This window comes from Crocuta crocuta, unplaced genomic scaffold (genome assembly GCF_008692635.1).
Source record: "Crocuta crocuta isolate KB4526 unplaced genomic scaffold, BGI_CrCroc_1.0 scaffold186, whole genome shotgun sequence".
In the NCBI taxonomy this organism is placed as follows: domain Eukaryota; kingdom Metazoa; phylum Chordata; class Mammalia; order Carnivora; family Hyaenidae; genus Crocuta; species Crocuta crocuta.
The window spans coordinates 486293-630471 of NW_027551569.1; positions in this window are offsets into that span (position 1 = coordinate 486293).

Consider the following 144179-nt stretch of genomic DNA (forward strand, 5'->3'; position numbering starts at 1 on the left):
GACCAACAAGTGGTCCAGCTACTGGCCCCTGGGGACAAAACTTGGATGCAATTCTGCAAAAAAGCAAAACCCCGAGGGATCAGAGTGGGTGAATTAGCATGAATCCCAACAAAATAATTAATAGCACAACCTGAAAATGGAATACCAGAATATATTATTGTAGACATGAAGAAAAGTTATTGATATTTATTAATATATTATTAAAGGAACATTGTAGATAGCGTCATGCATGCAAAAACACACACATACGCACACATACCCACACAAAAACAAGATAGGAGAAAGACGGGGGAAATATACAAAATATATTGATGAAAAAATTGACAAAAGTTATTTCTCATTGATGAAATTTGGAGGTTGTTTCCTTCCATTTATTTGTGATGTATTTGTAAATTCCTCTAAATTCGAAAAGTACTATGTGTATAATAAAGCTTTAATTCTTAATTGGATGATATAGTGCATAGTAAAATACTATGTAAACGCTAAAGTGCCACTCATATGTGAGTTATTATTAGTCATTATTCTAACTTTTTCTGCCCAGCTGCTTCTGTGATTTCAACATAAATCATAGCAGTGGGAGGCATATTATATAGTCTTTGGAATAATATAGAACTAGGGGTCAAATCTTAGTTTCCCCTCTTGGTAGTTGGATGATGTTGGGCAAACTAATTAACCTTGGTATTTCTTAGATATTTTAAAAGTAAAATGGGTATAATACCAATATCAAAGGATTGCTATGAACATTAAATAAATTTATGAAAATAAGGAGCTTATCCTAGATGAAAATAATAAGTCAATACAGATTAGCCACGCTTATCATTGCTCTGTACATTCAATAAACATTTGCCGAATTCCTACTCAGTCAGGGAAGAACTTCAAAGCTCCCAGATCAGGGTGGGTTGGGGGGGGCGGGGCGGAACTTTTGAGGCAATTCTGTAGTATCACCATGCCCAATACTGTAAATATAGTTTAACTATTGAATGATTAATTTTGATAAGTGTAATGATAAGTGTATATGTGATCCTATAAGAATAGGAAAGAAGTTCCACATACCTATGACTAAGGAAATGTAGAGAGTTTTCCCAGTGGAGAGGATTCCTGAGCTCAGTCTTAAAGGATGAGTGGTTGCTTAACAGGCAAGGGAGAGGGGACAATTACCTGGAGCATAGAGCAGACTCAAACCAGAGGCATAAAAAAGTTTTTTCATATTACAGGAACTGGAAGAGGTTTCATTAGGGCTAGAAAATGCAAAACAACACATTATTATTCAAGCATTAGCATCCCTTTGCTTTACATCAAACACGTGTGAAATTCCAAAATGCAACTGGAAGATTCAAACATGACCAAGTTAATTTAGTGCACAGTGATATACAAGGAAGTACCATTTCACAATTAAATCCATAAATTAAGCAGCAAAATCTTAGAAAGTATCAGAGGTTTTAAAATAACATTTCACACATAAAATTAAGGAAAATAATTTGACCTTGGGAGCAAACCAAATGTTATTTTCTCTGCTTTCATTATCACTATGTAGTATTTCTGAAATTACACTGTCAAACAATATTAATATTGATGATTTATGAGATTACTCATGCCCACCCTTTTGGCCCCCAGAAGAATACACAAAGTAAACATGAAAATGTTTAGAATCAATATTACTTTGCCTTAAAAAAAAATCCAACATAAGATTTGTTTATCTTAGGTGGGCATTGGAAGGTTTCTATTAGCTCTTTGTCTTCATAACAAGGGGGAAGTCTTGGACACAAAGAATACCATAAGTGAGATAAGTTTTTATAAGTGAAGCATGACTCTTCTACCAGAGAAACTAAACCAATGGACTGAAGGTAGAGCCTCTCAGCTGCCACCTCTTAAGCATGATGCACAAGCAGTGCACGAGGGGAATGAAGGGAAAAGTTGACTTCATTTGCTTTAGGTAATGAGTATCCGCATTTGAAGTAATCCAACTAATTAGGATTCAGCAGTGCTTACCAGACAACAGAAATTATCTAATCTAGACTCTGGAAACTGTATTGAATATCATCTTGTACTTGATGGTAAGCAAGGTGAAGCTATAGAGAAAAGTCTTCACAACAAAAACAAAGATAGTTTCTTTCTTTCGTAAGTCAGCAAACACAGAATGTGGGAATCACCATACTATTGAGGTGTATTCATTGGCTCCCCAAACTGGAAAGAAATAAAATTACATGATGGAGGAAGGCAAGAAGGAACATGCTGATTGAACTGGCATAGACAATATTGAGGAATGACATGGAGTTTACAGATGGAGAGGTGGCTTAAACATCATCCAGCCCAAATCTTACAGATTTTCAGTGTGACAGCAACACCTTGTCTATACTTGTCCAGCTCCCCAGGCTTTGCTCTTCTACTTGGCTAATGTCCACATTGGTCACATTGGCCTTTGCACATGTGTTTTTTCTTTCTTTTTTCCCAATATTCACCTCCAGAGTTTTCAATGTTTGCCAAAGTGTTTCTCTGAATTCCAGTCCTAAATCCATGTCACATTGCCTGCCCTATTATAAGGCAGTCTTATCATTATTTCTCCTTTCCAGGAAGTGTTATAGTGTTATATTTTTTGGGTTTGAAAAGTGTCTGTCTCTCCCTCTGGAAAATAAGCTTCATGTGAATGAATAGCAACCATATCTATGTTGTTTAGCTTACATCCCCAGTGACTGACTCCTAATATGTTTTTTTTTTAAATTAATGGATGCAACTTTTACTCCCATTATGAGAAACTATTTAAATGCCCCAGATGTCTTTGTTTATGCCATTATACTATTACTTTTTCTAACTAAAAATCTAAATACCTACTTTTCTCTGGCTAATTTCTGCACATCCCTCAAGATGAATCTAAATACCTTCTTCGGAAATACTTCTTCAACTGTAGTCCAATAGAGATTAGTAAAGAGAAGTCATGTGTTCCCAAAGTTTGCAAAGTTTAAAAAAGCTAACATTGCACAGTTAGAGTGGCATTGATGAGACAAGATTTCAAATTCTATTGACCAAAGTTATATCCATTTTTTTTTTCAATTTGAAATGCATATATTAAAACCCTACTACATGCCAAGACTGTGTGGAGAATTGAAGTCACAAAGATGAAATATACTCAAGTCCTGTTACCGGTGTGCTTTAAGACAATGACATTGAACACCCATACCCAGACTCATGTCTCATCTAAATCTCCAGAAACAAAGCTGGCAGGGGGATTGTTTGTGAAGTGACTGCAAATTTTAGTATAGTCTCTGCAAAGCAAAGAGTCTAGCCTGGGTGCAAGAAATAGTAGTTGTGTGTCCCACAGCTTGATCAGTTAACTTCCCATCTCACTTTGGGAACCTTCTCTTCAGCTCTCTACATTTCATCTGCCTCATCTATAAACATCTGAATTAAATTTCTTTATTTAGCATCCATAGACTCTCCAGAAATCTTAACAGTCCTTGAGAGCCTGACTCAGATTCTCAAAGCCTCAGACAGAAGCATTTTGGGAAAGAGAATAAAAACAAACCATCTGAGGTCTCCATTATCCCAATGGAAATAACCAAAAACAATAAGCCCCATAGTCCAATTACATCCAGCAGGATGTTTCCTGCTTAAGTCAGTACCTGCTAATCATATGGCTAAGCTGTCACACAAAGTGATACATGCAAAAAACAGCCTTCTGGGGAAAGAGCCAAAAATCCTCTCTTCCTAGCCAAAGAAATCAAAAGAAGAGATTGCCTCACTCAACTCCCAGGGCCCTAGTGAGAAAGAATTGTTTCAAGCTAGGTAAATAAGTCTATCTTCATCTATGTGTGCTCTCAAGGACATTCCATGGCTTATGAAAAGTCTCCCAAAAATCTAGGGACACCATTAGCTCTGAGAGGTATCTCTTGCTTAATTCATCACTGCTCTTCATGACTGAAATCAAGTAAAACATTCGCCTGTCCCCCATCCTCATTTGAATCCCATGCTCTTACCCTGTGCTCCCAGAATCCAGATGTAAGCCATTATCACAGTACTAATTATTTATTAGTTTCTTTCATGTCTGTTATCCTGGCTGTATAGTGAGCTCCTTGAGCATAGGGACTGTGTCTAACTTGTCCTTTATTGTATCCCCCATGACAAACATAGTTCCTGACACAGAATTCAAAGAATATATTAAACAAGTAAATTGCATATTTTCCTATCTACACCACTGGATTGTAAGCCTTCCAAGGACAGAGTATATGGCTTATTCATTTTTATATTACTGTTACTAAGATGCTGGCTCACAGTCAAATAGGCTTGTTGAACATGTGAATGCACACTAAAGAGATGGAAGCACCCTTTCTATACTCTACCTCCCTTCTTTAGGCTGAGCAGATTTCTTTAATGCCAGTTCATTTTGAAGATGTCCATTGATGCTTCTTTGTATGGGAGGCTTTACACCCATGTATATCAGGCTGGAAAAGCTCAGACCACGCATGTTATGGCATATCGTATATCTTCCCATAACCCTCTTCTATATCTCTCCACGTAGCAGAAAGTCCAATGCCCTGAAATTCAAACACCCAGAGCTCTAGTCTCAGTTCTGCTACCAAACTCTTGAACTTGGCATGTCATTCATCTTCATCTAGACTTAGTTCAATAATCTGTAAAATGAAAAGATTAACTAGTGAATCTCCACAGCTTCTTCCAAGAAATTTAATGTGTTATGAAGCTCTAACATAGGTCAGGCCCATGATCATATGATTATAATTGAACAACTGTTCTGGATCACTCAACCTTTATTACTTCTTTTCTATAGTGTCAGCTATTCAGAAGCAAAGAACTACATGTTTTGGGTTATCATTGGAGCCTTGAACTCAAAAGACTTATCAGTATGCTTTCCTGTTTCTTGAAGAGCACCCCCTCCCCCTCCTGTATAGACTGGCCATAAAAGCGTGTGATATTAATAAATGAGGTCTCCAGACTCATAGTGTGTACAATGTCAGTTAAGACACACTCAGCTTTTAAAGCTGAAACCTGAGGTGTACTGACTTCTTCTGCTGTCATCCAATTCAAATATTGCCCTGGTGACTCTGGACTTCCCATTTCTTGCCAGTAAGATTCTCTGCACTATGTGGCCTTTGGTCTGATTCTCTTTAAGTCAGGGGCACAGCTTGCATGCATTCTTTTGAGATTCTTTACTCTTGTTTCTCAAAACAAAACACACACACACACACACACACACACACACACACAAACCATCGAAGCGATACATTGAAAATACAACTAGTTGCCCAGAGCCACACAGTGGACCTCAGCTGAAATTACAGATGGCTCAATTTTTACCTTCTATGGTAAAGTCACCACCTCTACAGTACAAAAATCACCTATTCAATTTCAGACTCTAATAAATGGAAAAGGAATATCCATTCAAGACAATCATCGTGCACCGTGACCCTAAGCATAGACCAAGAGCAGGTTTATTTTCAGTGACCAGGGGCTGATAGCCACCTACCTCCTTTCTTTCATATACACACATGCACACATACACACAAATGTTGTATCCAGTCATGCACAAGAGAAGGAAGATGATTTTGAATATTACGTTAAAAACAAGTGGATGGAGAAGTTGCTTATCAATTCTTTAGCCTTTAGATGAGGACTGGAGGGGAATGTTTATTCCAGCATAAACATTTCCTCAAAATATGTTTATCTCAGCAAGCAGAAGCGTACATTACATTTAGTAAGATTGAAGGGCGATTCCTAATAGCAAAATGGGTCACCAATTCAGTTCAGAAGTTGAAGGAAGAGTGCCACTTATTTCTAGTCCAGTATTGTGTAAGTGATTTGGAAGACAAACTTCAAGGTTTGGGCCAAGATCAACCAGTGTGCTATCACTGGGTTTCTCACAGTAACAACGTGTTTACTCTGTTTGGGGTCAAAATAGATAATCTGCCAAATAATCTCCCTTACTGGCCATTCTTCTGAAATAGTGCTTCTTAAATTTCAGTGTGCAAATGATTCCCCTAGGACTCTGGTTATAATGAAGATTCTGATTCTGCAGGTCTGCAGCAGATCCTGAAATTCTGTACTTCTAACGACCCCCAGGTTATGTGGATGCTGTCGTTTCCTTGGGTCACATTTGAGTAGCAAAGATCTCAAACAGACCAATCACCGCTTTAATTCTAGTGATAATTTAGTTTCCTTTTTGTAGTGCCAAGAAATAGGGACGATTTGGTAGACAGAAGAAAGGCTTTTTGTTCTCTAAAGATAGACTCCAAATGAAATGTCTCTTCTGTAATCATTTCCTTTCCCCATTTGGTTACAATTATCAGAACATTATTGGTAGATAAATCATGAGTCACTACGGTTGTATAGTCAAAATACATGGTGAGAATATTAAGGAATATACGTATTTAGAATCACAGATCTCAGAGCAGGAAAGGTTTTCAATGTTGGTTTGATCAAATCCCAAGTATCTTAGGTGGGGATCCCAGCAAGGGGGAGAGTGGATCCAGGTCCCCCTCTTATGGATGGCAGAGCAATGACCAGAGCGCATCTGTCCTCATACCTGTAAGGAAGTGCTTGATTTACTTTGAGTTTGTATTATTATTATTATTATTACTATTACTATTATTAAAGTAGAGAGGACATAATAGCAATTCAGTTACTTTATCTCTTTTAACTAAAACTATATCTTGTCAGCATTCTATGAGATATGGTTGCAATAAACACACCTATTCCCAATTTTAAAAAAAACTGAAGAAATAAAAACAATAGCAAAAAGAGCAAAAAAAATATCTTGAGATGACACACATACACACACACAGAGAGAGAGAGAGAGAGAGAGAGAGAGAGAGAGAGAGAAATGCATGGGCAAACCTACAATGAGGTTTTTCTCAAATGGTATCCCGATCTGTCATTAAGCCAAGCCCTTTCTTAGTTTTATGTTTTATGTAAACAAAATGTGACAGATAAAACAATGTGTTGTGTTGTTGTTATTTTTCTCTGTTTCCTTTCTTTCTGAGTTTGCCCAGGGTGCAAGCATTGATCTTCTTCTCATACAGTGTTATATTGTAATTTTTTTTTTGTTTTCATCAAAACAATTAGTTGCAGCTCAGAAGATATAATTCTAGCAGCACATCACAGAAAATCCTGTTTCCTGACTGCTTTAATGAAGTCGGGCATCACGGGAAGCTGAAACACCAGGGAAAAGAACACGTTGTAAAGTATAATTGCTTTCAAGAAGAAAGACCTTCCCCTGTGGATCCATTTTGGATTAAGCATCATAGAAAATTTTTTCTTTCTTTTTTTATTTTCTGGCCCTTCTTTAAGGATATTTTGTGCCATGTCTTAGGCTGAGTTGCGAGGTTTGTCCAGCTTCCAAGAATGTTAATGCAGAAGATGAACTAAGATCAAAGATTATTTTCCATCCTGTGCCCTTCATCCCAAGAATGCTTTTCAAATACCATTCTTGCTAGTGTTTTGATGTTGAATCATTAAAGTTATCTTTCGGCCATCTCCACCCACTTTGACACCCACCCACCCACTCAAATCCTGCTCATAGCTCTGCTTTTCCTTTGTTGTGTCTACACCAACTCCGTTGCCTTCTCTGAGTGCGTCAGGCTCATTCCTACCAGGAGCTGCTCACTTTCACTGTTGCTTCTGCCTGGGAAGTTCTTATGCCTCATGGTAGCATGCCTGGCTCCTTAGAGGGCACTTCTCCAGACCTTCACTATAGGGGCACCCCAGCGATTCTCATTCACAGCATTCTGTTTTTATTTTCTCCAGAGTATTCATCACTCACTACCCAATACTTCCGTGATTGGTTTACTCTTCTGTTCATCCCAATAAAAATAGAAACTCCATGAGGTCAAGGACCTTTTCAATGGGGATCATCACTGCACTTTGAACATACCTTGGCACACAGTAGGTAAATAATAAATGTTTGCTGAATGACCAAATGAACAAGCCAAATAAATCAATCATAAGACATAGGTTTAAAATCTCAGAATCTTAGAGCAGCAAAGGAACTAAACGTTCATATCATCTACTCACTTAATTTCCAGAAGTACAAGGTGAACTCCAGAATGCCAAAACATCAGTTTGGAGAAGGCTTTCAGGAGCCTCTGCAGCAGAGAGATGTCATTCATTAATTCTTTCAGCAAACAATTGTCAGGTGACAAGCACAGTACTGGCTTCTTAGGAATCAAATGGTGGACAAAACAGACTTGGTCATTGCCATGATGACTCTTGGGCTGAAATGTGGCAAAAAGGGAGGAGGAACCAATACTGGAATGGGTTGGGCGAAACATTACTCTCCCCACCCAGTGCACTCTTACAAAGCGCCTGAGTTTCAGAGGTAGAGGAAATTCTACAGCTATCTAAAACATAGAAGAAGATATAAGTGAAGGAAATAGGTGGTGTCAGTTACGAACATCTATCAGAATTCCGTTGTTCTGTGACTTGAAAAAGCATATAAAGCCATCAAAATGGAAACTAAAATAAGAATGAACTCTCAGTGCCAGCTCCTGGAGAAGCTTCCCACCACCTCAGTTGAATAGGACCCTTCCCACTCAGGAACTCGCTAGGATCATGATTGCCTCGAAATTCACAAGGGCCAAATGAAAAATCCTATCTGCAAGACAAACAACCTAGATTAGAATTTTATTCTTCTGAAAATGATTATTAAGGAGTTCCTAGGGAAAAGAAGATAAACTGAACTGTGTAAAAGAAAGTTTTATTATTAAGAAGGTGCAGCAAACCCTCAGTCAGCACTATTGAAGTGGCAAATTTCAAGGGACCCACGTATAATAAGTATTATGCAATAGATAATTATACTCCAGTGGATGTAACTTAATCATAACACAATTAGTGGCAGGAAAATAAAAAATATTTCACACAAGCATTAAAATCTGCCAACTCAAACAGATCTTGCACACTGGCACATATCATAAGCAGAATCTTAATCATGATACAGTCTTCATTTTGGTCCCCCTTGGAAACCACAAGTATGGCCTCCTAATTATTAGCAGTGACTTGGGGAATCAAATGGGTAGGTATGGCTGCAAAACCTACCAAAAATTGTATATTCATAATAAATTTAGAGGCTGATAGCTAGTCTAGATTATTCTGGACAAATGTGCTTGACTTTTATGAGGCTGTAAATGGAGGAAAAAAATAGCATTACTATTTCAGTTACTCAAATCTCAAGAGAATTTCATTTTCTTATTGAATATTGAAAATGTTTCATCCACCCTGTAAATTCAAGAGTCATTGGTCTTGGTTTAGGGAGCCACCAATCCAAAATAAACAAAAAAGAATAGTTTTTTCTCTCTGGCTGTGTCTGTATAATACCAAATTGACTGTCAGCTTCAAAAATAATCAGTCAATTATATGAAAAGTCAAGTTGTTCTTAGTTCTACAGACACAGGAACTAAAGATTGAGCAAATCTTTCCCACTAATGTTAGGTCAAGTTTACACTTTCCTTACAGCTTCTATCAGTTTCAAAGGCCTAAATTGTAACTCCACAGATCAACCCAGGATAGCATATTCAATTCTTTATGCTTAGAGTACTCTTCCCAATACAATGCAGTTTAAGCTTATTGGTGTCCCCTTCATTTATACATGGGATGGCAAATTTTCTGCAAAGGACCAAATAATAAAAGTTTATACTTTGAGGGTCACGTATGATCTGCCATTTATTTTACATATTTTTCCTTTTGTTGTTGTTGGTGGCGGTGGTGGTGATGGTGTGTGTGTGTGTGTGTGTGTGTGTGTGTTGGTTTTTATAAGTCTAAAAGTGCAAAAAACTATACCTAGCCCATTAGCCCTACAAAAACAGGTCACAAGCCAGAGTTTGCCAATGCCTGCCTTTCACCCAAAGTTAATGTGTGTTTAGTATGTACAGTCCAAATAAAGAATGAAAGAAATGACTTTTTCTTTTGTTTTGAAGATCATCCCTTCAAGGAAATTTTACTTGGCGATTATAGCAGGGATAATTCTTTTTTTAAATTTTTTAATTTTTATTTGAAAAAGAGAGAGAGAGGGAGAGAAAGAGAGAGCAAGAGCAGGGAAGGGGCAGAGAGAGAGAGGGAGGCACAGAACCCAAAGTAGGATACAGGCTCTGAGCTGTCAACACAGAGCCAAAAATGGGGTCTGAACTCAAGAACCATGAGATCATGACCTGAGCCAAAGTCTGCCACTCAACCAACTGAGCTACCCAAGCACCCCAGGGATAATTTTTTAAAAATGTGTCACACTCATGTTTTTTCACTGCTGCTTTCCTAGTTGAAGTTGCATTAACTGATATAAAACATAAGCCCTCAAACCTTAACTACACAAGTTTATTTTCCACCCCATAGAAGAATGGACAGGGATTGTCTCCTACATACAGTCATATAGGAACCCAAGCTGATGGAGGACCAACCATTACCTGTACAGGGCTCCCAAGGTCAGCATCGATGATGCTAATATCATCCAGCTAGCATGAGGCTGGCATCCAGCTAGTGGACAAGGAACAAGAAGGAGCACAGAGTAAGAACACCCACGTATAAATCATGTCAACCTAGAATTGACACACCAATTTCCTTTCACGTTTCATTGGTTAGAATCAATCATGTGGCCACACTTGGACGCAAAGGTAAGTGAGAAACATGGATGGTTTTCTTTTCTTTATTTTTTAAAAAACTTTCTAACGTTCATTTCTTTTTGAGAGACAGAGAAAGATGGAGCACGAGTTGGGGAGGGGCAGAGAGAGACACACAGAATCCGAAGCAGGCTCCAAGCTCCACACTGTCAGCACAAAGCCCCACGTGGGACTGAAAACCACCAACTGTGAGATTATGACCTGAGCCAAAGTCAGCGCTTAACCAACTGGGCCACCCAGATGCCCCGAAACATGGATGTTTTTCCAATGAAAACCCTACACTACAGAATGTGAGCACAAATCTTGGTGGAGCTAGAGGTTTCGGCCCCACTTGGGACTTCTAATGGTTTCCATTGCCCTGAGGATCATTCCCCTTCAACAGATTACAGCCAAAATATTTGCATCTGTTTCCAAGGATAGGCACACAGGCCAAAACTAGGAAGCCATTGTTCAATTTTTGTGAGACCAAAGGAAACTTCCATAGATCCATAGTTAAACAGTATTCCTGAACGGAAGGCTTTCCTAACCACCCAGAAAGGTGTATTTTTACATGATACAAAGCAAAGCATGAAGACATGACCACAGATTAAACACAGGAAAGAACTAGAATATGATATAGAGAAAGTTTTTCCCCATAAGTAATGGGGCACCAGAGTGGTTCAGTCGGTTAAGGATCTGACTCTTGGTTGTGGCTCAGGTCATGGTCTCATGGTTCATGAGTTTGAACCCCATGTCAGGCTCTCGGCTGACAGTGCAGAGCCTCTTGGGGTTCTCTCTCTGTCTCTCTCTTTCTCAAAATAAAATAAATAAACTTAAGGGGAAAAACGGAAGTCTTAACCCATAAGTGAAAGGAAAAGCCCTTCCAGCTTGAATATGGGGGTAGGGGTTGGCTGGAGGTTTAGCAGGAACAGGACAAAGATTAAATGTGGCTTCTGTTTTCAGCTGGGCTCTGCACCCCTGGTGTTTGACACCCAGCTGGCAGATGTGCCCACCTGAGGCGGCCGAGGTGGGGCTGAAAGGAAGGTATCAAAGGATCAGGCAGAGAGAGGGACAGAGGAGGTTCTCCCAAGTCCCCATTGGCCAACTCTTTGCGGCCACACACCCCAGGGAAGGATCACTAAGGGCTAAAAATCTACTGGATGTTAGGACAGAGGCAGTAGAGTCCATGAAACTAGATCCTCGTAGCGATTATAAGGACACGTCGAGGCCAGCAAGGATCCAGGCACTACTGCGCTAACCAGAGATGCCTCTCCCTCTGCCACGATGAGCCAGAGCTTTTCCAAGACCCCATGGAACAAAGAAAAAATGAGGACAGACGTGAGATCGAGAAGCCTGAAATACTGAGTTTCTTGTCAGGGTGAGGAAGCTCCACACTGAACAGTGACTGAAATAATAATGCTTATATTTGACTCCAAATTCAACCAGATTCAGTATATGCAAGTGAATATACTAGAACATCATAAAATAAGTTGTCTGCTCTAGGCAGCTTGAGGGAACCTGAGAACGAAATGGAGTAGGTTAGAGAAAACTGAAAGTTGTAGTTCTGTGCCCCTGAGTAGTAATGTGCACATTTATACCTGATCCACGATGTTTATTTTTGTTAAATTGTCTTGTTCCCCCTCCAGCTGAAGGAAATATGGCAAAATACTTTTACCAACTATAAGAAAGAGTACCTTGAGTGCTATCTGATCATGTTTCATATAAAAGCATTCTTCACAGTTATGTTAGATTTGTGCAGTTATAAACATAAGCTTCAGTGTCAGACAGACCTGTGTCAGCCACAGGACCTTGAACTCCTGTAGATGTTTAGCCTCAGCTTCTTCCAGTATGGAACTCAAATAACCTGTACTTTATAAGGCTGCAGTCAGTAGAATAAGGATATGTATATAATACACTTACCATGGAACCTGGCACATGATAAGTGCTCAAAAATAGGACTGCTGGCACCAGTCCAGTCCCCACAGCTTTGGATAAGGAAATACTGAGCCAGCAGATTCAGTGGTTCACCAAAAAATAACATCCAATATTAAAACCATTAATTATATTATTCAGGTTTAAATAGAGTATTCGTTTTCAGAAAATAGGTCAGAGTCCTGTATCATAATTGTTTGCTTTATTTTTACTGTCAGGACCATCCCTAGTGGCAGGAAATCCAATTCATAACCAATAACTGGCAAAGAGAGGCAATTATAGTATACATATCCGATGGATGTGTTTCAAGTTTAAGGCCAAGGTAAAGCTATAATACTCTATTTGCTATAGAAGGATTTCTTTGAAAAACAAACCAAAAAAAAAGTACTTTTGTTGAAATTCTGGAAGTTTTCCTATTGATTGCACTAAGTATGAACAAGCTGAACATTCAAAGGCCAAATTAGCCTTCAGTCCTTGGCAAAAACCACACATTCTCAGGGATGCAGCTTAAACAGAAGAAGTGGTATGCAAGTGGTAGATAGTGCAAAGAGTAATAGCTAACATGTATTACCAAGCAGTGGGAAGCATTTCACCACACAGAAGCTCGTTTTATATTTAAAACAATTCTACATCCTGTTACCATTTCCATTTTCAAATGAGGAGGCTCTGAGAGGTAGCCAAATTACAGAGCTGATGGGAAGCCAGGATTTCAACCAGGAATTGACTCAGGGCTAGTCTTGATTTCCTTTTTTGTTCAGCTACCGGGCAATTTTCTCAGTACTTCCTAAGTGCAGAAAACAACGACGGTGCCCTTCCCTTTCCTTCAAAATCTCTGTTTACCAAAAGCATCCTGGGGGGTGCCTGGGTGGCTAAGTCAGTTAAGCGTCCAACTCTTGATCATCACTCGGGTCATGATCTCAGTTTCTGAGTTCAAGCCCCTCGTCACGCTTTGTGCTGACAGTGCTGAGCCTGCTTGGGATTCTCTCTCTCCCTCTCTCTCTGACCCTCCCCTGCTCTCTCTTTCTCTTTTTCAAAATATATAAGTAAACATTTTTTAACCTTTATTTATTTTTGAGAGACAGAGTGTGAGCAGGGGAGGAGCAGAGAGAGAGAGGGAGACACAGAATATGAAGAAGGCTCCAGGTTCTGATCTGCCAGCACAGAGCCCAACGTGGGTCTCAAACTCACAAACCGCGAGATCATGACCTGAGCGGAAGTCCGCCACTTAACCGACTGAGCCACCCAGGCGCTCCACAAGTAAACATTTTTAAAAAGTATTCTCTTTCCTCCCTCTTCGAGGTATCATTTATTCTATTTTTTATGAACGCTTATTGCTGGATGACCAAAGATGAACTATAACCACTTCTGAGCAGTAAAAAACATAACCACCCTTGTCTATGGTGACCATGAAGTCCATCCTCCCTGACAAGTAGTCTGGCCACAATCGCACAGCCTGGAAATAGCAATGGAGCTAGGAACCCAAGTTGTCACTCCACCTTTAAAGACCTCACACTTGACCTCTGTTTCTTAGTTGTATCTGTAGCCATGGCAGCAGTGGCAGTAAGAGAAACTCACAGATCTCTGACATTCAATCCCAATGCCAGAGTCTTTGGCAAATCAGTTTCTCTGTAATCTGTTTACTCATCAGCAAAATGGGACTTAAAACACCTGCAAACTTCAGTGTACAAAGATTCAGTGTGGAATGTTTGCGAAACGTCATGGCATGGAAGGGATGGATTGTCCCAAATGCCAGAGAAAGTACCAACCCCGTTAAGATGGGTTGCCAAACAGACATCGGTGAGATGTGATGTTATTCTGATGCAGGATTTAGTTCCAAAATAAATGGCAAAATTAAAATAAGACACTCTTGGCTAGAGACTCTATATTAAATGTGTAATTGACCTAGATCTTGAAGTGCTCTTAAAACATCATTTCCTTTGGTTCCAGATACTGGAAAATATTCTTCAAGGTGACAAAGTGTAGGTAATGATGCCAGTCCCCTTTCTATTCCTCAGAGCCTTTGCTTTTCATTTTCTCTCTTGCTCAGGAAATCATTTTTCTTCTTTTTTTCCCACTTGTTCTCAATTGTTGGATGATGAACTTTTATCAATGACGACCTGCAGCTGCCTCTTAGTAGTAAAAATAAGATCATCTTTCTCTACAGTGAATCAATCTCTCATCCTCTAGAACATTTTCATCTCAGCATCTTTCAAGGGCCCCCATTCTTCTTAGGATGGAGATCTGTAACTCTTGGGTTGAGGTTGAAGAGAATGAAATTAATCAGAGTCCAAGTTACTTAAAACTGGAAGGAATCTTAGCTCTTACCAACATTACCCTCTCCATTTACAGCCAGCTAACAGTGAATTTTTAATATGTAGTACTAAGCTGGAGGTTTCATGCTATCAACTCATTTAATTTCATATGATCCTCACAACAATCCTGTGAGATCTCCATTTCAGAAAAACATGAAACAAAACGTGGAGATATTATTTGTTTTCCAAATAGCTGAGTGGCAAAAATGTGCCTACATTGAAGGTCTTTCTCTCCCAGGTCAGGGAACCAATTCCTTCAAATTCAGACCATTGACAGCACACTGCTTATAAAACCCACAGCACATTGCCCAGAATAATGAACCAACACCAGGTTGAAAATTAAATTAATACTAAGACTAAATGCTAGGGATAATATCCTTCAAAAAGAAAATTCTAATTAAAAGAAAAAAACAACCCAAACAATCCTTTTGTTATATATGGTTTACATAATGGTTGTACTTCATTTCTGACAGTGAAGGGTGGTAAGAAATGTTTCTCTCCAGATTTTCTTAAAAAAAAAAATTCACCCAAAGTTAGATTTTGCTTGTTTCAATGGTGCGAAAGAAAGATGAGATAGAGAACAGAGACTGATAAATAATTTATGAACAAGACTGCTTCACTGATCAGACTGGGTGATGAAAACTTTGAAAACCCATGAGGAACATTCTTAACGGAAATTATTTGCACTTCTCTTGGGTCGTANGCAAACACAATGAAAAGCCTTTCCACATGATTATTTTCAAAAGTAATAAGACATGCGTGACCTGGAAAATCAGCCCCTCCAACGCGTCAGGTAAGGAGCGTGGATGATTGTATTTTTAAAAAACTGCCTCCAGCTTCACATCACAGAAGAGCTCAGAAGCAAACTTCTGGGAGTCTAGTGTGGGCGTTTGCTACCATCTACTGGTCTGTGATGGAAGGGCAACATATGCTTCTGGAGTCTCTCAAAAGATGAGAGAATTGAAAGGATGGGGAGGGAGGGGGGAGGGGGGATATTCTTTTTATTAAGAAAATCTCAGGGCAGAGAAATTTCTACCGCCAGTCATGAAGCCATAAGTAATTTGTGCTAAAGAATGTTTCACAGCAGCCCTCACCTATCATCTAGGGACTCTACCTCTAAAGAGAGATGCCACTCTTCCCTCGTTTCTTCACTCAGAGCGTGTCTGAATGAGTCTCAATTCACTTTCATCCTATTGAAGCTTAAAACTGAGGAGGAAAATCATAATAGTTTGTCTACCCATGTGGGTTTGGTTGTCAGAGCAAATTAACAATGCTACCTGCCTGAAACTTCGGGAAATGTACCTAACCTCTTTGAACATTATCTTCCTTATACGGGAAAGATCATACTCACTGCATAGTATCATTGCTCATCTTTTATTCAGTGTACATTTATTATGATGCTGGCATTAGGATTAAATGTGGTAATATGCATAAAACTCCTGGCCAAATACCTGACACAGATAAGCTGTCAATAAAGACCAGCTATTATCCCTTTTTAACAGTATCATTGCTCACTTTCCTTCATGTAAGAATGATAAACAACTCTAGTTTGTGGTACTGAAGGGGAAAAGTACCCAGAACAACCCTACTGGATCATAAGCTTCTTTGAGAAATTAGAGCTCTGTGTGTGTGTGTGTGTGTGTGTGTGTGTGTGTCTCAAGGAAGACCATGACCTAAAGGAAGGGTGGCAAGCTTAAAAGAGGAAGACAGCTGCGCAGATCAGAACATTCCGGCATTGATTTAGCCTAGATGAATAGTAGAATATATGCCAATTCCAGCCCAGTTATCATAACAACCTGAAAGACGGTGAAATGATTTTCTAAGGCCAAGAAGTTTGAAAGAATGAGTGCATGTGGAGGTTTTGAATGATTATACTCACATCATTTCATTTCCCCCCCATATTTATTTTATGAACAACAGTTATTTGGGCAGATATACAGATCCAGGGAACGCTGAATGGTATGTTCCCTTGATCTATCTGAAAGGTAGGAGGGATAGTACCACTTCCCACCTATGTTAACAGATGATATATGTAACGTATGATAGTTTTAAACAATCACTTTCCTAGCCTTATAATTATCACTATTAAGACTTGGGGAAATAATCATGCTATGTACATAAGTCTTCTGACATGCTTGCTATAAATATCTTTGAATAAGCTTCAGGAATGTGTTGAAAAGGGCAACAATTGTGCAGGATGCTATATTGGTCACAAAATTTAATCCTAAATCTATAGCAAGTCCCTACCCCTCTTAAGCAATTCATTTAAGTCAGAAACCACATCATTGCTCAAAACGTTAGAGGTGGAGAGAAAAACAGTGTGAGGCAAAATGGCATACAGCAGAGAAGCATGTAGTGAAGTGGATTTAAAGGACAAATTCTCAAACTGGGCTGCAAGGGTTCAGATCCCAGCTCTGCCAGGTGCTGGGCACACGAACTTGGGCAGGTGGTAAAGCGTCTCTGTTCCCACATTTTCTCACCTGTAAAGTAAGGACAAAAGTAGTGCCTCCTTTATCGAGTGGCTTTGAGTATTAAATGAATTTTATATATGCAAATCCCTTAAAACAGTGTCTGATATACAGTAAGCACCATGGGTTAGTTATAGAAGCAAAGAACGTTTGGAATATACAGTTTTACAGGGGGAAAAAAAGAAACAAAAGAAACAGAATGGAAAGAAAGAGAGGGAGGGAGGAAAGGGGGGGAGACAGAGAGGGAAGGAAGGAAGGAAGGAAGGAAGGAAGGAAGGAAAGAAGGAAGGACAGACAAGAAATGCTTTAGAATTTTTCTTTAGGCTGGTGATTTTCAAAGCTTTTCTATTCTTCTTTTTAGCAGTAGAATTATGTTTTAAAAATAAAATCATATCGGGGTGCCTGGGTGGCCCAGTCGGTTGGGCGTCCAACTTTGGCTCAGGTCATGATCTCACGGTTCGTGGGTTCGAGCCCCGTGTCTGGCTCTGTGCTGACAGCTCAGAGCCTGGAGCCTGTTTCAGATTCTGTATCTCTCTCTCTCTCTCTGACCTCCCCTGCTCACGCTGTCTCTCTCTCGCTCAGAAATAAATAAAAAATTTTTTAAAAAATAAAATCCTATCACATCCGAATATATAAAAGTTGAAAGCAAAACAGAATCGACTGGAGCAGGTGGAGGCCAAACCATCCAGAAATCCCTGGAGTTGCTCCTGAGGCTCCACAGATGAACCAAGAGGAAACCCAGAAAACGATAAACCGTGAGAAGACCATGAATCTTTGCCATTTGTGTTTCCCAGCACAAACTTTTTGGGGAATAGCCTAGACCTGAGCAAATAGAACCAGAAACACCAATGGAGAAAGACATAGAGCCTCTCCTTGTGTCCAGGCCGGCATCTCACTGCAGGAATCAGTTCTTAGATCACATGGGCTGAAAAAACTAAACTCAGACGGCACCGTGAGCACCAAGGAGGTCGTAATGCCAAGGTCCCCTCTTCCAGAACTCTGTTTAGTTATCAGATGTTCCTCTCATGGATCTTCTTCCCAGAAGGGAATAAGACATATGGAAGATTGTATTGACATATTGAATAAGACATATTGAACATTGTATAATGAAGCGAAACGATCTCATCCAGGCAGTTAGGACACATTCCTCAGGTCTTGGCATTCAGGGCCCCTCAGGTAATAGAGCCCCAGCTATGCGCAGGTAAGTTGAGTCTGATATCCCACCAGTAATACAATGTCTGAGGATGACAAACACAGTCCCTAACCAATTGCTCTTCCTTACGCTGACTACAGTCTTCAGAAGATGATGCTACTGCTCACCCTGAAGCTGGTGGTGGTGGTTGTGCCCTCTGAAAAGCGTTGCTTTGACCTTCAGCCAGGAGCATCAGTGCTGTTTCTCTCATATGTCTGTCCAGAGATTCATTTCTTTTAAATGAAATTATTTCAGTGTTTGGCAAAGAATTATTTTAGTTTCAACACTTATCTAGTAGCTCCTTTTGAATATGCCAATAATATAATAGCTGTTTTTCATGTATGTTCTAGTTCTTAAGTTTGTAAGGATCAAAAATCTTTTTTTCTGCTTTTTATCAATGAAATATAGTTGGCGTACAATGTTATATTAGTGTCAGGTGTCCAACACACTGAGTCGACAAGTACGTTGTTACTTGTTACTGAGTAACAAGGTATGTTACTCAGTGTTAACGATGATCAGTATAGTGGCCATTTGTCACCAGACATCATTTTCTCTAATACCTCCAGCCTTCACCTAAAACATTCATTTTCACAGTTTGTGTAATATAGAGACTACATGGCAGTTTTAAAATGTAGTCCGGCCTAGATTTAGTTCTGTTTTTATTAGGGCATCAAAAAGTTTTTCTAATTGTACATTTTCTGTTATATTACTTGACACTGGTGATGCTTCACTAAAACTTTTCTAATTGTTCTTCCTTTTTAATATATCCCAAAGATTGAAACTTCTTTTTTTTTAAATGCAATTTTAGTTAGAATAGTTGAGTTTTATAGGAAAGACTTTTCTGTCAGCTGCCAGAATGTTTCTATAACACATATGCAAATCCCCCCAAATTATTATTTTCCAGTGCTGATATATCAGTCCAATATTCTATTTGCTGTCTAAGAAGACAAAAGCATATGAAATAATCTGAAAGCCCCTCACATAAGAAGATGAGGTAGAAGATGAAAACTGGATGATTGGCTGAATAAATGTAACCTTATAAAGAATGGAACAGTTGGGGTGCCTGGGTGGCTCAGTAGGCTGAGTGTTCGACTTCGGCTTAGGTCATGGTCTCGCAGTTTGTGAGTTCGAGCTGTTGGCCGGCTCTGCGCTAGGAAACAACTCAGAGCCTCAAGCCTACTTTGGACTCTGTATCTCCCTCTCTCTCTCCCCCTTCCCTATCATGCTCTGCCTCTGTCTCTCAAAAATAAATAAATGTTTAAAAAAAATTTTAATCAATAAATAAAGAATGGACCAGTAATATGAAGTCTAAAATCCCTGCACCATATTCAACATATGTAGATACGAATCGATAGGACTGAAAGAAAAATATTTACTTAGATTCTTTTTATTTGCTTAAGTTTTTATTTAAATTCCAGTTAGTTAACATACAGTGTAGTATTAGTTCCAAATATACAATGTAATGATTCAACACATCCATACAACACCCCGTGCCCATCACAACAATGTGCTTCTTAACCCCCATCACCTATTTCACCCATCCTTCCCCTCTGGTAACCATCAGTTTGTTCCCTATAGTTAAGAATCTGTTTCTTGGTGTGCCCTTCCCCCCCTTTTTTACCCTTTGCTCTTCTGTTTTGTTTCTTAAATTCCACATATGAGTGAAATCATATGGTATTTGTCTTTTTCTGACTTGATTCTTGTAGTGACCATACATCACTTACTTTGGTTACTTAAGCATCTGCACCCCTCTTCATGTTTGGAGAATTCCACAGTTTATCATTTTGGGTGGACAGCAGAGGTCATCTTTAGAAAACAGAAATGACAGCTGATTGCTTTTCTGGCATTCCTTCCTCCTAGGACTCAGAAGCTGATGGGTTCTTCCTATCAGAGACACCCAAGCTGACTTTGACCCTGTGGCTAATGATACAAGAGAGCAGGGATGAAGGGCTCTCTCTCCTCTGGCAGCAGGGCTGTGGTGGATGCAAGGTTGAACATCTGACCCAGATCGTGCCACTCTAGAATCTGGTGCTTAGCAGTAGGGATAGCAGTCTGTTCATTAGGTATGTTCTGAGCCATGCCTTGTTCAGGAAGTTTATTCTAGGGTTTATTCTTCTGTTCCCTTAGTAGATCTGTGAGCTTAAACTCCATTTTGCTTAGTCTTCTAGACTTGGCTTTCCTCACTTTCAAGCAAGAACCATGAATTAATAATTTAAGATCTTTAAGGTTAGCATTTACTTATATATCCACCCCAATTTTTCAAATTGACTTAGTTTTACTTAGCCAACAACACCTAGCTCCTTACATATGAGGACTTAGTCTTCCTTTTTAAAATATTCAGTGCCCAAATAGCACAATGCCACCTACGTATGATGTGTACTAAATCAAAACTGGTCAATTGATTGAATAGTTGGTCAAAGACAAAAAGAAAGAACATTACCCCCTACTCCCTCTTTGCCATGTTACTCATGAAGATGTTTCTAGGTCCTTTACAACCCACTGGGCAACAACAGAAGGTAAGTAACTGCTTTAAAATTTAACTAAACCCATAATTGGCTATGGTTATCAGCCCTCTTCAGAGTTTTCAGACTAAATGTAAAATATTAAAAAAGAAACTAGGATAGAAATTTATGTATAGCACAGCACATTCACAAAAATCAGTTGTTCACACAGAAAGTCTGGATGTCCTTGATTTTCATCACCACCATTATGTTTTCTGAGGTTCCAAACGTGAAAATGAAAACACTCACATTAGGTCACCTACAAGTTACTAGAAAGAAACTTCCAAAACCAGGAGATAATCAATGACCACAGCATCTTTCAAAACAGGAAGAGGAAAAGCCCCAGACCACAAAGCTTAATAAAATTAAACTTAGCAAAAGCATGATTATCATGATTTCTTCAAATACAAGAATCCATCAAATCTTGAACCAAGAATTGGGGTGTGTCAAAGGTTCTGGTAGGAGGTGCTCCACAAGTATTTGTCCAATAATGAATAAATTAAATGAATTTTCAAAATATTCCATAATAATAGTGTTATGGTGAGAACAAAATCTAGATAAATAATCTTCCATACCGTCCTGTGAAATTTAATCAACCATATTATTCCTTTCCTTTCCATCTGCCATTTATGATCTTCCTCTCCTCTTCCTATCCCCAAATATTAGGTAATGTGTGATCTTGCAGTCCCCATGCAAATCTAAAAATTGCAGTGGCTTTGAAACAGGTTGCAACTTGTAGAAGATAGATTTCTGACCATTTTTAAAGTGCTGTAATTTAACCTTTACTAATCTCTCCATCCGTCACCCGCAGATCATGATAATCACTCTGCACATGCGAGACTCAACATATTGATTCCCGGTACCATTCTGCCCCTCAGCTGGGTGCCTTTATGCAGTGCACAAACCACTTAACAGTGTGCTAGTGGTCTTGGTCATTCCTGCTCTATTTTTCTTTACAATACTATTGCTATCAGATGTACTATTTTCTTGTTTATTCATTTCTTATCTATTTCTCCCACTTACATAGCAGCTTCAGGAGGAGACGGGCTGTGTCTCTTGTTTGCTACTGTATCCCTAAATCATAGAATAGTCCCTGGCACATGGTAAGTGCTCAATAAATATTGAGCATAATAATTATTTGTTGAATAAATGAATTAATTAAATTATTCTTTAAAATCCTCCATAAATAATAATGCTGTGGTCAGTGTTGAATATAGAGAGTCTCCTATATTCTCCCTTTGAAACTCCCTCTGCCATTTTGCTCCCATCCACCTGCCATTAACTCCGTTTCTCTTCTCCTCCCCATCCCTAAATAACATGTGGTGTTGCAGGGCCCCATGCAAATCCAAAAATAGAATGGTTTTTATCCATTGGCTTTGAAACAGGTTGCAACTTAGAAAGAAGAGATTCTTCAATCTATTTTTATCTATATTAAAAACAGTTTACCTTAGCATTGCTCTGCCTTTCAGGACGTGGCTTGCAAATGTCTCTCTTGTGCCAGGGCTATGGAACCCTAGGCTGAATAGGGGGTGGGGCTGTGAAGGCTCAGTTACGTGAATGAACTGGATCACAGTGAAGAGAGAAGGCTCCACCTCGCGTAGTCAATCCAACAATGATAAATGCTGCATTTTATTTTCCCAAGCATCATCTTTCAAGAAAGCAGTCAAACAAGTAAAAATTGGATATCTCAGCATAAATAATACTTTATCTCCACTTGTCACTGATACTTGCTGCTAACAAATTGGTATAAATATTTGAAGTGCTTAAAAAATGTGAAGTCATTGTGCTGAAACCAGTGAATACATTTTGGAAGAGATAAAATGAGTTTGGTCTCAACATGAGGAAAGACACTATCCTGTAGAAATGGGGCTTTCCACATTGCAGTTATGGTCCCAAACTTCTTTGGAAGAGAGGGAGGAAGAAAAATAGGTAAGAATGAGACCAAGGTGGGGCACTTGGCTGGCTCAGTCAGGAAAGGATGGGATTCTTGATCTTGGGAATGTGAGTTCAAGAGCCATGTTGAATGCTGAGATTACTTAAAAATAAATCTTAAAAAAAAAGAATGACAAAAAGGTAAAAGTCCAAAAGTCCAATAGAGACATAAGACATTGATATCTTTATCCACTCCTGGAAGCAAATGCCTTCCATATCACTCATTTGGACTCCTCTTTAACTTAATCATCTCAAAGATAGACTTAATTTTTATTTCACCTAGCTATTAAAGTTATTGCATTAAATGTTTGTTAAGGAATAACACCTTTATTACTTTTTAAATAATGTTCTAGAGACTATCCTTTGATGTTAGTAAGTTGGTTAACAGTAATAGCAAGCCTTAGATTGGTAAGAACAAAATTAAACATACTATACAGAGGCAAGTGACATATACAGGCTTCTTTCAGCTCCCTTGTTCTTTTGAATCCAGGATCTTGAATTTGGCTCTCAAGAGAAGCCCTCTTATTTAAATAATTATACAAAATTCTCTGAAAAGTAGCTGTTAGTAATTAGGAAGCTTTGCCATCAGAAAGACTTAGGTTCCAGTTCTGCCTCTAAGATAATATAACCACTTTGTGCCTCAGTTGTCTTATCTGACAAATGGGGGGAAATGAAACTACCTTATGAGTTTGTTTTAAGAAATAAAAAAGGTAAACTATTAAAAAGCACAATAGTCAGCACATAGTAAACATTCAACAACCATTAGCTATTATAATATTATTGTTTCTATCCCTCCAAAACATATGCCAGACTACCCCCAAGCTCTGTGGTTTATTTGCTCCTCCTTGAAGATCTGAGTCATATGAAATTTGACTCTAATTCAGCTATATTTCCTAAATTAACCATCTTATGTAATTAGCATCTCCTGATTTGTGTGTCTGGGTATTTTTTTCCCCTATAATTATCTTTTCTTTTTCCTCTTAAACAACATTGCAACCCACATAGTTTTTCAAATTACAGCTTTCATAGCCTTAGCTTATAAAACTGCTCAAATGGCCATCTTTTTTTCTTTTTCAATTGCAATACATCAAAAGACCAAAAAAAGGGAAAAAATTCCTTGGGGAAGGCTCCTTTCTTCCTCAATCATATGTGAAGGTCCATCCCAGATAAAAGGGATAAAAATTGGTGTAATGTGGGCTTTGCCCCAACAGTGCAATGACCCTACTTCTCTCTTTCACTCTCAGCTACTTCTTCAATTTTTCTTAATCAGAACTTTGTAACTAATGAAATGGACTCATTTCAAATGTCATTGGGGCACCTGGGTAGCTCAGTCGGTTAAGCACATAACTTTGGCTAGGGTCATGATCTCATGGTTTGTGGGTTCAAGCCCCATGTTGGGCTCTGTGCTGACAGCTCAGAGCCTGGAGCCTGCTTTGGATTCTGTGTCTCCCTCTCTTTCTCTGCCCCTCCCCCACTCACACTGTCTCTCTCTCTCTCTCTCTCTCTGTCTCTCAAAAATAAATAAATGCTAAAAAAAATTTTTTTTAAGTCATGCTGACCTTTGAAATAAACGAAAATGAAAGTTATATGCCTCCAAGCCACTCATTCTCCAATCATGAACACTGAGGCGCACCAGGTACTCTGCCAGATGTAGAGACTAATTTGGATTGTAGAATATGAGATGCCAAAAACTCGGAAATGAATACAGCTCATTCTCCCATAACCGTATGGGTTCCTGTTGGGTTTGTTCTGGCAGGTGGAGCATAAAAGAAAGGGGGAAATGGCAAGGCAAAGGGAAACTTTCTTCATATCAGAAATTTACATTTATAATTAGTCCCAGAGAGCAGGCACGGTGAGCACAAAATAGGACTATGTGCTTTCGCTTTGTTTTTTGCATCATCCTTTCCTCTCTGCTTCAATCCAGCTTTATTTTAAGAAAATAAAATCTGAATGCTGAACTTTACCAAGAAAATGTATTTCACTTCAAATGAAAATCCGGGAGATTGCTGGTTCTTTAATCAGTTATACAGATATCCCACTGAGTAACAACTTTAATGGATGACACAGGAATGTTTCAGCAGATAGATTATCCTAAAACATTACCATGTCTAGTGCACATTAACATAACTTTCTCAAGCTGTGAAATTAATGAAGAGCTGCAAAGTTCGCTGACTCCATGTTTTTCTAAGATGACCCTTAAAAGAAGACTCTACACACAGTTCTCTCCGGTGTGTTAGTTAGGCCTTATAATTTAGAAGCAGTTATTCCTCCTTTCTCAATCTCTTGGACTGAGAGTGGCCATCCACTTTAATGAAGCCAACCAGTATTAATGTCAAAGTCCCCTTCTCCACATGAATTACTGAACCCCAAAATTCTGCCTGAAATTGGGAAATTGTGTATCAGTTATAAGAGATGAAGATATTTTTCATAAACTTTTACTGAAATTTTAGCATACAATCAGGGACTGAGTAATCATGTTAGAAAAATTATATCATCTAACAATCCCAGGAACCTCTGCAAAAGATCCTGAGATTTCCCCATTTTCTCAAGTGAAACATCCAAATGTCAAGAGGGATATCCCAATATTAAGTAGCATGCTTCAAAATAGAAGAGGAAAACTGATCAGATCTGATTGCAAAGTCCATTTGCTTCACCAGTGAGCTGTTAAAAGGGGAAAAATAAAAATAATTAAACATGTTGAGTTTAGCTCATTATAAGTTAAGAGAGTGTAGGAATAAAAACATCTACAAATATTTCTTTTTTTAAATTTCTAATGTTTTATTTATTTCTCAGAGAGAGAGAGACAGACACAGACTCTGAAGCAGGCTCTGGGCTCTGAGCTGGCGGTCAGCACAGAGCCCGATGTGGGGCTTGAACCCACAAACTGTGAGATCATGACCTGAGCCGAAGTCGGACACTCAACCGACTGAGCCACCCAGGTGCCACTACAAATATTTCTAAGTTACAAACAAAGAGGGGAGAATTAATGTGAAAGAAGAGGAATAAGGGAGATGTGATGGAATGAAATCAGACAAGGATGAAGTCTATCTGTATCAACTGCCCCATCCCTTCCTGTGTGAAAAATAACCATGCTGAGAACAGAATAAAGGACTCTTTGTTTCCATATGCAGAAGACAAAGCATCTGAAGCTGAGTGTTGTAGCTGCCACTGTCTTCCTGTTTCCCTGCTTGAGGGTCCAATTAAAATAGAAAAAGGCTAGAGTTTGTGTTTTTCCGTTACCAATAGCTATATATTATTCACTTTGATTTCTCTAGGTATAAAGACAGTCAGGCTTGTGGGAGGGAAGAAGCAAAGAGACCAGTGACTGCCATCTGCTCATATCATAAGGGCAGCCTGTCAACAGAGTGCTTAATAAAGCCATTTCTTTCAAGAATGCTTATCAACGATAGAGGCTGCAGGCCACTGAACCCTGTGCAGAGTCGGAGATGGAATTCCTTTACACCCCTCCCTCTTCGCAAATATCAGTGTCACATTTTCCAGTCTTATCCACAAGACACCAAACACCCTTGTTATTAAAAGCAAATAATTCCACCAAGTAGCTGGAGAGATTGAATGTTTAAACACTAAATGAATATCCAAATAAATCAATATTTGTGTCATTCAATAGGTTGTAAAGTAGTAATCAAACATAAGGTGGTATTAGGATACAGATCGCTCGTGTGCATTATGTTGTTACAGGTTCTCAACAACTGGATGACAGCTGTGTTGACTGTATTATATTCATGGTTTTCAGATGACAACATGGTTTCCCAAGTACTTTCTAAAAGGTCTTGAGACTAGGAAGTAGTATAGCTTACACTCAAATGTGGCTCTTTTATTCTCATCCAGAAATTTCTTCTCTGTATCATAGTTCCGTCATTTGGGTTATTTTTTGTTGTTACATAGGTATCTTCAAACATAATTATGCTTGAGAATCTTTAAACACAATTATGCTTGAAAGAGGTGGCAGAATATGCCACCTCAAAATCTGCTACTTTGGCATGAGGATTATTTTGAGCTAAAGGCAATTGAGATGAAGCAGATCCAAGAAAAGCTCTCTGTCATCCTCCTATTTGCCTAAAGCAGGACATAAATCTGTCAAGGTGTCCCCCTCTCCTCTCTCTGCCAGAAAGGATACAAGTTAATCACGGGAGACAATTCTAGATCCTGATCAGCACCATGAGGGCACCAGAGGAATCTGCATAACAACCTTTAGTAACTAGTACTTACCTTCCATAGGTTCCTCACATATATTTAACTTCCCACAGTTTGCTTCCTTCGGAAGCCTAAATTCCTTTTCCTTTGTCTTATCAATTCTCTAAAAATGTATTGTCCTTGTTAACATGCCGTATAAGCTCAAGTTCTAACCACCTCTTTGAGTTATTCATCATTGGGTTTTTTCCCATGTGATGTGTGCTGCACACAGGAGTAAACTATTTTTCCCTTGTTAATCTGCCTCATGTCAGTCTAATATGCAAGGACCCAGCCAATAAGCCAAAAATTGATAGACAAAAAAGAAAATGTTTCCTCCCCTACTTTAGTATAATTTGTATTAGTAATATTAAAATAATCTCCCTGACACATTCTCTGGTATTAGTTTATTAATTAAATGAGAACAACAACCTTAGATCTTCAAAGTTCTTTACCAACCTACTATTTTTTAATTAGTTCATGTGTGCTTATACATGCCAACACATCACACCAATAGTCACTTCTTTTCATGTCACTTTTTATACCTCTAACCCAAGAATTTATTCATATCTGCCTAGAATAAATATTATAATCTCCCTCATTCTCTCGAAATCTGAAAAAAAAACTAATAATGTCCTGAAGTGGAAGAATTTATTCAATGTCCTTGAAAACTATTACCTGACTTTCTTTAGCTATGGCTCAGTGTCTTTGAATATGCTGTTTTATGGGTCTTTGATAATCTCATTGTATTAGAAACTTTCTAGAGTCTGTATACTTTATTAAAGCCAAGCCCTACCATCTACCTTTTCTGTCCAGGTGAGAACTGACACTCTTGAAACTAGAATAACCCAATGTCTGAGCCAGAACTCCCTTTCTTTGCAAATTACTCACATGTGTCCCAAACTGCTGGTGAGTTGGTGTTGAGTGGCTCTTGGATTTCTTTGTGTAGTTAGCCCCTACACTCCAAGCCATTGATTTACAGGTAATGTGGTGTGAAGCTTGCTTTTCCAATTGGAACTCTCTTTTCAATTCCAACCTTAGTCAATGGTGATTGAATGTCATCACCTATAGGGTATTTTTGATCCTAAAATGCCACAGAGCATTCATCTCAGAATGGTTCCCAGGAGGTGACCATCAGCATCTCAGAAACCACTACCAGCAGCATGGTTCATCAATCAATATATGCAATATTTTCTTTAAAACTCTGAAATGAATCCAAGTTTTCCCAATCCTCAAGCCAAGTCCAGATGCATGGAAAATGTTAGCAATTTTTTTCCTTATAATTGGCTCTGTTTCATGCATACTTTGAAAATATTTGGGTTTTCAGGAAAATAATGTATATGGTGGTTTCATTTGGTGGCAACCAAACACACACACACACACACACACACACACACAGATGAAAACATGGGAGCTATGGCTGGCTGTTCTTTTCCACCCATGTATTTGTTCAAGTCTAGATGATTCTGGGGTATGTTTTTGTAGGGACAATGACAGCAAAATGTTCAAATAACCAGAAACACCCAGCATTCTTGAAACTCAGTCAACTACTATGAAAAAAGTAACTATGAAAAACGAAAAACTTGGACACTATAATCTGGACTAAGGAGTGTCATCCTGTAGAAGAAAGGTTATTAACCAAACTGAAAATCTATTAACCAGAATAGGATCTTTTGAGCTGCTAAAAAGAAGGACAAAGCTGAAAAGGAAAGTTTAATCTTTATGAATTCATAGTGAATAAAGGGCTATTTTAACACTGCTACTCATAATTTATACTAACAATTTAGGATGTTTAGGAAAAGAGGAAGAAAGTGAGGCAGGGAGTGGAGGAAGGAGGTTGGGAGAATAGAAGAATGGAAAGAAGGAGGGAAGGAAGGAAGGTAGGAAAGAAGGACGGACACTGGGGTAGCAATCGTATGTTCATATCTGTTAGCCATTGCTATAATAATGCTTCAATAACAAATAAACACAACCATAGTGTCATACAACAAATATTTACATTTCTGCTCACAAGTTTCTAGGTCCTTTGGGGTTCAGTTCAACTGAGCTCCAGGCTAAAATAAAGTCTGTGTATCTCACCCTGTATCCTACACTGAAAGGGTAGTAGCTGCCTAGGATATATTTCTTTCATGTTCTGGCTACTCTAGAGAGAGAGAGAAAAATGAGTAAAGAGTTATCTTTGCCCTTGTGGAGCTAATGAATTATCTATGCTGAGAAATAAAGAAGAATAGTTCAGACTAGACAGTGAAAAAGAAAAAATTTGGTTCTTCCACTTTTAATGTCTTTATAAAATAATGGATTTACCTTCCTAAGTATGGTTCTGCAAAAACTAATGCTAGAGTTAGCAAACATACACTGATTGTTGTTAACAGCAAACAATTACCCATTGCCTTTTACCCCAATCCTCTCAGACTGTCACACCTGATATATTAAGTGTGAAAGGGTAAGGGGATATAATGCAACCCCTAAAATGAGGACACTGCAGTGCTCTTCAGAAGGAGAAGACACCTGGACAACACCCCATCGAAACACAGGCAACTGTTAGACAGAGGGAGAAAAGTTTTGACAATAAGAGAACAGGGCAGTTACTGTCCAGGAAATATTTGTATTATTTTTACCAAAAGCAGACAAATGTTACACATATTTAAGGAGGTTGTATAGAGTAGAGAAAAGAATACTGCACATCTAAGATTCTTCCATTTCCATTTCCTTGAAGTGGATTAGAACTTAAACACTCAGGAAAGAGACTTAATGTAGATTCTGGTCCTTGCTCTACTACTAGTTAGCCATGTGGTCTTTGGCAAATCACCACAACTTCCAGGGAAGTTGTTTTCCCTGGAAACCTTCTCTGATTAGTCTTGCCCTCCCAAAGCTAGTGTAGACGAGATCCCTTTATTCCTTTGTATCTTATTTTTGATCATTTTGCCTATTGAATTGTTTTATAATTACTATGGATTATATTTGCCTTTTGTACTACCCTGCTTCTTGAGATTAGTCACTGTCTTAATACACTTTTGTAGAATAAATCCAGAAAAGAAAATCAGACTTCCTGGTGATTGGTCTGAAGCACTCACACTCTATCATAGGCTCTTCTGAAATTGTGTGAAAATCTTTAAGTTCATTTTGGCTGAGGAAATCCCAACATTTGCTGAGAACAACTCTCACTCACTCTCTGCCCCATTCAGTATGGTAATTTCTACTATAGGACCCAAGTCCAAATTCAATAGAGTAGGTTGGTATTTTATTCTTCAATATTGCATTTAAATCCTGGTTTGGTTATATGACTTTGAAAATAAAACTCAGGCCTTTATTCTGCCATCTTTTTGTTGTTTGCAATTAATAAAAACAAACAAATTGAAAATCTTGATGTTTCCTGGGCTCACAATGACTCTCTCCTTAAAACAGCCTTTTTAACAGACCACTGGTATGACCTAGAGAAAACGCTTGAATGCTGACTTTAGAAGAAAATTGAAGTTTTATTTGATCTAAGGCTTTCTTTTTTTGTTGCTGTGTTTTTTCCCTAATTTGAGAAAATTGAGAAGCTGAGAGATAAATTAACTTGCACAAAATTACCCAGAGTATTCTAAATTATAGGGCTGGACTTTAAAAGTCTAATGTATAGAAAGAAAGAAGGAAAGAAAGAAAGAAAGAAAGAAAGAAAGAAAGAAAGAAAGAAAGAAAGAAAGAAAAGAGAGAGAGAGGGAGGGAGGGAGGAAGGAAAGAACACAAAGATTAAAAGGAAAAGGGAGGAGCATTGAGTGGCTCAGTCAGCTCAGCATCTGACTCTTGATTTTGGCTCAGGTTATGATCTCACAGTACCTGAGTTCGAGCCCCACATCGTGCTCTGTACTGACAGTACAGAGCTTGCTTGGAATTCTTTCTCTCCCTCTCTCTCTGCCTCTCTTCTGTACTTGAGAGTGCACTCTCACACACTCTCTCTAAATAAATAAATAATTATTTAAAAAGAAAAAGAAAAAAAGGAAAATGACTCAGTATCTTACTTCCTTGAATGCCGCATATATCACTTGTTTTTATTTGCCATTCTGACAACTCTTCATGAACATTCTTCAATCCAGAATACTCTACTTTTGTTTATGAAGAGCTACACAACAATGGGTAAGCCATTAGACCTCTCTGGTATTAAATGTAAAAGGGACTTCATTTATATAATATTCCAGATCCTTTCTACATAGCCCCTACACAATAGAGAGTTAGCGTGGGGATATATATATATCTATAATATCTATATATATTAGATATTAGATTGGGGTTTTATATATATATAGCTACCAAAAGCTGAAAGCTCTTATAACTAGGGTGAGATTATGTAAATGAAGGCAGAAAATTGAGTGTCAGAGAAGAAGAGAGAAGGGGGAGGGTCTACATATATATAAATACATTGTCATATCTTTTGTTGTTAGTTCAAATTCAAAGCTATCATATTGATCTTGAATAACTTGTAATAAAATGGGCAAAATCACATATCTGCTAAGAGTTTAATTTGCTGGTTTTGTTCTGGTAATATAACAACATTCTTATAAAGGACTACTATTGACCTAGATTTGGGAATTTATTCCAAAGAAAAAGAGTCATGTACAAGAATATTCAGTATGACGTTATGAAAAACTAGAAATGTTCCACACGATCAAAAGTTGTACCAATAATTTAGCAGCAGAAATGCAGCTACCACCCAGCTTACTGAAACCCTGAGCAGCATTCTCTGTTACTCTACTCTCTCTTCTTACCACCTAGACCATAGACATATTCAAGGTAGAAGGACCCCTTGTCACCATCTTCTCCAAGTTCTCACTTGACCAATAGGAAACTGAAGTCCAAGATGTTAAGTGAATCTCCCACATGAGCAGCCATTTATAGTCACCATAGTTTTCCTTATATAGCACAGGAAGGATGGTCCTCCATCTTCTTGTCTAGCCAAATGGTAATCAGCTTTTACCTTTTCCTATCACAGTTTTATTACTCCACAAAATACCTAGTTTCTACTGGCAAAATTTCTCTTATTAGGTCAGTTCCCAGCAGTGAAATTATTGTCACCCATGTGTTTAAAAAATTAATCCACCTTCTACTTCCCTGGTTGCTGATGAATACAAAGACATGATCACATTGCACTGGTCCACCCAGACTATATCCCAAAGGCCTTTGCAATGCTGAGTAAATCTAGGTCCAGCTTGAGGTTTGTGAAATACAATATCCCTGGATTTTCTCATAAAATGAAGTGGAAAGTTTTTCTTAGCTCTGTCTTCTATCTTGCTTCCAGTATAAGACTAAACATGCCTCTGAGTAGATGACATAAAATGGCCATCTCATGAAGACCTATTCCATACCTTCAACTCCTGAGCAATCATATTTTCTAGGACAATGTCCCCTAGAGGGTTAAAATAAATATTTTGCATGGCCCCTAAAGTCGTTTGCAAAGCCCAGTAATCATTTCAGGTAATGAGAAAATAATGGAGGAAGCTCTGGAACGAAGCCACTAAAAGCCATCTTTTGAGGCTAACATGTGCAAATGGGTTGTCTGAGTTCTATTGCTTTTAAGGTACAGTGATTTAGGTGATTGTTTAAATCTTTTTAACTGCATCAATATTTAAACAGTATTTGTATGTCTGAAGACCAGAGGACCCATAACAAATTTCACAGAAATTTATTAAGAAGTAATGGTTTTAGTGACCATACGAATTCACAACATGTGAGTCTGAGAACACACCCCAAAGATCACTGGAATTCTGGAGCAATCTGCAATTGGCTACCCTCACAATAGAAGGCAAACAAACAAACAAACAAACAAAAACATACCTGTTTTCCCCTGTAGTTGAGTCTACTTCCTTAAAGGGATCAATGACCTAGCCCACTTATCTGTGTTTGTCTGCTCTTGTTCCCTCTGCTTTGAAAGCAGGTTAAGCCCTCTGGGTTGTGTAGAGACTGTGGCATTACCTGAAATACAGCTTAATATAAGCCCATCACCAGAAAGTCTTCACCACTACCCTGGCTGGCCCCCTGAAAAGCATCACTGTCCATATGGAGAGGTGTTTCATAACCCTTCCATGTTTATTGCTTCTTCACAGCATTAAAGTATGTAAGCATCCAAAAGGGATGATTTCTTGGCTGCAATAGCTCATTTGAAATGCGCTCCATAATTAACAACTTTGAAAGCAAAGAGGTAAATTTTGTCACATGTATTATTAAAGCAGAGTGGGGTCCCCCAGGACCAAATTAGGCGCCTGATTAAAAATGTCCATGTTAAAAGAAACAAGTAGATAAGGAGCTGTGCTCTCCTCCATCCCAAATTAACATGCTGATTGAAGCGCATGTTCAAGCTATGTGGAAAGACACAGAACGTGGGTCTGCCTTGGTAATTGAGAACTCCAGTGTCTCAGCTTGAAGACAGGTTGGCCAGAGTCAACTTCAGTGGGGTCATCTGCAAGTGAAGACATGAGGGACTGAGATGAGTGACCTGGTGAACAAATAACCAAGTAACCACAGTGCACTAGGAAATGTAATGCTGAGAACCAATTCATTCTACAACATATTTTTGAGTACTGTGCTAAATGCCGTATTTTAGTCTTCTAGTGACTTCTTCTCCCCTCTTGATTTTGGCCAAGACTCCTATCATCTCCACACCCGTGGTTCCTCTTGTGTACATTGTCTGGGGTGGGGAAAAATGACCCATAAAGGGAACTCCTAAACGATTGTAGGAAAAGAAGTGAAAAATCTATCTGAACTTTTATTTTGTTGTGGGATGCAGTATATTTTCACTTAACCACACTCAAATTGATTTTAAAAAGACTTTGTAAATGCTAACTCCTGCCAAACTTCTAGAATGATTTACAATAATCTGAGAAGTGCTGCATAGCCATCAGAAGAAAACCAAACTGTGGTACAATAGACAATACTGTCACTTTAAGAGAGGAGAATTCCTACAGCTCCGTTGCCTAAGAGAGGTGAGGACTACAAAATACTCTCTTAACTTACTGGTGATTGTGGCAGGCAAGAGAGAATTTAATGAGCTTGGCAAAGCAGCTCGGTGGCGCTCTGCCTGGACTCAGCTTTGTGCATCCCACATCCAAAGATGGCTCTTTGTTTAAACAGGCCTGACTCCCTAGAGTTACCTTTTCCCTTTTCCTAAGGCAGTGTGTTTGGTTGACAAGAGCTGTCTTCCCCAAATGAATGCAGCTACCAAGTATACACAGAACCTAAAATTCAATTTAAAAATTTTAAAAGCCGAAAAAGAAAAGAAAACATGCTAATGTAGTAATCCCAGAGACTCTGCCTTAATGAGCATGCTGACTGTGGCCAAGTTAAAACTGTTGTGGGAATCATAATTCGAAATTTCCTGCTCTACTTAAATTCTCCAGGGCCAAATTGCCATAAAGATCCTTCTTATATTGAAATTCCATCTTTCCAGAATGTAAAGAACAATCTACCTTTATATCCAAAGTAAATCAAATTTAAGAAAGGAATTACAAGGTGACCTTGGATATGTCATTTCACCCTTCTGCATCTCATCAATGAAATGAAGGTTTTTGGATCTCTTAGTCCCTTGCCAGCACTAACATTGTATGATTCTGTTGTACAGGTGCTACCCAGTAATTGAGGGTTATATATATCACACAGGAGTAAGAAGACACCACTAAGGAAAGGCAGTTAGAAGTATACACCTCAGATCTCCTTTAAAACGTTAGCCAACAGGTTAATTTCCTTGGCGTATTGCCTTCTTAGCTGTCAACATCTAATTTTACTTCCACTGCAGGACTTTAAAAATAAAAACATTTTTAAATGATCCAAATTCTAAAGGATGGCTTGAAGCTAAGAAGTTAAAAACTGGTAAATAAAAGGTAAGGATGGCCATTCATTGGAGAGTCTGGTCTCTGTGGTTATTTTCTATCATATTCTGAAACCATTTTCCTAAAGTCCTTATTTCAAGGTATTTGACACATTTCGGGTTTTATCCTTACATGACAACCCCTGTTTCTCAGAATCCTTAGTGGAATGAAGCCCTATGACATAATATAAGGTTTAAATGACACAGAATGTACAAGTTAAAGCCATCCTTAGTGACAAGGAAGAGTCTAGTCCATTTTTCTTCTAGATATTGGTTGTGTTTTAATTAGCATATATTTTTTCCTCATTCTTGTAAACTGCTGTAGTCCATGTGATAAAGATCTAGCTATAACATGAAGAAGAAAATGAAGGTGAAGACTAAAAAGAAAGAAGAGAAGGAGAAAAGAAGGGAAAGGGTATAGAATATTGTTGGTATGAGGTTATCGGAATGAAGAGCAGTAAAAAAGCAATCCAGCAACCCAGCTTTGCACTAATTTGTACTTGGTCTTGAATAAATCTCTCTGAACATCAGTGTTTCAGCTATGGAATGATTGGCTGGATGATGAGTGGTGTTTACCATTCCTTCCAACTCAAACATGTTATGACATAGAGACTAGAAAACAGTTATAATTTGAACACCCAAATGGGAATGTGGAAAGCCTTAAAGTCCCCAGTTGTGATCTTTTAAAGATCAAGAAAAGTTTTGGTGGGTTTGGCAAGGGGAGAAGGGGGAGGGTAATTGGCTGCTTGCTTGTTTTTAATCTGTTGTTGACATTCTTTTTTCTCTCACTCTGTCAGCTCAAGGGGACACATTTTACCCTTAGCAACCCTTCTAAATTCTGAATTCACAATATGCCAGAAGATCATCAAAGTTGTCTTATTCCTTTCTCTTAGACCCAGAAACAATTATTCAAATGTTTGCCACTTATATGGAACTGAAAGCAGATCTGGAAGAGTTGAGGGAGTTAGTATAAAGCTCCTGTCAGTGATGCTAGATGGAGGGGTGATAAGATTCATTGAAATGTAGATCGCAAAGAGAGAAGGTTTACAAAGCACTTACAGAGTCTAAGATGAAAAGAATTATATTAGTGCCAACGAGTATTATTCCATAAAAATTCCCTTTGTGACTGATGAGAAGGAGCTCAAATCTTCAAATAAAACATTTAATTCACACCTGACAGCAATTTTCAGAGTATGGAACAGGCAATGTTAGTAATTCCATTCTTAGCCCAGGGAAAAACCGTGCAGCAGAATAGAGCGGCAATAAAATAAGTGTCTATGGTTCTTGAAAAAGAAAATCTCGGAAGAGAAAAGCCCTTCGGCAAAAAGAGTAAACCCCATGTGCTGGTCTGAATTCCTTTAACTTTCAACTAGTGGGTTAAGGAGATTACAATGCGTGTGTTATTTCTGTGCTAGTGTAACTCTCCCACTAGAACCTGCACACAGTTGATTGTTGGCATTTGTGGATTCAGCTTGTGTGTTGTTGATCATTTACAAGCAATTTCTGAAGGCCTTGGACTGGTGGTTGTCATTTTGCAGAAACCCCAGCATAAATAAAGCTGGTCGAAGGGTTGAGCATCCTCAGTAACTACTTCTCAATCTGACTTCACTATTTTCTACTCTCCTGTTGCTTTGCATTAGTTTCCATGAAACAATATGCAAAATAGCCCCCTAAATGGGGAAGAACTAGAAGCAAATGATGGATTCATAAATCTGGCCTTTCATGGACCTACATGTGGGGACTGAGGATGGACAATCACACCCTTTCTGCTACCATGTGTATCCAGTTGAAAAACAGAAAGGAGGGGGTTGGAGTGCCTGGGTGGCTGAGGTTATGCGGCAGACTTCGGCTCAGGTCATAATCTCACAGTTTGTGGGTTCAAGCCCAGCATCGGGCTCTGTGCTGACAGCTAGCTCAGAGCCTGGAGACTGTTTCAGATTCTGTGTTTCTGTCTCTCTCTGACCCTCCCCTGCTCACCCTCTCTCTCTCTCTCAGAAATAAATCAAACATTTAAAAAATTTAAAAAAAAAAACAGAAGGTATAAACAGATGAAGTATCAAAATATATTTGGTTACCAGTAAACTGAATTAGAGAATCCACTTTGGCCTATTGCCACATAAAGGCTTCCTACCATTTTCCTCCTAGAATTAAACACACATATCCGGTCATAGCAGAGCACTAGACAAAAATAGGTCTTTGCTCCCAGCAACTTATAGCAGTAAAAGGAGAGAAACATACATGTTTTCTGCCTCCCAGGGTGTTTTTGCTGTCCCTGTGAAACAGAACGGCCTATTCTCTTTGAAACATTAAGAAGTTCTTTTCTAGTTTGTGCTTTCCTCCTTATCCCCTCACTCAGTCTTATCCAAGAGAAGAAGAGGTTTCAGGTTAATGAGGTTGGGAACAATTCATGGCATACATGTAGCAGAATCCTTCTTGTTAGCTTTCAGACCATTCTGTCCTCTTCAATTTGTGTGCAAGGGTTACTCACCAAGCAGGGTTTCTTCACCTTATGGCAGAAGGTTCACTCAGGGTGCTATGAAAGGAGACAAGGGCCTCAGATGAAAGTTTATAAAAGCTTTATCCAATGTCATCAAACAAATATTCCCTCCTTCCTGAAGAAGGAATAAATAGAAAATAGAAAGTAGGGCTAGAAGTATTACTCATGGCACCATGCGGACACTTTACTATCTGAATTTAAGTCTTCTACACTTCCATTTTGTTTCTGGAAGAACTCATTGAGCATCTTCCAAAAATGATAGCATTAACTACAATAAAAATAACACTCTGCTAAGATGGGCATGTTGCAGTAACAAGCAACCCTAAAACCTCAGTGATATAAAATATCAAAACAATTAATTCTTAATCACTCTTTATGACTACTGCAGAATGGCTAAAGACTAAAAACCAAGGGAAAATAACAGATAAGAAGATAGGTATGGAAGATGCAAAGAGTCAAAATAGTTTTAAAATGTGTGATTTAGTTCAAGAAATTACTGGAATGTACAATTCTTTATGGGTCTCCTGAGTTTCTCCTATCTTACAAGGAAATTTACTGACAGCTTTTGTTCTGGACTATCTTTTAAAATATATTTATGTAGCAAACAGCCTTGAAAGAGTGATAATTTCTCCCTCTGATGCAACAGGAAGATTTTCTTTCTATGTGCTATAATAAAGATAATGTGTCCCTCCAGGGAAGATGGAAGATTTGCTTTCAGTTTATTATGAAAGAGTTGTATTTCCTAATTTGGAGATGCTTAGCTATTGACATAAACCCAATCCAGCTAAATTGTTCTTCATACGGGACTTGAAGAGCACAGCGAATCAATGCAATCATGAAGCACAGGCATCTTTCTGTGCTGTGCCTAATAGTATCATATTTCTCCGACCCAAGGAGCCTTGTGTCTTCTGTCAAGATGTATGAAACAGTGGTGTGCTAACTTGTTAGCTTCAAAATGAGATAAAATCTTAGACCCTTCTCAGGGACTAAGAAATTAGACAATTCCTGACAGAAATTAGACAGGTGGATAATTTCAGCAGAGAGCTGGAAACTATCATAAGTGGATGGAAATCTTACAACTGGAAATATAGTAACTGAAATTGAGAACCCAATAAACAGTTTATAGCAAATTAGACAAAACAACAGAGAGGATTAGTAAGCTAGAAGATACATAAAAAGAAAATAGCCAGATTGAAACTTGACAGAAAAAGATGAAAAATGCAAAAACAACTGAAAATCTCTGTATATCCATTCATAATTCTATTACCCTCTCCATTCTAAAATTATTTTTGAATTCAGTATGTATCATAATCAAGCATGTCTTTATGCATTTACTTCAAGTATGTATACATGGACTGTATGTTTGTATGTATACTAAACAACATAGAGCACCTTTGTAATTTTGAAAACTTTATGTTAGTGGTATTACAATGTCCTTGCTTTTTCTGCTTAATATTTGAATCTATATAAAATTCTTCTTAATAAATCATTTTCATTGACTCCCCCTCTTATTTTATATAACACAGCAAAGTTTTCTTTAACATAATCAATGTGTCTTCTGCACCAAAATGTTATATTGTTTTATATACTTAGGGATTCTACAAGCTCTAAAAGCAGTTCATATTTACTTCCCAATTTCATTCATGAACAAAAACTTAGGCAATAAAATAAAAATTGAAAACTAAGGAATGCATTTAAAGAAATTAAAGCACTATGAAAGAAATTTAGATTCATTATCAGTACACCACAAGACCTGGAAAAAGATGTGATATTAAAGAATTCAGAAAACTCTTTTTGAAATTTATCAATTAGAAAATTCATAAATTCCCTAAGGAAGATGAAAAAGGAATGAGCATGATTGAAAAGTAATGGGAGAATAGATAATACAAAATGGTCCTCATTATCTCAGACTTCTCATATTACAAGGTAATATAGTGTCTATTGCAGATCATAAAATGATGCTAAGAAATGTTCAGTGACCAGACTGAACCATGACCAAATAGGGTTTTCTCTGAATGAGTTGCATGAGGGATTACAGAATGAGTGGGGTGGAATTTTAGTCCATTTCAATCTTGGAAGCACACAAATTTGTTCACTAGGATTTCGTACCAAGATAAACACTGACATGGTTACCAGAGGGAGGGGTGTGGAGGATGCGTTTAATAGGTGCAGGGATTAAGGAGTGAACTTGTGATGAGCACTGGGTGATGTATGGAATTGTTGAATCACTATATCGCACATCTGAAACTAATATAATAGTGTATGTTAACTAACATGAATTAAAATAAAAACTTAAGGGGCGCCTGGGTGGCTCAGTCGGCTAAGCGTCCCACTTCGGCTCAGGCCATGATCTCACCGTTCATGGGTTCCAGCCCCGCGTCCCGCTCTGTGCTGACAGCTCAGAGCCTGGAGTCTGTTTCAGTTCTGTGTCTCCCTTTCTCTCTGACCCTCCNTCTTTTAATTTTTAAATAAATAAATAAAAATAACAACTTAAAAAGCCCATAAAAGAAAAAAGATAAACATTGACACATTTCTTCCAAGTCAAGGAAACTAAAGAAATAACAAACATTGACATATTTCTTCCAAGTCAAGGAAACTAAAGAAACAACATCTAGAATATAAGAAGTTTGAAAAATACCACTGATAGAAATAGGGAAAAAGAGGGGCGCCTGGGTGGCTTAGTCGGTTAAGCGTCCGACTTTCGCTTAGGTCATGATCTCACGGTTCGTGGGTTCGAGCCCCGCGTCGGGCTCTGTGCTGACTGCCAGCTCAGAGCCTGGAGCCTGTTTCAGTCTGTGACTCCCTCTCTCTCTGACCTTCCCTGCTCATGCTGTCTCTCTCTCTCTCCTGGAAATAAATAAAACATTAAAAAAATAAAAAAAGAAGAAATAGGGAAAAAGATAATTCTAGCATGTGGAAAATTCATTTTATTATAGCCATTGAAATGAGGAAAGACTTGCTCCAGTAAAAATATCCAAAAGAAAGGTTTAATATCATTCCTGGAACAGGTTTTCTGTACTGAAAAGTGGTGAAGGTTAAGAAAATATTTAATAGGTCACCCTTTGTAATAGATATGTAAAAAGAAGGGTTTTGAACCATTTAATTGTATCAATTTAAGCCTATCCCCAGAAAATACAACTTGACCTCAGGCAAGACTGCTCTTGGCATCTGAGACAAACCCTAATGGAGCCGACACCTTGAGGCTATCTGATGACTGCATTCCCTCAAGCAGGGAAGCCAGTCCTCTGAAAGAGAGAGAGAGAGTGTGTGTGTTTTGGGACACTATGCAAAAATGCAAGCTTATTTCTTAAGACAGGAATATGGAGATATATTCCTCTTGGGCCAGTCTTGTGATGGTTAAGACTCCTCCAATTTAAGTAGCACTCTGTGCTGGATATTTTTCTCTTTGCCCTTCTAAATCCACTCTCTACCCTTACCTGTGCCCCTTCACCTGAACTTTATTGGTTGTGTCAATAAGCTTGCTTGCCCTTTGGTTTGGTGTTGAGTTCAGTCAATGAGAATCACCTGCAAAAGATCAATGAGCAATAGGAAAGGAAAGTCAGGGTGTTCATTCCTCCACCTCAACACTGTCAGGTGTTTGTTTGTTTGTTTGTTTTTGAGAGAGAGAGGGAGATAGAGACAGCATGAGCAGGGGAGGGTCAGACACACACACACACACACACACACACACAGAATCCAAAGCAGGCTCCAAGCTCTGAGCTGGCAGTCAGCACAGAGTCCAATGCGGGGTTCCAACCCACCAACCATGAGATCATGACCCGAGCCCAAGTTGGACGCATAACTGACTGAGCCACTCAGGTGCCCCAACACTGTCAGGTTTTAGATTAGTAATATTCCCTCACTAGAAGTCACTGCTCCTGCTACACAGCCCTCTTTTACAGACCCTGTTCTCTCCCCAAGTGTCAGTAATGGCTCCCTCCACTAGACCATCAAGGTTACAAATCTGATGGCTGGTTATTACTACAATAGGGATGGGTATATCACCATCTTGTATATATCACCATGGCCTGTTCCTATACAAAAACTCCCTGTACTAAGTTGTGTTCAATTACTCCCTGTCTTCCTATGAAGACCTTGGCTAATTCAGTCTATTTAGAAGTCTCTCTACTAATACTCTTCAATAAAGAAATCCACTACAATAAATTGGGGGCAGGGAGTAGAAATAAGAGGAAAAATTATTAGAGCAGAATTAATAAAGATGACTTTGAGAAGCAGCAACAAGTGTCTTCATTTTGCCAGGAAGCCCCTCTCAATTTTGTGCCTCTGTCAACACTCCATGTTGATTCCTTGGAGCATTTGAACATATAACAGTTGCTTTGCCCAGAAACTACTTGGCCAGAAAGCTTTCCAAAAAGGTCAGGTCTCTTTGTTCATGAGCCTGAAAAATTAGTAAACATAGTTTATGGCCAATAAAACCCCACACACAGCTTGGGCAAATAATAAGGTGAAAGCAGTTTCTTATTAAAGTTATGATGAGGTTTATCACATCTAATCATAACAGTCTCACCAGGGAGAAAAGTAAGCAAGTCTCCATTATGCACCACTACCTACCAAAGCCAGAATTCTCTTAGGGAGAAAAAAAAAAGCTCAAGTAAGCAATAGCATGTTTTTGGAATATATACTGTTAGCCAAAGAATTTGGCCCAGAATAGAATGCACCTGATAAACAATCGCTTGCCCAGTTAGCTGAGCTGGTTTTACCGTGAAGATGATGAAGCTTAAGCTTTAGCTTCACTCACTTGCACAAACCCTTCAAGGCTCTGGGAGGAGTCCCAACCATATGTTCAGATGGTCAGTGTGCATTTGTAAAATTTGCCAAAATAATAATTTTAGTCACAACTAGTTAAGACTCATTTCTTTCCACTCTGCTTTTCTCACCATTGGACTTCCAACTGTGTTAGGTAACATTTGAGGGGCTGCAGGCATTTTTACAACTTGGCTACACAGAAGTTCAGTTAGGGATATTTTCAGTTTTGATTTCTGTGATACACGTATGTGGTTCCCAGGCACTTCTGCATATAGTTCAGTTATTGCAAGTTTTCCTTTTGCAGGAATAGTCCTACGGGATTCCCTCTATCCACCTGTGCCAACTCATCCTGCAGCAAACACAAAGGTGCTGAGCCGAACTATTACCATGATGTGAACCAGTAGCATGAAGGAATTAGAAGAGAAACAAGGTTGAAATATCTGGATCCTGAAGATATTATGTGCAATAATGTGAAGAATTTTACACTATCAGATAGGTAAAATTATAAATTCAGCTCTCAAAAATGCATAATTAAAACAGAAGTTCCTCCTATCAGGAATATACTCAATAATACACAAGATACAGTTACCAACACTATACATGTCTTTTCTTTTTTGATGAGAATCATGCAAAGGAAGGATCAAATAGAATTCCTATGGTGAAAGAGTACAAATCTGTAGTCATCCTACAAACAGAGGAGCACATCTATATTGTTATTATTATCAAAAATATAAAAGAGTGTCAGTCAACCTCTCTAGAGGAAAGACTGAATTATCTTTCTATTCTCTCAATAGAAAATGATATCACAAAATACTATTATGTGAAGAAGCTGTCAAAATAGGATGCAGAAAAGAAACTATAAAAGGCAAGTGGCAGGCTGCAAAATAATGTAAAAATCATTATTTTTCTGTATTTTCTATGCTTGTGATACTTCTCACCTTTTTAAAAATATGTGCTTGGTTGTGATTTCTTTTTCCAGATATTCACTTTTATATCGAATGTTATATTTCTGAATTTTTATTCTCTTTCTTAAAGAGGCCCCTACCCAGATTGTAGAGGCTTCAAGGTCCATGAAAGCAGGATTTCCCTGCCAGTTGGCCTCAAATGCAGTAATGTACATTCCAGGTTCAAGTGCTGTCTAACTCCATAAACACAGAGCAGGCACTACATGAATGGGACATGGGGGGTGTCTCAATATTGGAAAAAACACTTGTCATGGGTAACATGATGACTTCCATCTGCCCAGAAGTGCAACTTAATCAGTTGCCTCAGAAAGGTCATTGAGTGTATGCTGTCATCCTGCAAGGAGCTATGAAGCTGGACTTCAGAAAAACTGCTCCTTTGTTCTCTTTGTCTATAGTATCCTCTAGCCAGAAAGAAGTCAGGTGATTTCTCTGTGCTTTAGCTTCTTCATTCTGAAGTAAGTGTGTGGGATGTGTGTTTGTGTGTGTGTCTGTGTGTGTGTGTTGTTTGCTTGTTTCTTTCTTTAGATAGAGAGGATGCACAAGAGATGGGCAGAGGGAGAGAGAGAGAATCCCAAGCAGGCTCCACACTCAGCCCAGAGCCTGACACAGGGCTCGATCCCAGGACCCGGGGATCATGACCTGAGCCAAAAGCATGAATTAGATGTTCAGTCAACTAAGCCACCCAGCCTACCCAGCACTGAGTTCTTAATTGTCCCACTTCTGTCTCACTTCCTACACCTGGTGTTCTCTAGCCTCCCCACTTGGCTAGGATATAGCCCTTCTTACATCATTCCCTAAAACACCATTTAGACCAAAGATATTTTATGCAGCAGGTTTTTACTAAATATTTTGGCAATGGAGGAAAACTGAAACACAAGGCTCAACCTAAGATTATTTTGAATAAACATCAGACATCACACTCTGTTTCAGAAGACATCAAACATGTCTTGCCCAGGAAATATTTTACCTAAAGCCAATATATGGTTAAAGCCCAAATTTTCTCTTTGTTTCCTCCTTCAGTCTAGCTCTCTCTCATTTTCTCTTCAAGTTTCCTAAATCCTTTCTTAAATCTACTGACAATTGCAATATTCTTTTTTTTTTTTTTAACTTTCTGGTGTAGACCAATTTTAATCATTTTTATCTCAAGGAATCCCAAATAGAAAAACTACTGATGTGGGGTTTGGCCCTATTTCATAAGGAAATAGGTCTATTCAGGTATTTTTTTGAAAAGTCAATTCCCTCCCAAAGAATTCATCCTGGTTTCTTCCCTGGCCAACCAATTTAAAATACATGCAGATTTTTTAAAGTAAAAAAATTCTTCCAATTTTCAAACTTTTGAAATTAAATGGAAAACTTTTTTTAATAATTAAAGCTTATTTTTTAAGTTTTTATTTAAATTTCAGTTAGTTAAAATACAATGTAATATTAGTTTCAGGTGTATAATATAGTGACTCAACACTTCCATATAGTACTTGATGCTCATCACAGCAAGTGCACTCCGTAATCCCCATCATCTATTTTACTTATACCCTCACCCACTGGTTAAGTAGGCTTCATGATCAATGTGTGGCTTGAATTCATGACCCTGAGATCAAGAGTCACATGCTCTACTGACAGAGTCACACCAGGCGCTCCAATACTAAGGAAGAAATTATAAAGCACACATTTATAGAACTATACTACCATTTGTTACATTATTTCTGGTGGAAATGTTATTATTGCCACCTCCAAAGTTATCATTTTGATTTTCTCCCCACCATTAAATCAAGTCCTGTTACAGAAATATACAAAATAAATGGTAACACAAAAAAATCACAGATGAGAGAAGATGAATGGGTACAGCTCTTCCGACCATTTTATAGGTCACTGTTAAGAAAACCCAGCTGTTTTACCAGCCCAAGGAGGGCTGCATCCATTCTTCCAGTGAAGACAAAAAGTATGACCTCACATATATTAATTGGCTTCCCCAGGCCTCCAATTCCTATATACAAAACAGGGCCAAAAGAAATTATATCCTCTTCAAACATAAGGAAAACTGAGACCCAAAGAACCTAACTGGCAGATGGAAGATCATATTCAAGGCCAAGCTGGGCACCAAAGCAGCTCTCCTGACCCAGGCCATTCTAATCTCTAAAAAGCAATCCCCTTAATTAAGTTTGGGATGCTAAAAAGATTTATCTTTACGTTTTAGTTGTTCAGGATACAGACCCTATGGAGTGTGCACCAATGACATGCAAATTGAAAATATCAGTTCTATGTTTAGTCACAGCAACAGTCTACTTGTTTTATGATATTTTAAACAAATTCATTCGATATGCTTGGTTTGCTAATATCCCTTTCTTTTTCCTTTAGAAATAAAACGTTGATTTACCAGTGAACACTCAATGCCATCAACACTTAATTGCACAAGGGTTAATTGTGAAGCTAGCTGGAGTGTTAACTAAAGAATCAATCCCTTGGAGAAGTGATGAGTTTCTAATGGTTCATTGGTCTCTCATCCCTCCTCGCCTTCCCAGTGCTAGGTGGAACCCTCTGCTGCCTATCTAGGTGTTAATCCCTTGTCTCTGACAGCTGATCAAGGGCATTTTTTAATAAACAGAAAAGAAGGTAGAAAATTAAAAAAAAAGTAATCACCTCATTGTGTTCGTTCTACGGTAAGAGATCTCAAAGTCTGAATTTCTGAGGAACTGTATTAATCAAGGTAGGTCTCTTGACTGCAAATGACAGAAACTCACTGCAGTTTAGGCAAAATAGGGAAATTACTGGAAGGATACTGGGCTGTTTTATATAAAAGTCAGAAGGCAGGAAGTGCAGCTGGACCTCAAGGACAAAGGGTATTGCCATCGGTTGTCTCATCTCTGTTTCCTTGTGCAGTTTTATTCCATTCCCAGGAACTAACTTAAACTACAGCAAGGACCATGACTGCCAACAACTCCTCAGCCTTCTACCTCAAGCAGTCAGGATGCTCCAGCTTTGAAAGTCCCAGGGAAGAAGATAATTGGCCCAATTTGAGTCGGTGTTCCTTCCTGGAGGACTTGCTTATGGTCAGGCAGATGGGACCTCACTAAGGCAAAAATTTCGTGACTATTAAGAAGGTAGTGCTGCTTCTAGCAAAAGGAAGTGCTTGGAAGATTAAAAATTCAAAATAATTTAATATCCACTAAAATTATTTTCAATTAGGGAAGCTGTAAGTGTATCACTAGGGACAGCAGGGTATAGGTGGTTCTGGTCTCTGTTTCCAAATTTAATAGCTCCAGGACCTTGTGCCAGTACCTTAATCTGCTAAGCGCCCTTGACCTCAGTAATTAATTCATAAAATGGGAAAACATATTTAAAATTCCTAAAGGCAGAAAACTAGAGAGGGCATATGGCAGCCATGAGCATATGCCTTGCAATCTCCTACATGGAGAGTATACTTGACCAAAGGCCTCAGTGGCTGTGCTTTGAAATTCATTGCCTGGCTTGTGCCAAGGCTACTCTCAGACAATGACTGAGGATGGGGCTGGGGGAGATTTCCATTACAGGGTGGGGGGAGTTGCACAAGGCAGACCAGATTCCTCCTGTAAGACATAGTATTCTGTTGTCATCCAACTTTGGCTCAGTATCCCCAATAGCTTTGTTGTTTCATTCTGGGACTGCATAGCTACCCACAATGTGTTGACCCACACTTTTCTCCTTCTCTTGGAATTAAACTTCCATTATGGTCTGCTGAGTCTCCCAGTTTTGTTTTGTTTTTTTTATCCCTCTCCATTTCCTTTCATACAAACATTTCCCCAAGTAAAATCCATGCGTGTTTAGTTCTCTCTTTGAACCTGCATCTCAGAGGATGAGGACTAATACAAGATGGTATCAAGTTTTCTTCATGATCTATGAGTTGATCATATGCTTTTCACCTAGGACAATAGATTCTGTGAATAATTAAATCAACTGAGAGATTTCTTTTTCTTTTAAGTACTGATTACAGTTATTCCTCCTCCACCTATTAAATCAAAGTCTACCAAGTTTATTCCTAGAAATCTGTATTTCATAAAAGGGCTCTTGTGATAAGTGTGATAATCATAAAAATTTTTCAATATTCCTTTTATCCCTCCCTCCATCTTGAAGATACTCAACAGGATTGAACTTGACTTTCTCGACACAAAGAAGTGGAAAAACATTCCATGCTCATGGATAGGAAGAATAAATATAGTTAAGATGTCATTACTACCCAAAACAATCTACACATTCAATGNGGGAAAGGGAGAGCGGCAAACCATGAGAGACTTGAATAATGACAAAAACTGAGGACTGATGGATGTGGGGGGAGGGGGGATGGGCATGGAGGAGGGAACTTGTGAGGATGAGCACTGGGTGTTATGTGGAAACTAATTTGACAATAAACTATTTAAAAAAAAAATCTTGACTTTGTCACTGTTGGGAGAAGGACCATATGACTGGTATTAGGCAATGAATTTTGAAAGGAAATGACATGTCATTTCTAGTATTTACCAGCGTGAGACCCTTCAGATAAGTAGTATTCCAACTGTGGGCTGCACACTAGTCCATAAATTATTTTTTTCCCAGTCCATGAAAAGATAAGTAGAAAGATGGAAATAAACATTTAGAAATTTAACAGTACTTAGAACTGCTGCAACATCCAGCCACGTGATCAATGATTTATCTTCATCATATTTTATAAAAGTACTGGTCCATAACAGATTAGAAATAAAATAAATAAATAAAAACTGGGCTTTCACCACAGATAGTTAAAAAAGTACTCTTTAGAACTTTTTTTCCTCTGGCACTATGAATGACAATGTTCAAGATAATGATCACTTTATTAATTTGACTCCAAGAGCAACTAATGAGTGAAACTCCCACCCCATCCCTACCTTCAGCTCTCAGTGAACCCACAATGGAAATGTTAACTTGAACGGGAAATAAACTTTTGTTGGGTTAATCCAGTAAGATTTGGGAGTTGTGTATTATTAGGATCTGTGTATTATTATATCAAAATTTAGCTCATCCCAACCAATACAATCTCATAATTTAGGACCATGTGCACAAGATGAAAATAGGAAATCTAGTTGATATAGTTACAAATCAAAGAAACCCAAGATCTCATGGGAGGAACTGAGAAAGATGGAATTTAGAATTGGAACTGGTCAATGAAGAAACTTCTTCTTTTGATAGACATGCAATATTTCCCTTAACATTTCTAGTAAGGGAAGTTACTCTTCACTAGGCATTCCTTGTTCCAACTGGGGATAAATTGTTGATATATATTGAGTGTCAGACACCATGCTAAGCACTTTATATATATTACTGTATTTAAATCTAAAACAAACTCATGAGGCAAGTTCTAAAATTAGTGTAAATTTACCAATAAATGAAATGAGCATTTGAAGACATAAGTAACTTATCTAAAGTCACAAAGCTAGTAAATATAGAGTCTGATTCAGTATCAGGTAATGCTGATACTGCAATGCAATAATATGCCATTGACCTTTATCCAGAGCTAAAATGTGCCTCTTTGTCTTTTCCATTCTACTGGATTTAGTTCTTATAAATGGTGAAGCAGATTAAATTCAATCCCTTTCACTGTGATGGGCATCCAAACATATTCAATAAATGAAAGGGAGCAGATAAGAAATCTAACAAATATTGGGTGCTTACTATAAGTATTATAACATATAATTCTCATAGCATAACCTTATTTTACACATAAAAAAGTAAAGATCAAGGGTCCTGGATGGCTCAGTCAGTTAAGTATCAGACTCTTGATTTCAGTTGTGGCCATGATCTCATGGTTCATGAGTTTGAGCCCCACAACTGGCTGTGTGCTGACAGCATGAAGCCAGCTTGGGATTCTCTCTCTTTCCCTTTCTCTGCCCTTCCTCCACTGGCACACGTGTGCTCTCTCTCTCTCAGAATAAATTAAAAAATGCTTTAAAAAAGAAAATAAGTATCAAAATATTTATATAGTTTTTCCATGACTAAAATTGTAAGTGGTTGTATTGAGATTCAACTAAATGTTTTTTTTTCACTTCACTGTAGAGCCTATTGATTAATGGGCACAACAATTATTCTCTTTTAAGAGTTCATCTTTCCCAATAATTAAAAAATATTTATTCACTTACTCATTCATTTATTCTTTTCATTTATAATAAAACTCAGCTTTTACTTTGGCCAATAATGTCCTACATTTTCTGTCCCCCTTGTTAATGCCATTCTGAATTCACCTTAATCCACACTTCCCCTTATTCACTCCAATTCAGTCATTGTTGATATTCTAGTTATTGCTGTATAACAAACAACCCCAGATCTTAGTGGTATAAAACAAAATTCATGTAATATGCTCACAGAGTCTAGTCAGGAAAAAGGAAGGAATGTTAATATGATTGTAAGAAGTACATGTGCAATGGATATGCTGTGGTGGCCATCACACTAGCCTTCTTGGTCTACCTCCACCTTCAGGGCAAACTTCTGCCTTAGGGCCTTTGTTGTTTCTTCCACCTGGAACACAATTCACTGAGATAGCTGTCAGGACAACCGTCGTGTGTCCTTCAAGCCTTTGCCCAAATCTTAAGGTATTCAAGGAGACTTAGCCTAACCAGTGACAAAGACTGTCTTTAGCCAAACTTAATTAGGGTCTCTGAGCCTTTGTCTCAACTAGCAAGAATTTTGCTAAGTCAGTTTATTTCATCGTTGGTATCTGATCACCCTTCATATCTCATCAAGTGTCTCATTCCCCAGTGTTGAGGAATAAGCCCTTGGTCTGCCTTTAACAAGAATCCTGTTAGGCCAATCTAGCAAGAATACCCCTATCTTTGATGTACCATCTTAATAATTTTCCATCCACTGATTCCCTCACTCTGTCAGCTATAAATTCCCAACTATCTTTGCTGTATTTGGAGTTGAGCCTAATCTTTGTCTCCTATTACAATACCCCTATTACAATAGTCTTGAATAAAGTCTTCTTTACCACTTTAACAAGGGTCAGAATAATTTTTTTCTTTAATGCCAGTCTACTTTACATTGCTGCCTGAATACACATTAAACACAATTTTCACTTCTTTTTTTAAAAATTTATTTAAAATTTTTTTTTTGAGAGGAAGAGAGAGAGTGAGCACATGATCAGGGGAGAGGGAAGAGAATCTTAAACAGGCTCCACACTCAACACAGAGCCTGACACAGGGGCTTGATCCCACTACCCTGGGATCATGACCTGAGACAAAATCAAGAGTCAACTGATTGAGCCAGTCAACTGACTCACCCACCCAGGTGCTTCCATAATTTGCATTTCTATGAGTAGAAATTATTAGCACTATTTTCAGTTTTCTACAATTTTTATTGTTGTCAAATAGCCAAGTCAAAGACAAAGGCAGAGCGGGATGACCTAGTTGGGACAACCACTAAAATTCAGAAATCATTCACATTTTTTCCTTAAACCAACCATAACTAATACTTAAACCCAAAATATTAGTTTAGACCACTAAACCTAAGAGGTATTTTCTAACCTTTAGACTCAAGTCTGAACTTCTGCAGGCTGACATAAGTCTACCACTGATTTCCTAAAAGAGTTGTCAATCACCAATTTATTTTCTCTGCATAATTGTTTAAGTACCATTTTAGGCTGGACTACTTGTCTTTTGACACTGAGAATGCCTAAGGAACCCTTGAAGATATCTCAACACTTGGGCACCTTTGCTGGGACTTGACATTGCCTCTGTGTGTCCTATGGTTTCCCTGTGGAAGATAAAAGATGTTATCACAGTTTAAAAATATATCTAATTTGTGTAGGAAGAAGGTAAGAGGAAAGAAAGAAAGAAAGAAAGAAAGAAAGAAAGAAAGAAAGAAAGAAAGAAAGAAAGGAAGGAAGGAAGGAAGGAAGGAAGGAAGGATGGAAGGAAGGAAGGAAGGAAGAAAAAGTAACTAAGACACATGAAAGTCAAATAGCTCCCTGCAGAAATAACTACTTAACCAAACAATCCCATTTGTACCCCTGATTTACCTCCTCCTAACAATGGTGATAATAATAGTCATAAAAAAGAAAGAAACAATTCTGTCTAAAACCACACCAGATCACAGTAGTTTCAACTGTGCACATGGCCTTTCCTTTAATTCCGTAATTTGATAAGCTACTTTGGGTATTAAAGGTAGACCACCAAACCATACTTTCTACAGAGACTATAAAACAAAGAGATAGCTTAACTGTTTAACATAAAAATGAGCAAGAATTTAAAACTTTTAGAGAAAGGAAGGTGGGTGAGGAGGGAGTAGAAGAGAAAGAACTGAGAAACTGAAGTCTAACAAATGTCAGCCAGTAGGAAATCCCTCATGGAAGCTATGGCAATTTTAAACTGTTTGCATTGTTGGGATACATGTTTTACTGCCCCTTGCATTCATAGACCTTCAGGCTGATGATACCTCAGGGGCAGGGGGTCATTGGGAACTTATCTCACACAAGGTGACATCATGCCAAAAGTGAACACCACTGCACATTTCATTGAGGCAATCACCCACTGAACTCACACAATAGTATCAGGAACTTCAAGCCAGACTTGATTTAGAAGAAAACCCTGGAGCACACACAAATGGAATTTAAGCCAATTACAATTCAGTCTCAAAGAACAGGGTGACCCTAGGTAACATCTGAGCAATGGTGATAATAGCAAGATTTGAGTGTACAAAGAAACTTGGAATCAGCAAATCAGATTACTGGATTTCTCCAGGGGCAAATTACGCTTTGTTAAGAGCACATCATTCTGGGTCATCTGATTCTGCCTTTTCATCACCTTTGAGCTATTTTTCAACTCTGTAAATTGTAGAAAATTAAAATACAATGAAAATGACTCTTGACTATGAACATATAAATGAATTGTCTGGTGGAAGGACACACTTCCCTCCTCTGAGCCAGTTTTGTGTCGGTTTGCAAATTAATTTCATTATTTTTGATCTATAAATCTCTGGGTTTTTTTAAACATATCTTTTGAACCAGATATGATACCTGCCTTACCCCATCATTAATAATGAGTTAAAATCTTTAATGCATGTTTATTTTATATTTGTGTGAAAATCATGATTTTTAAATCTTTTTAAAAATTATCTTTTTAACAAAGATGCTTATTATAAACCAGATGCTACATGAAAGATTTTACATATACTACATCCATATCATCTTTCCAACCCACCGGAATTGGGTACTATTATTATCACCATTTTATACATCAGGAATGAACAAACAACAGTCCAGTGGGCCACATCTGGCCTGCCAATTTCAGCCTGCAGCCTGTATTTGTCAATCACATTTTATTGTAACACAGCATGCCCATTAGTTTATATATTGTCTATGACTATTTCTACCCTACAACAGCACAGCTAAATACTTGCACCAGAGACTATCTGGCCCACCAAGCCTTTAATATGTATTATCTATTCTTTTACATAAAAGGCTTGCTGAACCCTGTAATAGATGAGAAAATAAGCTTTGAGAGGTTATGAAAATTATCCAAATTCACACTGCTGGTGAGTGGCATAGCCCAGACTCTTAAGCCTCCTTCCCTGTATTTTTCCTCAGAGGTCAATGCTCCTAACCTTTTATTTGTCCCAAAAAAGATCAACTCCCATACGGCATAATTTTAACGTTTTTATAGTCGGTCTCTTTCTGCCTCCATTTATATACTCATGCTTGGAATTTCTTTAGAAAGGACCATTCTTTCACGTTCCAATGATAAGGTAAAAATGAAGATATCTGACAGAAGAAATATAAAAATTTCGGTTTGTGTGAAGATGATAATGATGGAGAATAAGCTCCATTCTCTGAGTAGAAAAAGAGGCCAAGCCGTTTATTTGCACCTGGAGAGAAAAGGAAGTGATGGTTCAAAGGGAGGTTGGCACAAAACAAAACGGAGGTTGCCTAAGGGCAGTCAGGTACCTACTCAATTCGCCTACCTGGTTTGCTCTCCCTCACCCCCTCCAATCCGGTTTGCATTCTATTGTCAAAGTAGGGGTAAAATGTTATTGCAACAGTAACTTCTTATTAGCTGGCATTAGCCCCTCAGGGCCTGGTTGAAAATGGCTGCAGCAATTGTTCTATCTAAAACTGTTCTATGAAGTGGCATTTAACAAGTTTCATTTTGGGATCTTGTCATCTCTCCCTCCTTCCTCATCTCCAGCTCTTTATTCCCCATATGACTCTGACTAGTGTGTGTGTGTGTGTGTGTGTGTATGTGTGCATGCACGTGTGTATGTGTGCAGAGTCCACATGGTTTCCCTTCAAAGAAACAAGTGCACAGAGCTATAAAATAAATGAGATCTGCCCAGCACTCATGTATTCATTATAGTTTTTCAAAACCCACTAAGAAGTAAAAGGCCAACGTGTCAATGGAAAGGCTAATCAGAATTTAGAAGGGTAATGAAAACCATATAAATGGGATTCCACTTGAAATTCTATGAACTGCTCAGGATGAAGTATTCATAAGTGAATAAGTAATTAATTCACTAGTAACTGAGCACAGCCTGGAACAAGAGGGAAGAGTGTTTAGATCGTTTTTCAATCCCTTCCAAAAATAGGAGAAAACGCTTTCCAAAAGAGCACTGCCCTCTCACCTTAACCAACTCTTGACAAGGGTTTGACACAAGCAAGTATCTTCAAATAAACCAAATGATATAAATTCTAGCCACAAAAGGAAAGCCAAGAAGAGGTCTGCATGGTAACCAGGAAGAACAATCATCACTGTTCATGCCGATACCTTCTGAGATAGATACAACTGCTTTTTGTTGTTCTTGATACTTATATTCTATAAAGCCACTGCAAGCACTGAATTAGTGAATAATAAATCATTACTCCAAGGGGAAATCCAGAGATAGAATCTTGAGAGCATTTTTTACATAACCTGTTTTGTGTGTGCTTCTGTTTAAAGACACCTTTGTAAATATATATTGTTGATTCTTTAGCATTGAACTATGGCTAACAGCACTATAACTCATGCCTGAATGAGACTTATCTAACACCCATGTTTTCTGCATAAGACATCTTACAACCTCTGGCACCTAGAAAAACTAGACAAGACTCCAGCGGTGCACTTGAGCACCATTTTAAACAGAGAAAAATCACCCACAAACAAAAATGTGGAAAAGGTGACACTGGTTTACAGTATGAGAGCTGAAACAAGAAGACAGAACATCACCTTGTTCCACCTCAGCTGTGAGCATGGATCAGGTGGCTCAAATTTTCACCACCCTGCCCATGCTCCTATCTGTGAATGACTACAAAAATACATTGAGTTTTGATTTGGGAGTTACTAATGGCTTTTAGGAAGTAGATATTTGCAAATACAGAATCAGGGAATAATGAGGGTTGGTTGTATCTATTTTCCCTGGAAGCTACATAGGCAGCAAATAACACTGTGAGGGTAACACAAATGGCATTGCCAGGATATGTAATATAAACAATTTTAATTATAGAGACCTCATGCACAAGTATCACAAGAATTCACAAATACTGTGAATTCTTTAAGAAAAATGTCAAGTTGAACAGTTGGTGTGAATGATTATGAATGTGGAAAAATGTTGACTGCTTTATTATCTGGCAGGGATTGTGTGAAACAGTGGTCATTCTTGACAACCAGGAAGCTGGCATAGTAATTGATTTCCCAGTTCTCTAAACCTAAGCACCTAAAATCCAATCTCAAGAAACCCTAAGGGCTTCTCAATGTGTTCTTCCAACAATCCTTAAAACTTCAGCACATTAACCTTAAGAATATTAAAAGTCTCTAGGATAGAACCCTGTTGTATAAGCCTGTTAAGAAAATGGCTGAATCAAGAAAATATTAATGGTTGAGAGAAGTCAACAAAGAATCAGTATTAGCTATTTTACACTTCATAGAAAAAGATTGTGTTTCAGTAAAAACAAAACAAAACTATGCATTGTTGACATATGGCCCATCCTTCCAATTTATCAGATTCCAACCTTTTTTGTTTTGGGCTATGTTGTAATCCTTCTGAGTTGTAAATAACTGGCACACATGTAAATTCTGCCCAGTGTGTAGAGATTTAATTGATTCTTCTTATACTCAGGGTAAAATATCATTTTTGCCTCCAATGGAAATTCATTTCAGCATTCCCTTGCTTGCCAGATAAGTTTGCAGCCTTTTTCTTTTTCTTTGAACCAGCTTTAGTTTCTGCCTGGTTCCTTCCGTCTTTCTTTCTACCCTCTTAGGTACAGTACCAGGAAGCCTGAGAATTTATCTAATAAAAGACAAATTAGTAGGGGAAAAGGCACACAATTTTTATTAATGCTTGTGGGCACTGAAGCTCACAGAAAAGAAGTGAAATGTGAAGAAGAGTTAGACTCAGGGCTTATATACCATTTCTTTGTTAAAAAGAAAAGAAGTTTGTACTTCAAGAGCTGATAAATCACTGGGAAGTTACTGGGGAACAAATGGAGGAACTAATGGGAAATAAAGTCTTATTTTAGTAAGATCTGCAGTACGAACTCACTGTGGTATAGGTTCTGTCTCCAGTGATAAGAGTGCTCTTATCTTCTGGGGTGGGAGAAAGATGGGGGACCTGTAGGTAGAAGGGGACAGATACCTTCACTAAGGGAAACTTGTGTCCTGCTTTAGGCAGATAAAGGGAAGACAGACAACTCTTCCTGCATCTGTTGCTTCTCAATTGCCCTTAACTCAAAATAATCCTTGTGCCAAAGTGGCATATTTAGGACTGGTATATTCTGATTCCCTCCACCGCATACACGAGTGAAATAAATCAATATGCATGTTCATTTTTTAAATTGGATAATTGTCATTATTCTACCTTTTTCTAAAGAGCTGCTTCCAGGGCCTTAATTCCTTCATGCCCTGTGGGAGAAATGTGGGAAGATGAAGGTCAGATGTTTGTGAAATCTTATGCATCATCACTCCAACACTACGTAAAAGGAGGTACAGTATCAGCTCTACTGATAGAGCACAATTCTGTAATTTGTATGGAAGAGGGTGAGGGGAAAGGCCACTTTGGAGAGTGCTTCTGGGTGGGGTTAATAAAGGGACATATCTTAATCAATCAGAGTGGCAAGTGGCAACATTAGGTTGCTGAGGGACTCAGGGCTCCTCTGTACTATTTAAATTGTCCAGAGCCTCAGATATCATCTTCAGGTAGTTACTGGGCACCACATAACCTTCTGTTAAGGGACGGTTCTAGTATAGCTTCCTTTTGAAAAGATGTGTGTGTGGGGTGTGTGTGTGTGTGTGTGTGTGTGTGTGTGTGTGTGTGTGTGTGTGTGAGAGAGAGAGAAAGAGACAGAGAGAGACAGAGAGAGACAGAGAGACAGAGAGAGAGACAGAGACAGAGAGAGAGGAAGAGGAGAGGAGAGGAGAGAGAAGAGAGATACTTTATTATCTAAGCAACATTTCAGAGGAATGGTGGGTGGAAACTCTTCTACTTCTCATTAACAAGTTTCTATAACAATTACCAGACAAGCAGAACTTCATGGCTGGCTAGGACTCCAGGAAATCAGAGACATTCCCAGGCCCAGGCTAATCACAGCTACTGCATTCCTTCTCCTCCCCAGACTTGGAGACATCTAATCACTAGCTGGAAGCTCAGCCCAACTTTTATAGTAGCAGTCATGAAGTGTTCTGACCTGAAGAAAGAGGTTCTTAAACATCCCAGTTCATTATGCCTGCATTCAGATCCAAACCAACTGCTTCTCAGCCAACACAGAAGCAACATCTCATTTCCAATAATAGCAAGGCTTTAGTTTTATTCCCAAACCCCACTCCCTTGCAAATATTCTTTTTATGTGTGGTAGGCATTTGTTCATTAGGGCCATATAGTGTCCAATTTCCTCCTTCCAATCACACTCTGATCTCATTTATGGGGAAATTCTTCTTTATGAGTATTTATGAGTATTTTTGTTAAGAATAACAGCTCACTTCCTTACCTCACAACCCAGAGGGGCTGCATTATTTTCTCCTTGTCCTGGCATCATCGGTGAGATGGGGGCATGACTTAGTTTCAGTCATTCAGATGTGTCATGTGCATTTGCTTTTGGGAATAGTCAATTCTATCAAATACATGTGTATTTTACAAAAATAGGCGAAACCTTTAAAGTGTTTCAGTAGAGGTAAATAGCTAGTGAGCAAAAAGTTTGTTGGATGTGGGCAGATCTTACAGAGTATGATGAGCATAAGATAAGAAGCTAGCAAGTAAAGCATGTGTGTGTCCAACATAGAGAACATTGAAAGGACCAACAGATGCTTAATATTCTATAGCACCTGGGTACTAAGTACACATACAACTAAATACACTATTTGCCAGCACTTAATATATATGATGCTTTAATTCATCAGCGACTAGTGATGCTCATTCTGGCACTATGTGTTTTCTGCCCGCAAAACACAAATAGAACCCACGGCTGCTCTGCAGACTATTTGGCACTGTCCAGCTAGGGGTGGTTGCCCTTGTCCCTGTATGTGTCCAACAGAACAAGCGTGTGTCTTTGGCCCAGGGCATCATCCATCTGTGGGCCCATTTGCTCAAACCCCAGTTTGGGTTCTATAAACACACCTTTAGTGGCAAAGACTCATGTGGCATAGACAGGAGGGGCCTATGAACACTGCATGTCCGAAGAGTTAGATTCTGTGGCCCTTTTGTTCCACATGCTCCTATGCGAAGTGGGTTAACTCAGCTCTTTCCTTTCGCTTCTCACCATGTGTTTTAATTCAATTTAATAAATCTTGTCATTTGAGCATCTTAATTTGGTTTGTGAGGTTTTCTGGCCTCTGGCCTCTGGGATAGCCTGCCTGGCAGTACATTTGGAGACTATCACTGCCTGGTAATTCTCCTCTGTCTGGGACTCTGAGTCAATAGTGAGTGATGCAGAAGTGTGTCTTGGACACTGCATGTCCGAAGAGTTAGATTCTGTGGCCCTTTCGTTCCACATGCTCCTATGCGAAGTGAGTTAACTCAGCTCTTTCCTTTCACTTCTCACCATGTGTTTTAATTCAATTTAATAAATCTTGTCATTTGAGCATCTTAATTTGGTTTGTGAGGTTTTCTGGCCTCTGGCCTCTGGGATAGCCTGCCTGGCAGTACATTTGGAGACTATCACTGCCTGGTAATTCTCCTCTGTCTGGGACTCTGAGTCAATAGTGAGTGATGCAGAAGTGTGTCTTGGCAGCCTGAGGACCAGCTGCGTCTGCATTGTAATCTTGGCTTTGGTGCTTCCCCCACAGCTTCTAGAGTCCTCCTGATCCCAATTTTTTTTAATTTTTTTTTAATTTTAAAATAAGGCATACATAAGAAAAGTACATAAAGGATGTGTAAAATTTGGCAAATAATTATAATACAAGTAACCACAAAATCTCACCAACAGGTAGGAAAGTTAAAGCCAGATGCAGGAGTTAAATTTGCCCACGACTCTTTCTCCTGTAAGTTCGTCTCTTAGAAACAATTGGTTTCCTGTAGGCTGGTGTTTAAAGCAATTGATCTTGGTCAACTGTAAGGCTTCGATCACAGTCTCTTTGAATATCCCAAGAGAGGGTGAATGCTGATTTGGCAAGTCCCGTCACTCAACTTGCCATGTCATTGAGCTATAACTACCAGGCCAGCCCCCGTTTTGAAGGCATGGTGCTACATCATACACAGGGACTAAGCTGGTGGAGTAGGGCCAAAGCCAAGGTTCTGTCGTTGCAGTTAACAAGCTCCAAAGGCGAAGGGTTGCAATCCTTGACTCAGAGTCTTATATCCGGCTCTGCTGCCTAGCAGAACTGCCTAGCAGATCCGTGTGCTGCCTAGGAACATGCATATGTGCCACTGGATACTCACTGCATGAGTTTCGCCAGTGAGCTTGATTCCAGCAGGTAGATGGCATGTGTTATGCCTGGTGAGTTGTCCTCATTTGCATGATGCAAACATTACCAGTGCCTATTCTCCCCTCCCACGTGCCCTTCCCCGATTATAATCCCCTCCGTCTCTCCTAGAGATAACCATAGTCCTCCTGTCTCTTGTGACCATTATTTTCTTGGTTTTCTTTTCATTCTATCACCTAAAGATTCATTACCAAATAACTCAATTTAGTTTCGTCTCTTTGTCTAGTATATGAGATTTGTCAATGTTGCTGTGCATGGATGTGTTTTATTCTATAGTTATTTACAGGTTTGTTGTATCATAGATAAACATCTCCAAGTGGAATTTCTGGGTGATTGGGTGTGCATGTCTTCAGTTTTGCGAAGGTAATGAAAATGAGTTTTCCATAGTGCCCACACCAATTTGTGTTCCTGCAGGGGATGAAAGTCTTCCTGTTCTACATCCTCACCTCCACTTGGTATTATCTGATCTATTAATGTTTGCCAATCTGGTGAATATGTAATGATGCCTCATTGTGGTTTTATTTTGCATTCTCCATATTTCTAGTGAGGCTGGGAGCCTTTTCATGTACTTATCAGCCATTTTAATTTCTTCTTTTTTTTAAATGCTTGTTCGAGACCTATGTACAAATTTCTATTGAGTCATATGTCTTTTTCCTAGTTCATATTTGTAGGAGCTCTCAGTATATTTTGAAGCTAGGTGTTAGGTAGTTAAATATGACAAATAGCATCTCCTGCTCTTGTTTGTCTTTTTACTTTTTTTAAAATGTTTTTTGATGGATAGAGTTCTTAATTTTAATGTAGTAGAAATAGTGATCTTTTCCTTTATGGATAGTATTTTTTGTGTCTTGTAAGAAAATCCTTCCCAACTCTGATTTCATGAAGATATTTTCCTACACTATCTTCTAAAATGCTTTATAATTTTATCTTTCACATTGAGGTCTTTAAGTCACTGGGAATTGATTTTTTTTTTTGTAAACACTCCCACTTTTTTTTCCAAGCCAGGCCTCCAACCTCTAATCAGTTTTACAAGTCTCTGATCACCCTATAATAAATCCTCTTTTTGCCTTAGATAGCCAGCATTAAGTTTCTGCTGCTTTCAATCAAGAGCTCTAGCTGATAAAATGGACTACTGCCTTGGCTCCCATTCCTGGATCCTGACTTTTAACCCCAGCCCAGTTATGTGCCCTGTGACTACACGCAGACTGGTTTTTGTCCATGGTTTGGACTGTGCCCAAAGATTGCCATACTCCATGATCTTGTGCCTTACCCAGCGGACTGCTTCCTATTTCAGAACCTGTGGTTGGATTGGTTCCACACGCTCCTGTCCCACTGCCCAGTTCCACTGTAAGTTAAAATCCATGCTCCACTGAGTCTCAAGATATGACTTGAAATTGTACACCAGCCTTTAGACGCTCAGCTAGAAGAGCGAGAGGCCCCTAGAAAGAGGGTTATAGAGATAACATTCATATGTCATCGCCAATTGACGTCATCTGCTAAGCCAGGCAGGGGAAAGCAGGCTTAATTCCCAGTTGGGGATTTCAGATCTTATTGCCATTCTTTGTTTCTCCTATCAGGAGACCATGCAGGAAGATTCACACTTTACTTTTATCCAAGTGGTTTATTGATCTGTGGATTCAGTGAAATGTGCATCAATTGAACTAACCATTCCCTTTAAGTAAGGGGGGAGTTTCACACTGTGCTGAAATTAACAAGCACAACAGTACTGCCTCTTAGAGTTCAACCACCGCACAATAGATGCACACAGTGTGAGGGCAATCTGGAGATTAAATAGCTCTACTTCATCCCTAGTGATCAAAAGCCAGTGTGCTCTTATTCTACTTTCTTTGGCTTTCTCTTCCCTCCCACCAGACATACAGACTTCAAAGAGATTATGTACCCTATTTAATAGAAAATAGATTTCTTTCCTTCCCATCCTTCCACTTTCTCTTTATATCTCTAGGTTTTATTTCTCTTCACCTGTTCTTAAGTGTGTAGCAAACTTTGGATCCTTTTCTTCCTAGATGACCGCTTAACCTCACATCTTCTCTGATCAAGTCACAATGGAAATAATGTCTAAGACCAGACAAGATGACAAATATACCACACTTAACCAATGAATTTTCCTTATAAAAAATATAAGCAGTGTCTTCATGCATGGATATGATTTCACTGACCTATCAGGGTTTTCTTTCTCTTGATAATGAATAGATATATCCCCTTTCAACCACTGTGCCTGTGGCTCTTGTGACTAGTAATTATAATAATTGGGAATTTTATAAGTTTTACAGATTTCAGTCCTTTGATACAATCACTTCATTTTATTTCAAAATTACTAATAAGATAGGTAAGACCTATAGCATCATCTTCAGTTTTGTTTTTTTTTTTTCAAAAAAACTTAGGCTCAAAAAGAATTAGTGAATGATATGATGTACAGCCAATATTGAATCTGGACTATTATGCCTCCTTGGCCAGTGCTCTTTCCCGGATTATTGTCCCATATTAAAAAGTTCTCTATATGACTATAATAATATCTATTTTATGGAAAACTTACCAAGGATTGCCAGAGGCTGACTCCAGCAGGTCCAGGGGTCCCTGAAGGATCGATGGTGTCAGCGAGAGAGAGTGAGAGAGCCCCGAGATTCTTTCTGATCACCAGGCAGGCATCTCTGTCCTGTCGGTTTTGGTGTCTTTATTTATAGGTCAAATGATATCATGGCATCAGAAAAAGGAATTTTTACAATGGATAGTTCTCTGTGATAAGATGCTTTGGAAACTGTACAGAAGCAGGTATTACAGAAGTCTTCTTGCAGAACTACTCCAATCATAGTGAGGTTGAGTAAATCTTACAACTAAGGAAATAATAGGATGTTNGATATGATGTACAGCCAATATTGAATCTTGACTATTATGCCTCCTTGGCCAGTGCTCTTTCCCGGATTATTGTCCCATATTAAAAAGTTCTCTATATGACTATAATAATATCTATTTTATGGAAAACTTACCAAGGATTGCCAGAGGCTGACTCCAGCAGGTCCAGGGGTCCCTGAAGGATCGATGGTGTCAGCGAGAGAGAGTGAGAGAGCCCCGAGATTCTTTCTGATCACCAGGCAGGCATCTCTGTCCTGTCGGTTTTGGTGTCTTTATTTATAGGTCAAATGATATCATGGCATCAGAAAAAGGAATTTTTACAATGGATAGTTCTTTGTGATAAGATGCTTTGGAAACTGTACAGAAGCAGGTATTACAGAAGTCTTCTTGCAGAACTACTCCAATCATAGTGAGGTTGAGTAAATCTTACAACTAAGGAAATAATAGGATGTTCTTAGTGAAAAACAGGATGACATATATATTTGTTCTAAGTTAATAACGCTAGGATTCGTACATAGGTTAAATTGTATATAGATAGGCTAGGAGCCATTCTGTCTGACTCACAAGAGGACAAATGTTTCTGAGCTGGTTAATAAGTTGTTTGTGGAAACTTTTTTGACTTGATGCTGAATGTGTAAACACCATGAAGGCCCTAAATGTGTTGACCTTTGTTTTTGGGTTTATGTTTTAGCTACTCTTATCTATCCTCATCCCAGCCGCCAGTGTAAGGGAGGGTGTTTGTGGAAAGTAGGCCTTAGGGAAGGGACTGTCATACATCACCAGTTAGAAAAGGTGTAAGTATTAACTTAAGTTCTGCCCTTATCTGTTTTCTAACTCTAAATTAGGTTCTTTGTCTTGGGGCCAGGCTCACTTGTAACTCAAGTTTTCTTAACCTCCTCCAACCCCCTTTGGATCTGCAAGGCTCATAGGAAGAGCCTTTTGACAATCATCCACAGAGCTTTCATCTAAAATCTCTTTTTGAAAAGGCAGGAATATGCTTTTCTTTATGAGGTATCTGTGTGGGGAATATCAGTCTGATCTGGAATATTGTGAGGCTTGGTCAATACCCGCAGGCTCATTTCCAACATGAGCCAGTAGTAGCAGAAGGAGATACCAGTTTTGCTTCTCATGGCAGGAGCTGTGCAAACGCTGCCGTTTCCTCGCTGTGACTGTCATCCAGCGAGGCCGGTGAGGCTCCCAGCAAAGGATCAAACCAGCAACACTGGCCATTCGCAAATCTTTTAAAACCACCTGATCCCATACTTGGCATAAGTGTGCTCCTCTATGAACTATACAGGCATACATTGTATGATAATGCTATGAATAAATATTACCAAGTGTTAGGACTCTGGAAATATCTAATATATGAAATACAATCTGATTTGAGGGTTCTAAGCTTTCTTTCTTTAGCAATTCACATTGAAAGCTTATTCATTATTGAGATTAAAAAGCCAAACATATTCCAATGAAATGTATTTAAACAAGAAAGGTCAAGTTCCAGACTTCCATATTTATTAGCCTACAGATTGAGTAAACAGGCTTTTTACAAACATATTTGGGTCTTTATAATGGTACAGAAGAGGCAGGGGATGGTTGGTATCAGGGCACAAATCTGATAACACAATCTGTCCCTTTTATTTATTTATTTATTTAGAGTACTTAGCTGTTAATTTCAAGGCTGGGTGAAGTTCCACAGCATTAGAAATAAAGGATTTGTTTAAATAGGATTACAAGAGATGAAAGAAGAATGTTCAAGAAAAGCTATTGTACATGTATATTTTTTTAAATCTTCTATGCTCATTACCCCAACTCTTCCAAAAGAACAAAGGGAATTTCTTTTTTTCATGTTGTCGTTTATTTAATCTCATGCACTTGTTAATTCAATCTCCATAATTCATATAGTTACTACCATGTGTTCATTCCATTAAACCACAGGCTATAGAATATGGATAATAAGTAAAACCTTAGGAGTGAGATTACACAGGTTGCCAGGAAGTCCCACAGAAGGAGAACCAATCACTGCCTTGAAAATCAAAAACAGCTTGCCAGAGGAGATACTATCTAATCTTGGAAGAATAAATAGGAGCATCGCTTATAGTAAACCCAATTTCCTCAGCTGTTGTGTAACATTAAAGCCTTCCTATGAAATTTAGTGGGACATGAAGTAGGCATGAGAATTGGAAACCTATGGCTTTCAAGACTTCCATCCTGGCATCCCACACTCCTATGGGTCCAAAAACTAGTTCCAATATTTCAAACAACCTAGAAGAAATCAAATGATTTCTCTCGACTCTCCACTCTTATTTGTTTACTGGCTGCTCTGACTATGAATTTTCTTTATCAGTCTGAGTGAGCATCGTTCAGAAGATAGCCCTTATAAGTCATGCATCCCCAACATAGTTCATAGAAAATACCTCCAACTTCCTTATTTTGCTTCAAAGTCTATTCTTCCTCTCCCATGTCACTTAAACTACTTTTAAGTGGTGGGCTTATCTCTCCATCTTTCTGTAGAGGAGCTAGAAATGACCTTGGGAGAACTCTAGGCTTCATAATTTTAATCACCCTTTTCCCTTCCACATACACAAGTTACTCCAAAAGGGAATTCCAAATTTAAGAAAGATTTTTTTCTATACAAAAACGACATAAAGAAATCACTTAGTCTCCTCCTCTAACCAAAGCGCTGACTCTAGCAGATGTTCTCTAGATCCCTACCAAATCCACCCTCTTTCCTTGCTAAAAGAACCCTGCTTTTGTTCAAGTAGTGAGCAGCAAAGTGCTCAGGAAGGTTGCACCACTTCCCCTCCACAGGAACTTTAATCTGATTGGTTTAAGACTGTCACACAGTGTGGGCTCAGATGCATATGTAAGATCCATTTCTGTCCAGTGATATCTGAGGGCAAGTCAGCTAGGAGCTTCTAGAAAATATTTCAACTTGTGATTTAAAAAAAAAAGAAAGAGAGCAAAAGACATCTGATAAGAACTTTTTTCTTTCTTCCTGCCTGTGGATGTCTTTGAAAGCTTTGGGACCCCTTTGGACTCCTTTGGCCAAGGATATGATGCCATTTTGTGGCCATGAGTAGAGAAGCATAAAGGCAAGACCATTATGTAGGCTGCAGTAGAGTAGTAAGTTAGGCAGAATCTGGATCCTATGTGACATCGCTGATCCATTGTACATCCCTGGAACTGCCCTGTCTATGAGCTTTTTACTCAAGATACAACGTGTCCTTGTGGGTTATCTTCTATAGAGGAATATTAGAGCCAGCATTGTCCTTCTGCCCTCTTAACCTGACAATGTACCTGGTTCCTACCTTAAACTTTGATTTTCCCCAAAGAATTTAGTTCCAATCCTGTCTCCACACTCCATACTCCTCACCCTGTCTGAATTTCTTTCCAATCTAATAGAACCAAGAAAACATACAGTCAAGCTAATGTACCCAAACCTGACTTTGAGTTATTTGGTCCGTCTTGGTCATTTGTGAAAACAGAGAAGAATGAAGATGTACTTCACTATACATGCCTTTGATAGCAAATAAATAGAAATCAGCTCTAACATGATAATTTGGGGGGGGCAGATAAACATGGCTTAAAAGATAAAATATATAAGTAATTTTAAAAAATTCCTGGTGCTGGGATGCCTGGGTGGCTAAATTGGTTATGTGTCAGACTTTGGCTCAGGCTACAATCTTGGGGTTCATGGCTCAGGTCACAATCTTGGAGTTCACAAGTTCAAGTCCCATAATGGGCTCTGTGCTGACAGCTCAGAACCTGGAGCCTGCTTTGGATTCTATGTCTCCCTCTTTCTCTCTCCCCTTCCTCCTTGCACTCTTTCTCTCTCTCTCTCTGTCTCTCTCTCAAAAAAATAAACATTAAAACATTTTTAAAAAATAAAATTTAAAATTAAAAAATACAAATTCTTGGTGCTAAGTGTTTGCAAATCACTGTCATAACTTGGGTATTGATTTGGCCTCATGGGAAAAATCTAGAAAATATAAATCTGTTGAAGATGTGGTTAACCAAAACCTTACAAACCGTCAATAGCNAAAAATTCTAAATTCAGAAAAAGCTTAAGGTATAAAGCTATTTATATGGCTGCATATTAGAAACCATCTAAATAATAAACAATGGTAGAAAATAAATTAGGTAGATTATGATGTAGTCATATAATTAACACAGTACTTAAAATAGCATTTTGGTATTTGACTAGCATGTGAAATGCTGATGTTATGTAAAAAATCAAAGTACAAATATGAGATGTATAATGTGTTTGTAAGAAGCATGTTTTAACAAGAACCTAGATAGAGAAAAGATGGCAAGATTACTAAATATAAATATTACTAAAATGTAAAAAGTTATGATATTTGACAATGGAAAAGTGGAGAATTTTTACTTTCTTATTTTTATTTGTTAGTGCTTTCCAAGTGTTCTTTTCCAAAAGTTTGAAAGTTTATTCACTTATATATGAGAGAGTGAGCACACGTGCATGTGTACATATGCCTAACAGGGGAGGGGCAGAGAAAGAGGAAGACAGAAAATCCCAAGCAGGCTCCCCACTGTCATCACAGGGCTCAGTCTCAAGAACAGTGAGATTATGACCTGACCTGAAATCAAGAGTCAGACGCTTGACCAACCGAGTCACACAGGCACCCCTCTTTTGTAGAAGTTTATTGCCGCATTTGGTTGATTGGCGGCTTACTGTCATCCACAGCCCGAAACCAGCCAGGGCTTGGCAAATGCCTCCAGATAGAAAAGGCGTAAGTTTACGTAACACCAAACCAGATGAAAACTGAAAGTTTTAAACCAAGCAACCCAGATGTTCTGAATTGCCAGATGTTTGCTGGAAAGTAAAGTAAGCCACCAAAACTTTAAACGCTTAGTTTTGTTTCCCACTTGGCATATTGGCTGTGAGTAGCTGGGTGTTGAAACAACAGCTGCTAAGATTTCTGAAAATGGAGAGGAGTGGATGCTCTGGAAGAGAAACACACAGACAAAAGCTGACTGTGCAATTGTCTGAGCTGAGCTACATTTGTGCTGGAGTAACTAACTGCTTCCAAAGAAAGGCCCAGATTTTTAATAGAAGCATGTCAGGTACAGTAACTTACTGGATACTTCTACTGGTCTAGAGAGAAGGAGAGAAATATTGCCACTGACACAAGATGAAAGGATGGTGGGTTCCATTAGGAATCTCTTATAAACCTCTAATCCTGTCTTCAAGGACTGTAAAGAGTCACTTAAACAACAACAGGGTCTGGGGTTTCCTAGAATAGGTACAGCTCCTTAGCTGCCTCCTAATCTCCCACTTGCTTGGAGAAGGGCCAAAGTATTAACATTTAAATCACCAAAAAGGGAATTTGCCTCTCTGAGTTGTTCCTATCCCATTGAGGCTATTTCTCGTTATAGCCTCAAACTTCCCAAGGGGATGGAAAGCCTCACTCTATTAGTATCTGAATCAGCTTACACGGAAACAGCTGCAACACACTGGAATAAGAATTAGATGGGGAATCAGGAAGCCTCACTTCTAATTCTGGCTCTTCTGGGGACAACTTTGACCTTAGGCAATCCGTTAAAACTCTCAGGCCCACAGATTCTTCATCTTTAGGAACTTGATGCGTTGATCTCTAAGGCCTCAATTGTTCTATTTCCTTATCTTTAAATGTGACCTAGATGTTTGCCACTCGAATGCACACAGAATGCTCCCAGAATCACCTTTTACCTTAAACTGTGGAAATTCCAGTGTTCTTTCCATGTTTTCTTCAAGTTTTCTGGAAATGTACACTCTTATAGTCTCCTGGTGCTCTAATTTCCTGCATCCATTGCATTTTCCATCACCTCACTTAAGTACAGCTAGATAGTCTCTTCTCTCTCTACCTTTTCCCCCACAATGTGACACTTCCCTTTCCTGTTGATCCATCCCTATCTTCTCTACTTTCTCCCCCCAAACAAGTACTGTAAACTCTGGAATCAACAGAGAACTGACAACGGAGACAGTATACGAAAGAAAGCAGGCTTGGGAATCAAGTTGAACAAAAAAATTTAACCTAACAAGGGAGGCCAGGCAAGGGAATGAAAATCAGTGATTTAAATAAACAATTGAATAAATAAATGTAGGGCACCTGGTTGGTTAAGCACCCAAACTTTGGTTTAGGTCATGATATCTCGGTTCGTGAGTTTGAGACTCCCACGGGGCTCTGTACTGACAGCTCAGAACCTGGAACCTGCTTCAGTTTCTGTGTTTCCCTCTCTCTCTGCCTCTCTCCTGCTCATGTTCATGTCTCCTTCTCTCTCAAAATTAAGTACACATTAAAAAATTTATTTTAAATAAATAAATGCAGGAGAAGAGACAAATCATTCTCACAGAAGAATTCAAAAAAATGTATACAGAAAATGTGTGAGAAAACTTCTCTGTACCCCCCAAGTTCTTTGCTGAGTCCCCACAAAAGAATGAAAAAAAGGATGAACAAGAGAAAAATGAACAAAAGTTATTAGTACGTGGAACAAGCATTCACATGAGAGAAATTCAGTGATGAGAGAAACTCAGTGATGGTTAGATGTTGGGCTTATATAGCATATTAGCTAAGAACAATACATTTGTAGAGAGGTGGCAAAACAAAGGAAAAGGGTTTTAGGCTTCCAAGGGTGGCAAACTATTGTAAGGTAAACCAATGGGGGAAACCAATGCAAGATAAGCATTGCTTTTGCAGGGTCATCTTGGCACCAACTTCCTGTCTTCTTCATGCCCATAAAACTTCCCCAGCAGAGGCAATTTATGGCAATCCTCATTCCTTAGATATTTCTTCTTTTAGTCAGAAATAAGGGAAGATATGGGAAATCTTTGTTCTGCATCTGTTGAATCTCAAACATCTTTACCTCAAAATAACCCATCTATCAAAGTGCCATATTTTGGGACGACATATTTTGACCCCCTAGAATATTCTCCCCTCCAGGAAGTGAAGACTACTTCCCTCCCCACTTTCCTTGAGTGTGGGTGCACTGGTGACTTACTTCAAAAGAGTAGAGTATGGAAAGGGAAAAACAAAAAAGTAACTCTACAGTGGATAATAGCCACCTCAGTCAGGTGACAAGATCAACATCAACAGTGATAAGTCATGTGATAGTGTATGGCCTTGATATCATGTGGCCAAAAAATGGCACTTTACTTCTGTGGCCTTCCTTCCAAAGACCTCTAACCCAGCCTAATCATGAGAAAAAGACTAGAAAAATTCAAATGGAGGAATATTCTACAACATATCTGACCAATGTTCCTCCAAATTGTCAAGGTCATCTAAAACACAGAGGGCTGAGAAATTGTCAGAGCCAAGAGGAGTCAAAAGAAGAAATGATGACTGAATATAATGCATTTAATGGATAAGGGACATTATCCAAAAAAACTAGTGAAATCCAAAGCATATGTAGAGTTTAGTTCATAGTAATGAACTAATGTTCATTTCTCAGTTATGACAAATGAACCTCAGTGATGTAAGATGCAAAGAACAGGGGAATGAACCTGCATGAGGCATGTGGAAACTCTCTACAAAGTCTTTGCGATATTCCTGTATTCTCTAACACCCTTCTAAAAGTTAAATGTTTATTTGAAAAATCCACCTCTAAGGCCAGTGGGCTGAATTTGAAGATGAACAAAATAATTGTAGAGGGAAAACAGGAAATGAGCCCGCAGAGGTTATGAAGAACAATCCCCAGACCTGTTGAAAGGGACCAAGGACTTACTCGGGAATGAAGAGGAATACAGGAAAGCATAGCACTAGAAAGCAGAAAACATTATTTATAGGCTTTTGAAAAATGATTGACTCTTTTTTTTTATTCAAGGTGTCATATAAGGGACAAGCCACATGTCCAGAGAACTGTATTTCCCATTTAGAAAGCCCAAGACAAGCCGTGGCCTCAGAAGCAAGCATTCACTTCCTTCAGCCACGTTTATAACAGCACATTGTCCTTGAAAAGATTTTGAAGAAAACCATAAAGCCCTGCAAAAATACTTTGCTGAAACAAGGAGAAGTGACAGTGACTGACTGGCTTGAACAATGTGAGATTAAGATTGCGCCTGAGGATAAAGTGACAGGAAAAGCCAGGTGGGAATCTGACTAAAATTGCCTACTATCTCAGAAAAGAGCCTGAGCAGAAATGTCACCTTTTCACTCAAAGCATTGGCTTCAGGCTGTCTCCAAGTCACATTGATAAAGCTTCCTGGAAAAAAAATGTTTTTCCTCCCATTAACCCCACAGCTCCCCACACAACTGTCCAGAGGCTGAGCTTCCTGCCCTTTCCACTTCCTTTCACTGTGAACTGGGGCATACGGGCTCTGTGGGTATAAGTGAGTCAGCTGAGCCTGAGGAACAACAGTGTGAAAGGCCAGCTGCCTTTTCCTCCCTCCCATGCTCTGAAGGAGGACGCCAAGTCCCAAGGTTGAAAGGGATCTTACCTTTCTTAGTAAACACACCACCAGTCACCAGCCCTGCTGCACAGACCTCAGATCCCCAATTCTCCTCACGCCCTTCACCTATCCCACCAGCAAATGGCACCAACTTAAGCACTGAAATGTTGCCTGAATCTGCCCACATCTTTCCACCTCTATTACCCTCTTCATCCACCTTCTACAATAAGCTCATTTTGCCTTTAGGGGTTCTCCAGTTTCCCTGTATGTCTACAAATTTTCATATTGGCAAATTCAAAATATATTAATGAAAATTAACCTTCTCTCACATGCACATGCTCTCACTCTCTCAATATCTCAGAATTTACATAGTGATAACCCACCAAATCATACATAGAAGGTAATCAGTTGGAATTCTTCTGTGAGAATGATTTGTCTCTTCTCCTGCATGGGCAATTTATGTCACTTTTCCACAAGAATAGCCCAGACAACAATTTAAATCTAAATCATCAACACGGGGTACCTGGGTGGCTCAGTTGGTTAAGCGTCCGACTTTGCCTCAGGTCATGATCTCATGCTTCATGAGTTGGAGCCCCGCATTGGGCTCTGTGCCAACGCTCAGAGATTGAAGCCTCCTTCAGATTCTGTCTCCCTCTCTCTCTGCCCCTCCCTCTGCGCACGCTCTCTCTCTCTTTCTCAAAAATAATTTTTTAAAAGTTTTTAAAAATTTAAATAATTGACTTTAATACCAGACATCAGTGTTCTCAGGTTTTCTCAGCTATTCCCATTTCTAGAATATTTCCTCTCTATCTCCTTCTTCACTTGAGTCTCATTTCTGCCACATTGTTGGGTCTCTAACTCCTTTCTGTTGAACTCCTCATTTTCCTCCTGGGCTCATTCATTCCAAACAATCATCAATTCTAGTGAAGAGCCATTTATTCAACTCATAGCAGGTTCAGACTATGCTTGAAGGGACAAATCTTCAAAATCAAACATGCCCACTACTTTACATCCCAAAAGAAAATCAGACCTCTCCTTGCAAAGAACCTCACCCTCAATTGCCAACAAACAAAAAACAACAACAAAAGGAAATCTTTTCTTCCTATTGTGAGGACTCACTTGGAAATCCATAGTTAATATGAAAATTGTTTTAAATGAAAGACATTTGAGATTCAACAGATGCAGAAAAAAAGTGTTCTCAGAACATCCTTTATCTGACTAAAAGCAACAGTTTTTGGGAAATGAGACTGTCATAAATGATCTCTTCAAGGTGAATCTACTCCTAGGAGGAAGAGGAGAGTAAACCTACTATAAATCCCTCACTCTGGAGATTTTTACAGCCCTGAAGAAGATGGAAAGACCATTCACATCTGCATAGACAAACATCATCACAAACTTTCTTATCTCTTGTTCTCCTAAAAACTTATTTGTCTTGCCTAAAGAAATCTATTTGTTCTTCCCATAGAAGGCTTTTCTTTCCTCCCAGTTTCCCCTATCATTTTTCCCCTACTAAGCCTTTAACTTTTAAAGAGCTACTTCTGGGACGGCTGGGTGGCTCAGTGTGTTAAGCATCTGACTCTTGGATTTGGCTAAGGCCATAATCTCACAGTTTCATGAGATCAAGCCCCACGTTGGGCTCCATGCTGACAGTACAGAGCCTGCTTGGGATTCTTTGTCTCGCTCTCTCTCTGCCCCTCCTCCACTCATGCTGTCTCTGTCTCTCAAATAAAAAATAAAGAGCTACTTCTTTTGTAGGCTTTCATATATGCACAAATAAACTCTACTCCTGTGATTCTGTTGTTGATCAGTTTAATTTCCATGTCCCAGTCACTAAACTTAGACTCAGAGGAAAAGTTTTATTACAGAAGGATAACCCCAATTTCTATATTTGGAAACCATGGTTTTCTTTTAAACCTAATATTAACCTAATATTAAAATCACTTAGTGACTAAGCTGTCACTTAGCACATGACATCCAATAGTTAGGTTTGCACCCATAAAATATTACCAGCCTCAAAAGAAAACCAAAAAAGCCTTCTAGGATCTACAGTCCCCAAATACCTATAGAGTTGGTAGCATTTACTTTAGCTCTTTTGGATAATTCTTCCTTGACCAGACTTGACCTCCTTGCAGGTGAGGTCTTTTTCTTATTCACTGGTCTAAATGTCACACCAGTAAAGAGGTGCTCCATAAATGTTTGCTGAATTGAATTGATCAGGATGTTCATTGTAAATTGAATCTTGGCAGGAAGATGGGATTTATGACAATCATTTTTAGACACTATGAATCCACTAAAAGTGCTATTTACTGGTCAAAATAATACCATTTAAGTACAACTTAAGCGCTATTACCCAGGAACTGCAGGAAACAAACATAACACAAATAGTACAACCCCCCACAGGTTATAGAAAAACGAGGGGCTCACCCCGCATGGGTAACTTTTGCCTCTTCCTCCGCTTCCCCACTCTAACTCAGTCCATGGAGAAGGAGGGAATATTCTTATGGCTTCTTTGAAAGAATAGACTTACATGTAGAAAAAGCTTAAATCCCCCACCTATTTCAATCCCTTAACAAGGCTTAAAAAAAAAGAGTGACAAGGAATGCTTTGGGATTGGCTACTTCTCTCGTACACCCCCTACAGCCTTTATGGTGTCGTTTTAAGAATGCTTTCCACATCAGTTTTGCATTTGATAAATTTAATTTTTTATTTAAGTATCTTACATTCAAAAAAACATTGTTTTATCATCAGAGTTTTTTAAAACATAATTTCATCTTTGCATCCATCGGGCAAGGGACTGGGTTGAAAAGTCTTGTAATTCACACTTTCTTGTTTCCTTTGGGACAGAAAGGGGTTCTAAAGAGAAAGGCATGATAGAGTCAAACTTCTTAATTTTGTTTTTCATATTTTCACCTGCATCTAGGATTTCTCAAGTGCACTTGAAATGGAGAAGTCAAGGAGAGACAACTTGTAACCCTGCCCAAATCCTCCTGTTCATCTCCGTAGAATCTCAAAATACAGTCCGTGTTATGAACAATAGATGACATACAAAAAGGAAAGACCCATGAAGACAGACACAGAGGGAAGGAGAAAATGAATTTTAATTTTTGCCTGTTTCGCCAAAGGGCTGGGGAGAAAAAAAAAAGACACTGAACAAAGATTCTTTGAAAAGTTACTGATCTCCCAGTGGAGATTGGAGTTGTTAATTGAGCTGTTCATCCCCAGCCAGTCAATTCACTGTGGTAAGAGATCGGCCTCTTTCCAGAGGAAGAGGGAAAATTAAGAGCTTCACACAGCTTCCTTTATTACATCTTAGATGTATTCTCATCAGCCTCCAAAAAGCAGTCATTGCTCTTCACCCACTTAGGACTTGCAGCTGGAAAGACCTGAAAGTCTTGAACGTGGGAAGAACTTCAGGGCGTCTTCACAACCTTTCAGAGTCCTTAAGTTTAACTCCAGAAAAGTTCCCAAAGTCCATAATTACAAGTGATCAGGCAATTATTCAGGTTTAAATAATTTAGCACTAGCTGACTCTCTCCTTTTAATTGCAGAGATAATTTCCCTGAAAGTTTACAATTTGTACTCCTGGGGAAAAGTGGAAGTGAAGGGCAAAATCCACTCAGGGACAGGATTTGAATGACTTCACCCTTAACAATTCTGGGAGTTACTTAGTTGATGGTGACTCTAGCCTCAAAGCATTGACACTTCCTTTTGCTTTAGACTGTTGCTTTCATGCTTGTGAATTCAATCCCAGGTAACTACAATAGCAAAAAGTCCTCAGAAGGTAGGAAGGCATATGGTCTGATTATTCCTGTAATGCTGTTCGGACTTCCGGTTGTGGCACAGAAAACCTTCCATCACCATTCACTCCCTTTCATTCCCAGCTTCACTTTCCAGGAAATGCCACCACCTGCCCTGCATCTAACTGCATTGGACCATTCCCCGTCCCTAATGGGCACATGCCCTTCGGCGACTCCATGTCTGTACGTAGTCTGCACCCTCTGCATGAAATTCTCTGCTTGATTGTTTTTTTCTTGCCAAGTAAATTCGTGCTTCAACGTAAATGTTAGCAATCACCTCCCAAGGGAAGCCTTCCCAGACTTCTTTGGGGAGAGTTATTTTGCTCTTTCCGTGTTCCCACAGTTCTAAGGAGACCCCTTATTTGTTTGATTGGTCTCCTACAACAGAGCTCGAGTTTTTTTAGGATAGGTTTTCTTCAAGCCCGAGACAGTACCAGGCATAGGGAGCATGCAAATGATCGTCGAATACATGCAGGTGACTCTCCCACTTGTGAAATCCTGTTAACAGCTCTCAACACTTATGACTAAAAGAGGCGCTGTAACATTTATTGCTCTTTTAATGTTTGCAATTAATACACAGTACCTGCCCTGTTTCAAAATGGCATTTTTAATGATTCAATTAACAAGTTAAAAAAAAAAACTGTCCTCCTAATTTACTCCTTCCACTTCCACTGTTTTAAACTTTGCCTCTCATTTTAAGCCAATTCTCCCTGGGAAAGTATTTCAAACTCTGAACATGGATCCAATTATCTAGGAGCACAATGGCGTTCACACTGGGGTCCTGAGTGTGATTGCACAAGGGACCCAATACTAGACAGTATCAGGAGACACAGTAAACTCTTGCCTTTTCCAAGAAATTACTAGGACATAATTAAATTTTATTCACAAAGAAAAAGCTTCCCAACATTCATTTTTCGGAAAGCAAATGGAAAAGAGGAAATCCTGATTTTCAAGGAAATAGAAAAAAGCAATGCTGTATGTATTTCTTCTACAAAGTCCTTTCTTCCTTTCACTCCAAAGCAAAAACATTCAGGTCTCGCTTTCTACTCTACCTTTTGCCCTTTGTCTTTCTGTCTCATTTAAAACTAGTAGAAATGGGGGCGCCTGGGTGGCTCAGTCAGTTAAGCGTCTGACTTCGGCTCAGGTCACGATCTCATGGTTCGTGGGTTCGAGCCCCGCGTCAGGTGAAACAGCTAGCTCAAAGCCTGGAGCCTGCATCCGATTCTGTGTCTCCCTCTCTCTCTGATCCTCCTCTGCTCACGCTGTCTCTCTCTCTCTCAAAGATAAATAAAACATAAAAAAATAAAAATAAAAATAAACAATTAGTAGACATGTGTTGGGAGCCGGATGAGACAAATGACTGGTCTCCAAGGAGTTTATGATCTGTGATGAAGACCAACATATAACATAACAAACTTAAATACAGGAGGGTGACATACTGTGCACTTAATTTGATGGAAGAATCCAAATGAGAGAGTCTTTAGTTTTCACTGAATATCAAAGAAGGCCTCTCATAGAAAGTAGCACTTTAGCACTTAAGGATGAGAAGAATTTATGTAAGTGGCACCATGGTCATAGACACAAGGCATGACTTAAATGACATATTCAATAATAGTAAGTATTCCATTGCAATTGAGCTATAGTGGGAATGAATATGAAGGGGTTATATATATATGTTAATTCTGGAAGGATCTTTGGAAGCCAAATACTTAAGAACTTAGAAGTTATACAGAGGCATTTACACATTTTCTTTTTCCTGGAAGAGTTAACTGATTTTGAACAATCCTAACAATTACTAATAACTAATAAAGTCAATGGTGTACATAAGCTACATTTTAATTGTCCCTTTCTTTAATACATCCCCACTGATAGCACCTCTGTGGCTTTCCAGCATGCTAGGAGGAATATCAAAGAATAAATATAATCAGTGGGGAAATCCAGCTAATGTTAGGCGACAAGAACATTAGCAACAGTGCCCTGAAATCTCAGATGGAGTTCTTAGTGCTTTCCTTTCCTTTTTTTCAGATGGAATTTTAATTATAGTTAGTATGCAATTCCTTCTAACTTGACGATGGGGCAGGGGAAAATTCAGTTTAGTCATGCATAGTTTTAATTGATTTCAAGGCTTCAGTCCTAGTAGAAAGGCAGGTTTCCAACATCAGAACCTACTGCTCAATACATTTTTCCACTCCAGTCTGTTTCCGCTCTTTTATTCCCTGCCTCCTTGGAGCCATAGTGAAAAATGGGAGCTATTTGCTGTATTGACTGGCAAAAACGCAGATTCACACAAAAGCAACATCCATCTCTCTGATCACTTAAGGCTCATTACAAACCAAATAATTTATGAACTAAGGCCCATCCATAAAGAATAATTTGCACCAATTGTACCAATTTAAACTGATAAATTCTACAGAATTCAGTCTTATTATGTCAATATGGAGATATTTTCCAGTGTTTTGAAACAGAATTTCACTGGAAGTGCCAACAACTCCACTTTGTAATATTCCTTCCAACACACTAAACACTAGCCGTTGCAAGTAGTTGTGTCCAACAGCTTCTACAAGCAATCTGGAAGTCGTGCTGTCCCTTGACTGGAAGAGAATGCCACATCCTAGACTCTGGGTTCTCCCTTAGGATTAAACCAAGCCAAGCAAAACATGTCCAGCAGATTCTCTTAAGAACATTCTAGGAATAGAATAGCTGATGGCTTTTTTTTACCACCACTAGAAACCGATTATTCTGCAGGTCATGAGGCAACATAGAATTGCCCTCTGGAATACTCAGAACCTGAGCTGATTTCTGACCCAATTGAGGGGTCATAGAATCCCTGCTGAAGCTTGGCTTCCAGTAGCAGAGCTGATATTTGAGTAACACTCATACTTGTTCAGTTATTTAGTCTTGACAATCACAAAGGCTTGGAAACAGCAATGTGAGCAGAACATCACAGTGGAAAGAATGTGGGCTATGGAATTAAGCAGAGCCAACTCTGACTCTGTTGGTTTTCTGACATCAGGTAAGATTATGATCCTTGAACCTCTATTCACTCATCTGTAAAATAGGGATATATGATTGGATTTACTATAATTATTGTGAGAGTTAAGTTAGACTATGCATGCAAATAATCACCCAATAGACATTCCCTAAATGGTAATAGTTATGACATTAGTGCCCAGGTTATGAGAACAATCTCCACTGGATGATAATCCACTGGGTCATCCCAATTGTGTGAATGAATACAAGTCAACACACCTAATATGCAGGGAAGAGAAAACATATTTCTTAGAAGTCAGGGCCTGGAAATCCCTTTTTCAGCTTCTACTGGTTTGTGAATAAATCAATTCCTTTTTTTGGTTGACTAAAGCCAATGTCAAGAAAACCTAAGGTACATGTTAAAAATATCTATATATTGGGGTGCCTGGGTGGCTCAGTCAGTTAAGTGTCCTACTCTTGATTTCAGCTCAGGTTATGATCTCATGGTTCATGAGTTTGAGCCCTGAATCAGGCTCTGCACCAAAAGTGCAAAGCCTCCTTGGGATTCTCTCTCTCTCTCTCTCTCTCTCTCTCTCTCTCTCTGCCTCTCCCCCACTTGGCACTCTTTCTCAAAAATAAATAAACTAGGTAGGAGATATATCCCAATGTCTAGTATATTATCAATATACTCAATAAATATAAATTAAAATTTTAATCAATAAATGCAATCAGCTTTTTATTATTTACTACTTATAAAAAGTTTGTTTGCCATGACATAGACTAAGGTTTCTTTTAGTAAGACAACATAGTCCATCTGTATGTATCCCTAACTGCTTAAGGATTCATGAAGATATGAATTGATCACCTAGGGTTTTAAAACCTAAACTTTAGTCTAGCTTTACTTTGGGGAAAAACAGGAAGCAGTTCACACTCTGGAGAATTAAACCTTAATTTGACAAAGCAGCTGGCAGGTACGGAGGTTTCAAGTTCACCTACTCTCAGGTTCTCAGAAGGAGAATTCTGAATTAATCCAAACTGAAAAAAATTCCAATTCCAATCTGCCATTTTTTTTTACAGTTCAATTTAACAGGCACCATGGAGCTTTAGGGAAGGTAAGCTGATTAGAATCTTTGAAGATATATAATTTAGAGATGACATTTGGAAGTAAATAAAGACTTTTGGGAGGCTGATTTAATGAAATACAGTCATTGTAGGACTGTCATATGTAAAATCAGTTTTAAAAGACTTGGTTTCCTTCACCTTTCAAAATTCTATGCTAAAGGTAATGTGAAATAATACTTTTTAAAAATTTATAGCAATAGCAAACACACTTTGGAGCATGGGATAAAATTCGGAAGCAATATGGAAGCCAGGCTCTAGTGCTGTAATGGTCAAACAAGCCCCCATTCATTTCTCAACTGTTTGCCACACTTGTTTCTTCTCCTGGTATGAGAGGGTGGAAAATGGCAAGAGGGGTGGGGTTCGATAAAATCTTCATGATTGATTATTGCCTCATTGGCCTCCTTCAGCTCCATTAAGGCCTAAGAAAAGGAAAAGGAAAGAAACAGGCTGGACATTTAAGGTTGTTTGTCTTGTTCAGATTCGGGTGTGATGCTTAGGGGGTGACTCAATTATCACTATAAATAAAGTTTTAATTTGTTCATAGATTCTCAGAAGGGAAAGGATCTTGGAGCTACTTAGTCTTCATCCAAAGCTTAATATTCAATACTTTCCAAACAGTGTTTCAGGGAACTCTATGGTTCCTCAATGATACTTCAGTCCCAATCCAACATAAGAAGTACCGTGTTTACCTGATTTATATATTTAAACTCCAGGGAAGATTTTATTGGGGTCAGGGGCATCAAGGCTTACAGTTACAAGGACATCTGGGTGGCTCAGTTGGTTATGTGTCCAACTTTGAATTAGGTCATGATCTCACAGTTTGTGGGTTCAAGCTCCATGTGAGACTCTGTGCTGACAGCTCAGAACCTGGAGCCTGCTTTAGATTCTGTGCTTCCCTCTCTCTCTGCCCCTCCCCTGCTTACACCGTGTCTCTCAAAAATGAATAAATGTTAAAAAATTTTCTTGAAGTTGGTTACAAAAAAAATCTACTTTGAAGCCACTGATCTACAATCCTCACATAATAACAATTCCATATAGGAGTACACATACCTTGGTGGTAAGGAACACACTACCTTATAAGGCAGCCCATGAAAATTTTATATGGCTAAGTTGTTAGGAATCTCATTCTTATGAAGAGATCTACCTTCTTCTAACAGCCACTCTAATTTTGTCCCGTCAGAGCATAGAAGGAGGTCTAAGCCTTTTCAACATGACAATTTCTCATTATTGGAGGACAAATGAGAAGATGTCACCATCTTCTATTCCTCAGCTAGAGATTTTTAGTTCCTTCTGCTTGCAAGGCTTTCAGGTCCTTCCATCATGCAAAGCACTCTACTTTGGGCACACTTCAGGGTGTTGAGTCCCACTCTTGTGTTCTTGTATATAAGTGGGGTGAGGCTGACTTTCACATCTTTTCTGCCTCCTTCAGTTCCCTTAAGAATAAAGACAATATTGCAACTATGTGGATGGAACTAGAGGGTATCATGCTAAGTGAAATTAGTCAGAGAAAGACAAATATCATATGATTTCACTCATATGAGGACTTTAAGATACAAAACAGATGAACATAAGGGAAGGGAAGCAAAAATAATATAAAAACAGAGAGGGAGACAAAAACATAAGAGACTCTTAAATACGAAGAACAAACAGAGGGTTATTGGAGGGGTTGTGGGAGGGGGGATGGGCTTAATGGGTGAGGGGCATTGAGGAATCTTCTCTGGAAATCATTGTTGCACTATATGCTAACTAACTTGGATCTAAATTTTAAAAATTAAATTAATAAAAAAATAAATTAATTAAATTAAAGGGGAAAAAAGAATAAAGACAATATTGACCAAACATTTGAAAATGTTCGCTTAGTCCATGGTCGAGCTTGTACGTGGCATAACACAATGACACTTTTTGAAGGTACATTTTATGGCAACAGGAAACTACTTTGCCTTAGGGCACAACACGAAGTTTCACAGAAGAATAGCTGTCAGTCTCCAGGGCTTTAATGAGCAAATAGGTCTCGATACTTTTCTCACCTGTTTGCCACATTTGTTTTTTCCTCCCGTCAGAAAGGAAGAGGGGCTATAGCCTGTCATAATCATTCCAATCATCTCACAAGTCTCAAATTTTAGCAACTAGGTAAGAGGAACCTTGTGTGACAGTGTCATGAAGAAGGAAAAAATATAAGATTTTGGAGTCAGACAAAGCTAGATTTAAATTTTGTGTCTTCCGTGGTACCTTCGGAAAATCAGTCCACCATCCTGAACCTCAGTTAATCCATCATGCTCTAGAACTGTTATATTTTGGATAATGTATGTAATAGACTTCCCACTGAGCCTGATACTTTGTAAGCTCTCAATAAATATTATTGAGAGCATTATAATGTCAAGTATTAGTATCTCTTTTATTTTTATCGCACTATTTTCAATGGTATCTCATTTCTACGCATCAGCATCAGAGAATGGGAACTTCCTACACAAATTTTCAGAGATTAGAAGCTTATACTTTTAAGGTCAACCCATTTTTTTCAAGTTTTTATTTAAATTCCAGTTAGTTAACATACAGTGTGACATTGTTTTCAGGTGTAGGATTTAGCAATTCATCACTTAGGTAGAACACCAAGTGCTCATCACAGCAAGTGCCCTTATTAATACCCATCACCCATTTAACCCGTCCCCTTACCAGCATCCCCTCCAGTGACCCTCAATTTTTTCTCTATAGTTGACAGTCTGTTTTCTGGTTTGCCTCTCTTCTCCCTCCATGTTCATCTGTTTTGTTTCTTAAGTTCCACATATGAATGAAATCATGTGGTATTTGTCTTTCTCTGACTGACTTATTTCATTTAGCCTAATACTCTCTAAGCTCCATTCCATTCACATCATTGCAAAGAGCAAGGTTTCATTCTTTTTTTATGGCTGAGTGACATTCCAGTGTGTGTGTGTGTGTGTGTGTGTGTGTATACCGCATCTTCTTTATCCATTCATTAGTGATGAATGCTAAGGGCTTTTAAGCTCTTTATATTATTTGGCACTTGTTGATAAGCTGCTATAAATATCGGGGTGAATGTATTAGGGTCAACCCGTCTTTTAAAATTTTTTAATGTTTAGTTTTGAGAGAGAGAGAGAGGAGGTGGGAAAGGGGCTGAGGCAGAGGAAAACCCAGAATCTGAAGCAGGCTTCAGGCTCCGAGCTGTCAGCACAAAGCCTAATGTGGGGCTCGAACCCACAAGCCATGAGATCATGACCTGAGCCTAAGGTGGATGCTTAACTGACTGAGCCACCCAGGCATCCTTAAGTTCAACCCATTTTAATAGGAATTTATCCTAGAAAATATTATCTACTGTTGTGACTGTAAAAAGAAATGACAACCATTTTAAATATTTATGGGTATTTTTATCATCATACTTATATGACAGTATTAGCAGTATTATGTACTAACATGGTATGCTTAAAAAAAAATTAAAGTGGACAGGCCATTTCCCTGTAGGGTCTCAGACTTTTATAACATTTGAGATTTCATGCTTTTTAAAAAAATAATAAAACCAATCATCCTGGCTAGCTCAGATGTGGCCCATGTATGGTAGCAAATGGAATTAGATAGACATACTTCAATAGCATAAGGTTACTTACAGTTCTCTTATTTTCATGTAATCAATCAGTATTTTGTTTGGGGAGTTTTTAGACTATAATATTTGAAATGAGACATGCCCCCAGTCAACAAAGAAAATGAAATTTTGTAGCTCTTCTTTCTCAGTCCTAGGAATTCTCCTCTTTGAGAGCTTGTTTGGAGGTTGTAGCAGGGAGCGCAGCTACTAGTATACCCTTGACCGAAGAACGGTCCTCCTCTATCGGGGAAGGTCGTCCTCTGCGACCCAGCGCGCAGCTTCGGGAGGGAAGCACATGGAGCGGTGAGGGAGGAAGGGGACTCCCGCCTAGCCAGCCAGATCAGCCGAATCAACCCTGGCGATCAATGGGGTGACAGATGTTGCAGCCAGATCGCCCTCACATCCGGAATTCTCCTCTTTATGGTAGATTTAGTCACATCTCTTAAGTGAGAGAACATCATGACTCCAGAATACTGTCCATTGCAGCATGGTCAGCAGCCCATGGTCAGGGGGACTGATTACCTACTGGTAGCTGGTAGCTCAGCAGGTGACAGCAGGCAGCATCAGTGTGGGCCAATAGAGCTGCAACAACACTGGCTAAACGTAGAGTCAAGAGAAGCACTGGATCCAGAGAAACCGGGAGGTCAAGGTAGTTGATTTCAAAGATAGCTAACCCCTGGCAGTGAGGCATCCTAAAGAAAAGCAGAGAAAAAGTAGTGGCTGAGGTTCTTCCATTAGACACAAGGGGCCGAGGAACTAACTTAGAGAAAATGGTTAAAAATACCTTGTCTCAGATTCACCAACAAGTAAGACTTGAAGGAGACTGAGGTAGTATAGGCAACTTTCTTGTGGTTTTTTCCCCCACATTGCTAGAAAAGTTATAGACCGTTCTTGCTGCTGTCAGAACAATTTCTTCTAATGTTTTCTCTGAAGTCTAAAAACAAGTACATAACCTTTATAACATTATCTAGAATAAATTTATTGACACCGCCTGCGGGCTAGAGGATACTTAAAAATTTTTTTTAATGTTTACTCATTTTTTAAATGTTTTTTAAAATTTATTTCTGAGAGAGAGAGAGAGAGAGAGAGAGAGCAGGGGAGGGTCAGAGAGAGGGAGACACAGAATCTGAAGCAGGCTCCAGGCTCTGAGCTAGCCGTCAGCACAGAGCCCGACGCAGGGCTAGAACCCAAAACCGTGAGATCATGACCTGAGCCGAAGTCAGACACTTAACCGACTGAGCCACCCAGGCACCCCTGTTTACTCATTTTTTGAGAGAGAAAGGATCAGAGCGCAAGTGGGGAAGGGGCAAAAAGAGAGGGAGACACAGAATACAAAGCAGACTCCAGGCTTTAAGCTGTCAGAACTGAGCTCAATGTGGGGCTCGAACCCACAGACCATGAGATCATGATCTGAGCTGAAGTCAGACGCTTAACCGACTGAGCCACCCAGGCACCCCTAGAGGATCCTTTTTTTAAGTGTAGCCTAAAATCTTAACCCTTAGCCCAGACAGCATCTGTTTGTAACTGTACAAATTCATAGTCAGAATAAATGGGCAGATAGAGGCAAAACCAAACTAAATCAACATTGCTTCCTAAATAGACACTAGTTCTACATTTCCTCCAAGTGTCTGAGAATCATGACAGACATCGATTACATCATCTTGATTAATTGCATAGCATATATTTTATAAAATACCTAGGGGTAATGAAAAAGCTTTATTTTGAAAATCAGAGCCAAACCAACTGGGAGACTGACAGTTCTGGAACCTTTTCCAAGCCTCCTGTAACTTCACAGATTCAGTTTTCAGACCAATAAGTTATCACTGCAGTTGGATGGCCTCTCTGGGGTCCTCTCTTCTGTAATATGGATGCTTATGCTATTTGCCATGTAGCTGTTAAGATTAATTAAGAACAGTGTAATTTTAAAATACAGTTAGCTGAATTACTGAGCTAATATGGAACATTTAAACAGCATATGATTCAACCATTCAAACAGCTCGTGGGCTATAGCATAGAAAGACATTTTAAAAGTGGGCATTTAAATTTTGTGTGCATAGAAGAATGGATACTTGTTTGGGGAAACACTTATCCTAAATTACTGATCCAGTGATAAAGTCATCACTGCATCACAAATAAGTTGTCAATAAAAACTTAAGTGATCGTCTATTATTTGAAAAGCCAATTTGCATAGGCATTGAGTAAATGGAGAGGTATAGAGGCAATCTCTTCACCATAGGGCTTATAAGGCAATTATAATTTAAATATAAATTACTATCAATGCTTAATAATGATTCTTAACTTCTAAATCATCTTGAAGACCTTTGAATTTTTGACTTATAAATTGAAAGGAGAGCTGAGAGTCCAACACTATCTTTTAAAATAAGGAAATTAATGGGGCACCTGGGTAGCTCAGCCAGTTAAGGAATCAATGTCAGCTTAGGTCATGATCTCATGGCTTCTGGGTTCGAGTCCGTGTCCAGTTCTGTGCTGACAGCTCAGATCCTGGAGCCTGTTTTGGATTCTGTGTCTCCCCCTCTCTATGTCCTTACCCTGCTTGCATTCTGTCTGTCTGTCTCTCTCTCTCAAAAATAAATAAGCATTAAAATACATACATACATACATAGAAATGAAGTCCAGCAAAATAAATTATCTCTAGTTTTAATTTTATATTTTAAAACATTAGAAACTATCTCATTTTTTTATCATTTATTTTCTATTTGGAGAACTTCCTTTTTTCTTTTCTCTTCTTCCTTTCCCTCCTTCCCATCCTTCCCTTCTCCTCCTCCTCTTCTTTCTTTTTCTTTCTTAAGTGTTTTTTTTTTTTTCCTCTGAGAGAGACAGAGAGAGAGAGGCAGCCTGAGCAGGGGGGGATCAGAGAGAGGGAGATACAGAATCCAAAGCAGGCTCCAGGTCCTGAGCTAGCTGTCAGCACAGAGCCCGATGCGGGGCTCGAACCCACAAACCAGGAGATCCTGACCTGAAACGAAGTCGAATGCTTAACTGACTGAGCCACCCAGGCACCCCTCTTCTTTCTTTTCACAAATTCTTAGATTTTTAGCATCTGAGAATGTCCCCAATCCCCCTTCATTCTGGAAGGATATTTTCTCTGGATATAAGATTTTGGGTTGATGCTACTTTTCTCTCAGTACTTGAAAAATGTTGTGCCACTCCTTCTGGCCTTAATGATTTCTGATGAGAAATCCACTATCATTCATATTGTTCTTTCCCAATAAGTAAGATATCATGTCTCTACTACTTCTTTCAATATATTTTTTTCTTTACCTTCTTAGAAATCTATGTGTCTTGGGGCGCCTGGGTGTCTCAGTCAGTTAAGTGTCCGACTTCGGCTCAGGTCATGATCTCACAGTTCGTGGGTTCGAGCCCCGCATCAGTTCTGCGCTGACAGGTAGCTCAGAGCCTGGAGCCTCTTCAGATTCTGTATCTCCCTCTTTCTCTGACTGTCCCCTGCTCGTGCTGTCTCTCTCTCTCTCTCTCAGAAATAAATAAAACATTAAAAATTTAAAAAAAAAAAAAGAAATCTATGTGTCTTACATAGATCTCTTTGGGCATATTTTGTTTGAGGTTCACATGTATAGGTTTATGTCTTTTTCCAAAATTAAGGAGTTTTCAGTCATCATTTCTTTGAGTATTTCTTCAGCCCCACCCTCTTTATTCTCTCCTTATGGGAATTCAGTGACATAAATTTTAAATCTTTTGTTAGGGACACAGGTACCTAAGGCTCTATTGATGTTTTTCTTTTTATAATGATTCCTTTAAATTCCTTGTCAGTTATTTTAAGATCTCTGATATTTCAGTATTAGGATCTACTGATTGTCTTTTACTCAGTTTGAAACCTTCCTTGATCTTGCTATAAAGAGTAACTTTCAGTAGAAACCTGGGCATTTGGATTACCTCATGACACTCTGAATCTCATTTGAACCTTCTTCTGGTCTAGGTGGCTTCTTCTGATGTCACCTTTGCTGAGTGGAGGTGGAGGTCCTGGCTCCCACCAGGCCTCCACTGATACCTTATTGGTTAGGAGGAGTGGGGGTACCACACTACTGCATCCTACATATTCTCTACTGACACCATGGTGAGTAGGGGTGGCCTCATGATTGTCAAGTGGTGATGAAGGTCCCAGCTCTCTACTTGGCCTTCTCTGACATCACCCCAGTGGTGTGGAGTAAGGGGGCAGCTCTTTATATCAGCCTGGTGAGTTCTCAAAGTCCAGACTGCCCATGTGGCCTTTACAGGTAAATATGGGGATAAGAGTGAGGCATAGATTTTTCTGTGGTATTTGGCAGGAATAGAATCCACAAGTTTTTTGCTTTTGGAGGCCTCACTTTCCTGGTTCTGTGGCTAGAAAGACCGAAAGTGTCAGCAGGGCTAAGGGAATGGAGGGGTCTGCACCATTCATACTTCCAGGTTGCTGGCTGCTTTAGCTCCAAGTAAAACCCAAGGAATGAGTCACCATTTTGTTCCTTAAATCTTGAGGTCCCTAGCCTTCTTCTCTTCACCTTTAATAGTTCTCTGATGTTTCTCCTAAGATTTTAGTAGTACCTAACAGGAGAAATAGTAAAAAAAAAAAAAAAAAAAAAAAAAAAAAAAGTCTGCCTGCTTCATCTTCCCTGAGTAGTTCAGTTTCTGTTCACTTGTTTTTGTGGCCTCCTTTTGAGAATCCCCCGAAGTTTCCCCCAGTATTTGAATGTTAAAAATTAGTCTTTATCATATTATGCCTTAGAATCCTGTAAAGCTATGTCATTGTGCCCTTACACAAGTCTGATAGCTGTAGCCACCATAAGGGTCCCCTTGTTGTCAAATGCCTTCTGCTCTCATGCTTGTCTTTATGCATTGCTCCTAGAAGCTGCTCACAGAACCTTCACCATTCTTACAAACCATCATGAGAGGACCCATGTCCTTCACTCAAGTGTGACCTCAGTATGTTCTGAGTACTGTTGAGCTCCCTACAAAGGTGAGAACACCTTCTCTGCCTTGCTTTGGCATTTGGATCCCAACAAAATGCCCCTTATTCCTGAAGACTAGCCTCCAACACCTCTCTCCACAGAAGCTGGAAACTAGTCAAGGTATCGAGTGAGAGCCGTTTCCCATTTTACTTCTCACCCACCTTGCTCCTACTCTTTTGCTTAACTAAAATTCTCCCTTGTCTCCTAGATAGAAAATGCCCATATGTATCTAGGGGTGCAAGTAACCAAAGTGAGCAATTTCATTCCTTACATTATCTCTACTCACTTCTGTCCTAACCCAGTCAAACCTCTGCCAAACATACATTGTTGGCATATTAAAATCATTAAAAGATTCAAAACGTGTATGACAATATTGATAAGATCAAAGACATGATCATCTAGTTTGGAAGAATTCATACTTCAAAAAAAATCTAAATAAAAGTTATTGAACTGGTAGTATTATGTCAGGTTGGTGGCATGTCTGAAAAATTTCCCTTGTTAACTTTTCTCTGTTAACTTTTCCAAGAAAACATAAAAATTAGGAAAAAATAGACCCCAGAAAGTTTTAGTGGCTTGTCCCATGTTATTTGACTAGTAAACAGTGGTTCTGAGACTAAAAGTCGGATGTCTTTCCTGAGTAGTAGACCATGGTAAGAAACTTTTAATGATATCAGTAAGTATTTTACCTTGTACAAACAAAAATCATCTGAAGATTAAACTGGAGAACAGTGACAGGAAGAAAAGTTGGCAAAGTGACAGCTCCAACAGACTTAACAGTGGGAAAAAAAAAAAAAGCAGCCTCTAGAAACCTCCACAGATAAGATTTGAGATGTTCATTTTATAATGGCATATATTTAAAAAGAGGAAGATCTATTTCTCCTAACAATCTCACAAGATAAAATTCTTTTTACTCTTGCTTTAATGCCTAAAGCTCTTACTGTCTGGTAGTTCCTGATTCAATAATTAGTAAGTGGTAAACAAGTGAGATTTAAGGTTCCCTAATAAAAGTTCCCTTATAGCAGGCACTAAAAGTATCAAGAAGCTGTAACTAGAGAAAATTATTTCCAAATAGTTGTCTATAAGCAACAGGATTTGATGATGTGAAAAAAAAAATACAGAAAAAGCATTCTAAAGGCAGAGATTATTTAAATTTTGTTTACTACTATATTGTTTTCCCTTAGAACAATGACAGTATGTAGCAGGAACTCAATTAGATATTTGTTAAATGAATTCTAGAAAATTATTTCTGTTACTAGCAACAAAATTCTCTTAGAAATGCGCATGATGTCCACTGATGCTCTCTCGAGGCAAATTTACTGAACCAAAAAGGAACTTCTGAGCCCCTGATCTCATCCTTTTTGTCCAATCAACCAAAAAGGTTACACAACTTATTAGCAACTCTGACAGAGACAGCGTCATCACTTATTGGAAGAACCTGCCCTCAATTAACCAAAGCTAAGTTCCCAAATCCCTGTCCTGAGGGAGGACGAAACAATGAGAAGACAATAGAGGATGGACCTCTGATGTTAGACCCAAGTTCCAATTCCATTTGTGTCATTTGCTTATTGAATAACCCTGATTTTCAACATTTGTTTAATATGAGAAATAAGAACTTTGTCTCTTAAGATACTTATGATGAATTGGTGAAGGGAAAGAAAGGTAAAGAGAGATACAGATCTCCTGATGCAGCATATGCACATACCATTTGCAGAACATTTAAGTCAGGTCCTGAAAATTCACTCCTTCCCTGTGATGCTTACGAAAAAATTTATCAGTTAACCCAAAGTAATTCTATTAAAGTCTAACAGCCAAAAATTAAACATAGGTCTATTTCCACAGACAATTTATACTTTTGTAATTCTAACTCCCTCTAGGTCTGCTAAATCCTGCAGTCTTTGATAGTTTGGGACAAACATCACTTTCCAGTTATCCAAAGCTTAGAGGCAAAAATTTCCAAGAAAGTGTAAGCTGTTTGGAACACAATCAATAGACATCTATGGTGTGACTAATAGCACAATATAAAAACATGGCTCCATATCCTCCACTGAAACTCAAATAAAATCCCTCTGGAAAACACCATCTCAAGGCTGGCTTATTCTGTGCTCCTGATAAACTATAGCTAAAGGGCAAATGCTTTTGGTGTGGTCAACACCAAATGCTTTTGGTGTGGTCAACACCAAATCTGATTGGAGCCTAAGAAAAGTAATCCATGGAATCACTTTGATTTTCTCATCATAGATCAGGAATTGGAAAAGACTTAGGTGAGATGTCTTTGGCCTTCTTTCACACGGATCTAGATCTGTCCCCTCTTATTTTCAGCATCCTTTATGTTTATGAAGTTGTGCAGTTACTTAGAGGTGCCCCTAGAACACAGCTGATAGATGAATTGATTTCTAAGGCCCTCCTTACTCTAATATCTTTGGTTCTGTGAATGTCTGAATGGTAGGTGACATGAATATCATGATAACAAAGGTTAATGTTTCTTTGCCATGTGCCAGGTGTTAGGCTAAGTACTTTCATTTAATCGTCTTTAATAACCCAAGGAGCTAGGTGTTACTAATATTCCTATTTTATTAATAAGGAAACCTGGGTATAAGGAAATATTATCTCTTTCCTAAGCTAGGAAGTACAGAGGTAAGATTCGTAGGCTGTTAGCCCCAAAGTCCACAGTCTGAACTGACCCTATTCTACCTATTCTACCAACCAGGACATCATTAAGAGATTACTGAGACTGGTTTAGAGGCCAAATAAACTCAAGGGATTATCCATCCCAACGTCTGAATATGAGCTGGTATGATCTTTTTGACAATCTTTAAACCAAAAGGAAAGGGAAAAGTCAAAGAGAAGAATCAGAATGATTTTCTTTATGTGATTTAATAAAAAGTTCTTTTTTTAACTTTCCTTTATCTGCTTTCTAAGCATAAGAATAAAAGTAGAAAGAAATGAGGAGGAAAGCATTGAGTCAGAGGAATGTAGTTTTCCAAAACATAAAGTGCAGGAGCTGAAGATTTCCTAAAACTAAGGTGAAATGCTACACATCTGTTTCCCCCAACCTCATTTCTCAAGTCACTTGCAATAATGAGCAGTAAAAAAATTATATTCATATTATATTCATATATTTATATTAGAATCTTCCACCTTTGTGCATTTTGCTTTTCAGGCTTATTAAAAATAGCACTCATTAACACCAAACAGGAATTTATTCTACTGTACATAAATTAGCATGCCAATTTCAACAATCCTTACCCTATGGCAATGAAGTAAAGTTAGAAAAATCAGACCAGTTTTAGTCATCCTATTCCTTCCCTCTTCCACACTTCCAAATTATCTTTATGCCCTCTAACCCTGCTCCCAGCTGCCAAACAAAAGCAGTAAGAGTTTCGCACCTCAGGCATAGCGTGGTATTTATCCGGATGCTGACTGCTAAAGGTGAATAGCCCCGTGGCCAGTCACCCATTTCAAGTTCATGGAAACCCATGCAAAGACCCTACTCCCTTTTGGTCTTGCTTGTGCTTTCTATGCATGTTCTCAGGATGCAGATCTCAGTGATGTTCATGCAGGGGAACTTCCCAGACCCATTCCTTCATCCAGATGTCAAGTCCTGCATTTTTAATGGTTTTAAAAGATGATTTTGTTTGTGTCTTCATTGAAAGTCCCAATCCTATCCTGGATGCAGCATTCATTCTGGTGGGGGAACTCTATCGATTCTATCTGCATCTACTTTGTTATAGATCTCTTCCACAGTAAATATGAGGATAAAGGATTGGCCAGGAAACCCAGACTATTTACTCATAGTTCTCAGAAATTAGTCAAAAGACAGAGTGAGGAGACTGATACAAATTAGAGGCTACTTATAATCAATAATGTGGACAAGATAATGAGGAAAGTAGAACTGCAACTTGTCTTTGACTTGGGGGAGAGTCAGTAACAGGCACAGTAGGAAAGGCTTGCCTTGCTGGGAGCCTCAGTCTTAAATGCTTTATGTTTAGGCTTACATGCTAAATACAATTACTCGTCCTGCCTTTGAGAAGCTGGAAAATTGGGAAAGATGTAATGAAAAGGTACTGTATCTAGAGGTTTTAATTATTTAGACTAATACCACATGATTTCACTGGTTCTTAACAAGAAAACAAACAAAGAAACAACAATAACAAAAAAAAGCAGACTCTTTAATACAGAGAACAAACTGGCGATTGACAAACGGGAGGTGGGTGGGTGATGGCCAAAATAGAAAAAGGGGGGTTAATAGGTACAAACTTTCAGTCATAAAATAAATAAGTCACAGAGATGAAAAGCACAACATAGGGGATATACTTGATAATATTGTAATAATGTTGTAAGGTGACTAATGGTGATTACACATATAGTGGTGAGTATTGCATAACGTATAGAATTATTGAATCAATGTTATATACCTGCAATTAATGTAACATTGTATTATACTACTTTATAGTATATAATATACATGCTAATATGACAATAATACATTATAGTATGGTATTATACTGCATTAATTATACTTCAATTTAAAAAAGGTTTTGGCACCATTGTTGATATCTTTAATATTCAAACTATTATAATCACTGGATTTCCATACGGAAGACAGTCATTTGTTTATTCATTTATTCATCAAGAATGCATTAAGCAACTACTGGGGAAAGTCACATGCTAAATGCTGTGGAAGCTACATTACTGTAGAAGATAGGGCTACTATTCTCAAGAGATGTTTGGTTCATAAAGGAGATGTAGTTTTCCTCTTTGAATAAACCACAGCGCTACTGGTAAAAGGTAAATTAAAGATCATCTAGTTCAGTGCTTCACAAACATTGAACGTGCATACATACAAAGCATTTGAGGATCTCTAAAATGCAGCTTCCGGGGCGCCTGGGTGGGTCAGTTGGCTAAGCACCCGACTCTTGCTGCAGCTCAGGTCACGATCTCACAGTTTGTGAGTTTGAGCTCCACATAAGGCTCTGTGCTGATACTGTGGAACCTGCTTGGGATTTTCTCTCTCCCTCTCTCTCTCTGCCCCTCCCCTGCTTGCTCATGCTGTCTCAAAATAAATATATAGAGTTTAAAAAATTTAAATATAAAATACAGCTTCTGATGCAGTTCTCAGATGGTGCCAAAGATTCTGTATTTTTATTTTTTATTTTAAAAAAATTTTAATGTTTATTTATTTTTAAGGGGGGGGTGAGTAGGGGAGAGGAAGAGAGAGAAGGAGACACAGAACTTGAAGCAGTCTCCAGGCTCTGAACTGTCAGCACAGAGCCTGAAACAGGGCTCAAACTCACAAACTGAGAGATCATGACCTGAGCCGCAGTCAGTTGCTTAACCAACAAAGCCACCCAGGCANGATTCTGTACTTTTAATAAGTGCTCACATAATGCAGAAGCTGCTGGTTCATGGAACATACTTTGAGAAGCAGAGGTAGATTATAATCCCTGCCTAAAATAATCCCTGGTATTTCAAAGCAGCTGGAATCATTGTCCATTAATCTTCTATATACCAACAGTCATTACCCCAAAAGAACAGCCTCATAATATCTTTACGATACAATGTTCCCCAGAGAAGCATCATGCCCACATCTGCTACTCACCAGCTATTTTGCCTTTGCAAGCTACTTACCTCCGTATGCCTGTTTGTCCATCTGAAAGATGAGGGCAATAACACCTTGCTCAAAGAGTTGTGGTGAGGATGAGAGAGATCGTGTGGCCATAGTACCCAGTACATAGAAGCCGGCACCTGGTAGCAAAGAGCTCTTTTACCATTATTATGAGCTGAGGGGGAAAAATGGGTATTTCTTTTTAAATTTTAATAATTACACTTTATCGTTTCCCATCATAAAAGGCAGTATCATTAAGAAGAAAAGTAAACCTCAGAAGGAATTTGCCAATTGAGTCATTTTTAGCACACTGGTAAAGGACACGTTCCAGTACTATCACTTGGTCAGAGGCTCCCATTAGTAATTAAGGACCACTTGCAATCAGCAGTGTGTATTTGCATTATGTAAGACATACTGATTTCTGGAGGAAGTCATCCCAGATCTCTCCCCTGCTAATAAGAAATTGGGAGGCACAAAACAACCCCAGATGGTGTGTGTTTGTAGTAACAAATGGAGGTATTTTAATAGGGTGAGTTTAGTTTTACTTTGCAGTTTTAATGAGGGACTCACTGCCCGCGACATTTTAATTGTAAACTGGATTGCCCCATGAGGTCTTAAACTATTTTATGTTAAACATAAAGCTTTATAAATTTGTATCAGTGATATTATTTATCCCCTGAAGCACAAAGGGATATAAAAATATTTCAAAATGAGCCATGAATACATAACATAACCCCAAAAGTTTAATAACACTAACCCATATTTCATTTTACCAGATAATTCCTTCTTCCGCCTGCATGAAGCCATGTTCAAATGAGAAGGTTCAAAGTCAGTTTCAAAGATATCAACAGAGCTTTTTTACTGAAATTCTAAGTGAGAATAACCAAGCAGCCAGTGGGATGAGGTGATTCTTTTGACCGAATATTCTGGAGAGACAAGTGAGTCATTTACCAAAATCTCTTTTCCTTGATTACCTGAAAAGTAACATTACTTTGAGGTGACTTTTTAAATAAGATCAGCACTTATTTACCAAGACGATTCTAACTTTAAAGTTCTCATCTTTTATCAGTAGAATATGTTTTGGCCAATGAAGACTTGGGGAAGGGAAGCCACTTGGAACATTTTAAAGCCTTTTCCAGAGATTATGAAAATAGGACACCCTGAGGCACATTAAGAGTCACTAGCACTCCATTTCAAGGAAGAAAAATTAGTTTCTAATCTCATTTCTGTCACTAGAGATGACCATTTGTCCTTGGGCAAGCCTTTAGATCCATTCTTTCCTTATCTTCCAAGGAAAAGTTTTTCATAATCAAGTTGAGGGTTACCTATATACAGCATTACCTGAGAAGCTTCTTAAAGTACATTTCCTGGATCACACCTATTCATATTGAATCAGGCTCCAAGAGTGTCATTTTCTTGCCAAGTTTTCCCTTATGCTCCCAAAATGTGAGAACAACTGGAGTAGTAGAACCAAGCCTTCCAGCTTCAATATTCTTTGCTTTGGAATACAGACCCAACCTGAACTACAACCCTTGACAAATCCCACACCCAAACCATTCCACCATTTCTCTATGACATTCTATTCCAGTCTCTATTTAGAATTCGAATTCTTCCACCAATGTGAAAACTACTAATTGTGTGCTTACAAGATGCAGTGTCCTCTTTATTTTCACCCTAATTGAAATAAGACAAGTGGAAAACCTTAGGTGAGGCATGTGGAAGAGAGTGTTGGCAAGTAGCAAGAGACTAGAGAATGACTAAGATTAATACACCCAAGAATTCCTTCCATTTATAATCAAAGAAATCACACCTATGTTAAAATATTAGAGTTAAACTGGTAGCTAAAAGCAAGATGCATTAAAGTATGCCTAATATGATGCTATTTTTGTGACCTAACATCAAAACTGCTCTTTAGGGAGATGTGTGCAACATCTATGTAGGTGCAATGTATATTTTTATATAATATATAAGCATGAGAATAAAAGGAAGTAAATACTTTTCTGAAATGTTAGGAGTAAGGAGTAATTTGGGTGGGAATAAAATGGACAAAAGAAGCAAAAAAAAAACAACAACAGAAAAAGAGTAGGTTAGATATAGCAATTATGCACTTATACAAAATTATAGGTCTATGTGTATATATAAATATATTTTTTAAATAAAATAGAATAAATTTGAATATAGAAAAACTAAATAAGCCAGAGGTTATGCAAATAACTCAACAGTCATACATGTTTTAAATATATCCCATAAAACTGGCCATCTGTACCATCCTTATGAATACTATGGCTCTTTTCTAATTAGATACTTTCTAATTTAAAACCTAGAAACCTCACAAGTTGCCTATAAAGAAGGAATGTTGGCTCTGTTCAGGGCAGAGGATCAGTAAAGGCTTTGTTTGTATTAGGTTAACTCTGCCAGGAATTATCTGCACAGTTCTGAGCAGCTCCTGTTGTCACTCTGGTTTTCTATTCAATCATTTGTAAAATCAAAAGATAGACCGAGATTTTTAAGGCCTTTTCATGATTTTTCCTGCTCTCTACAAATTCTGCCTCTGTAGAAATCCAAGTTTATTTATTTTTCCTTTTTTTGTCAAGTTTCAAGCAAAAACAAATTGCTTTATTAAAAAAAAAGGTTTTTAATTTAATCTCCCTTAGGGAGGAAGGATCACTACTGACATCCAGAAATCAGTGACAGCATCAAATCCTTTCCTGCCAGGAAGAGATGGGAGTAGAGAGGGATCCTGAAGCCTTTTCTCTAAGAATTAGACAAAGAAAGAGAGAAAGAAGGAAGGAAGGAAAAAAGGATGGAAGGAAGGAAGGAAGGAAGGAAAGAAGGGAAGTAGGGAGGGAAGAACAAGGGAGGAAGAAGAAAGAAAAAAAGAAAACCTAAGGCATCTGCTTATAAGAAAAGGGTCTTTTCAACCAAACAGGTGTGTGCCAGTTGAATATCGCCTGCAGGAAAAGGGAACTGTCCCAGAGAAAGTGGCAGTCTTATATTCTTATCCTAACCAAGATGTGGGTAATAATCACATCTGTTAGGGAGATGATGAAATGTGAGGCAAAGAAAATGAGTTCGCGAACTTCAGATGTTAAAAAAAGAGAGAGAGAGAGAGATCTCATTCAATATCTCAGAACTGCCTAAAGCTTTCTTGGAGCCAAGTTTAATTTCCTTTGTCAAGTACAATTTGCAGATCTCAAAGGACATAAATGTGGGTGCATGCACTCTCCCTAGTACATTTTTGTACTGTACAGTCCATCCGTAGCTCAGCAGGGTGAACATATAAAGTAATTTACCTAAAGACTTGGATTCTTTTCTGTAATATTGGACTTTTCAAGTCTGAGCAAGTCTGCAGAAGACATCATCAGTCATCTTTGTGCTTAATAAAACACAATGCTTTTTCTGCACTAGAACTAAACATTCAAAATGAGCTTACAGATTTCAGTCCTCTTGGGGATGTATTGTGTGACCTTGAAGATAGTTACATCACCTTGCGGTGTCCTTATTTCCCAGTTCCCAAAACAGAACTTATGTGCAAGATTCCAAGCAGAGGCCCAGAGATGTGAAGTGACATATTCAAGGTCCCATGGCTGGTTACTTGCTGTGTCTAGGAGGATTCTCAGTTACCAGTGACTACATACCCAACCCAAATGGGCTTCAACAGAAAGAGTTACTGGTTCAAGGTTAAGAGTAAGACTAGCTTCAGCCTTAACTTGATGCAAAGTTCCCAAAATTCTCATCAGACCCTAATTCTCTCCCAATCTCTCAACTCTTCACCTTCTAAGTTGCTCCATTCTTAGGTAGGTTCTCTCCTTTTACTTCAAAGTGTCCACCAGCAGTTCCAGACCTTATTCGCTTATTCTTGGGCTGAAATCCAGTGGGAAGGAGCATCTGCTTCTGCACCATAATTACTAGCAAAAGAATTAATTGTGTCTTGATGTCTCTGAAAATGAAATGTCCTACTTGAACCAAAATGCCTTACTTATAGCCAGTCCCAGATGTGAGTCGATCATGAGCCTAGCTCTGAGGCAGGAGTGGCACTCCACAGGTAGGGCATAGACCAAGAGCACGGGAGGCATATAGAGTCTCAAATAACAGAGGCTGTTGAAAGAAGGAAGGAAAATGGATAACAGAAGGTCAAGAAGTATTGCTATGCTGGCACAGCCTGCAATAGAAACCAAGTCTCCAGGACACGAGTTCCGACCTCAACCCATTCTTTTTCTTTCTGTGTGTGGCTGTGGTATTGGCAATTGATGGGGAGGTTAATTACATGGCGATTTCTAGGATTTAAATGAAAAATCAATCTTTGGTGATAATCCAAGGAACAAAACCACTCACATAATGTTAACATTGCACTGTCAAAGTCAAATGCATTTTCATCTTTATGACCTTGGATTTAGCAATGGGTTCTTAGATGTGACATGACTGTGAACAACAAAAGAAAAAAAAATAGGAGCTTCTGGGTGGTTCGGTCAGCTAAGGATCCAATTTCAGCTCAGGTCATGATCTCATGGTTTGTGGTTTCCAGCCCCAGGTCAAGCTCTGTGCTGACAGTTCAGAGCCTGGAGCCTGCTTCAGATTCTGTGTCTCCCTCTCTCCTGCCTCTCCCCTGCTTGCACTCTGTCTCTCTCTCAGAAATAAAGAAACATTTAACAAATAATAATAATACATAAATAAATAGTACTTGATCAAAATTAAAAGCTTTTGTGCATCAAAGGATACTATTAATAGAAGGAAAGTCAACCCACACAATGGGAAAAAATATAGGGATTTAATATCTGGAACACGTACAACTCAACAACAAAAAGACAACCCAATCTTAAAATGGACAAAGGAATTCAATACACGTTTCTCCAAATGAGATTTACAAATGGCCATTAAGCACATGAAAAGATATTTGACATCATTAGTCATTGGGAAAATCCAAGTCAAAACCACGAGATACTACGATAGCTTTAATTGAAAAGAAACAAAAAAAGAAAAAACAGAAAACAGTGTTGATGAGGAAGCAAATATTGGAACCCTCTTACATTGCTCGTGGTCAAAATGGTGCAGCCACCATGGAAAACAGCATGGTGGTTCCTCAGAAAGTTAAACATAAAACTACCACATGACCCCGTAGTTCCAATCCTAGGGATATACCCAATGAATTGAAAACAGAGGCTTAATCAGATATTTGAACACCAATGTTTATTGCAGCATTATTCACAACAGACAAAAAGTGAAAACAACTCAAGTGCCTGTTGATACATGAAGTGATAAACAAAATGTGATATCCTGCACACAATGGAATATTAGTCCACCATAAAAAAGATTGAAGTTCTATTCATTCTGCAACATGGATGAACCTTGAAATAAAATGCTTTATGAAGTCATACACAAAAGGACAAATACTGAATGAATACTCTTACATGAGATACCTATAACAGGTACATTTATGAAGATATAAAGGATATTATAGGGAGACTCCTGGGTGGCTCAGTCGGTTAAAAGTCAGACTTCAGTTCAAGTGATCGCTTCAAGGTTCATGGGTTCAAGCTCCACATCGGACTCTCTGTTGTCAGCGTGGAGACCACTTCGGATCCTCTGTCCCTGTCTCTCAGCCCCTTCCCCACTCATTCTCTCTCTCTCTCTCTCTCTGTCTAAAATAAAAATAAACATTAAAAAAAAGAATGTTAAGAGGTTATGGGGGGATTGGGAATTATTGTTGAATGTGTACAGAGATTCTGTTTGGGGTAATGGAAGAGTCTCAGTAGATACTGGTGATAGTTGCCCTTCGTAAATGTAATCAATGCCACTGAATTGTACATTTAAAAATTATTAAAATGGCAAATTTTATATTATATATATTTTACCAGAATAAAGTGAAAAGAACAAAGTCAAGCACATTGCTAATTTGCACACTGGTAGATAGCAACATTTTTAAAAAATGTTTATTTATTTTTTGGAGACAGAGAGATGGAGTGGTTGGGGGAGGTGGAGCAGAGAGGAGGAGACACAGATTCCGAAGCAGGCTCTAGGCTCTGAGCCATCAGCACAGAGCCCTACACAGGGCTCGAGCTCATGAAGCACAGGGTCTTGACCTGGACTGAAGTCAGACTCTCAACTGACTGAGCCACCCAGGCCCCCCAGTAGCAACATTTTCATATGTATCATTAGTATCATTAGCTCAGAACTATCACATAGTCAGCCAGCTGCAAGTGAGGCTGCGAATTTGTTTTTATTTGCATACACTGCAAACCAAAACCTTGCGTCAGTTTAGTAAGATACAAATAGAGAATGGATATTAGGTAGGAAACCAATAGCATCTACTGTTTCTGTTCTTTTTTTCCCCCTTCTAGTTTTCTCTTAAGTATCCAAATTCCTTCACTGTAACAACAATCACTATTTCCCACTCATGAGGCCATGTAGATGCCACATAACTAAAGATTGTCACTGATGTATTTGGCAAAAATATATCATCTGTGTTGGATATTGAAACCAGCTCAGCCTATGATTTATTAACTTAATGAGAAATTCCTGTCACTTTCTGATGTCAAGCCAAAAAAATATATTCATCTAATGCATATATTCTGTACTATGTGGCCATACATCTGTAAATTCCCCAGTTTGAATTCAGGTACTATATTCTGATAGTTTTTAACCGGAAATTTTTTCACTCACTCATTGATTGATACGCATTCAACAATCACAGTGTACCTACCTATGTGTGTAAGACACATAAGGTAAAGGAAGTGTCAGCCAAAGTGTCTACCATAAGAGAAGCTCTAACAAGTAGGAAAAGTGAGGAAATCTGTCAAATAATTATGTTGACCTGAAAAACTTCTCTGAGTCCCTATCTCCACCTCTACGGTGGGGTCACTCTCCAATGCAGACCCCCTTAGTGCTGGGGTTCTCAGCTTCCAGTTGCTTTTGAACCTGGCCCAATCTGACTTTGTGGCCAGTCCTTAATAAAAATTTCAGTTTAAGATGTACCCTGTTCTTCCATGCTCACTATTCTCCCCAAGGACCAAAGGCCTACCCTAAAATCTGTTCAGTGATCTATTTATTATGTATGTATTTATTTAAAATATTTTATTGAGCCAGTCCTTGTAATAGGTCTGAGGATACCATAATGAGCAAAAGCAGCCATGGAGCTTAGTCTACAGAGGGAAGTATATAGTAGCCAAACATTCTCCCAAACAGACAACATCCCCGTGGTGACAGGACTATCACTGAGCAGCACGTGTCACTGGGAGACTCTGTAGTGGGAGAGAGTAGGGCTAGACTCTGTTAACCACAATCAGGACTCTCTGATACTAAAGGCCAAATCCACACATCCATGCTATCAATAAACACATCAGTGGCGAATTTAATGACAGTAAACCATTTATTAAGTGCTTACTGTATGCTTGGTTTCCTTGATTTTCATCTGCCTCTAGGTAGCCCCACAAATGACTGGTTTGCATGTCTGATGCTGATTATTTCTACCTGGTAACACTATTGCCAGAATTGCTATTATATTTGCCCAGCATGATTTTCCTCTGGTTACATGAAACATGGCCTAAATCATAGGAATACCCCCATCCTAGTAAGCCTGCCCAGTTTCCAGATCCAGATGCTTCTGGTGTAGCTTGTCTCAAGTACACGCCAGGCTCCTTAAACAAGATTTTTAATTTTTTTTCAAATATATACAACTTATCATTTGTTTCTTCAAGTCAAATATTCTGGAAGCATTCCTGTAGCTTGTTAACCCTGTTTGATCTCTTAAAAAATCATAGCTTCATTTTTATTTTCACCTTGTTAATACTCATTTTAGAAGTAGCATGATGTTGGGGGTGCCTGGGTGGCTCAACTGGGTGAGCATCTGACTTCAGCTCAGGTCATGATCTTATGGTTCGTGGGTTTGAGGCCCCCATTGGGCTCTGTGCTGACAGCTCAGAGCCGGGAGCCTGCTTCAGATTCTATGTCTCCCTCTCTCTTTGCCCCTTCTCCATTCACACTCTGTGTGTCTCTCTCTTAAAGATAAATAAACATTAACAAATTTTAAAAAAAAGTACATGATGTACATTTGCACCTAAAATGAGATTTAGGTAGATGGACAATCTATCCTGGATAGGGCAGGGTCAGGGATGCATAGTTATTTGCTCCCAGCCCGAAGTCCAGGGCTCTGATCTATGTAGAGAGAGAGAGCTTCAGGCACTGTGAAGGGATTCTTCCTGTGAGGAAATTTGTGAGATGTGGACACTACAAAGCTACTTTCAAAGAAGGACCATGCTTTTCCTATTTTTTTTGTGGGGACCACACCTTTGCTCTAGCACAGAGAAACCTGAGAGAAATCTTGGTACCCTAAAGGCCTTGATGCCTTAACTATCTGGACAGAAAGGCAAGATAATGTAGAGGACAATGGAGGCTTGGAGACTTTTTGAAGAGACCATGGTTAGTAAGTAGTTGTGGCCACCAATTCTGAGTGCCCGGCCATCACCCTTTCCTCCCCTTTGTCCTGGTCATCAAAACCCCAGTTTTGTCCAGTGGCAATGTACTCAATCCCAGGGGAAGAACCACAGTTGGATTAAGCCAATCCTAGTCATTTCACAGTGCTTTGGAAGTGATTACTGTAGGGTGTAAGACCAGGTTCTAGCACAAGGAAAATTTAGTAGAAGCTTCTGAGAATTTTTTCCCTTTGCAAATAAGGGAGAAACATACAAGGAGATGCTCACTGCCTTTCCCTTTCTGCTTTTGCACATTTTCTACCAGAAAAAAAAAAAAAGGGAAAAAAAAGAACAGGGTGGAAAAGCAAAGAAGAGAGAAAAAAGGTATAGCAGCAATCTATGGGGAGCTGGATAGCACAAGTCCTGATGGTCACAGTGGTCGGGAAACTTGCTTTTTCTGCTATAGAATCATGACTGGTAAACCTTACCCTTTAACCTCTTGTCCCTCATGTGGCCAGTACACGTCGAAGAAATGAGAGGGTCTGAGTGAGGTCCTTTGCTCTGCCATGACTAAAGCATGGTACAAATGGAAAGCATCACCATCTTGTTATCCATCATTTCAGGAGGGGGTCCTCATTAACAACTGGAAGCTGTATCCTGCCATAGCGGTAAAGCCATAAACGGTACAGAAATGAGCCATAAATTACTTCTAATTGCACTATCCCATCACATCAGAACCCAGGACTGCTCCAAATTAACAGGCAGCAAATTTAAAGCAGATATAGAGATATCATTTTCTATGCAATACTTAATTAGCCTCTAGAAACTGCTATCATGGGGCGTTACCTCAGAGCCTTAGACACATCTCCAGAAGAGCAACTGCGGTCACAGTGCATCATACCAAGGGCGTATAGAGCCCCTCCAAGAGTTTGCAACCCATCCTAATTACTCACAGACTGTGATCAGAAAGGACGTTCCGTAGTGGCATACTGTGCAATTGGCCTCTTACTTATTAAAGTGGTCTATAGCTGTTTCTTTATGGCCAGCGCTATGCTACAGCAAGCCCCTTCATTACCCCTCTATGGTCTTGTCAATGATCTGACTGAGACAGTGGTGGCTCTTTATGTATACAGTTTAAAACAATATTGAGACCAACTGAAAACTCTAGCTGCCAATGAAAGATGGGTAATCTTGGTAGAGGATTCTATAGCCTTCTGTTCAATAACTGCTTAGAGTGTCATCGCACTCAATATTAGGATTTAACCTGGACCAGAACAGAGGAACGGTAACATTCACATGGGAGGGCACAACTTTCAGCACAGCCAGTCATCTCTGCCAATGACAAAAGGAGCACAGAGTTTATTTTGTCCTCCACTGACTCAGTCGCTCAAAAAGGCCTATGGAACTAGGGCGCCTGGGTGGCTCAGTAGGTTAAGTGTCTGACGTCAGCTCAGGTCATGGTCTTGTGGTTTGTGAGTTCGAGTTTGGGATCACTGCTGTCAGTGTTCTCTGTCCCTCTCTCTCCCTGCCCCTTGCACTCTCTCTCTCTCTCTCAAAAATAAATAAACATTAAAACAAACAAACAAACAAAAGACCTGTGGAACTGGCCTTAGCAAACTTGTCATTAGACTTGCTTGAGATACAAGATGTTCAGAGTCTAATCCTCCTTTCTGCCTTGGATTCTGAACATTGTTGCTGGGAATATATAATTATGCTCATTAGAATAGACAGGACCTAAAACCAGCTGGAAAAGTCTCTCCTTCAGATTTTTTTGGGGAAAAAAAGCAACTAATTATATCATAGAAATGAAAACACGGTAATTAAAATGACCATTATGTAGCAAGCTTCCTATAATTATTGTTATTCATTTTGGCAACTGGGAGTTTGAGGATTTGAATTTTATTTTCCAGGCCATAAGTGTGAAAAAAGCAATTTATTTACTTTACCATTGGTCACCAGGAATTAATTCTCACCCATTCCTTCAGATTTTATTGGAGGACTATATCATTCCTCTTTATCCTTGTCATTAATTTTTAAGACACAGATTTCCTGTCTATCCTTCTCAGGCCACATTGACAAATACAATTCCTGCCCTGTGCCTGTTGCAGACCTCAACACAGAGCCTCTTCTATCTACTCACTCTCTCCAAACACTTTTTCTTTCTTAAATAGTTTATTGTCAAGTTGGTTTCCATATAACACCCAGTGCTCATCCCAACAAGTGCCCTCCTCCGTGCCCATGAACCTCCTTCCCCTCTCCCCCACCCCCATCAGCCCTCAGTTTTGTTCTCAGCATTCAAGAGTGTCTCATGGTTTGCCTCCCTCCCTCATGCCAACTATTTCCCCCCTTGTTCTCCCCCACGGTCCTCCGTTAAGTTCCTCCTAATCCTCCTATACGTGCAAACATATGGCAGCTGTCCTTCTCTGCCTGACTTATTTCGCTCAGCATAACACCCTCAAGGTNGAGTGAAAAGACTGACACTTTTTTTTCATCTAGATCAGGGAATAGTGAACTCACAGAATTGTTTGAACACTTCTGCACAATTTGTTAAATTATCCAGTATTGACAACCACAATCATTTACTAATTATAGCTGGCTCTATGTCTGAACTGTTGGATTTCATTGAATCACCACTGTAACATAACAGTGTCATACTCAGGATGGAAGGATGTAATGTACGATGTGGAAGTAAAAATTTTAAAAGAAAATGGTAGGAGAGGAACACAGAAATTCTACAACATAGAAAAATGAAGACCAAGAAAGGAAGACTATGAGAAGCCAGAGGAAAAATGGGTGTTACTCTATGCTGGGCATGCTGTATGCATTAATCATGTACCTAAGAACAATCTTAACAGGTGTCTTTGTCTGCATTTTATAATTGAGGCATAGAGAGGTTAAATAACTTGTCCATGTTAATCCAGAGATAGAACTGTAATTCATAACCAGACTTCTTGATTCCAAAAATTAAAATAATCAATTTTTCATTTACATTAGTGTAGCAATTTCCTCTATCTTTCATTTTTAACTTATCCAAATCTTTATAATGCAACTGGGTCGGGCTGTCTGGGTGGCTCAGTCGGTTAAGCATCCAGCTCTTGGTTTTGGTTCAGGTCATGAACCATGATCTCATGGTTCATGAATTCGGGCCCTGCATTGGGCTCTGCTTACGGCATGTAGCATGCTTGGGATTCTCTCTCTCCTTCTCTCTTTGTCTCTCCTCTCCTCTCTCTCTCTCCCTCTCTCTCTCTGTCTTTTTCTCTCTGTCTCTCTCTCCCTCTCTCTCAAAATAAATTTAAAAAAACTTAAAAATAAAAAAGAAAGAAAGAATGTAGGTCAAAGACAGCATATAGGTTGGTCTTTTCTTCTCATTCACTCTGGGGATCTCAGTCCCTTAACTGGTACACTAAGTCACCCACATTTAATGTGATGATGAGTATAGTTGGATCTGTATCTAGCATTTTCACAACTCTTTTCTATTTGTTTCCATTGCTCTTTGATTCTATTTTTCCTTTGTATGCCTTATCAAATTTTAATTTAGCTTTTTCTATAATTTCATTATAGCTTCTCTCTTAGTATATCATTTATACTTATTTTTAAAATGTTTTGGTGGCTACCCTTGAGCTTACAATAGCAAATTCCAAAGGAATTCCTTTGGAAATAAAAGCTCAGAAATATCTTTCATTAAAAGTCACATGTTCAATGCTATTTATACCAAATGTTTCCCAGATATATCTGACTATAGAATCCCTTTATTCCTTCATATTATCTATTGATGTCTATGGTAGACAAAAAAAAAATGGCACTCCAAAGAAGTCCACATCCTAATCCTCAGAATGTGGGAATATGTTACCTTACTGGCAAAAGGGACTTTGCAGATGTGATTAAATTAAGGATCTTGAGATAGGGAGATAATCCAGGATTATCTGGGGGAAGGGGTCTAATATATTCACAAGAGTCCCTGATGAAGGCATTAGAGTCAGAAACAGAGAAAGGCAAATGTTACTATGGAAGCAGGGAGATATATTTGAAAAATTTTTTTCTTAATGTTTATTTTTATCTTTGAGCAAGAAAGAGAGACAGAGCATGAGTGGGGGAGGGGCAGAAAGAGAGGGAGATACAGAATCTGAAGTGGGCTCCAGGCTCCCAGCTGTCAGCACAAAGCCCAAAGTGGGGCTTGAATCCACAAACCACGAGATCATGACCTGAGCCAAAGTTAGATGCTTAACAGACTGAGCCACCCAGGCGTCCCAGAAGCAGGGAGAGATTTAAAAATGCTACATTGATGGGGCGCCTGGGTGGCTTAGTNATAAATAAAACATTAAAAAAAAACTGTGAGATCATAAATTTAGATTGTTTTAAGCCACTATGTGTGTGGTAACTTGCTCTGATAACAATGGGATACTAATGCAACAAGCTATTATGTTAGTTTTCAGAGGAACACCTCCTGGCAAATGCCACACTGGGGCAAAGTATAGTATTAGGCATTGTGAGAGATATAAAGAGAAACACACTGTGCCCTACAAGTTAGCAGAGCAGGCAGATGTGTAAAACGCTGGTATAAACAGACTTTAAAAGAAAAGAAAAATCTCTTTCATGAAGATACCATCAATGAGGGGTCACAAAAGGAGAGATTACTTTTAACCAGGTAAGTTTAAGAAGTTTAAGAAATTTACCAAATGTTTATTTAAAACTCACCATGAGATAGTCTTGGTGCCAGGTAGAGTAGCTACAGAGATGAGTAAGAAACAGTTCACGTTCCTCCTTTGGTAAATAATTTCTTTTGCACAAGAGCCAAGTCAACCAAAACAAGACTGGTTACAGCCCATGTTATAAGTAAAAAATGCTGTATTAGTTTTGTGTAGTTGAAAGTATCTGAATTCTCGGGGGCGCCCGGGTGGCTCAGTTGGCAAAGCGTCTGACTTCGGCTCAGGTCATGATCTCACGGTTGGTGGGTTTGAGCCCCGCATCGGGCTCTGTGGTGACAGCTAGCCCAGAGCCGGGAGCCTGCTTCCGATTCTGTGTCTCCTTCTCTCTCTGACCTTCCCCTGCTCACGCTGCCTCTCTCTCTCTCCCTCTCCCTCTCTCTCTCTCTCTCTCAGGAATAAATAAAACATTAAAAGAAATAAAAAAAAAGAAAGTATCTAAATTCTTGAATGAGAGAATGCAATGAGAGAATATTCATTTCGACGGTTAATTTCTAGGCATTTTTGCAATAAGAAAATAGAAGGGCTATTTTAATCTCTCATCCCATTCATAAATGATTTATAAGCATTATTTCCTTACATCTTCAAAATATCTAGGAATGAAAGTGTTTGCACTGTCATTCCTGCCTTAGAAATAGGAAAACTGACACTCTATGAGTTAGCAGCCCAAACTTTCNGATTATTTCCTTACATCTTCAAAATATAGGAATGAAAGTGTTTGCACTGTCATTCCTGCCTTAGAAATAGGAAAACTGACACTCTATGAGTTAGCAGCCCAAACTTTCCACTTTCTCTACCTATAAAATCTTCATTCATAGACAATTGGCAACTGGTGAGGTTTATGAGCACTGGTGTGACATGTGACAATGAGCCTGTGAATCTCATTGTCTTTTTTGTGTCATGACTTGTCATCCTGAATTACTAGAGATGCCAAATAGAGATGAGCACTAACAGCTCCATTCACTCCAAAAGTTTCCCTCTTACCACAGAAAGCTAAGTGTAGGTAGTATATAACTGCTTAGTGGTGTAGAAGTTCCAAAAGGCTTATTTTGTAATATGTTATTACAAAATAACTTATTCTAACTATTAATAGTTTATGTTAAAACCATTGAGACTGCATAGTTTATGTTAAAACCACTGGTATTTCCAGGACATAAAATTAGAAGGTAAAAGGAAAACAATTTACCTACACACTCTAGTTTCCAAAAGAACAAATACACAATTTCATTGAGAAAGCTTCTTTGGTGCTTGACAGTTCCAGAGTCTGTATCTCAATCTTTGCTTAGAGGCTCTCAAACATCAGGGCCCTGAAGCAAAATGGGAGACCTAAGTCTATTTCTTAACAAAAGATGTTTCTTAACCAGTATCACTCATTTTACCTCAAAATTCTAAGTTCTTATGAAACTTTGTTTCAATCCAGATAAAAGAATGAAAGTCATTATTTAAGTGATTATTTAAGTCATAAACCTTGAGAAATGGTTATCAGAGGCAGTTAATGACCTAGCCTCTCCGCTAATGGAGGTTAACACTCTAATAAACCATTTGTTAACTGCAGCAATTGACTGATTGCAAAAGAATTACAGCTATTATAACTCTTTTATGACTGATGGGGGTGGGGAAGGAGACACAGATGGGGACAGCATGTACAAGCACACCAAAAGGTGACTCTAGAGAAAATGATTACCACCTACCACTAAAAGATTCCTCTTACAATACATGAGAAGGAAAAGGGCCACCGTGACGTAAGCAGAAAATGAATAAGACTAAGGGAAACGTTATTCTTGGTATAAACGTAAAAACTGCCAAAACTAAGACTGCATGATACATTCAAATATATCCTTAGTAAATATGGACATGATGACTCTGATGAAACCTGGAATCCACTCGAATACTGGACATGGAGAAAATTTCTGCCTTCATAAAGAAATGTCTTTCTAAATGTAATTTAAATACCTCCCAAAAATGTATATTTTGAGGATTGGTAACTGGAATCATATTTCCCTGGCAATTAGTGAGTTGTTGTTGTTGTTTTTTTTTAAATAAGGACATTTTTGAAGCAAGAGAGTAGGCATTATCTTTCTAAATTGGAAAGTCAAGAATATGCAGTTTGGTTAGGATTATATTTAATGATTGTGTGTGAGGAAGTAAAAATAAATGGCTTAAGTCAGATCGATTTTTATTTCTCAGTTATTTAAAAGAATTTAGAGCTAGGCAGGCCCTGCGGTGTGTGACTTTGGCCCATGAAGTTGTTGGACACCCAGGTTCCTCCCCAGACACACACCCACAGCTCTAGGATGTGGTGTATTCCTCACAGCGACAGTCAGAGAGCTCCACCCATTAAACAGGCGTTCTAGCCAGCAGAAGGAAGGAAGAAGGGGAAAAAAGCCATGACTCTCTGTGTAGCAGAGAATTAAACTCACCCAAAAAGAGGCCTGGTTTTTGCCCCCACCTACTGGGAGTTGATCTCTTAGTCCCTGAAATCCTCCACATGATAGAGTTGTCTGTTTGCCCTGGGGGATTTGGCCACTGGACAGTCCTAACAGTGTGACTTGTGACGGGCTTGACACAGTATCCATTCCAACCACCCAGGGAAGTGGAGAACATAGGTATTAGCCCAATCTCCTGGAAGCACTAAAGATTTCAGGCCATCCAACAATGAGATGGAGCCCCAAGGAAAACTCTGGACACCAAGGTTTGGGTGAGCTTTCCTGGTTGGAAAGATTCCACATGTACTGTCACACATCGTGACCAGGAGGAGTTTACGCCATCCATAACTCCAAGGGTGGACGACAGTAGGAAGCTTTTCCTTTACAGTATTGCTGTATCCTACCGTATGCATCTCCTTTCTTGGCTATTTCAATCTGTCTCCTTAGCCTGCAGCGAATGATAACCATAAGTATAACAGCTGTACTTTGTGAGCTCTATAAGTTCTTAGGGTGAACTACTGAACCTGAGGGTGGTTTGGGAACCCCTGGACTTGCAGTTGGTGTCAGATGTGAGGGAACTCTTGTGTTCACTGTGTTCCCTCTAAACTGTGTAGTTAGCTGAAACTCTCAACACCCTCCTTTTTTGCAGAGCAATCCAGAAGTACCACACAACCCTTCTACTCACATGCCATTGCCAAAGCATATGGACACACCTGTCTGCAAAGGAGTCTGAGAAATATAGATTTTTGATTTCAGTATATTTCTACCTTAATAAATCAGCAGTTCTATGACTTAGAAAGGGAAAGATAATGGGCCCACACATTGTGATACACACCTTCTGTAAAAACAGACTGTAAAATATCTATAGTCAAAAAACTCCTTCATTCTTACATACTAGATAATGAGCAATATTGGGGATTTTCATGTTTAAAAACAATCAGGAATTTTTGATTTAACTGAAAGGAGTTTTCATATCAAATTCCACTTTTTGCCTTAAAATTTATATGCTTGCTTCCAAGCATGATTACCTTTTACTCTATGCCAAACATATGATTCTTGATATTTTCAGGATATAGAAGTGACATAGTGGCAACTACAGGTCAAGTGTGATATGTTTAGCATCATATAAAAAACAAACTACTCTATCAGGGAGGTAGTATTTCCATTTTATAGGTAAGAAAACTGTAGCTCACAGATGTTAATGGCTAGCCTTCCAGGGCTTGAAAGAGCGGGGATTCCTATATTCTTTCAAAGAGTAGGCTTTTCACAGAGGTCCCAAGCCACTGCTGTACCAAAGGTCAAGATGGATGCAATTTGGAGTGGGGGGTGGCCTCGTAACTACCTTGTTAGTCTGGGCTGATACTCCTCCAAGCAACTCTTGCTTCCCCAGGAAAGAAAGACTGAGTTCTAGATGAATCATGTCAATAAACTCTTACAGGGCTACATTTGCCCTCTCTGCCTTCTTTCAGTCACTGTTCTATTTCTGCTTTGTAAATTTAAAGTAGTTGGTTTGTTCCCTTTGATCAAAGTTTCTGTATAGTGAAAAGTGGTATTCCCAAAGTCTGCTGAAACTTCTCTGGACACTACTTTCTCACAGGGTCACCTCTGTTGATTGATTCATAATGATTTGGTTTTAAATCTGTCCCTGCATCTGTGGCACAGATGTCCCCTGCCCTGACATTCCTTAAATGTCTACACAGCAACCGATTTGAGATGGGTAAAGATTTCATCCCATGAACTCACATGCAAGAAATGTAGCTCTCTTTGTATTTATGGAGCCAAACAATTTATTATGTTATGCTTTTGTCCTTCTAGATGCTGAAAACAAGCCACCCCACCTCTTTTCTCCAGGGATGCCTCGGAGGTTTGGGAGATTCATCTGGGTCCTGTGGGGCAGGAAAGGTGGCAGAGAGTGGGCATCTCATCCTCTGTGCCGCCATCTGCGCACACAGCATCCAGGAGACACTCGCGTCCTCTCATGGTGTTTGGTCATCTGTCAGTACAGATCCCTGCTGCTCAGCCTCATCCCAACACCACGGTCTCATCAGGTCAGAGGCAAGCCTGAGCTGAATCCTCCTAAATGCTCATGGCTATAATTTTCCTGCTTCTTGGATGCTATCTATGCTTCTGCCTCTTGTTCCTCCCTCTGCCTCTCAAGCCTGACGACCAAGACATTCCAAGGAGTCCTTGCAGCTTCTCCACCAAGCTGAGTCATGGAAACACCTTGACTTCACTGCTTCCGTGGGCTCCACCCAGCAGAGGACATAGGCTTTCTCTTCCCTCAGATCTACCAAATCTTTCTAGGGTTTCTATCTTTTCCCCATTTCCTCCCAGCTTTCCCTAGGGAAGAGTCCAAAAGAGACAGCTTTAAGAACCCACCAACCTCTGTGCTTTCCTCCATTCCCTCTATCCTGGGAACCTCTGCTAGTCTCAGTATCCTGTGATCTAGTCTCAGTATCTCTGTGATAAGACAGATTGCAGATTTTCCTACACCCTCAGTGGCCTCACCATCTAGACTTTCCAAATAGAAAAGCCTTGACTGGTTTTCTGCCATAATGACCTCATTCTGGGCTATGGGTATTATAGAGAGGCATGACGCAGCAATCTTAAAGTGTGGCCCTCGGACTAGCAGCATCAGCATCACCTAAGACTTTGTTTGAATATACATTTTCAGACTCCCCCCACACCAGACTTATAGACTCAGAACTTCTGGGGATGGGACCTAGCAATCTGTAACTTAAGGAGCCCTCCAGGTGATTCTGATGAATGCTCAAGGTGACATAGTATAAGATTAATTTCTACAGTTAGACTGCTTGGGTCTTCTGAGCTGTGTGACCTTGGGCAAGTAGCTCAATGTCTCTGTGCCTTCCACAGGTCCTACAACTGTAAAACAGGGATGATACTTTTACCTCATGTTGAGGTTTTTGTTATAATTACAGGGGCTAGTAAGTGTAAAGCACTTAGAACATGGTCTGGCATACAGTAGGTAGTATATAAAGATAGCCACTACTTTTATTATATCTTCTGACTGAAACTCAAATTGCATGCAGGGTTGGGGCAACAGAAAATGTCAAGGTAAGGGGCATTGTTACAATTTCAAATACACCTGCTCACAAATCTAAAAAAATAAATAAATAAAACTATCTTGCTTCCATTTCTTTAAATTCATCCTATAATTCACATTTCGTATCTTACTCTTTATTTCAAATTAAAGATTGCACTGAATCGCACACAGAAAAAGACTTTCTAAAATAATTCATTCAGGACTTCTACCAAAAAATGAAACAATTATGCGGGAACCAACACTGTTTCATCCACCTACAAGCAGTTGACCAGAGCACTTGTTTACTGTTTTGTTTTGTTTTGTTTGCATTCAGATGTGTGAAAGAATCAAGCCACTGGCTGAGAAATTGGAAAGACGTTTAAAATGCAAATTCGTTTCCTTTAATAGGATGTGACCTGTATTCCCGTATGCTGGCTGAGTTTACTGTTAAATAAATTACCTGTTGAAAGAAATTGCTCATTCACATGAGGTGAATTTAATTCTTCAAGGAATCCAATGTCCCATTTAGTAATTTAGGTAATTTACTCAACATTAGTTATTTACTCTAGTTTCCAGAAAACGCTGGCCTCATCTGATTCATCGGCACACCTCTAGAGACGAGGTCAACAGCAGATTTGGAAACTAATACTTCCCACAATTTTGTGAGGCTACCACCTACTAATGACCCATCTCTCATTTAAGAGGGAATCAGCCCCATGCTATCCGGGAATCAACATTCTCTCCCAAGCTTTTCCACAAGGAAAGGGTAGCTCCACTGATGACAATTGATAGAAGCTGGAAATCTTTGCCTTTACTGCTTTCTTGTAAGGAATATTCAAAAAGGCATGTAAGGCAAAAATATACAAGGACTAGCTACATCTAAATCCTCCAGCCATCTGCTTCATTTCAGTTGGCATTTTGTTGCCAAATTCACAGTAAAGAATAGTCCAGTGACCAGCATCCTGTTGAAAACAGAAAAATATGTGAGATAATGAAAAATAGGCTTCCATATAATAGGAAACATCTGGGTATTTGAAAATATCCCTATTTTGGCTAATATATCAATCTTGATACTGGTGATGGTTGACATTGTGGAAACATGACAACAATGAAGTTAAAGCAGATTAAATAAAATCACAGCATCTTTAAGTTGGAGAGAGCCCTACTGATGAAACATCTCATCCAACTCCTCCATTTTACATACAGGCAAACTCAAGGCCAAATTGGTGTCCTAGCTGCAAGCTTCTCAAAACACTGTGGATTTACAAACACATGGACTTAAAATTACACAGTTTACAAACCTTATCTTTTCATGAGGGCTGCATCTGAATTTTCTAGGGACTCTTCTGGCGACTGGGAGCTCCGAAACTAAGACATCATCTCTTCCTACCACGTAACAGAGGAAATAAGACACTCATCCAATTATAATACAAGGACCTGGTTTAGTTATAGCGAAGGTATTCTGGAATGGCGTGACACGGCATCCTGCTTAAAGACAGGTGGACACAGAATGATAAAAGACCCTACGCGCTCTGCCAAGAGAAATGTACCTTCTCTATAAATAACAACACCAATTGATTGCATTTTGTGCCACAGTGCTGCTTTTCACCTGCATTAATTTATAAAATCTTTACAATAACTTCCATCATTATCCCTTTTTTACACATGGAAGAACTGAAACAATAGTTGACCTTGGGTTGCCCAAGGCCAAATGGACAAATGGCAAAACTGGGACTCAAACTTCTCTGACTCCAATACCTATTCTTGTAACTGTTCTTGAGCAGGGAATGACGTGATCAAGCTTTTTTTCTTTTAGAAGATTAATTTGGCAGCAGCACAGAGCATGCACTGTCTTTTTCCTAGCCCACAGCACAAACAGGAAGACTAAACTACAGTTTCCTTTAGCCATTTAGAGATTTATGAGAAAGTCATTTCATACTTCTTGAATTTAAAATGCTCATTTCTTTTTGTATCAACGTTTTTTTTTTTTAAGTCCTGAACTGTGACCTGATGATTTCCTTATTCTCAGGTTCTCCCTCCCTTCCCTCCTTTGCCTCTCAGTAGAGCCAACTTCTCTCTTGATGACCATTATTGGTTTCCTAAGGCCTTGGGCAAAAAGAATAGGCATCTTCCACCCAGGCTAATCACCAGAATAGACACAAAAAAGGGAGAGGGGAGGGAGGGAATGTGCTCAATATAATTACAAACAATAGCACACAAAGCTTGCTCCATCCCTTAATGCTGAAATATATCCTTTCAAACTAATTGGTTTTGGAGGGACTGCTAATAAATCCTAATATTTCTCAAAGAGAAATGGCTTGTAATTTAATTTATATTAAGCTGTTACTAAAGTTTATGCTAATTAAATCTGGGCTTCAATAGCAATTAATCCTAAGAACAATCTGAAAATATAAATAATGCAATAAAGTAAATAACTCTACATGCCCTGCCCCCACAGAAGCAATAGGGAGGGTGGGGTGGGGTGTGCCCCTGAGTTTCTGTGCAGGAGAGCAAAGGGAGAAAGAAACTGTTCCTTGTCCTCTACAATAGAACATTCGCTCTATAATAAGCATAGATAAATTCTGCATGTATTTCTTTCAGAGAATGGAGCCTCTGTGGTAAATGTTGAAAGTTAGCTCTGGAGGTGTCTTCTGTGAACAAATGACTTGTCAAGACCCACCCTGGGAAGAAGATGAACTGATCAGCATGGAGGCACAAGACAATCTCCAAGGACAGTGCCAGCCCTGAAGGCACACTCCAGCCCCTGTGTGCTGCTCTCTTCGGTATGTCAAACGCCTTCTGGTCTTCACGAGGGTGAAACTCGTACTGAATGTATATTGCCATTTGCCTCCATTCACCAACCCCCCAGCCCAAAGGGAACAAGATTAGCCCAGTTACATACATGGTATGTCTCTGCATGCACTTTTCCAATCCAGATTGTCTAGGTTGTAAGGTATATATTTTAAAATTTTGCAAACTCTTCTAAGTAAAACTTCATGTGGCCACAGCCTAAAGGGACTAAAGTTTAAAAAGGCTGGTTAAGGGGCACCTGGGTGGCTCAGTCGGTTAAGCGTCCAACTTCAGCTCAGGTCATGATCTCGTGGTTTGTGGGTTCGAGCCCCGCATCGGGTTCTGTGCTGACAGCTCAGAGCCTGCAGCCTGTTTCAGGTTCTGTGTCTCCCTCTCTCTCTGCCCCTCCCTTGTTCGCACTCTGCCTCTCTCTGTCTCAAAAATAAATAAAACATTAAAAAAATAATAAAAAAATAAAAGTCTGGTTAAGGAATAAAATAAGTACCTATCAAAGTAGTTATTCTTCTCTACCTATATTTAGACCCCTCCAGCATACCAAAAGCTAAAACTCCTGCTTCTGTGTTGCTTGGGTGATAGTGTTGTTCTCAGACATTCAGCATTCCTAGTGTGGAGGAGGCAGGCTATTAGTCAAATCCCCTCAGGACTAACATGAGCCAGGCCTGTATCTTTCTAGATAATGCTCCTGTCCCTTAAGGAGCCAACCCCTGTACACTGTACACAGGATCTCCTTTTCTGAAATTCTCTGTCCGCTTTATAAAAATGTTCTGAGGATAAAATGAGATGATAGGAATTGGAAATGAGTTTGGCTCTAAATGCCAAATCCCTCCAAAAACATAAGGCTAGTGTCTTTGAAGAATAAATGAAGTAAATACTAAGTCTTTTCAAAAAGGTTTTCCCAAACAATGAGAGCTTAAACAAGGAGATAGGGACGGTGGGGTGAGGGGGGTAAAGACTTGAAAAATTATCATTAATTGAGGACCTATTTATTTACAACATGTCAAGCAAAACATCTCCATTTATAACACCAAATTTAACTCAAAACTACCCTCTGAAGAGGTATGATTGCCCCCACCTTACAGATGAGTAAGTTAAAACACCAAGGGGTAAGAATCTTGCTCAATGTCACACAACTAGTCAATGACTAAACTTAGGTTCAATCTCAGGGCTCATGGATTTGGATCTCAGATGCATAATACTTGAAAGGGAGCCAATTTTTCCATCTTTGGATTGACCTTCTTCTTTGAAAGCCCTGTAATGACTGTCATCAGACCAAAGTCTGAAAGCAGGGGCCCTTTCACATCAGCTAGACATCTTTAGGTCATGGTTTCCACTTTATCCACCTCAAATGCCCTACCTCAACGTCCTCCCCTGTCTTACCTGTCTATTAAATTCTGCAAGACCCAGATCAAATACCACCTTCAAGAAGCCTCCCTAGACCATTCCATTCCCCAGTGATCTTTCACTCCTTGGAGTTTTTAATACACTTTCAGTTGTGTGTATGGATGTCTATTGTACTCCCCTAGAAGGACTGTATGTTATTCTTTGAATATTTATTGAGTGCTTATTACGGGCTAAGCACGGTACTAAGCACTTTATGCATATTCAGTACTACATATTATTTACTTCATTGAATTTTCCCAGAAAGATACAATTTTTATCCCCATTTTAAAAAGGGAGAAACTGCAGTTCAGAGACTATAGTAGCTTGCTCAGTGTTGCTCAGCTAGTAGAGAGAACAAACAAAATTAAAACCAGATAAGTCTGACTCCAGAGCTTAGTTCCTATTCCCTGGGCGGTATTGCCTCTCCATAGTACATTGACCTTAAAAGACTATGAATCAAGGATCTACAAAAATATCTAAGAGTGTACACAAAACTCCTTGAGGTTAAGTTTGGTTCTAATTTTCAAAATGCCTAAGAACTTGGAATTTAACATATTGTGTTCCTTCTGTACGGTTTAATTGTTCCTTCAGAGGGTTTCTGATATAACAAGATGGCAGAGAGGATAGAAGGTTTTAAACTCATATTTGGCATCATTAGGTTTTATAGTCCCTACCAGTTCTATACTGTGAAATTTTGAATCTGATACCTGTGTGTTACGGTCTCCCCTACGGAAAGCTGAACTTAGCAACAACTATATCAAGACTCTGTGGTGTATACCTAATGAGAAAAGCTTTTGTTAGTGTTGACCCATTACTAAAGACCCTTTCATTACACTATAGACTACAGAGAAACAGTAGGCTGGTCTCACCCAAAGTCAAATTTCTTGAGCATGACTGCCAATGTCACAGACATACATCCAAATCAGAAAATGCTAGGCATATTATTAACAAGAGTATAATAATATTAAAAATATGGAAGAATGAAAAAGCATAAGGATTATGTGAATACATATACAGCAAAAAAGGTAAGAACAAGTGGCCAGATATACCAGCACTGTGAAAACGAGTGTCAGAAGTGGGAAATATAAAACTTTATATCATCATAATTCGTGACATCTACCTCATTATAGTAGTGCTTAGAGAGTTAACTGCAACCAGCCAGATGTAGCATCTATTTGGGGTTAGTCTTAAAGTACCCTATTTTCCTTCCCACATTTCTCATTTCTCCAAAATAATTATACAAACTATACTACAAGGCCCAGAAGGGAAATTCAATTTTTATGAAGAAAACATGAAAAATCTTACACAAGAAAAATATGTTTAAATGTCTTTCTCCTCCGCTTCCCTGGTTTCTCATCTATTTTAATTAAGACTCTATTTGGGCGACAAGTGATTTCATATTCTAAGAAACACAAACAAAAATTTACCCTTTTCATAATGTTTTTAGACTTTCATTGAATTATTTCTTGCCAGGCCCCCCCCCAAAAAAAACTTTTAAAAAATTGATTAAACTAAAATTAAACAACCAGAATGATTTGAAGATGAACATTTTTTACCCTTGAAATTATTCCCCCATACGGTATATTGTATATTGTCCTTGAATTTCCACACATACACACACACACACGCACACACACACTATCATTTATTGCCAATATCTCTCTGAACAGCAAAAAGTTAAGAAAGATGTCTTTCCTATCTTGCCATCTAGTAGCCTTTCACTATTAGGCAGAATCACTTGTATGGAGGTTTTTTGTCCTTCTTTGATTCAGTCTTCAACCCACTGTCTTATATACCCTCCTGTGCATGAAGGGCATGCAGGTATATTTCATCCCCTTTGGCCATTTTCAGTTGGGATAAATCAGAGAAAACCTAATACCTTGAATGAAACAGCAGTTTGTAGCATAGTTTTAAAAGATAAACATGAGGCCAGATTGCTGGTGCTACTAAAAGATAAAATATTCAGGGTAGATCATTTCTCTCTTCAGATCTTCACGACATGAGTACAAAAATATCCATCTATATCTATCCATTTATATGAAAGTATTTTCTTCCATACAACTGCCAAGAGAAATTGTCCATTGTACCAGTCCAAGAACATTGGGGATACTCCTGGCAAATTATTCTACACACATGTAGCACTTGATCTTTTTTCCAGGAATTTTTAGGAGCACAAGCTCATTTGGATTTCACAACAGCCAAGGACAGTAGGAAAGCCAATATTATTCCCATTTTACAGAAGAGCAAATCCAATGTGATAAGCCCATGCTTAATGTCAGAACTGAGTAGAAAATCCAAGGCTCCCAAAACTTTGATCAATTTTATTTCTACTGTACTATAACAATATGCTTTGTTTTTCTTTCACTATTTTTAAAATATCCACTTACAAAGATGTTCATTATAAATAAATTGTGGTTTTGAATTCTAAATATAGAGATGCAAACATAAATTGTCTCACAACTGTAAAAGGCTGGATCCAGCAGTATCTGTAGTAATTTTTATGAAACATTTACACTTCAGTTACTTATGTGTGCATCTTGAAGAATGGGGGTCAGCAGACTATAGTCTACAGGCCAAATCTGGTCTGTCAACTTGTGTTCTGTTGTCTTTTTAACAGCCTGCAAATGAAGCATAGTTGTTACATTTTTAAATAGTTGAAAAACAGAAAAGGAAGAAGAATTTCATCCCAAGTGAAAATCACATGAAATTCAAATTTCAGTGCCCATAAATGAAGGTTATTGGAATGCAGCCACACTCATTCTTTTACACATCATCTTTGCCTTTGCTACCAACTTGAGTAGTAACAGCAGAGATCACATGGTTCAAAAGCCAAACATTTATTATCTGGCCTATAAATAGGAAAGGTTTGCCATACCTGTTATAAAATATGCCCTCTTTCATTCCTACCAAAGTATCTTTTCTTGAACAGGAAACAAGAGAATGTCCATACCTGGAACACCTTCCATGTCATACTCATAGTATTTCTGTCCTTAGAAAGGGAGATGAAAGTTGAGACCTTCTTGAAAAGATGATTCTCCTACTACTAATCATAGAAAATTCCATATGACATAGGAATAAAAGATTTTATAATTTGGAAGGTTCCAGAGCCTTTTCAGTCCCATTAGATAGAAAGGGAACTGCAGGGTGGAGGTATAAGAAAACTTAACAGCCTGTACCTGGGAGTTCCTACCCAGCTCTTTGGAGTAGATGCATGTGGAGTAGAAGTAGAAATACCTTCCCAAAGTAGAGCAGAAAAGTTTCCCTAGTACCTAGTCTCTGACAGAGGATGTTTTAGAGGCAGAAAGACTCACTTCTCTTTCCCCAAAACTTAAAACTACAAACATCTGAGTAACTCAACAGACCACTAGACCCAATTACCTTTGGACATAGGCCCACTGCAAGTTACAATGCATAACAAAATTGAAGTTTCAGGACACAGCCACACACTTCTGACCCAGTCTGTTAAAGGGGCGAACACACCTGTTAAGGATATAATGGCAAGCTGCCATGTTTTGCCACAGTCAGAAGTTCAGTGTCATGTAAAAGACTTTTGTCCCTAGTGCTGAGATAATGAGCTTGTTCCTTCCTGATGATTTATGGGATGCAGATGAGAAACTGGCTGATTGAGGCTTTGGAAGATGAAGGTTTTCTGCTCCTGGCAGTAGTACTAGTGCCCAGGAGAACATGGTTTAACTGCCCCAGTTCTATTACTGCCATCAGAAAAAGCCTAATAACAAATTATGCCAGGTGACTATAAATAATACTTAGTTCACTCAATTTGCTGTCAGGAAAGCGCTCTGAACTTCTTTGCTAAACCAAACTATGCTATTCTGATAAATAGTTACTGACATACTGCAGGATCTTGCTTGTCTAAAGCAACCAGCTGGTTCGTAAATTACTACTCCTCCTTCAGTCATGGTTTTTTGTGCTTATTTTTAGGCCTCTACATTCACTCCTGATTAGCCATAAACATAACCTTGTTCTCCTATCTGCTTAATGTAACATAATAAAAAATCGAGCTTTCCTAGAATGTGAAAGAATTTCAAGGTACCAATGTTATACGCCTGACGTTAATGAGTACCATCTTGTATTATAGACTCCACTTTACATAAGCATTAAGTAAATCCTTCTGTCCCATACACTAACCACCAGCCAAATGGACTATTAAACTTAAATTTTAATTAAGTAAAATTTAAGTAAAATTAAAGTAAAATTAAACAAAATTTAAAATTTACTTCTGCAGGCACACTAGCATGTTTCTAGGGCTCAATAGCCAATATGGTCAGCAGCTCCCATATTGAACTGTGCACATGTAGAACATTCCATTCCCATCATTGTGGTAAGCACTATTGGACAGGTCAACTCTAAATTTTAACTCACAAAGCGAAATTATCCTTTAATCTTCCTCTTAGTCTCCACTTACTCTCATAGCCAAAGCAAAGCTTTTGTCTTTTTTATCTTTTGAAGGAAAAAGAGGAAAGAAACTAATTTTTTTGAATATCTGTCTTGTGCTAATCATACATTCTTGGTTCACTCAAATAATTCATTTAATTCTTCCCAAATAGTCTAAGAGGTCCTTAAACCCCAGGTCTGCTCTCTCCGAGGTCCCTGACTTAGGCCATCTCCACTAGTCCCTTCTTCACTAATTTTTTTTTTTTCCATTAAATAAGCCATTACTGAGCACCTACTACAGTGTGCCTGGGAACTGTTTTAGAAATTGTCACCTACCTGGTGCTGCCTCTGGGATCCTATTTTGTCAAACTTTGATTTCTTTGCCTTTCTCCAGAATCTTTCCACAGCTTTTCTTGTTGGAATGAATGTAGCCCATGTTCTCTCTGAACCTCTTTCCACAGTTTTTCTTTAACAACAAAAAAAGATTCCCAAACCTGCCTTCTTCCCCTCTTGACCCTTAGCAATGGGCTGTGAAACCATTGACTCCCTCTGCCACAAATGCAAGGAAGATCTGAATATCCCCCATTTCTTTTCATAATTTTATCAGGAAATTCAATTTACATGTGTATCTTAAAAGGAAATCACTGTACAGTCATTGCTCTGAGAAAGTTTAGTTGTTTTATTCAAACACCAAATATTTACTATAGGCTGCAGCACCTTAGCTTTAAACAGTTTTCAGAAAGAAGGCAGTATTTTATTAGAAATATATTAAATCCTTAAAGACTTGAATATGAAGTCTGAATATGAAAACTGAAACCAAAAAAATCCTAGAAGAGAACACAGGCAGTAATTTCTTTGACATCAGCCATAGCAACTTCTTTCTAGATTTGTCTCCTAAGGCAAGGAAAACAAAACCAAAAATAAATATTGGGACTACATCAAAATAAAAAGCTTCTTCATGCTGAAGGAAACAACCCACAAAACTAAAAGGCAGTTTATGAAATGGAGAAGATATTTGCAAATGACATACCTGATAAAGCATTAGTATCCAGAATATTAAAAAAAAATAATAAAACTCAACACCCTAAAAATTAGTAATTCAATTAAAAAATGTGCAGAAGACATGAATAGACATTTCTGCAAAGAAGATATACAAATGCCCAACAGACACATGAAAAGATACCCAACATCATTCATCATCAGGGAAATGTAAATCAAAACTACAATGAAATATCACCTTCCACCTGTCAGAAAGGCTAAAATCAACATATGAAACAACAGGTGTTGACCAGGATATGGAGAAAGGAGACCCTCTTGAATTGTTAGTGGGAATGCAAACTGGTATAACTGCTCTGAAAAACAGTATGGATGTTCCTTTCAAAAAGCTAAAGAAAAGAACTACCCTACAATCCAGCAATCACACTACTAGGTATTTAGAATTCAAAATATTAGTTCAAAGGAATACATGCACTCCAATGTTTATAGCAGCAGTATCTATAATAGTCAAATTATGGAAACAGCCCAAGTATCCATCGACTGATGAATGGGTAGAGAAGTTGTGGGATATTATGTACATATATAATGGAATATTACTCAGCTTTAAAAAAAAAAAAAAGAATGAAATCTTGCTACTTGCAACAACATGGGTGGAGCTAGAGGATATTATGCTAAGTGAAATAAGTCAGTCAGGGAAAGACAAATACCATATGATTTCTCTCATGTATGGAATTTAAGAAACAAAACAGGTGAGCAACGGGAAAATGAAAGGAAGAGAGGCAAGCCAAGAAACACTCTGAACTACAGAGAACAAACTGATGGTTACCAGAAGGGAGGTAGGTGGGAGTATGGGTTAAATAGGTGATGGGGATTAAGGACTGTCCTTATTGAGATGAGCACCGGGGGGATGTACGGAAGTGTTGAATCACAATATTGTACACCTGAAACTAATATTACACTGTATGTTAACTAACAGGGATTTAAATAAAAACTTTAAAAAAGGGCACCTGAGTGGCTTAGTCATTTGAGTGTCCATCTTGATCATGATCCCAGGGTCATGGGATTGAGCCCCATGCTGGGCGTGAAGCCTGCTTGGGATTCTCTCTCTCTCTGTCCCTCCCCTGCTCTCTCTCTTTCTCTCTAGAATTAAAAAATATATATAATAAAAAACTTTCAAAAAAATACATTGAATGTTTTATGCAAATACAAGGCCAAGTCAAATAGAAAGAGCAGTGGATGAAAAATAGTCATATATTCTTCGACATTCCTCCCATCCAGAGGTGGAGAGTACTTCCTTTCCCCTTGGATCTGGCGTGGCTGCTTTAACCAATGGAGGATGGTAGAAGGGATGCTGTGTCAGCTCCAAGCTTAGCCTTAAGATTGCTGGTGGCTTTAACTCCCTTGGTAGCTGTGGCAGCATGTAGGCACTCTGACTATCTGCTGGAGAGACCACACGGAGAAGCCATGAGACTACATGAAGAGGGAGATGCCTTCCAGAAGTCCCTCTAACATGCCAGGTATGTGAGCAATGCCTCTATACTAGTCCATTCACCAGGTATGTACCACCCAGTGAACAGAGTCCCTGCCAGGTGGAACAGGATAGCCCAGCCAAGTCCTATTAAATTCCTGTCCCAGAAAATCATGATAGATAATAAAAAGGTTGTTACTTAAACCGTTACATTTTGGGATAGATTGTTATGCAGTAACAGACAGCTAGAGTTGAGGGCAACAGATTAACTGGTAAGACTGGCTATACCTCATTTGGGCGTGCTTCAGCATGGTCCCCTAGAAAGTCATGAGGAGACAGCCAGACAGGTTTTGTGGAGAGAGCGAGTCATGCAGTGCATATGATGCTCCTGGAAAGGCAAAACTACTGTGGGTGAGAAAGGAGAAGACAACCTTCACTGGTTCTCTTGGATGCTCTCAGTATTTCACTTGAATTCTGTCAACTTATAAGAAATGGCCCCTTGTTGATATTTTCAGTTTACTTGCCCATCTCCCCACTAGGCTATAAGTTTCCTGAAATCAGAGATCTCTATCTAGACATGTCCCCAGCATCTAAAGATTATTTTATAGATATATGAGCTATGACAGCACTCTGTTTCTAATCCAGCCCTACTACTCTCTAGTAATTTAGCCTTGAACAACTTAACTTCAATGTACCTCAGTTTTGTCATCTGTAAAAGGGGGATATTAGAATGGTACTTACCTCACTGGGTACTGAGAAGTGAATGACAAAATACTGTGTTTGGCGAACGAGTCAAAATATTAACTGCTTAATAATCTTGCCCTAGGCTAGCCCTGGTCAGCCTATAAGACCCCACAAAAGTACCCACTTACACACTAAAGATTAATTACAACCCTAGAAGGGATCTCAGAAACCACATCAGGCAGGGTCCTTAAAGACAAGGCTTTCCAGAAAAGCAGAAAGTGACACAAATTGAAGATTTCCAATCCAATTTTCTCTCCACCTCATTAGGAGCTGGTTTGCAGTGGTTTCAAGTTATGGGACCCAGGGCCATTGTGAAAGAGAGGACAGGAAGGGCTTTTTAATCCTCAGACTAGAGAGCAATGGTCCAGATTCAAACTCTGGTCCCCTCACTGGCCTCTTCTGACCCACAGCCTAGTTTCCAAAGAGTCTAATAAGTACAGATATGGGGTTCGGGAGACATGACAAAATATGGAGAAAGCAGGAGAAATGAATGCTAAAGCCCTGAGGCTGTGCAGACATGGCTCTTTTGTGCTGGAGGTGCTTCTGGTGGCAGAGAGTAGGAGCTGAAGGGGCTGAGATTTTTGCTATTTTGCTGGACACTCCAGAGCTGAGGCTGAGCTGGGCCCAGGAGAAAGGAGTCTCAGTGTCTCCCAGTTCAGCAGGTTCTAGGAAGATCAAGCAGAACAAGGCAGCCGTAACTGCTAACCTGTAGTCTGTGGAAGAAGGAGAAAATTTCAAAACCTTCTGGAGAGTGAGACTAGCATAGACATTGAGGGTACAGATCCTGAAGTCCATACCCCCACCTGGCATCTCAGCTTCATTACTTTCTCTTTTTTTTTTTTATGTTTATTTAGTTATTTTTGAGAGAAGGAAAGGGGGGAGGAGGCAGAGAGAGAGGGAGACAGAGCATCCCCAAGCAAGCTCCAAACTGTCAGCATAGAGTCCGATGTGGGGCTCAAACTAGAGAATCATGAGATCATGACTGAGCTGAAGTCCAATGCTTACCTGACTGAGTCACCCAGAAACCCACCCCTCAGATTCGTTACTTTTTTGAGCAAACCAGTTAACCTCCCTTAGCCTGTTTCACCATCAGAAAAAGGGACAGAAAAACAGTACCTGCCTCAAAAGTGTTGGGAGGATTCAATGAGGTAGTTCAGGACACCCTATTTCACAATCACCCCATTCAAAATACCTCTTGCCCTCTTCTCCTTTTTTCTTTTTCCGTTACATTTAATGCCGTCTGACATTTAAAAATGTGTGCATGTGTGTGTGTACACGTGTGTGCGTATAAACAATATATGTAGAGTTTATTCTTTACTGTTTCTCCCTCTGCTACAACACAAGGTCCAAGAAGGCAGATGAATCTCTCTGTTCTATTTTTTAATAGATCCTAAGTACTTAGAAGGGAGTTAGGTGCATAGTAGGCGCTCAGTAAAGATTTTGTGAATGAAGGTAGAGCCCTTGACCCATAGTAAACACTCAGTGACTGCCGCTGTTACTTGCTTACTCTTGTTCCTTAAATCCTGCCTGAACTGCATTCCCAGCAGTTCTGTGTTCCATAATGCTGAGCCCACTCCTTTCCTATAGCATTTATCCCATATGGTCTCATATTATAACTTCTGTATTTGTGTATCTTATTTCCCCTACTAGAATAAGTACAGCAATTCAAGTATCAGGTTCAATGACTAAAGACCAGGACAGTAGGTACACTCATTAAGAGAATAGGCTTTTGATTCAGACCACAGTTTGAGTACCCAGCTCTGCCACTTACTGGGTACCCTTGGGCAAGTTACTGTCACCAAGTGTAATTTTCCTCATCACTTTAGTGAGTGTGATGATTGCTCTGCACTGAGAATTGGTTGGAGGATTAAATGAGATACTGCTTTTTAACTCCCATGCACGGGTGCCCGACACACAATAAAAAGAAAGTAAATGTCAGCTGTGATTATTCATTGTGGCCTCCCTCTCTCTGGGTATTTTGCATGGCGCCTGGCACAAAGCATCCAGTAGAGCAAACAATCACGAAACAAATGCATCTCAGATTTAACCTGAAGAAACCCACGACTTCACACAGTTCTCCTAATGTTCTCTCATTCGGCCCTGCCTCGCCCTCTGTCCGCATCTTCCAAGCCAACCAAGTTCCAGTATTCCCTGCCGACTGACCGTATCACCTCTCACGTTGCCCAGGTCCCGTTTGTGAGCCAAAGCTGTCATTCTTACAGCAGCCTGGCAGGCTGCAGGCGGCTTCTCAGGCTGGTTCTCCTCCGGCTTGTCAGAGATCAGGTCAAGCAACAAAGGAAGAGATTAAATGCCAAGGACTTACTGCATTTTAATGCTTGGTCCCTGGCCCATATTTATGCTAAGGGACAACAATTACAACCATATGACCTTGCATAACAAATGGATCTGTCAAACCAGGCTTTGCAAAATGACTTGCACGAATTCAGGCTTAACTGGCGATTTTCCAACACCCAGTTGTTGATGTACACATTGGCCTGCCATACTCTTTTGTCAAACTTGAAAGGAAAAGGATGCATTCATTCATTCATTTCTTCATTCATTTATTTCTCTATCTGGTCAACAACCATTTGCTAAGTGCTAGGCTAAGACTGTTGAATAAGACATAGTTTGCACTTTGAAGGAGCTTGCAGTGTAAGGGTAGAAATCACAGAAAAGTCAGTGTTCTATGTAGAATAGAACAAACCCCCAAAATTTCCAATTCCTTCTGGAAAGCTGAGCTACTGTCTTACCAGATCTGGCAGCTCTAACCAAATACCATAAACTGGGTGCCTTATGAATAACAGAAATTTATTTCTCACAGTTTGGAAGACTAGGAGCTCCAAGACCAAAGTGTCAGTGGATTCAGTGTCTGGTGAGAGCCTGCTTCCTCGTTCATAGATGGGGTAGAAGGGACAAGGGAGCTCTTTGGGGCCTCCTTTTAAGGGCCCTAATCCCATACATGATTCTGCCCTTTGTCCTAATTACCTCCTCCAAACCCCACTTCCTAATCAAAATGGAGATTAGGATTTTAATATTTGAATTTTGGGGGTTCACATTCAGTCTATAGCAACTGGTAACTGAGGCCACGATTTGGAAAATTGGAAGAAACGTGACATTTTACATGTTCCCCTCAATCATAGGTAATTGTCTCATTTTCCGTTCCCTCTGCCAGAGCAGATTTGAGGACTTGTCTGTGTATGGACAGACAAACATGTTCCGTCATTGCTGTCTTCAATGGAAGACATCCAGCTGGTTTTATCCACTTCTACATTGGTCAGTGCATTAATTTTCCATGGCTGCTGTTGTTGTGGAAATATGGCCTGGATCACTGGTGGAAGGACCAAGCGGCACTTGGAGATCTTGGAAGGGAGGAGGTTTATTTTACACCAGGGGGCTCAGAGGAGATCATTCTCCAGAGGTCTGAGCCCCGAACAAAGGTGGTCATTTGCTTATAAAGTTAAAAGAAGCCCACCCATACTGACTGAGGTGTTTAAAGCTGATTGGATGCATAAGGGTAGGGTGACTTGAGGTCATCGTAGGGAAAGGAAGTGGGTGTGGGGAGCCCCCGGCCTGGGCAGTTTGGGCAGTCTTCCATTATGACCTATATGACCTCAAGGAGTTTTCCTTTATTTTCTCCATTACTGTAACAAATTACCACAAACTTAGTGGCCTAAAACAACACAAATTTAGTATCTTCCAGTAATGGAGACCTGGAGTCTGGAAAGGATCTTATTGGCCTAAAATTATATGTCAGCAGGGTTTCTTTCTTTTCTGAAACCCTTAGGGGAAAATCTATTTTCTCATCTTTTCCAGTTTCTAGGCAATGTTTGCATTCCATGACTCTTGGTCTCCTTCCATCTCCAAAGCCAGCAATGGTGGGTCGAGTCTTTCCCCATCAGATCACTCATCTGCCTCTCCCACATTTAAAGGACCCTTGTGATTATACTGAATCCACCTAAGTAACCCAGAAAAATCTTATGTGAACATTGGTTTACCAGCAACCTTAATTCCATCTGCAACCTGATTTCCCCTTTGCCATATAACATGACATAGTCACAGGTTCTGAGGAATAGAGTGTGAACATCTTTGAAGGGCTATTAACCTGACTACCACCTCTTTGACAGATTTACCTCCACACTGTCATTACAGCATTCTAAAATACTCAGGATGAAGAAGAGGGAATCATTCTGATCGTACCAGGCCATTGGATATTGTAGGTGTTCATATGGAATGGGTAGCATGCAGAGCTAAGTCTCAGAACCCAAGTCTCAGAACACAGCAAACATCTTGCTACCTGTTATCATTCCATAGTTCTCATCAGAAAGCCCCAACAAGGACAAATGTGACTCAGATTCCATATAGCTCCAGGGACAGGTTTCCAGATGCATATTAATCCATCAGTCAAGATTGTTCCATTTCAAATGGCCATTTGTCCTGTCTCTCCACATTTCCTCTCCAGCCTATATTTTATCTGATGCCAAAGTGGAAGAGCTCTGCAGAGATTTGAATAAAAATTTGGTGTTCTTGCTGGTGTTAGCAACTTTTCAAATGATTGCTTAGGCCAAAAAATTTTGGGATGTTTCTGGATTCTTCTCTTCCCACTACCCCGCATGCAATCCTCTGATTATAGTATTGGCTCTACTTCTAAAATATATACCAAATCTAAGTACTTCTCATCACCTCCACCAGGCCCACCTTCCTTCAAGCCTCACCATCTTATGCCAGTTCTATTTTAATAGCCTCCTCCATTGGTTTTTTTGTAAAGGTGTGCAGAATATGCCACCCCAAAATATGTCATGTCAGCATAAGGATTAATTTCAGCTGAAGGCAATTAAGAATTAAGAAAGTTTTCTGCCTCTTCCCTCCCTACCAGGAAGGGCAGGATGATTGTGAATCACCAGGGACAACTCTAGACTCTTAACTGAAAGGGGCACCAGAATACTCTACAAAACCAATCTTGCTAAAACAGCCCTTATGTTTTATCAGTTTCTCCTTTATGTTTACCTTCCTTCCCACAATTTGCCACCTGAAGAAGCTCAAAGACCGTTTCCTTTGTCTGTGTCACTTCTCTACAGATGTATTTTTGTTGTTGTTAAGATGCCAGTATGATCCCAGTTTCTGATCACTACTCTGAGTTATTAGTCACTGAGTATTACTCTCATACTCAGTGTATGTACAATGCACACAATAAACTTCTCTTCATTCTTCTCTTGTTCATCTGTCTTTTGCCAATCTAATTTCCAGGGCTCCAGCCAATGAACCTAAGGTGGATAGAAGAACATTTTTCTCCCTTGTATCTATTCCTCTCTTACCTCCTGGCTCTGTCCAACCCTGAAGCCAAAGTGATATCTTTGAAACAAAAAGCAGATAATGCCATTCTTATTCCCCGATGACTCTTTTAGTGATTTTCCATCAATCACACTAAAATAAAACCCACAATCCATCCCACGGCTCACAGGCCCTACAAATGTCTGGTCTGGACAACCTCTCATCCCCATCCTTGGTCTTGCCTCCTTCTTTCTAATTTAGGGCATTTTAAATTAGGGTGAGTCCCCTGCCTGCCAGCTCCTTCTTTAGGGCTTCCTGTAGCCAGATTCCTCACATTATTCAAGACACAATTCAAGTGTAGGATTGCAAGATAAAACAGAAGATATTCACTTAAATTCATTTGAATCTCAGATTAACAATGAATAACATTTTAGTTTAAGTATGGCCCTTGTATTTATATACCGGGCATCTTGTATTTTTTTTTCAAATTTTTGTTTAAATTCTAGTCTGTTAACATATAGTGTGATATTGGTTTCAAGAGTAGAAGCATCTTGTATTTTTACATGCTAAATCTGGCAATACTATTTAAATGACATTTATTGAATGTGGCATCTACATATTCTCACTTACTTCATGTTCTGTCTTTTTAGCCTGACTTTATTATTGATACTATCATTGTTACAGCAGTTGTATTGATTACTTTTTAGTTTCTGTTTAGTATCTATCTATCCAAGCAAAATGTAAGCTTCACAAGGTAGGGACAATGTTTTGATTGCATTGTATACCCAGTACTCCCTGTACAACTTAGAAGTTATGCTAGTTATTTATTGAAGAAATAAGTAAATAGCTAGCTAAGTTTCTTTGACCTTGTGCCCTGACTCTATGGTGGCCTCCTTAGCAGTATACAGCTGTCTGGGCTTGATTATCACAGGAGGTAATTTAAAAAGGAAAAAAAGTCCCAATTTATATTTCAAAATATGTTCCCATCACGTGTGTTTGTTTAGCTTAGCACTCGCCAAACACTATAGGCACTCAGTCAATGTCAGCTCCTCTGCCCTGGACTACACACTGGGAAAGGCATTTCCCTTTCTGTTTGAGAGGGAGATGGAGCATCTGGCACAGGCCCCCTGTGGGAAATCCATTATGCATTTAATTGTCTGGGCACTTAAGGAATGGATGGGGTCAGTTTTCCAGTTCTGCTTTTCCTGTTAATTTAAATGCATACATTTAAATCAAGTCCTTCCTCCTGCCTAGCTGACAATTACCATAGTTGACAGTTGCTAGTCCTCAGCAATGCCTGAGACTTGTGAATAATTTAGGAAGACTGGGCTATTGCCTAATCAAGATAACTGAATAAAAGTGAGATCTGGACTTGTAGCATCAGCAGCTTTTTGCCAAAAATGGCAGCATTACAATTGACTAAGTGATAGGCACGTTGAGAAGGAGAAGCACTCTCCTACAGCATTCTGCAATATGTTCATTCTTTGGATATAATCTCTGTCTGATATTCATATCACAACAGCTACAAATCCCAACTTGACAGAAAAAAGAGAAAATTCGCCAGTCCTATATGCTGAAATTTACAGAAGAGTTTCTACTCCAAACCCTAGTCCCCCCAAATGACTTGCCATCGTGTTTTGGTTTAGAAAATACGGTCACTATCGTTTGTTCAACTATCAAAATTGTATCATGTGCTTATTATGTGTTAAATATTGTGCTAAGCACCAGGATAAAATGTTAAAAAAAAAGAAGAAGAAGAAGAAGAAGAAGAAGAAGAAGAAGTACAGTTCCAGGGCACACCAGAGTTATTGGCAGAAACAGAAATAGTTATCAAGCAATGTCACAAGTGTGCATAATTGTCCATTGTTTCATTGCCATGAAAGAAAACTTAAGAATGAGAAGGGAGCTGATTTGGATTAGTGGGAGAAGAGAGGTGGCAGGGAAGTTTTCTTAGAAGAAGTGACATGAAAGAAAAGATTCAAAGAATGAACAAAAATTGTTTGAGGAACAGAAGTAAGAGCCTTCAAACAGTAACAGACATGAGACTGGGATGGAAACCAAGATGGCAGGACCCTAATGAGCCAGGGCCATAGGGACAGAGAGGTGGCTGAAGAAGGAGACTGGTCAGGCTGCCTGCAAGGCCTCTGGGAACACGATTTCATTCACAGTGCAGAGAAAAGCCATTTCTGTCTTAAACAGGTGAGTGGTAGAATTATATTTACATCTCAAAAAGTTCATCTGGCTCTTGAAAGAAGCTCACCTTAGAACAGGTTCTCCAAAGTAAAATGAGGATTTGAAGATCTGCTGGGGAGTTAAGAAAAGAATATCAGTATACTGATAGGTTTTATTGAACATTTGTATTTTTTGTGTATTTTATAATGCATAGAAATACTAGTGCAGCACTACTAGTATATTATTTATAAGTAGATAAACATAAATTGGAGTTGTGTGCCTCTTGATAAGATGATAAAAGTACGGGATAAAAAAAATCTGGTGACCAGTGGCTTAAGCAAGTTAGAAGGACATAGAGAAAATGAGAGAGAGAAAGAGAGAGAAAGAGAAATTTGAGAAGATCTGAAGGAAAGGGGAAAGAAATCTTTCTTATATCCTCTTAGGTTCCATAAATGGAGCCTGTAAATTTGATGGATGACAGATTAACAGGAGAAAAGGCATACAAATTTTATTTGATGTTAATATTTTAATTTTTATATGCACAGAGGCCTTCATAGAAAAGAAGTGAAGACCTAAAGTATCAGTTAGATCTTGGGGTTTGTATATCATTTTAACAAAGAGAAATGCATTTGTGAAAAATGATATAACAAAGGACAGAGGTTTAGTGTTCCAGGGACACTAATTTTGAGAAGGTAAATATATTGGGGAAAACTAATAAAAGATGAGGATTATTTTAGTAAAATTTGTTTATGCTGACTTACCTCAGTGCCTTCTTTCTCATCTCTAGCAATAAGGGTTATTCTCCTCCCGGTGTGGGAAAGGGTTGCTGGGGAACAACTTCACAAAGGGAAATATATGCCCTACTTTTAGGCAGATGGGGTAGAGCTAAGAGCTCTTTCTGCATGTGTTGCTTTATTGCTTTCAAATCAAAATAATCCTTATGCCAAAGGGACATATTTGGAGGTGACATATTTTGATCGCTTTCACAGCCTGGAGGATGCTACATAGAGTTGCTTGTGTAAGAAGCAGCTCAAACATAAACCAGCAGCCACAACTTGAGCATCATTTCAGGACTTTGGATCTTGGGGGTCATACCTTAGACATCCTTTGCTTTCTCTACTGTCCACACTTCAATATGTCTGGCATGTGTCTTCAGATACGGCCCACGACAGGACTCTTAATTGTCCCTCGGTCTCAGCTTCTCTAGGGAAGGACTGTGTAATGCCTTTAAGGTGCTTCCATGACCCCCTGACATAAATTCTGCACACTTCTCAAAGGTTATACTTTGAGTTCTACTATCCCCAATATATCTTGTAACTGATAAAATTTCATCCAGCCATTTTCTTAAATAGTGACAACAGTCAAATAGAAATCTCAGTTGTTACTGTCCATCTCTCTCCAGACACCAGATCCTTATAAAGTAACCTCACAAAAAATGATAGGCTGATAAAAGTCTTTCAACTTTCAGGATTCATTTTGCATTCTTTATTGTAAGACCATTCACCCTAAAGCTCGACGCTGTGGTGGGTTCTACCACCATCTTCTCTGAGTTGAGATAAGCATCCACTCAACAGGAGAGTAAAAATAATAATAATAAAACATCAGGCATGATTTCGTTTTTTGGTGGGGCTGTAGTGTGCTGGGGGCAGACTGAGAAATTTCACTGTCTTTAACCTCAATCTGCATAACAAAGCTGGTGTTGGCTGCCTAGTTTAATGGGAAGATGTTCAAAATAGCACCCACGCTTGGGATGCTCAACAAAATACAGGCAGCCACAACTCGGAATCCTAGGACTGGGGAGGAAGGAGGAATTCACCCTCCCTTGCCTCCTCCCACTGTGTGAAGGGCAACCAGCCAGGGACACAGGTGTGCAGCTCATTAAGAACAGAATTAAGCCCAACAGGATAGGTAACAACCATGTGAAGAATGCTCTGCAGAGTATAGGCACTCTCTTCCTGCTCTGACCTTGAGAAGAGAGGCAGGAGGAAAATGCTGCCTCCTTTATGTACCTGTTCACTCTGCTATCAACCCAGTGAGAAGAGCCACAAAGCTGTTTTACCTCTAAATCTGCAGTGGAAGGCCCTGAGATATGGTTGTTTTTAATATTATATTGAAGGAAATAGCTGCTGCATGTACATAGTATGTCAAGAACTATCCTGAGAGCTGGAGAAGCTAATGAAAAATAGCAGAAAGCCTGCATTTCAAAGGGTTCCCAAAATACACGAACACATCTAAAACATTATTTCTCTCTTAACACAGTTTCCAGATAATAAAGCCACAGAGAGGTTCAGACAGCTAAATCTCACACTTCCAACCACACAGTCTCACAGTGCATGAGGCCTTAGCAAAATTAGAGATCGCCTCATGCCACAGAACTCAGGAGTTGCTGTCAAATAACAGAAACTAGAAACAAATTCTCGGTGCCTAAGGTCTCGATAACGTTTTTTTCAAGAAGAAGGTGCTCACAGAGAATTTTAGCCTAGAGCAGGGAACCAAATAGGGACTAGACAGAGGGAGGTTTGGAAGTTTCCAAGTACAGACTGCAAGAAGAACTAGAGTTTTGGCAACCCTATTGTCTTAATTTATTCCGAAACTTTGAGAACGGCAAGAAAAATTTCACAACTGGTTTCTTTCCTTGAAAGCTCTTAGGAAGTCTTTAAATTTGTCTGAGAATCTTGGGATATAGTGTCTAACTAGTATCAGTGATGTCAGATAAAGACAAATTCAGACTTGGTAGGGAGAGACTACTTGAAAGGATTATTGCAAGCAGTAAATGTGGGAAAGCTATCGCAATAGGGAAGCAGGGCTGTTGCAGTAGGAAGAACACTCTGACTGTAAGATCTGTAAGCACCTCAAGAGGTTGGCAAAAAGGATGCTTCTTTTATAGAGTAGGAGTAAACACGGCTACAAAGAGCCAGGTTTGGATCAGGGTGATGAAAAGATGGTGTAACGGGACAGTAGATAAGAGCATGCTTATCATGAGGCCAGTTTCAGGAAGGGCAGAGTCCTCATCAGTACAGGCTGCCATAACAAACTACCATAGAGTGGGAGGCTCACATCGCATGGACATTTATTTCTCACAGTTCTGGAGGCTGGAATACCAGGATGCCAACATGGTCAGGTTCTGGTGAGAACTTCCTTCAGTTTGGAGACGGCCTACTTCTTGCTATAACCTCACAGGGCAGGGAGCAGAAAGACAGAGCAAGCTTTCTCCTCACTCTCTTAGGGCACCAGTCCCATTCATGAAGCCTTCACCCTCACCACCTCATCTCATTCTAACTACCTCCCAAAAGGCCCCACCTTCTAGTATTACATTGGTGGGTAGGGTTTCAACATATGAATTTGGGGGGAATACAAACTTTCAGTCCATAGCAGGCTGCTAAGAAGGGGTGTACACAGGCTCGGGCTGTGAAGTGGAGCAAAGTTCAGTAATCTGGGAGAAGGGGGAATCATAATCAAAGTTTAGTTAATAAGCACTTTGTTTCAGTTGAGTGGGGACAAAACAGGTCAGCTAATCATTTAAGAGGTAAAGAATGGAGGGGCACCTGGGTGGCTCAGTGGGTTAAACTCTGACTTCGGCTTAGGTCATGATCTCGCGGTTCATGAGCTCAAGCCCCAAGTTCCACATTGGCCTCTGTGGTGATGGCTCCAATCCTGGAGCCAGCTTCATAGTCTGTGTTTCACTCTCTCTCTGCCCCTCCCCTGCTCACACTCTGTCTCTCTCTCAAAAATAAATGAATACGAATTTTCTTTAATAAGAGGTGAAGAATGGAAACTTGAAGGGTCTGTCTGGCCTTACTGTGGACAAACAAGGGGGGAGGGGTGTCCATGAGTCTTATCTAGGTCCTATGAGTAAAGATAGTTCTTCTCACTAAATCATTTCCAGGAACACAAAGAGTGGGAAGATTTGTTCATCTTTGTTTTTTACCAAGATCACAGGGTTCAGGTAAAATTTAACACTGTCAGTAAGAATAATTACGGAGGTAACAGGGCTGTTTGTTTAAAATCAGATGTTCCACGGGGCGCCTGGGTGGCTTAGTCGGTTAAGCTTCTGACTTTCGCTTAGGTCATGATCTCGCCGTTCGTGGGTTCGTCCCCCACGTTGGGTTCTGTGCTGACTGCCAGCTCAGAGCCTGGAGCCTGTTTCGGAGTCTGTGACTCCTTCTCTCTCTGACCCTCTCCTGCTCACGCTGTCTCTCTCTCTCTCTCCTAGAAATAAATAAAAAACATTAAAAAAATAAATAAATAAATAAAATCAGATGTTCCAGAAATATCCAGTTTGAATGGAATCTCTTTTCATGTTTGGACATGGTGTTTTGGCTTTTAAGTAACTGGCATTTATTTTTTTTATAGAAATCTACAACAAAAGAGCCCTTCCTGGGTGCCATTAGAATACTGCATTAACCCAACAAAGCCCTCAATTTAAATATATTATAGTGTAAAAAGTAATTGTCATGGTGAGAAACCTCTCATTTATGACCAATTCAATAAATATCTATTGAGTGCCTATAATATGCATCCTGCTTATTACCTACATATTTATGCAGACAAATTCCACCAATACACAATTCCCCAAATCCAACTTTTCAATAAAATCTAGCTTAAACAGTGAGTTCAAGTAACCTACAATAAACATAATTTATATACAAGAGAAACATTGTCAAGGAAAACTGTTCCATTTTCCCTTTTACCATGTCTTCATCTGGGTTGGTTCTATATGAGTTGTATCAAGAGATATTTCTTAGCAGCTGGTTCAGGTATCTAAAAATGTTCAGGAATCTTCAGAAAATTCCTGTTAGAGAATATACAGGCAAAGGAGCATAGGAAATCACATAAGAAATTAAAGTGATAAAAAATTAATTACCACTTAATCCCTAAAAGGCTTTACTACCTATACACACAATGTACTGAGCCAACATAATAGGTGGTATACATTTAGATAATCCATTTTTAAATATTACTTTTAAACTGTAATCTCCTTCAATTATGGAATAAGAATAAAGCATCATTAAGCATGTAACAATGGAAGGGTAAACTGGCTGAGTTGCATGTTAAAAAAGCACCCCCCCCCACCAAGTAAACACTTAGGAAGGGCCCTCCTGCCTCTCCACCTACCCCCTAATTATGTTTCTCCTTCTGCTCTCTCCACCCACCACCCAGAATCATTTCAAAGGAACTAAAGGTCTTATTTACTGAGTTACCTAGAGTGTTAATCATGTCTAATGGTTTTAACACAAAAGCAACCAAATCTTAAATGTGTTACTTAGAGGTTATTATTGCCTTGTTTCCTTTTGTCCACTTGGGTTTCTTTTTTTGTCTCGGAATTCTCCCATGATTCCAGTAAACCTTCCCTCTTCTACTGAAATCATAATCTTTTTTCAGTGAGCCTGTGTTGGGGTAAGGGGGGACAGGAAATTTAGGAAAGGGAGAGAAATGATGCAGAGACAATTGGCTGCAGAAAGTCACCTTATAATCCCTATCTCACCACCACACTGTAGGGAAGGAAAATTTTCCCTCTACCCTCTTTGGGTTTTTCGTCTGTGCTTTAGAATTAAACTGACATAAAACAGATTAACAGAAGAGAAGCATACAGATTTATATAAATTTTATGTGACATGGAATCCAAAGAAGTGGCAAAACCTAAATACTTTTACGCTGCATTGAACAAAAAGAGGCAATTGTGGAAAAGAAACTAAAATATTCCAGAGGGGTTAAAGGAAGATAAGAATTCTTTTGACAAGGTCTGTTTGTACAGAATTCTCTCGGCTTTGACTCCCCAGTGAGGAATGTTTCTTTTCTCCCAATACAGCAAGAATATCTTTCACATGGAAGTTTTTAATCTCCTGTTTTCAGGCAGAAAAGGGAAGATTAGAATGCTCCTCTCTTGCACCTGCTGTTTTTCAAGTGCCTTTAGCTCAAAGTAATCCCTATGCCAAAGCACTATATTTCAGGGTGCGTATGCCGCCACTTCTTACCACCTAACACAGTGCCTGACACATAATAGATGCCTCATCAATATTTATGAAGTGAGTGGGGAGGAAGGAAAGGAGGGAGAAAGAAAGGCAGGTAGGTGATGTTACTTCTCATTAAGAAGGTGGAGAACTCCCACTTCTTGGGAGAAATTTACCAAAGAGATCAAGTATGTGCCAAACAGCGGAAAATAAAGATATGGGATGTCAGGGGGGCTCCTGCACATTCCCTCTCTCCCTCCCGCTCTATATGTGTTTGGCCTACAAGGGAAGATATGATGTGGTTGGTTCTAGGACACAAAGAAAAGTCAGCTCTGGAAGCCTCTGCTTCCAAGCTGGTCTAAGAATTAATTGCTCTCTCTTAAACAAGTTCAGGGTTCATTAGCGCAGTGATGCGGTAAGGGCCTCAGGGCTCCTTTCTTTGGACTCAAATACTATCGTCCATCATTGCTGGCTGGGGACGGTGAAGCAATACTGGCAAAAACGGAGCTGGGGCACTGGATTTGTTAGTTACAAACACTAGAAACCACCTACAGGTCATTGTTCGGTTGTGTGTCCCATTCTGCATCATTTTCTGAGGAGGTATGGGGTAATCAGTAATTACTTAGAATACAATGGCCGGAGTTAATTGTTCCTCTTCCAACTGTGTCAAAAAAAAATCCAACAACAACAAGGGAATTTAGCCTGTAAATGGGTTTTGTGTAGCAGGAGGCATAAAATAACACTTAGCACTTTATTTAGGAGGGGTTTTTTGTTCTTTTTTGTTTTTTTCAAAACACTTGACCAATTATCAATACATTATTTCTACTGAATATCTTTAGGGGACTGGTCGGGTCATTTTGCTAATCCTTCAAATCAGTCAGGAAACAAAGAGGGTTGAGAGCATGTGGTGTCCCAGATTTGTCACTGTGAGTCAGCGAAGGAGTTTGCTGTGCCTGTCAGAAGAGCCTAACCTCCACTTCCACAGAGAAGCTGCCCCAGAGGAAGCTGAGTGGCGAGATGTTCTCCACAGTTCAGCCCACAAAAGCAGGCTATCATTGTTGCTCATGGCTGGTAAGCCATACATTTTTGATGATTAAGTATCTAGTCCCTCCTTCACCCCACAGCTTTAAAAAGAGTTAAAAAATTCTGGGGCTCTACCTAGTTTTATTGTCATAGGAATTAATTATTCATAAGAAAATGTAGGATAAAAAACTCAGGTGTAAGAGTGAATATATGGCACTTAGATACAGATTTGCCTATGCATATTACATGATTCTGCACATTTGTACACACACACACACACCTTCAAAGTCATGACATGCCAATACAGCAACTCAGGCTACAAAGTCAAAAGTGGGGGTGCAGTAACACTTTACCAATATACCCCTGTGTAAAATCTTTCCGTTTCTAACTGTCAGGTCTCAATAAAGCATAATTTCTCTTTATTACACTCTGTAGCTCCAATCTTTAAATAATTTATTTAAGAAATGTGTTCCTGTTGTAAGCATTAATTTCTTATTAACATCTTACTCTTTTCCAATTGAAGATGTGCCTATCCAGACTGCATTCAGTCCTTAAAACTTCACGCGCTCATCCCTTGTTAATTGAGATGGTGACAGTTAGGGTGGTGACAGGGGAATGGTCTGTAAAAGTGGGGGGGAATCTACCCCTATACCTTTTAACAAAATTTCAACCATCTGTGCATGGAATGGCTCTTCCCAGGTGCCATACTGAAACTTAAAATTATTTCCTAGGGAATCTGAAGAGGAGCAGAGGTAGAGATATCTATATATACCAAGAGAAGCAGATTTTAAACACCTCCATGAAAAGACAGAGGTCATCCTATGATGAGAAGCATGCTAAATTTTTTTTAAATATGACAGCATATTCAAAATTATTACAATACAAAAGGTTCTGAAGAAATATGTCTTGTTAATAAAAAGCAGAATCCTTGAATTGTGTTGTCTAAAATGGTAGCTATTAGCCATATATGGCTATTTAAAGTTAAGTTAAAATTAAAACATCAAAAATTTAAACATCACACCTTTGGATGCACTATTTAAATTTCAAGTGCCCAATAGCCATATGTGAAAAATGGCTGCTGTTTTGGACAGTGCAGATATAGAACATTTCCAGCTTCACAGAAAATTCTATTGGATAGCACTGTTTTAGAATATGGAGATTTTTCTAGATCTACTTTGATATCTGAATGGATCATAAAGGGTTAAAAAAACCAGTGTCCAACCCACACTAAGTTAAATCATGGTGCTAAGTGAACCTTGTTTATTATCATGATGTCAGTGTCTTTGAAACATTCATAAGAAGGAAAAATACCAAATGAAATAAAAATTCAGTATGAAAAAGTCTAGAAATTATAGACGAATAAAACTCATGTATTGTACTGACACACCCGTACTAATGGCTAATGAGAATGGTGGTATACTCAGAAGAATGCAATGATTTTTAGGAAACAGAATGAGCTTAAGACAAAATATACTCTCTTCTCTTTTTAAGAAGGAAATTTGGTAAGACAATGCAGTTTTACCAAAGACTTCAGCAAAGCTATAACAAAGCTTTTAGGACACCCTTGTGGGCAAAATGAAGAAATGTTTCCTGGCTAATAATACTGTTATGTGTTTTCACAAAGAGTAAGACATTGGAACCTAAATGATATTGATTAAAGTACCCATGTCTATCTGGAGGGAAGTCCCAAATGACAGACCTAAGGGTCTAGTTCTTGGTTCTCTCCTATTCAATAACTTTACCTAAAGTTTAGATTAAGACATAAATGTCATACTTATCAAATGAAAGATGACAGAAATTTTCACTAGAGGACAGAATCAAGCCATAAGAGATTCTTAAGGGAATGAAAATAAAAGAAAGGGAGAGACAAAAAGTGACATGATAAAATTTAGCAGGAATAAAAGTCAGAAACTCCATTTAGCATTCTGGTATATTTCATCAGTTTGTACCACTACTTCAAGTGAGGATTGGGAGGTCAAGCCCAAAGGCTCTAGTTGACCTTGTGCTGTCTGTAAGGCATGCATATCTGCTTCATTTTATTCATCACATTGTATTTCGAGGCTACCTTGAGAGAACTACACTGATAAGATCAAGAGAAGTCACAGTCACCCCAGATTTTCTACAGTTCAGGGAGAGGGAGAGCCGGAGCCTTAGAGCCCAGGTAGGAGGGAAAGAGAAGGAACATCACAGGTGGGAGGCTGCCGGAGGAAGCCCTCCTCCAAGTCTCCAGGCATTATGTTCTGTGCTAAGTCTCTTGTGGTCTCATCTTCTCATTACTTCTCCAAAATAATTTCATCATAGTCTTAACTACCACAATATCAACATATTTCCCTTTAAAATCATTGGAAAGACATTCTTTTATGCATTGCTTTTCCTGTCCCTTTTCTCTTCTGGAAGTTACATTCAAAAGAAATACTGAAGACCTAGGGTGGATATTGACAAAGGTGGCTGGGAGAATAAAGGAATCAGGAAAAAAATTTTTCTCAATTCAATTCAACATAGGGCAAAGAGGAAGGAGAGTGGAAATGTGCACAAATTAATATGCTAATTGACATGAAATAAATTCCAAATGCAGGAAAGAAATAAAGTGCTTTGGAATTGTCATTTATGTAAGGAATAGAGATTTTTATTTAGCCTCTAGAAAAGACTGATAGAGGACATGATAGTGAGCTTCAGCTATTTGGAGGGCAATTATAAGAAAGATGAATTAAATCTATTCTGTGTTACTCCAGAGGATAGAATGAGGGCCACTGGGTAAAAGTTATGGGAAGCATATTTTAACTCAATAGAAAGAAGGATTTCCTAATAATTAGTTCTGTCCTAAAGTGAAATGAGATCCCTCAATAGAGCAATCATCATTCTCGGTGGGATATTCAACAGAAGCCATATGTCGGTGGCACTTGGGAAGGACTCCTGATACTGGCAGAAGATTGAACCAAATGACCTCTAAGAACTTTTTTACTTCCGAAAGTATATGACTCTATTTTCTACTTCCTCTCACCTGCTAGGTGGAAAACTAAGGAATGACCTGTCTACTCAATACAGAATCATAAATCAGACTTTCTACTGTTCTCTACCCCCTCACTGTCTCCAAGCAAGATAATGTAGCTACCCTCTCCAAGCCTGCAATGTGGGGGAGTTCATGATGTATTAGACTATTTCTGTGTCTTGGATTCTCTTGGCTTTTACATAAAAAACTTAATTTGTCTCACTTTTCCCTCCTCCCTTAGATACAACACATAGCATTTGCTTAACCCTTTTCTAAGCATTAAATGTACCACTGAAAGCACAAGGAGAGCTTATAGGACAAACTATAATGCAAACTAAGATACGGGTTGCAATCTGGGACTTTGTTTAACCGTTTGATTCAAACAAACAATTGTAATTCCTTGGATATGTATGTTTAATTACTTATAAAATATCTTTATTTTCTTAAAAATGACACCTAATTTAACTGAAGGACTAAGATTCTTAATGTAAGGTTTTGAGATTCTATTTCATTCAAAGTAATCTTCAACACCTACTATTTATAAGGCTTAATGTTCATAGCTATGAAAAACACAAAGATGAATAAAGATAAAGTTTCTGCCATGAGGAAGCTTACAGTCTAGTGATACGCAAATAATTGAAGCCTCCATGGAGTTAATCATCCTTTGGAAAGTTCTCAACTAGCCAGGGAATAGCAAAGCATATTTCATCCAAGAGAAGAGCCAAAGGCCATTCCATTAAGGGCTGTTAATCCTGGAATAATCTGTTTGTTCTTCATTCAGTGTATGTAAGGAAGTCAATAAAGGCATTTGTGCAGGAGTCTCGTCACAGGAATTATATTTATCGAAGATTAATCTAGCAGTAATGTATATACCATTCAGAGAGAGGAAGAAACAAGTTTACTTGTTGGTTCTGGTTGAAGGGAAACTACATGAAGGAAGTAAGAGTGGAAGGCTAAACTGAAGACATCGTGTGGGTCAATCAATAGCATTTGGAAATTGATGGGAAGTGATTGGAAAAGTCCATGAACTCAAAATGGAGAGGATGGATTAAGAGAATTTCCAGGCATCGCATGCTTAAATAAGCATAAGGAACTTGTTGAGTGGAATATACAAATAGAGATAGAAAAGAACAAGGGGTATATAGGTGGTAGAGAAATTTTAGAGAACAGGGTCCAAAGTGAGTGTGAAATATAACTATATTATCTAATCCAGTGCTTCATCTTGGTAGTTTAAGTGAAGGTGGTGACCATTGGCACTGACAGGGTTGGAGTATTGGTGGAAAGTTGAATTCCTGAGTATGAAAACAGAATATCAAGTTAACAGTGTTCAAATGGGAAAGAGTTAAGTGGGAAAGAAGAAAGAAATGTAATCAAAAGATCCAGAGGAGACTGGATATATTAATCATGTCTGTTTATATTCTGTTTTTTTCTGATGCTCTGACATCTGAGGACTTGGAGCTCCCTGAGAGACTGTGCCTCCCAGGGCTAGCCAATTCCTAGAGACTATAAGGGACTCTCCTGCAAGTGCTCCTTTCATATGAAAACCAACCCAACCAAAACCTATCCCCAGGAGTGTCTGGGTGACTCAATGGTTGAGTGTCTATCTGACTCTTCATTTTGGCTCAGGTCATGATCCTGGGGTTGGTCATGGGATTGAACCCTACTCACTGAGCATGAAGCCCACTTGTAATATTCTCTCTCTCTCTCTCTCTCTCTCTCTCTCTCTCTTCCCTCTCTCTCCCCCTACCCCCCTCAACCACTAGCACTCTCTCTCTCTCTCTCTCAAATAAAATTTTTTTTAAACAAATTCCATACCCCTTAGTCACCTCCCTTATCTGTCTCTTGGGCTCTAGACCAATATTTACCTATCTTAATCATTCTGGGACCAGGTAACAGACAATTCAGGACAGCCTCTGCCCTCCAGAGCCTGCTGAAATTATTTAAACTAGCCAGTCCTAAACTGTTTACTCTGCTTCTCCCACTCCTTCCCACAGAAATCACAATAAAGGCTCTTGCCCATGTTTTCCCCTGTTTCTTCCTAACCGATCCCAATGCCAACCTGTGTGGCCCTGTGTAGGGTGGCACACTCTTTTCCCTTGGGAACTATGAGTAGCTCTTTTCAATAGCAGTTGTGTCCTGATCTTATGGCCTCACCTACATAGTAATAAAACCAACATTTTAAAATACCAGAGATGACTAAAATGAGAAAAGGGAAAGGGATAACTGGATAGTAAGAATGTCAAAAGGGGGCATAATTTTTAATCAAGACATTAAAATAAAGGCAGACATCACAGCTTTTCAGGAAAATTGAGAAAGCTTTTATGAAATAAAACTCTCACTCTAGAAGTACAAAAAAAGTTTGGATTGGATGTTGGAAGAAATATACTAAACTCTGACTTAGTCCCAAACTTCTATGGAACATCAAGGGATTATAAGCAAAAGAAGTTACCAGATATTTATCTAGTGTTTATTTGTCTTGTGGGAGAGATCTGCAGTTTAAATTAAACCTCAGTAGAAGTTTCAACAATGTGTGTGTAAATTCAATAAGATTTAATCCTGGAGGGGTTTATCAGTAATGGAGTAATGTGAAAGGAAAATTCAGTTCAGTTATTACAACTAGAGAGAAAGGATATTGGAAGTAGATTTCTAAATGACACCACAGTGGGGTGAAATAGAGTGGCAGACCCTCTTGCATTAGTAGGATAAGAGTATGGAAAGAGATAGGTTTATGGAAAGAGATGGAGGAGGGAAGGTTGGTACCTGTGGTTCAACTAGTCCATAAGAGGGACCAGAGAAGAAAGTGTTCACAGTGCCACAGGGAGACTATCAAGTAAGCATAATTTCAACCCCAGAGGAATCTGGAGGAAATTTCAGTAAAAAGTGTGCCACTTAGAATCTCTGTGGTCCCAAACAGCCCTCCCAAATGATAGCCCAAGACCAAGGAGAGTACTTGCTAACACTTTTAATCCAAGTGGAACCCTGAGACTATTAGTTTATGGCTATAAATAAAATGTGGATGTCATCTGTGCTTAGTGGTGACCATAGTTGGGACCGGAGGAGTTGAACTTGTAGAAAACATAAAGACATTGCAAAGTCACCAGATATTTATCTGGTATTTATTTACCATGTGGGGGCGATTTGAAGCTTAAATTAAAGCTCAGTAGAAGCATCAACTATGATGCTATAGGGATTTATTTAGCTTAGAGGATTTTGCTTTTAATCTCTGAAAGAGAAAGACAAAAATTTCATGACAAGGAGCCTTCCTCTCATCTCAGCCCCTGTTCTATCACCGAATATATAACCGACATTTAAAAAGAAATGTAATGTCTCAGAATATTTAGACAAAGCCTATGGAATAAAGGAAAACAAGGGCGAGGTAAACAGATCAGGAGTGCCAACTGGCTCATGGGCAGAGCAGGTTGAGATATGAAGTAGGATGCTCAGGGAGCCCTTACTGAGAAGGAAAGACTTGAACAAATGTGTAAGTAGTGAGTGTATGAGCACAGTGACTAGAAGGGAGAAGCACTTTCTAGGTGCCAGTCACTGTGTAAAATGCTTTATAAGCATGAGCTTGTTTTCCTCCCCTATGAAACATTTACTACCATTATCAACACCTGACAGATGAGGAAATGGAGCAGAGAGAGGGTAACTACTTTGCCAAGCTCACACAGCTAGTAAAGGACAGAGTTGTGTGGGAACCCAAGCAGTCTGATCCTTAAAGCTATTGCTTCTTTGAAAACTCTGTCTTTCCCTTTAAGCTCCTGAATTTTACCATACTCTACTCTGGTATGTGGAAGGAGGAAACTCCAGAGAGTGCCAGCAAGTTGGTTACAGGAATGTTACTGTTGTGTCAGTATACAACCTCTACCACAGGGAGAAGAAATTCCTGAGCACCAGAAAGAGAGCCCCATAGCCAGGCAGTGACCTTCAGTGCACAGTGACATCACCAGTGTGAATGTGGTCTACTCAGTGTCCTGGAACCTTTGTGGAAGGAGGCAGAGGTTAGCTTAAGGGAGAACATCTCCTTTGTCTCTCAGAATACCACATTTCCTTGGTTTTTT